This window comes from Zonotrichia leucophrys, chromosome 5 (assembly GCF_028769735.1).
Source record: "Zonotrichia leucophrys gambelii isolate GWCS_2022_RI chromosome 5, RI_Zleu_2.0, whole genome shotgun sequence".
NCBI classification, from domain to species: domain Eukaryota; kingdom Metazoa; phylum Chordata; class Aves; order Passeriformes; family Passerellidae; genus Zonotrichia; species Zonotrichia leucophrys.
In genome coordinates this window covers 55,821,127-55,965,305 of record NC_088175.1, presented here as the reverse complement: position 1 = coordinate 55,965,305, position 144,179 = coordinate 55,821,127, and the positions used below count along the sequence as shown (strand labels likewise).

Sequence of the window (144,179 nt, the reverse complement as noted above, 5' to 3'; positions counted from 1 at the left end):
GAGAATGTAACATTTAAAAATGTAACATTTATTTGCAGGAATAGTCAGTAGGGTTTTTTTTTAGTTTTTTAGTAGAATCAGTGTTTAATTAGGATTTGGTTTTTTAGTAGGTTTTTTGGGGGGGGTTTTAGTAGGATTTGAGAATGTAACATTTAAAAAATGTAACATTTCTTTGCAGAATAGTCAGTAGATTTTTTTTGTGGTTGTTTTTTTAGTAGGATTAGCTTTTTAATTAGGATTTAGGTTTTTTTTTTGAACCTGCTCTGGACCGAAAACCCAGAATAACACCTGGAGCTCATGGCTGTGGCCCACTGGGGCTGGGATGCAGCATCTCCAGCACAGGAGGGACTGGGCAGAGACAGAGAGAGCTGAGCCACAGCCCCGGCCAAGGACTGGCTGAATTTGCCACCCTTCACAACAATGACAGCTTCCATTGTTTAATATCCTTCATTTTTCCATGTTTTTGAACACTTTGCTTGTTAAATAAATGGGTTTTTCTACTTTTCTTGAAGGAAATTTATGTCTCCCAAACTGGTGCGGGGAGAGGTTACTTGAATTTACTTTCTAGACTGACCCCTTTGGATGTTTCATCCCAAGTTTACCCTAAGCCAGGACACCAGGCATGAGAGAAGAGGCAGTGGAAAGAATTAAAACCACAGGAAACAAAATTAACAATGAAGTAAAAACCTGATTACGGTAAGAGCGGACAAACAGTGTAAGAGGTTTCTCTAGAAGATTGTGGAGCTTTCAATGCTGGAGATATTAAAATCCAACTGAACAATTTTCTGCTGTAGAACGAGCTGAGGATTTACAACATTTTCCAAAACAACATTCTGTGGTTTTGTAGGCTGAGTTTGCAACCACCTCTATGTAGAATTGCTCTTACAGCGAGGAGGTCCAGGCTTCCTAATGCCACACACCACACTGTGCTCACACCATCTCCTGCTTTTAGGTGACCTCAGGTCCAGAATCTATCATCACACGGAAAAAGGTGTCTGCTCTTTAGCTAGATGGAGAGGATATTAAAAAAGCACTAAAGAAAGCTGGATTCAGTAAAATGGCCAGGAGTTATTTGCAGAGGAACATTACTGACACGTTTCCCAAAGTTAGCATCTCTCTGGAAGACCTAGGAGGCACATGAACAAATTTCATTTCGTTTAATACAGAAAAGATTTGCCACTGATTTTCACTTACAATATATTAGATTATAATTTTTAAATTATTTGTTTCATATATCTTTCTAAAGGCTGGCTTCCCTCTTGTGTATTTCATCTCAAAATAAGGTCATAAACATCACATCTGTTTAGTGCAGAGAGCACAGGTGTGTATTGGTTTCAGCAGTCATGCAGGACAATTTTTTGGACCATAATATGTGAATTCACTGAATTCTGGCAGCAGATTGGAGTGATGGCTGCACATATGTACAAGAGGGCACTCAGAGCAGACATCTGCCATCCTTCCACAGAGGTACAGCATCAGAGCCAAACAATGAAATGCATCTCAGCACATCCATGCTTCAGAGAAGGAGCTCTTAAGAACCCCATCTAGAGCTCTGGATGTAAAGAGTTTTCTGTGAAAAAAAAAGCCTCTTTTTGTCTTCCCTAACATCACAACTTACCCCTAGGAGAGATGAAAAACAAGGGCTGTATCCAAGCAACAATATATAATCTTTAAGACTCCTTCTCTCTTCAAAGCAAAGCAGCCTCATCCCACCCTGCCATCCTTCCTTCATCAGTGTAGGCAACACCGAGCACAGCTAGGGCACAAACAAACAAAACCAAAACCCCTTCTGCTTTATTGCTCCTCCAAAATAAATGAGATTTATGAATAGGTTAAGCTCTTTAAATATATTTGTAAATCCTCCTTTCATCTGAATATGATGCAATGCTGACAGGCAAACTGCTGGAAAACACAGATTGCTCAGGCTGAAAGCACATTAGTCATAGACAAAACTTCTATTGCAGAATCATGTATCATTCCCCTGTACAGTAAACCTAGATCTGTACAATTAATTGAGTTTCTGGTTTAGAAAGAAATAAGTCTTAAAAATAAAAATAGTAATAAAATAAAAAATAGAAATAGAAATAATAGAAATAGAAATAGAAAAAGAAAATAAAAATAGTAATAAAATAAAAATAAAAATAAAATAAGATAAAATAAAAATAAACTACAAATACAATAATAAAATAAAAATAAAAAATAAACAAAAATAAAAATAAAAAAATTAAAATTAAAATTAAAATTAAAATTAAAATTAAAATTAAAATTAAAACTAAAACTGAAAATAAAATATGAGATTCTCAAATGATAAAGAAGTCCTCACACACCTAAAAATTGAGTCACACATTAAAAATAATTAATTATTTGAAATTAGGAGACATAATAGTAAGTCTTTGGAAAAGTCAGGTAAAACATTCAAATAGTTGGGGATGTTATATTTATTTTCCTATATTTAAGAAGTTTTTATCACTTTGCAAATGATTTTTATTTTCAGCGGAAGAAGAGAAGGGAGGAAAACATCACTTATTATAACTTTCCTAATAATCAGCTTTATTAATAATATGCTGACTGCCAAATGGATGCACTACAGCCACACCTTCCAAAGAAGGACATTCCTACAACTAAGTAAATTCATATAAAAAAATAAGTAAAAAAATTAAGTAAATTAAGTAAAAAAAGGTGCATCCATTAGGTAGCTCACATCTTTTCCCCTTCAGTCACTGAAACACATAATTTACTCTGACATTCATGCTGTCTAATGAAGTGAGAATGGCTGTAATTTCCCACTGATGATCAATGCAGCCTGCTCTGTACTTGACTCAACAGTTTGCCATAATGACATTATCAGTTACAGAGTGGCATTTTCCTTCCCCCACAATTTACTTTGAAGTGCATCACAAGATATTCAGTGGGCATTTATAACTGAAACACAAAAAACCACCTCAAATGCATGTGTTAATCTCAGGGTTTCAGTACAGCCAAATGAATGTTGTTAGGAGAAACCTTAGCGTGAACGGCGTTTCTTTCTTAAATTCTCTCCCAAAGGACTGGCACAACTTTTAGCTGAAAGAGCAGAATCAATGTGATGAATGACAGGCCAACAACTTAATTTAAAGATGTACATTTGTTACTGTCAGATATGCAGCTTTGCCCAAGTCACATCCAACCCACGCGTTATCTCGGGGAATCACTTGCAAGCTGTCCCAGGTGAAATGTGTCATAACCATCAGAGAGAAGATAAAATTACAGCTAACCTGTCCTGCTCTGAGGTTTTGCAGTGCACATTCCATGGGACATAACCTGCTTGTGTTGTGTTGCAATCAAATTAAATGTAATGAAAACTGTGTGGCAAGCAGTTGGGATGTGGCAGGTCTCCGGGATGAGATGATTCTACCCTGGTATAGCCTTTTCTTCTTCTGTAACATTTTGCAGTCAGGATATGATTCATGGTGAGTAACTCGACAGATTTAGGCAATGGATACAGAACCTACACAAGGGCACAAGGATGTGTCTTTCAGGAGCACATAGGAGAACTGGTGCATAAATTTACCTTTTTGCAGCAAATTTGTTTACAGACATGTAGGTGTGCTCATCCTTTGAAGGTACACACTGTTTGGAGCACTTTTGCTATGATGATCTAAAAGTACATTGAAAAATAAACAATTTCTGAGACTATTAGGGGTAACTACATCTATTCATCAAAAGAAACCATTCCTATTCCTCAGGTAGATGTGCATAACTTGAGAATTCAGACAAGAATGCAACAGCCTGTGCAGCTTTACCTGGATATATGCTGATGTCCAATGGGTGGTCAAGGACTTTGCAGATAGATTTATTCTACCTTTGACCTGTTCTAAGCACACATTGAAATGTGGTAGGGGAAGTGCTGAACACAAAATTCCTCCCAGCTCTGTGTAAAGAGGTGATCAGCCCAAGTTTGGCTGTGTGCATGGTACCCAGCCATCTAAAATTGTTGATTGTCATGGAAGCATGCTCTCAGAATTAGTCAGAGGAACACAAGTGCTTTGTGAGACTAAAGAGGGTAGAGAGTGTGAGTAACTTTCCACACTTCCTTATGAGCTTGATTTTGGATGGTAAAATAAAAACTTAAATAGAAGGCAAATTTTCTGTGGTTCCCCCTGCCTTTCCTGCCTCAGACAGTCTGTGGGAGCTGGCATTGACTCATTCTCTAGGAATTTATAGTTCTTTTGCATGACTAGTGTAGCTGAAAAGGTCACTAGTGCAATTAATATCATTATTCTTACAAAGGGCTCCACAAAATAATTGGAAAACACTATAATAAAGAGATCTTTGGTCCAAAACATTACTTTTAGCTGTGTATGTGCATAAACTCTCAATCTCTATCTGATAGGGACAGCAGAAGCTTATAAAAAAGATTTCAGATTCTGAAGGTATTACCTGTTTGAATTCAATCATCAGTGGATGTGTAAGCTTTGCATTTTGGTTTGCAGGTTTACCAACCAGAACCACGCTATCTTTTCTATGAGCAGGAATGGCAGACAGTGAGTGCAGTGTAAATTAGCTCATGGGCTGTTAAAGATTGGCCTTGTGGTGTTGTTGCTGTTCATCAGGAAAGGGCAGATCAGCTTGGCAAGCACTCATGTCAGCTCTCATGCATCAGGAAAGAAATAAATATCCTGAAGATAGGGACAGGAGAGCCTTAGCACTACTTATGGGCCCAAGCCTGGGGGGAAAGGTCCTGTGGAGAGGGACTGGTGGGGAGAGGACTGGAAGAAGGGAATGGCTCTTGGAATAAAACAGAAAATCATCCTCAGCATGTTAATATTCTATACCATCTTTTTATCTTTGCTTACAAACATGTATCTGTTGGAGCAAGTGCAGAGGGATGGATCCCCTCTCCCATGAAAACAATGAGAGAGTTGGGGTTGCTCAGCCTTCAGAGCGCTCTGGGGAGACACTGGAAGCCTCTCAGTCCCTAAAAGGGTACAAGAGAGCTGGAGAGGGACAGGGGGGACCAGGGGGAATGGCTTCAAACTGAGCAAAAGGAGGTTTAGGTGAGAAGTAAGAAATCCTCCCTGTAAGGTCACACTTTGCCCATAGAAATTGTGGATGCCCCATCCCTGGAAGTGCTCAAGACCAGGTTGGACCAGAGCAACCTGGGACAGTGAACAGTGTCCTTGTCCATGGCAGGAGGGGTTGGAACTAGGTAATCTCTAAGATCTCTTCCTCCCCAAACTATTCTATAATTCTGTGATTCATTTTTAAAATACAGAGATAACTGATACGTATAATTTGAAAGTGTAAAATATGGTACAGATTTTCTCTAAGGTGCCTCAAAAAGATGTAACAGTGACATGAAAGTAAAATGACTAAATGTTTTGGGACTCAAATCACCAGATGCTGCCCGCAGAAAATTCACATTTCTTGAATTTTCACATTCAAGAAATGTGAAAATTCAGAAGCAATACATGCATTTTGTCACTCTAACACAAGATCTTATGTCACAGACATCTTTTATGAAAAATCCTTTCCTTGGGATTTTTCCTCCTGAGAAGCTGGGAGGCCTCAGGAACACAATGTAAACATTGATTATCTGCTGCTGTGGAATGCAACAGGTGCATCTGGGATTGGCTCATGTGGTTGTTTCTAATTAATGGCCAATCACAGTCAGCTGGCTCAGACTCTCTGTCTGAGACACAAACCTTTGTTATCATTCTTTCTTTTTCTATTCTTATCCAGCCTTCTGATGAAATCCTTTCTTCTGTTCTTTAGTATAATTTTAATATAATAATATAATAAATCAGCCTTCTGAAACATGGAGTCAGATCCTCATCTCTTCCCTCATCCTCAGACCCCTGTGAACACTGTCACAATCTTATGCTTTTATTGGACACTATATGAAAAATTGTGGTGGTGTTCACAGGGGTCCTTGCTCGTGTTTCTCTCCCAAATTTCATCAAGTTCTCTCATTTCAGTAACAAACAAACAAACAAAAAAACCCCAAAAAAACCCAACAAAACAAAATGTCTGTCTTTTGCTGAAGTACAAAGAAATAATAGAGTTTTGAAAGTTCTTGCAGTTCTTTGATAAAGAACGGAAAACACGCTTTTCCTTCTCCTGTTAGACGTTCCAGCAGAGAGGCTGCTCACTCAAAATGCCACGTGTAAGGTGCCCTCAGGTGCTTTGTGAGGAACAACTGGGGGAGCTGGGGGTGCTCAGCCTGGAGAAAAGGAGACTCAGGGGTGACTTTATCACTCTCTACAACTCCCTGAAACGTGCCTGTGCTCAGCTGGGGCTGGGCTCTGTGACAGTGTTCAGTGTTCCCTTGGATGAGGGAAGAGATGAGGATCTGACTCCATGTTTCAGAAGGCTGATTTATTATTTTATGATATATATTACATGAAAACTGTACTAAAAGAATAGAAGAAAGGATTTCATCAGAAGGCTAGCTAAGGATAGAGTAGCAAAGAATGATAACAAAAGCAGCTGTCTCGGACTCTCTGTCCGAGCTAGGTGGGCTGTGATTGGCCATTAATTACAAACATCCAACATAGGCTAATCAAAGATCTACTTATTGCCTTCCACAGCAGCAGATAACCATTGTTTACATTTTGTTCCTGAGGCCTCTCAGCTTCTCAGGAGGAAAAAATCCTAAAGAAAAGATTTTTCATAAAAGATGTCTGTGACAGGGCTCTTTCTCCAGCAGCACTGACAGGATGAGAGGACACAGTCTCAAGCTGCACCAAGGGAAATACAGGTTGGATATCAGGAAAAAGGGTTTTTACAGAAGGGTGATAAAGCTCTGGCATGGCTGCCCAGGGAGGTGGTGCAGTCCCCATCCCTGGGGTGTTTAACAAAGCCTGGATGTGGCACTGGGTGCCAGGGTTGAGTTGAGGGGTTGGGGCTGGGTTGGACTCGATGATCTTGAAGGTCCCTTCCAACCCAGTCATTCTGTGACTGTGTGTGAACTTTAAAACAATGAGAAGGAATGCACATTTTTTTCCTTCTTGCATCCACATTCACAGCTTTGAATTGTGGAGAACACAAGCACAGTACACACCAACATGTCCTGGAAAACACAGATCTGTGGGGAAGGGTGGTACAGGCAGTGCCCAGAGCAGTCACACGTGGCAGGAGGAGATGCTGTGCTGGCAGAGGCACCTCAGAAAGCAGAGCCTTGATTTCCTCACAAGCAGAGACCTGGTGTGCTCATGGCACTCTGTTATTTGGGCCACCTGCCAAAAGCATGAATAACCTCTAAGGCCAGCACCATTGAAACGTTTCTTGGAAAGGGTTACTGTGGTTTGCTGCAGCAAGCCAAGTTTAGGCTGTGCTGCATTTGTGAGCACATGTGTTGTAGTAATCTTTCAGGGTAATGCATTGGCAGCAGTGGGAGACATTTTATTTTTACAATTGCTTGTGCAGTAGAAGCATACTCGTCTGCACTTAAATACACTTTATGGTTATTCACATTAGAGGCAAATTTTCAAAGAGCTGCTAAGGCTTTTGGCCAGGTGCACCACTGCTTTTATTGAGAACTGCATGTGTTAAACTGAGCAATGTGCTTTGAGAAACAAATATATGCTTTTTTCCTCTGAACACTCAGGAATGTATGATTTTTATTTTTTTTTTCCCCTAGATTGTTAAGGCAGTTTGAAAGCTGTTCTGGGAGAACTTGGATTCTCTGGTACTGAGGATTGTCTCCAGCCAGGGAAAGGCTCCTGTGATGGGGGGCAGAGGCCTTTGGCATCACTGAAGCACTGCAAAAGCAGAAGGGTCCAGTTGTAATGGTCAAATGTATATTTTAGACTAACATGATATCCTTTTCCCTTTTCTGTGTTCAAGTATGCTCTCTCCCTTAAAAAAAAAAAGGTCAGATTTTTGTTTCAGGGTATTTTCATCACAGTTTGTAAGCCTGAGAAGAGGTCTAAGCTCATATTAAAATGTCCTTTTCCAAGCGGGACGGCCCACCACCACCAAACCAGGAGTATAAATTTCATGTGTGCTCTTTGGGGCTCCCATTGACAGAATCCCTGTCAGCTCCAATATCCCTCATCCCACAAAGGCAGAGCCAGCCCGGGAAGCAGAGGGACCCGGGCAGGGACCACGAGCTCTGCAAAGCACATATGGCAAACCAGCAGACACCACGAGCTCAGAGTCACCCCTGTGCCTGCCCAACATCCACAGACTTCCCTGATTATGAGCATGTTTCGTGCAAAAGGAATGTCAAACCTGTTCCTATAAAAGGGATTAGAAAATATTCTTTATTTATGACAATTATAAAAGCAATATGAATGGTATTCATTCAGTCTATAATTAAACGCACACTCTGCAGTTTGGAATTATAATTTGCCTTCTTAAGATGTAGAAATCCACTTTAGATATCAAATAGAAGGTGTTTGAAATATACCTTTATACTTTTTTGAAAACAAAAGTGTTTATTATGTAAAACATTCAGACAACAGTTGTGTTTGCAGAAAAAGGGAGGTGCTCACTCTGCATTCTCCAAGGTGCTAATTCAATGTGTTAATTACTGTTAACATGCATAATGATGCTGCTCTAGGCAATTTTCACCCAGCATTTGGAGAAAAAATTCTGTTTTAATCATAATCAACCAAAGAATTATGTAAAACTGCTCTACAGCAACTGCATATTCACTCAGTACACATGATGGTGTTGGTTTTATAAATAGATTAGGATATGTGTAAGAGTCTACTAGGCTTAGGAAATTGTTTTTATTACCAAAACCTAATGGAGCAGCAGATGGTGAGCTGGTTCTAAAGAAGCTGCAGAATATTCAGTACCTTTTTTTCCAGCTTTGCCTTCTGAAATGAATCAAGACTTTATCCTGGAAGAAGAGGGTGGAACAAAATCTATTTTCTCAACTAGTCTTTGGATTAATGGAAGGATGGAATAAATAAATGACATTATCTTTCATCTCAGAAAATATGCCAACCTGAGGAGATTCTGAACACTCTCTAAAGGCAGAATAATTATCTTTCTTCTCCCAAAAGGAAGGGAAAAACAAATGCTACTGGGGCAGTCATCTGCAAGGGCCACAGGTTTGATATCGAAAGAAAAAAGTAGTTGAATTTAGCAATCTATCCACCATTCCAAAGACTTTTTTTTTGTCTGTGGTGATTCCTGGATTAAATCCATATAACTTATCCCAAAGCAAGGCAGACAGATGAGGCAGTTCAACATTTTTGAAGTCTGCATTTGTAATACAATCACAGAGTGCTAACATTTGCCTATTTTCACTCATCCATCATCAATATAACTGTTGATGTAATATGTTATATTTTATATATATATAATATGTTTTATATATATATAAATATACACAATATATAAAATTCTTATATATGAAAATATATATTTATATAGTTATATATATTTATCTATTATATATTTTTAATATATTTATATAGTTATATATTTTTTATATAACTGTTGATACAGTATGTATTATATATAGTATATATATATAATACTTTATAAGATATGGTATAACATATGATATATGCAAAGGAATTATATGTATTGCTCTGAAAGATGAGGCAATTTGTTTCTATGCTCTTGGCAGGTTTTAAATTAACAATGATTAAGAACTAAAAGTAAGGTAAAAGGACATTGCAAGCTCATCATGAAGATGAGGTAATGGATCTTGACAAACCTTCTGCTATTATCTATTTAAGACTCTAAAACAAGAGGTATTGCCTTCCTATAGCTTCCTATAGAACACAAATTCTCTAATGTTGTAAAGCAGTTTTGCAGCTGGAAATCTAGATGATAGGGCTGGACATAGCAATGGCTGGCAATTCCATACAGCTGCACTACTGGGAAAAATTGGTTGATATAATCATATTAAAAACAAAAATTGCTGCAAAGATATATTGCAGATTCCAAAAGGCCATAAATCTGTGCTTGAGGAAAAAAAGACACCACCTTTCTCAAGCAGCAGAAGTTGGCTGGTGCTAGATGCGATCTATGTAGTCTTGAGAAGGCAGCAGCAGTACAAAAATAACCACCACAATCTGGGAAAAATCACTCTTCCTCCTCTCAGAACAACATTTCTGGGTTCTTACAGCAGAAACCTGTCAGCTGCTGCAATCAGAACCCAGGCTTTGTACATCTCTCTCCTTTCAATCCATCCCACAAACTGAACAATATAGTTCATTATATAGAATAATTAAACTTTCACTATGTCATACATATTTCTGAGCAACATGAACTGCTACATTCTCATCAAACTCACTTCAGCAGGTCAAATTCCGTGAGGAACCTTTATGGTTTACAGTCTCTGGATGGAGAATGATGCTAAAACTCTTTCAGCTGAAATTTTGAAGAAGGCTAGAAAAGTGACTGATGGAGTCAGTGCCTTAAAGGAATATTGAAAGTATTTAAAGCATGACATTATTCTGAGATAAATGTCAGAATCTGGTACCATAAGAGACGCACAGACACAGTCTTCACTAGGTATTATTTCAAGGCAAACATTTTTGTGTGTCCCTGAAATGCTTTCTTATATTTTTATATTTACATTTTTGTACTTTTCATACATAACCCTTTTGGATTTAACTGGAATGCTGTCTCCATCATTTCTACATGGTATTTCATAATTTGTTAATTCTAAATCTGTTTCTGTGCTGTCTTCTCTCAGGTCCAATTGCTCATTCATACTGGCAGTGTCCCATCCCTTCCCTGGGACATTGCTCCCATGCCCCACTGTCATGGTTTGACATTGGTGCAATGCTGGTGCTTTCATGAAAATATATTTTCTTTAATGTTTGCTGCGAGATGTGACTAGAAATAGAGCAAAGCAGGCTTTAGTTTAGGAATGTCACCGTGGTTTTTTAAGATTTTCTAAGCCTTCTGATGCTGACATTCTTGTAGTGAACTTTCTCACACGCTTTCTGTAAATAACTCATTGTTCTGCATTCCTTTAGGGAGGAGGAAAAATTTGATGGACTGGTGGTCTGTCACCCTCCAATCCACTGGAACTCTTGGAAAACTATAGATGATATGGGATATGGGGATATGATGTGTAAAAAACCCATCTCTTTGTGTATTAGTGATATATTATATAAATATATATAATATATATATTATATATATAATATATTATATAATATATAATATATAATATGTAATATGTAATATGTAATATAATATATGTAATATAATATATGTAATATGTAATATAATATATGTTATATATTGTATATTGTATGTTATATATTGTATATTGTATATTGTATATTATATATTATATATTATATATTATATATTATATATTATATATTATATATTATATATTATATATTATATATTATATATCATATATCATATATCATATATCATATATATATTAAATACACTAATATCACTGTATACACTTTGTGTATATAGTGATATTAGATAGTGTATTTTTTTCTCATGCTTTTTCACAATAGCTAGAGTGGTTTGATTTAAACTTCTAAATACAGTCTGCACCCAAACAGTAACTCAAACAGCCCGTAGTTATGACATACCTGCAATAACAAAGGAATTGGATGTAAATAAAGAATATGGAGACTGTAAACACAGCTTCACTCTGAATGGTCTTGTCATATTTCATACCCTCATTTCAATGCAATGCTAAGCAAAGCATGGAAATGTTTACCTTTGCCTGATCCTTAATTCCCTAAATTTATGTGGAATCATGCACAGATGCTCTGGAAAGCGGCGTGGAAAAGCCTGGCATGTTAATCGATCCCAGAGCCCCTTTCCTCAGAGCCCCTGCTGCTCCAAGGGCTGCTCCTCACGGCAAGCAGCCAGGCAAGGTGCAGGCACCCAGGCAAGGAAGTCACCAATCAATTCTTCCATTTCCCTGTGCAAACAGCAGCAAATCAGGACGGGCTCTGAAATCTCATTAGTGCAAAGTGCGACTCGCCGTGCACGTTTTAACATATGTATTAGCTGCATGCAGTGGCTTGCAGACAGAAATGAGAAGCCATTGTGTTTGCTTCACAAAGATTTTGACAAAAGACAACCTGAGTATGTCATTTAATACTCTGAATGCTTTTTGGGTGGTGGGGGTGAAAATTTTACTCCTTTGTCACTACTATCCTATTAATTTTAATGCTTTCTTACAGCTAATTAATTATGTTGTAAGTAATACACTTTTTTATGCTTGAAAGGCCAAATATTGGCAGTTAGTAGGATGATATGCAGAACAAGGCCCTGATTTTAGGATGATTTATTACAAAAGGAAGATTTTTATGTTTGTCCTTAAAGATTTTCAATTAGTGTTGTCATGGCACATGAGTAAAAGTGAGTGCCAATTTAGCACTGTCATATTTGCAAGTCAGGGAGTTGTATGATCCCTCCTGCACCTAGAACAGGTTGGTTTGTGACTGTTTCTAGGTTTTTAACAGGTTGTTTTGCAGGCTTGCCCTTCTGTGACAATTATCAACAAGTGATTTTTCAGGATATTCCATGCTCCCTGCTGTGTCACCTTAGTAACTGGCATGGACATGAGTGGATCAATGGTCATTTGAAAACACTAAGTCATTGTTAATTTCAATAAAAACATACATTCTGTGTGCCACTAACAAATGCCACTTCTGCCCCTGAGGTCCCTGCTGCCTTAATGGAGCTCAAAGCTGGATCCAGGTAATGAAGATCCTTACATATGCTGCATGAAAGCTCTGAATTTATCATAAGATAATGCAAGGATTTGTTTCAGTTATATATATGGAATTTGAAAACTGATGCATGCCTCAAACTATTTATTCCATTAAAAAAAAATAAATACTATATATATATATAGTGTATATATATATATATAGTGTATATATATAGTGTATATATATATACACTATATATACTATATATATTATGTATATTTAGTATATATATTTATTTTTATTTAGTATTTATTTTAGTATATATATTTATATTTATTTTATATAGTATATATATAGTATATATATACTTATATATATACTTATATATACTTATATACTAAATATATATATATATATATATATATATATATATATATATACACACATACTATATATATGTAGTAACTTTGCAGGGAAAAGGCTTTTAAACTTTTAATTGCAAAATATATATTTGCTTCACTGGCTCCTAAAACACTGTTTTGGCACAGTGAAAGGATTAAACATGGATATTAAAGATTTCAAAGATCAATTAAATTTTTTTTCAATAGTCTTGAAAACAGAGAGAGAAATCCTGGACATACTCAGGCCCACACAAGCTTTGCCACTGAGTTAAAGTCAATACTTTCAGTAAACTTCAGTGGTAGGAAAAAGAAATAACATCATTAAGCATTACCTATAGGCAGGAAAATGCTTTTGTTTACATTATTTAGCTCGGATTCACCCTACAAAGACACTGATGTGATGATGAGGGTCAATGAATCTTTATTTATCAGGCATAATATAAAAACAGTTCTATTTTCCTGTCCTGCTGCCTCAGCCATTGCTGGCACAGAACTGGGGACGTGCAGGAAGGGCCCTGAAAGGATCCTTCACTCTCAACAGGCCCTGCTGTCCTTGACTTCTTTGTCCCAGGCTCCATTCAAAACGACAACCCAGAGATAAAATGTAGTAATTCTTGCTTGTAGATGAAAATCCAACAGGGAAAAATAGACTTCCTTCTCTATTGTTTAGGAGACCTATGACTTCTGGAGTCTTCAATCACTATCAGCTCCAACTAATTTTCAATTCATGTCTGATGAGAACAGTGTCTCAAGGACATTAGAAAAATTATTTGTTCTTTTTCAAATGGATTTGCAGAACAATAGAGACTTTTTTAAAAAATAAAATATAAACTTTTGAGTTAAAAATTCTTTTGAATAAAAGAAGCTTCCACACTAGCATTTTTTTGCTTGAAAGTACTTCTTTAAAATGAAAGAAAGAGGAGATAAAAATATCTTTTACTCAGAGATCATACAGATGTCACAGTTCAAGCATTTATTTTATTATCTGTCAAATAGCACAAGAAACTCTGATATCTTTCATCAGTTCTAAAACTTGCAGTCCAAAAACTGTTAAGGATCTTAAGACAAACATTTAACTTTAAAAGATTGGGGTTTTTTGCAAATTCATTGCATTAGTCTGGGGTGTTGTAACGAGGGGCAAAACCAAAAATAATTTCCTTAAAAATTAAAACTTCTGCAGCAGTTTGAGGACCTGCATTTTAGAGCTGTTCTCTTTCCTATTACAAGTCCAGCCATTAAATATTTCTTCTCTCTCACAACTTTTCACACCAGTTTCCCAAAATGGATTTTCCACCTGTCTGCCTTTCTGTCCCTACTCAAACATCAATTTTCCTCCCATTTCATTGTGTGCAGCTAGAGAAGTGAAATAATTGCAGATGTTCCCCTTTTTTTTCATTGTGGCAAAGAGGAGGGCTCTTTTCATGCTGACAACATACTCACAAAAAGCTGGACTTTACTTGTTTTAGCAGACATTTGCTTTTTAAAACTCTCAGAGGGCCCGACCATATGTTCAGCTCACATTTATACAGCCTGATTAATTTAACCCATTACTGTCTCATAACTGGCTTGAGATTGTACAATTCATAAGTGTACCAGGCCTGTAAATGTAATTCTATAAAACACAAGTAAATTTGCAGTGTTAGAAAACTTATATTGTAGGAATCACAGAAACAAAGAAGAAATCCATTTAAATAACCTTGCAAGCACTGGAGGTCCTTGTAGCTTGGATATGGTGATTGTGGAATATGGACTCTCACAGTATTTTTATTGGTCATTTGGTAAATTATGCTTTTCTTACAAAGATACATTTGATGAAGGCAGACTAGATACTATGTGGGACCACTTCTGTCATGCCAAGGCTGAGATTTCCCAAAATATATAGTCCTGGCCTTTGTTTCTTCCTATATCCTAAGTGGAAGGAGAATAAGCTGACACCAAACACTTTAAAAATCCTGTCTTTCTGTTCGTTTACTTATTCATGAGAATATGACTTTGTCATGTGAAACTGAAAATAGTGATTACTTTTTGCTAGTTGAAGTAAGACCTGCAAACAGTGCAGGCTTCACAAGGTGCAGGGAAAGAACCTGAAAGGATCACAGAGGAGAGGACAAGCAGGTGAAAGAGAGGAGGCAGCATCTCTGACAAGTTCCTCAGATGCTCTGAGACTTGGCTTGAACAATCCCAGCCCTGATAAAAAGCATACTGAAGCCAGTTAAAGACCTTGCTTTCAGGATTAAACTCACATGTAGAGGGATAGGATGAAATAATTTATTTTTACAAATCTTTTAAATTAAAATACACTTCTAATTACTGTCCTCAGCTGAAAAGGACATTTGGAATATGCTGGTGTACCTCATTTTGGACAATGGCTTTGCAGGCTGTTTTGTTAAATATTTCTTCTATAAGCAAATAAGACAATATTAACTGAACCATATTTTTAATCTCCCCAATATCTCTCATAAGTGAAAAGCAGCAAATCTATTTCATAGGAACGCCTTCTTGCAGAACTTCATCTAAAACTCTCATTTTCAGGGCTAAGGTTTTGCTTTCTCACTTTATGCCAGCAACTGGGTAACAAATCTTAGGTACATGCTCAGGTTACATTTCTCTGTTTCTCACACATTTTTTATTCACTGACTCAATCCTCAGAGCAGTTATGCCAGCAGCAAAGCATGCTATCTTTCCAACTTATTTTCTCAGTGACTGTAGATAGGCATGACAGGGATCTGGTCCCAGCCACTCACACATTGAAGTCAAAATGGTTTAATTTACAAGAATCTTTAGGGTTTTTTTTTTTTTTCCTAGCCACAGGAGAAATTAGATGAGACATGTCATTTAAATAGCATTCACACCACCTAGTTTTGGAGAATCGATTCATTCTACTCCTATATCAGAGTACATACACTGAATTTGGAAATGAATCAACTCAGAAATTCTCATTTCCTCACTGGTAGGATACAGGGTGATGCAAGATGTGCTTCCAACCTATGACAGCTGCATGAAACTTCCAAAAATTTGGTAGCCAGAGTATTATTAATTACCCCAGATTTTTCCTGGGGCCAGCACCTTGCTCTCAGCCACAGACTGGAATCATCACACATTGGGTGTCCAGCAGGAGGCAAAGCATGGGGGGACACAGTGAAAGAAAATTATTCCCACCACACAACATTTATGTAAGAATCCCTTGATATGTGAAAATTATGGAATATAGACACTGCCTCTTATTTGGTCAAGTGATTTTTTTCAGAATTTCTTCAGAATCCAAAAGTATTTCAACTGTTTTCATTATCACTTGTATTCTAAAGGAAAAACTTCTCCCCTTGCTGATCATTCAGGTCACTGGGATTATTCTGAAATCCCATAACAGGAAGCAGCATGGCACTTCACAGTAAGAGCTACAACCTTCTTTTACTGAGTTGTGTACCACAGTATCCCACAATACTTAAACCAAGTACTACTATCCAGTAGTACTTGGGCTACTGGGTAGCCCAAATGCAATACAAGTGATTCAATTCTGCTCCACATCTCGCAGATCTTGGTTGAAATTCAGCTCTGCAAGTGCATGCATAAAAAATTGCATGCAAATCTTGCTAGCTGCAGCGTCAAATATTGCTCAGAAAATGGAAATTTTAAGCCCTGATCCTATCTCCTCCCACTGACTTCAGCAAAGCAGCATCAGGGAAAAGATTACAAATTATATTTGATTAGTCAATCTCAATCTGAATTCCTACTCTTATTACTACTAATCTCTAGTTTACTTTGTGGCTTTTAAAACAGATTATTTTTCCAAGCCTGTCAGAAAATGCTTTTGGAATCACAAAAGGGTGGAGGTGACTCTTCTGCCTGGAGCAAAACCCTGATAAGTAAATTTGCTGATAAAACATTTCCATGAGATTAGACTGCAAATGAATCTATGGCTTCGAGTAAAAAAAATAGGTTAAAGCTTCTACAAAAAGTCACTAATTTGGAAAACAAAAATACAGGAATGTTTCATGCCACAGTACCAGGAAAACTTTGTATACTTTACAGGTGAATTTTGCCCACTGATAAAACAATGAAATAGGTACAAGTGATAGGATATTATTTTTAGAGTCAGTATTTTCTATAGGAATGAAGTTCAGGAAGTCTCTGTTGATTCATCAGAGTTTTTTTTCCCCAGATAACACCTTATAATATTTATAATCTACCTGCTGAGTATTTAAAATCATTGATGAAGAAGTGGGGACAGACATGAAGCAGTTCCACAAAGTTGCCTCTAATCTCATCAAGTCTTAAACAGAGGAGCCTCAAATACAATTGGAACATACAAAGGCTCCAAAGAGTTCATCACCACCACACCAGAATAATTTCCAACTCTTCTAAAGTAAAAGCAGAGCAACCATTAGCTTATAATAATTTAGAAAAAAGAACTATTAGAAGAATATGTGTCTTTAATCTGCCATGGTTTCGAGCCGAACATGCTTTATATTCTATTGTTATATAATTAATACATTAATTATTAAACTCTCATTGTTCTATTTTATACATTGATTTCATCCAAGCATGGATTTCTCGTGATCCCCCTCAAACCCCTGAACATAGTTTCTCATGATTCTTCTTACAATTAAACAATAATTGCATCTAATTATTAAGTGTTGGAACCCAGGAAATTCCTCTGGCTGCCCTGAGGGACTCGAGACCCTGCCCAGGAGTCACAGAGCCCAAGACCCCTGTGCCTTTGTTCTTGACCCATGGAGCAAATTGCCACCTTTATATGAAGAATTACAAGTCAAGAGAGTTTAAGAGGAATAATAGTTAGTTTGTCATGGGGTGAAAAATAGATTTTTGAGGTTTTAGAATGGGGGCTCGGGGTCCCAAGATGGAGGAATTTGGATGTGCCCTGTCCTTTTTCTTTCTTCTTCTTGGCCTCCATCTTCTGGGTGATGTTGGCACTTTTAGATGGGTTTAGAGTAGAAGCTCACTGTCTAACATAGGTGATTGGTATTGGGAAGTTATGGTAAATAATGTACAGACCTCGGCAGGACAGGAGAAAGAATTTTATAGATAAGAAACAATAAACAACCTTAAGAATGAGAACAGAAGAGTTCTGACTCCTTCTTTGACTCCTGGGCTGGGAAAAGAGACTTTCTAACCCATCTCGGTGTCACTGTGAGCAGCAGAGATTCTGAGAATTAGGTAATCATCACATCTAACAATCATATCATTTATCATATCCTGATTACACAGCTGCAGTTTCACATGATCTAGCAAACACAAGGCCTAACATTTCCCAGGGCCTACACTTAACATTTTCCCAGGGCCTACACTTAACATGTTCCCAGGGCCTACTAAGCCTAACTTTCTTTCTAACTACCGGAATTTTCGATGAGTTTAAAATCTTTTACTATCAATATGGCCTCCAGAGGTCCTTTACCAACTTAAATTTTCTGTGGTTCTGTGAGTCAAGTTGGTAGAAGGTGAGCAAATGCCAGCAGAATGCTTCCCCATCGTTGTGCTGTGGTACCATTGCAGCTGGACACTGGGGACAGCTACAGTGCTATTGCCTCCAAATAAGAATAATGTCATAAAATTAATTCCTTCTCAAGCAGCATCAATAATGCAATGTTCCCAGAACAGGGCATGTTTCGTTCTTCACATTAGAAAGGGATTGTGCTTCACCCTCACCATGAGCTCCTTTCCAGCTAGTGGCAGGACTTTGCTGGAAGCTCTGAACACTCAGCTGATTGGCTGCATTATGTATGAGCAGAGCTTGCAAACAAAAGACTGTTAAACAAGTTATGTTTTTTTAAATTAAGATGAAATTTGAATTTCTGGTGCTGTTACAAAATTTATGAAATCAAGACTCTTGGTATAGGCTTAGTATGTTTATATTTTAATCTTTTCTCTTTGCCATTTCTTCTGATAGTCAATGAGATATTGTGATTCTTGTTGAAGAAAAATTCATTCTTTTAGATTAGTAAAAATTGGATCTGAAATACAAGTGTGAAATAGAATGAAAATATTGTTGCTATTACAATATAATCACATTTCATAGTCATGGAGCCATGGTTGCAATCTCAACATTTCCCATTGCCTAGAAAAAACTTCAGATAATATTACAAGTAAAATTTAAATGTTCCATACTTCCATAATTGCATCATTTCTCTTTCTATGTCTCCCCCAACATCTCTTCATCTTCTGCAAGTGAGTCAACATATAAAGTTAAATTCTGATCATAAGGTAACATTCAAGTTTTATTCTGCAAAAAATAAACAACAACAGGCTCTGCTAACTCAGACTGATTTGGTGTCCATGTTAATGCAGACTTTTGGATGAATACAAATTGTCACAAAATGTCCTCGAAAGACCAGTGTTTCTGCATGTTCATGAGGTTGTCAAACCATGGCATCATTAACATTGTGTAGTGTCCAATAATTCTGTTCTCCCCATGGACAACAACTGTGCAGAAATAATTACTTGGCAATCACATGCACTTCATCACTTCCAAATTAGATTTTAGTGATCCACTGCTTTATTTCCAGAGTAATCTAATTACTACAATGGAGCTGCCTTCACCTTTTTTTTTCTTCTTTCATTTGATATTTATTGCCACAGATGCAGTGTGAGTTAAGCACAGCCAGGAAAAATGTGATTTGGGGAGAAGCAGTTGGATAATTTGCTTTAAAACATAAATGAAAATGATCCTTTAAATCTCTATTCCAATGTAAACACATGCAGTAAATCAGTGGTATAAAAAATAAAAGAACCAAAAAGTGCATCATTCTGATCACATAGAAATATTACTTTCATTTTTAACAGTGCTATTAAAATGCAATTCCGAAAAAAAAATTCATTTAGTCACCTTGGAAAACCATGAGTGTCTAGAGAAAGGGAATGAAACTGGTAACAGTTCTGAAGCACAAGTGTGATGAGGAGCAGCTAAGGGAGCTGGGGGGCTCTGCCTGGAGAAAAGGAGGCTTGGGGGGACCCACAAATCCTGAAAGGAGATTGCGGCAAGGTGGCCTCTTCTCCTGGGCAGAAATAACAGGACAAGAAGAAATGGCCTCAAGCTGCACCAGAGGAGGCTTAGATTGAATATTAGGAAGAAGTTTTTCACCCAAAGAGCTGTCAGACATTGAAACAGGCTGCCCCAGGGCAGGGGTGGGATCCCTGGAGAAAAGATTGGCCTTAAGGACATGGCTTAGCAGTGGGCTTGGCAGTTCTCAGGTAAATGTTGGACTTGATGATCTTTAAGTTCTTTTTCCACTTAAACAATTCTCTGATTTGCTTCCATGGTATCACCAGAAGAACAGTCAAAACTGGTTTTTCCTCCTAATAGATAATTGGCATGTGAGAATTTGAGCTTTTTCTGAGCCCTGGATGGTTCTGGATGAGGCATTGCCCACATTCACCAGGCTGTGACTGTTCACTGCAGTATTTCACCAACTGCTTAAATTTAAGAGCACAAGAAGACTCTGGCTATTGAATGAGACCTAAGGAGATACTTACACAAAAATTATAGTTCAGAGATTAGCTAAACCAGATGTATTTGACTATATTTTTTATGCTCAGATGTTTTGGCATATTTTGCTCTTTATTTTCTGGACTGATTCTTGGTTGAATCAAACCTATTGAAATTAATACCAAGCCTTGCAGATCCTCATGATTTGTACAAGCTGGTGATTATGATTGTAATTTTTATTCCTCTTTTTGTGGGTTTTAAGAAAGATATTTATTTTCTCAATAGCAAGGCTTGGTATTCTAATATCCAATAGGATCATCTATGGGATGTGTGTGCAACCACCACCTATTATTATATTGGACCTTTATGTATTTAGGTAACTTGATTTTAGTAAAGCCTCAGTAGGCCTTTCACAGATAAATTAGGTCCTGTAATGCTAAAATGAGCATTTTTAGCATGGGATAGATCAGCATTTACAGAGTTGGGATCTTTTTCAGGAAAAAGCATATCTTACTGATATATTTGCAATTAGAAAGTTGGCTTTATGTTTAAAACACATAATGATGTGTTGTCCAGAAGAAGAGCTCTCTATTTCTTGGACCTGTGATATTAATGCACTGAAATATTATCGCTTACTTATTTGTGGATGTACATTTAAAAGTATTAAATTAAATTCCAGAAATCATATTCTTGGCAGACTAATAAAGTCTTTATTTCCACAATAACCAAAGCCTAATGTTTTAAATTATACATACTGGTTATTGGCTATGACAGCAGAACCCATGCATCTCTTTTTTGCCATTCTAGTCCAGAATATTTAATATATATGTTTCTTCAGAGACTCAGTATCACTAAAGTTTCACAGTTCAGACTGGGACAACAACCACATTTCATATTATTATCACACTTTTTTTTTTTTGGATTCTCAATCTACTGTCTTGTGCATCTTCTACTAGACAAAGGCATTCTCTGAGATCCTTTCACTTAGGTTAGCTGCTCAAAAAGACACCCCCAGGGGCTGAGCTTACCCCAGTTCTTGTGTGTCAGAAGTGACAGAATGCAGATTGTAATGCTGTGCCCATCAAGGCAAACCTGGGCATGGAGCACGGATCCTCATGGGATGAGGGTCTGGAGAATCTTTCTGAACAGTACAGAAAAGCTACAACTCCTTTTGAATGGTAACTACACTCCCCACACCTAAAGATATTTCTTCCTCCGACACAGCGAATAAAATCCTGGCTTTATCATGTAAGCTTTTCTATTCCTAAAAGCAGAAACAAAATTTCATTTTCTTACATGTTCTCTTGTTTTTGAGCACAGCTGGATCAGCATTTGCATTCAAGTTTAGGTTGCAGTGATAGCACTGCAACACAGAGAAGCAAGCAAGGAAGTCTGAATCTGAAATCTGCCCACCCCAACCTTTGTGTCTTTTTCATGAGCACCTCCCATTTTTGGCAGCAAGTCAGGATCAGATTTTCATCTCTCAACTCAAGCGCTGATACAATCACATTAACTGCAATTCTAACTAGAAAAAACAGTCAGAATTCTGTCTCTAATCATAATTTGTGTTTTCCACTTTACACTTGCTCAATAAAATCGATTACCACAAAGTCAAGTGCCCAAAATGTCTGTTGGCAGAATTAGCAAATTCATTTGGCTTTTGTGGAAAGAACTGTGAAAGAAATGGGGTTTAACTATTGCAAGCCTAAAGTCTAAATTGTATTTTTGATATGATATACCTAGAAGCAGATATTTTCTCATTGGGCATGTATATTAAAAATGGGACAATGCAGACATTTTAGAAGAGAGTTGTACAACATAAAAGAACACTATCTTAAGGAGAGGGAAGTTAATGCAATCAGTCCATTACAACCAAACATTTTGGTGCTCTCTAGTGGCAGAACATTGAGATGTACAATAGCTTTGCTATTTATTTGTTATTTAAAGTCCTGCAAAAGACAGAATAATTTTATTTTTTCTGAGTGTACAGGTAAGTAAAGTGTCTTATACTGTATTTGCCTAGTGTTCTCATATGCAGGGGAAGTGAAGCATTCCTAAATGTCAATAAAAGACAAATAAGTCTTGACTAGTGATCTCCTGTAGTCAACAGACTTCAGATTTAAGGCTTGATCCCAACACAGGCAAGGAACCACTGACACCTAAATCACACTGATTTATACTCCAGAACTGCCTCCCCTTGGAGCTTGTGGGCTTTAATTCTCAAGGTTTTATGACTGATGGCTACCAGTGCATAGCTGATGTAACAGGCACATACAGATGTGCACAACTGGATGCACACTTGCATTCAACCATGCACACGTAAATGGATATAAAAATATTCATCCAGACAAAAGACTGTAAGATAGGAAGGGAAAAGAAAGTGTGAGTGCATGCTGACCAACAGTTGCCCAAACATTCATAAATCAAAGCACTGAAAATCTCATGAATGAAAAAGAGAAGGCAAAAACATAGTTATTCTATCTCTGCTCAAAACCATAAGCTGTTATGATATCCTGAAGCTTTAAAATTCAAAAGTAGGGACAAAATTGCACTAAAATACTGTTATGTGCAAGACAGCCATTGTTAACAGAATAAAACGCTTTTTACTAAAAAGTCACTCACTCATCTTTAATTGCTGAATGTGGAGCCATTAGGAAGGACTTTCAAATATTCTGAGAAGATGGGGAGGAGATGTTCTACCTCTACAAGGAAAAAGGAACAGAATTTCTTGGCTAACAGGGCCTCACGTGGATTGCACTAGACCCCTAGTTCATACACATAAAAACTGAGGTGCAGGAAGATGAAGTTACTTGACCAAATTAATTTCACTGCCTAATGGCAAAGTTGGATTAGATCTGAGTTTTCCTGAATTCCTCTCCAGTGCTTATCCAAGAATCCTTCTATTGAAAGCACACATCTTATCCTGAGAACATTTGGAAAGGTGCTTCTTTATGTGGAAAGTATATTTACAGTAATCACTCCAGCCCAGGGTATTTTGCTAAAAGGTTCTGAGATGAACTCATGTTTAGAAACTCCTGCATGGCACACGACAGTGTTTGAGAATATTAGATGAATGTGTATTAATATATTTCCTCAGGAGAGTGGTTGCACTAGGACAAAATAAGCTCTGTTGCCCAACCTGAGACATTACATGGCTTGTCTCTTTTTCTTGAGTACATAAACTTGATGTTCTTGTCACTTGCTAAGCTCAGAACCCTAGGTACTGTTCAGAGCATACTGGTTTCTCTCTGCTACTTATTTATCATAAGAAAAAATTTTGACCTTCCAGATCTCTTTAAATATCCCAGAACTAAGGCCATAAGCCAGGAAGACTAAACCTCATGAAGCCTGTGAAAATTCTGAGAACTCACAGAAACTTAAAAACCTAGAGCTTACAATAAAGCAGTCAGAATATAGGACAAGAATTAAACAAAAGTTCCCTGCTTGAAGGACAGAATAAACTTTAAGACTACTTGCATGCACAAAAGTCATAGCAATTGATTTTCCAGGAGTAAATATAAAGATTGGCTCTTGCAGATAATTGCTTTGAAAGATTATGCCTACTTTGTAGTATAAAACATGATCAGAACTTCTGCTGATGTATGTAGACCAGCTTTGAACCAGGTATTTATAAGAATAACATCATTTGCTCCTGCCTGGTTCCTGAGGTCTGTATCCTGTAATGAAAGCCATGGCACAGCATCTGCAGTGTTTTCAGTAGCCAGATCACACTGTGGAAATCTGTACAAGGTGCAGTCACAACTTTGGACTAAAACTTAGACAGAGTTTCAGATAGTTTCAGTTCTAAAATAACTTGCACCTCCCCAGCAAAGGTACTTGTTTGAGGAATCCTGAAAGTATCCTTTCAGGTACTCCAAAAGATCACAATTGCATCCACTGAAACCAAAGGAATTCTTCAAAAACAAGGCAGAGGAAAGAATAACTTGTTTAATTACAGCTCAACCAAAGGAATTCAACTTCTCTCCTCAGATAATTAAAGACACAAGTTTGCTATCATGGTGCTCCTTCACAGCATCATGGCCTGATACTTCCATCAAAATACAAGCTTGGAAAGGGAATAATCTTCATCAGTGAAGTTGGTTTTGCCAGTCAGATAAAAGTTGCACTCTTGGGTTATTTTTGAAAATGTTATGGAGTTGCAGTTGTTTGCAATTGTTTGCCTGCCCCAAGTTCTCAGAATGTCTGAAATGACAAAAAAGTTTCAAGACCATTTTGAGAGGACTCAAATATTTTTTAAAAATTTTATCAGTAACTTAAAACCTTCTAAATATAAGGTTCTTCTGCTACTCATGTAATTCCTGACCATGAAACCCATTGTGTCTTTTGCTGTGGAAAGACAGCAAAAAGAAGCAGTGGCCATTTAGGACTTTTTGTCCTACAGTACCCTGTTGTTCCCCATCTTCCATATGGTTTTTAGCTGGGGAGCAGAACAAGCTGTTTGTTGAACTTCCTTCACATACCAATTCCAAAAAAGCATTTCATGCCATCTGGACATTGCCTACAGGTTGGGAGCTATCCAGAGGTGTGGGAGGAAGTCAAGGGCTGGTGCTCTACCGGTGCTGGAATGACACAAACAAGTGCCTTATTCACAGAGAATGAATATATCAATTTTACCTAAAGTTTGCTGGTTTAGAACATGCATTTCACTGTGAGAACCTGCCAGCTACAAGGACACAGGAATATTTCCTGCTCAGAAGGAATGCATGGCTTCACCCCAGAGTATTGAAAAGCAATTCGTTCATAGAATGGATCAGGAAAGTTTAAAGAAGGAAGAGGCTTTGCATTTGTACATTGAAAAATGAGGAATGTTACTTTTCTTATTCAACAGAGTATTTGTGTTATGGTAGTAGCTGTTTCAAAACACATTTAAGTATATTTGACCCTCTTCTGAGATTCAAGAGAATGAAGTTAAGCAGTCAGCACAAGGTCTGTTACTTGGAGACATCTTTATTCTGGATGATTCCTTTACAGGCATTATGCCCAGGTCTGTGGAAGCCTCGTGTGCCCTGTGTGCCCTGACAGATTCAATTCTGCTCACAGCAGCTCCTGTGCCAAGGACTGCCATTGCAGGGAGCCCCAGATAATCCCTCACCTTGTATTTCACCTGATGCCTGTGCTCAGCAAGGCAGCAGCTCTGTCCCCACACCTGCTCTTTGACTTCCTCCACTCACCCCACACCACAGGCCAGGAATTTCTAAAGGCCTAAGGCAGATGAGGTCCCACATCATTATAAATATATACTGTGATAAAAGAAATGTGTCAATGTGTAAAACAACACCACCCAGAGCACCAGTGCAGAAGTCTGTGAGTACAGAAGAGCTGTGATTTCAAATCACCATCTCAAGAAATCACCGAGATTTAAAATCTTAACAAAACATAGTAACCAAAGTGCAATTAGTAGGCAGCAAGTTCGTTTCCTAATTTCTAACAACAAACTAGTGAGCCAGTTCAGGTAACAATGCAGAATCATTAGTGAGCTTAAACCAGATGGTATCTCATTTTTAGCTGTAGGCAAAATGCCAAATGACATGACTAAATAGAAAAAAAATCCCTATAGTATTGAATTTTTGTGCCTATTGAGCACGGAGACTGAAAGGCAGGAACATTTTTAATAACCTTTCTTTGACAAGCTTAAAGCCATTTACTGCTGAAGCCTGTCTTGGACATAAAGCCAAGAGAATAGGCCTCTAGAGAAAGCTCACTGCTGTACAGCTTCACCTTCCAGCAAAACACATTATGCAACAAAGACACATAATACTCACTTCCATTAATAAAACAGAGCCTGACTGCCTATCCCAGCAGTGACCTTTCAATCCAGGCTTCTATAGCATTTATTGGCTGAAAATTTGTTTCTATGAATAGCAATGGTCTGATTTTAAAACTGAAAAATCTTTTCTCTCTTTCAGGGATCAGCATTTGCAAAGGCAATGGCATTCATTGAATGACAAAGGAAAGGTAACCAAAGTAATGAAGTGGCACGTACCAAGTGGAATTTAAGAACAATATCTATACTGGTTCTGCTGATACAGCAACAAATCTGACTCCTAAAAATGTATGCAGTAAACCATAAAAGAGAATCAGCTGTATTTAGGGAGTAAAAAGCTAAGAATACCATGATAAAATGAGGTCATTTCGTAGACCAGAAGTCAGAATTACAAAGAAGATGCAGAAAGGCTGGAAAGGGTACAGAGGAGGAGCACAAAGCATCAAAGAACTGTGATTCTGCCATTTGAGAGGAGGCTCAGAGACCTGGATTTGTCCAGACTTTGGAAAGAAGGCTTAGAGATCCATCACCATATTCCAGTATTTCAAGAGAGGCTACAAAGGAGATGCAGCCTCCCTCTGTACCAGGGCAAGGGGCCCAAGTTTCTCCTGGGAGATTCTGATTACACACAAGGGTGCAATTTTCAAAATAAGAACAATCAGACATTGCAATAATTTCCTCAGGGAAGTGATGAGTTCCCCAACATCAGACACTGAAGATTCAGCTGGACAGGGTGATGTGCCATCTTGTCTGGACAGTGTTTTTGCCAAAAAGATTGGACCAGATGATCCTTGAGGTCCTCTTCCAACCTGGTTTTCCACGAATTAAATTTTGAACAGCGTATTAGGGTTTTTTTGTAATGTCATATAAAGAAGGATTAATTGAATGTCCATTGATTTAGCTGGAAATCAGTATTGTCAAGTCATGTGATTTTAACAGAAAAATCCTAAATTATTTCATGATTTATTACTCTTTTTTTTTTAAGAAACACCAATTCATATAGTTATATCAGATGAGGAAATTTGGTTTTTCAAAAGACCTCAGCCTCTCAGTGTAGGGAAATATATCTAAGAAGCAAAAGCCTTAAGGCTCTAGCACTGAAGAGGAAGTTGAAAAAAAAGAAAATGTATCAGTTTAAAATACCCAGGTGTTTTAGCCAAATTTATGACTAGGAGTTTGAATTATAACTGTAAATCCCAGAGCTGCAACTATTGAGCATTGTAACAAATATAACTGGAACATGACATTTTTAATGCTGGGCATTTTATGCAGTTTATGTACTATTCTACAATCATTCTACAAACATGGAAGAGGGAATCCTCAAAATGAATGTGTTAAAATTGGGTGTTTTTTCCAGCACAAGGTCTAGCATCACCCAAAACAAAATTAGTATGCTAGCAATACCTTTGCTCCTCTGAGCTTCAGTTATTGACAAAATATGCCAACAAATTGTGCTTGTGTTTTAAAGGTTTGAGTGAGGAAGAACACTTATAAAAACATCAGGCATTTCCCTCTTGCATTAAGGATTCCAGCAATCTCAGCTGTCATTTTCTTTCCATCAGCCCACAATGTCCCTGCTGTAATATCCACAACTCCATAGGTCTCATGTTCCTTTTCACAAGGACACAAGGGCACTGAGGCCACTTTCATTTACAGGGGGTGTTTCATTTAACCCTTTCTGTGTTAATGGGAAACCCAAACTCCCTGCACCCACCTTCAAAGGGAGCAAACACCTCTGTGAAATTTATCCATCATTTTTTTCCCCACAGGGTTGTTTGTTTCAGCTGTACACACTAAGCTTGCTTGATGCTGCCACCCCAGATTAGAAAGGGCAACACGTTTTGCTTTTCAATGTGAATGAAAGGGATTTAAAACTGTCAGACATTGAAGCAGTAGATCCTGATGTGGCCCCAGAAATGCAAGCCTGTGCACAAGAAGGATGGAATCAATTCAAGTTTTTCCACTCCATTGTGTTATTGATCACCTGCTGTAGTGGAAAGTGTAGCAGAACACTTTCAGATTCAAATAACTGCTTTATTTTATTACCACTAACTTGACTCATTAAATTACACACATACTCAATTTCATAGGATAGTTTTCAGAAAAGCTCTTTAAAGACACCACCTTCAGTATTTAAAAGTATCTTAATAATAAAAAACATTTAGTTTATCCAAAAATATGTATTATACCATGCAGGCTTATGATGAATTCAAATGTTCTCGTGCTCTTCCATGTGCTTGTGGGTTCCAAAGTGCCCAGTAGCTCTGAAAGCTCTGCTCCTCTCCATCCCTCCCTTTCAAGCACACTTCCCAGCCTCCATCAGCATTACAATGGACTTAAAAAACATATCACTGCCTGCTTTACAGTTCTGAATAGGTTATTGCTCTTCAGCACCATCAGCCTTTAAAATCCTCTACGATGCAGCTGCAGAATATTCCCCATCACATTAGGAAAATTTGAGAAAAATCATATAAATGGAAGCTTTAAATAAAATTCCCCAAAAACCCCACAACAACACAAGAACCCCTCCAACCAACCAGCTAAAAATTCTTGTATCTAGCAGAATTGGAAAGAACATAAAGGCAACGTGGCTGCTGCCTCCTGAACAGCAGCTTTAGAGAAAGAGGGGGATGAAATAGGATAAAGATGGGCCAGGCTTGCAGCCACCCCAAATCTGATCATATCACTTGGCAAGTAAGAGGAAGCATGACACAGAATTTACAAACAATTTAAGGCTTTCATGCAGGAACATAGAAGAATTTTGGCTCCCAGGGACTCCCATTTCCTTCCAATATAGGAGAACATAGTCCTGTTCTAATGATATTAAAATTACAGCAACAAAGATATTACCATAGTATTTTATCTAATTTTCTACATCTCAGGCACTCAGAGAAGACTTTCAATTATTAAAGGTATAGCAATTATCTATTTTTTCTTGGGTAATATTATAACAGGTTTCTTTTTCCTGTTATTTAAATACCTCCACTCTAATATACTGAACTCCTGAGCCTACAAACAGAGCTTTTGCAATAAATTTTGGTTTTCCTCTTTCTTCTTCAAAATGTAAAGGATTCTTGAATTCTATTACACCTTGTTGGGATTTTTTTTTTCCCAAATATAAAAACCTGTTGGTTCTGCATTTCATGGATAATGCTACCACAACGGGAAAGGCTGGAAAATAAAGATATCTAAGAATGTGCTTCACTACGCTACTATTGCAGAGGTTCCAAAAATTCACACTGAAGAATTAAACAATATTAGAGTGTCTCCCGGAATAGGAATTAAAGATAAATAACTTTGTATTGCTTAGGGAAAAGGAAGCTTTTCTGCTTCCTGGGTTTCTGCATTAGTTCTTTCCTTTCAAAAGCAGTTGCATGAGTGCATGCTGTCTAAGGCAGTTCTCAGGGGCAAAGACCTGAAATGCCATGAGTTCTGTTCTCTGCCTCCTGCAATAGAAACCTGCATGAAAGGATCATTTATTCTGTTCACTCCAAGCATAAGGTCTATGACAAAGGACTCAGCTTCTATCTGGTAACTGTATTGGATATCTCATATTCCCTCAAAATGGCCTATTTAGCACTGAAGCTTGTTATGAATGTTAGAGTGATAAAATACAGATTCAATCCAATTTTCAATACCATATTTATTTATCAATTCAATAATATATGGCACTGAAAACCTCAAGAATCTTGAACCAAAATTTTAATTTCATTTTTTCTTTAGTGAAAACGTGTGTGAACTACTTCATATATCCTCAATCTTTTCCCAGATCAAGCTGAAGCCATGATCTACAGTTCCATTCTTAATATAATTTTGCTTATTCTTTCCTCTGAAAAAGATATATTATTGAATTTTTAGTCACCTGTACATTTCACTATTGTGAAAGAATAAAGTACACCTTTAGTTTAACCAACACGCAAGACAAATCAGAATAGTAATAGTGAAAGTAAGAATTTTTTTATGCTTAACAGATCTTAATTAATAAATTCAAAAAACTACAAACGCAAACGCTAATAAATGGGTTTTTGTAGATTTCCATACATTACTATGAATGTATACTGAATCTGACCCAAGATACACCCAAGCTCACTATTTTCCCCAATATTTTAGCAAAAAGGATTGTTTCATTAGTCAGTAGTTTTGTAACATTTCAGGATTCCAAAGCATGTTGTAGTAAATTAATTTGGATTCGCAGCTCTCTAGGGAACACAGAACATACCACCAACTTTTTATAGGTTAAGACAATAACAAACCAACAGACATTAAATAGTGTGTTACTACACACAGCTAGTTCCTACAACAGCAGAAAATGCAAACTTCATCTGTATTTAAAATTGTTTTTCAGAGCATAATTCAGACACTTTCAGAGAAGGGTTGGTGGCACCACCCATGCTCGTGTAAGCCTTTGCTCCCCAAAAAGGCTGGCTTGCCACACAAAGCTGGTTTTTGCCATGTGTCCTCAGCTATGGAAGACCCAAGTCCCCCATCAAGAAAGAGCTGTCTGTATAAAATGCCTCTGAACAATCACAGTTAATAAATTGCCCCAAGCCAATAAGGGCACAGCATGAACCAAAAATGCACAGGTGTGGAACAGATCCTAGCACAGGAGGAGAATCAAACAAGTGGTGAGTGGAATTTTCTCTACATTTGGCAGAATGTTTATAGAGAAAACAGCATGGAAAGTGAGGGAAAAGTCAGAATACTGAATGTATTTTCCAAGTACCTGTGCCAAGAGTAGTAAAAATTTTGATTATTTACTTTATAATGCTTGTCATCTGTATAAGACCAATGGCAGGCCTAAGGCAATCATTATTATGCTGCAAGCATGAACCATTACTCTTTCCTGTTTGCTTCAGTCTAATAAAGTAATCTTATCAATATAATAAATGACACTATTTATCATTAAACTATTAATAAAAAATCATTATATCTATTAGTGGACCTACAAATGAATGAATGCATCAATAAATCCCTACATCTAATTATAAATTATGGATATGTATATTTGAAATATTTCTTTAATGAATAAAGATTTTTTTAACCTAAAAAATGAAAACGAAAGCCAAATGTGAATGAATATTTTTGGCTCTGCTCTTGATCTCGGTGCTAGCACAGTTTGTCTCACCTGTAAGAGGTTTTGGAAGGGAGGACAGGAGGTGGAGCAATGTCTACACGAGGTAAAACCTTGTGGCTGGGATATGTTTGAAAGTGTCCTGTAAAGATAAGATCTACCTCAGTCCTTTGACTAGCAATAAAGAAAAAAAAAAGTGGTGAAGGAAATGAAATAAAGAATGAAAATAAGCACAAATTATGGGTTCTGAGACCTGCCTATTTGCATTGTCTGCAGTCAATAGGTGCCATATAAATAAGAGAGACAGGGCTGGTGATAAAGCCTGAAGAGAAAAATGGCTATTTGCCAAAAGACTGGATGTCTATTAGCAAAAGCAATGCTATGTGTAAGTTTCTGCAGGAAAATGAGCCCAATACAGGAAAAACCTAAATGAAATTCTGCCTGTATCAGGTGACTGACTCTGGCTGGCTGACAGAAGATGGTTTTTCACATCTACACTGCCCACAATTCACTTCTGTAATTCTGCAGTGATATATTACCAATAGCAAGAGCCATGAAGTAGTGTTGAGGCCGGGGATGAACATTTGAGGGAGACAGGGAAGCACAGTTTGCTAGCAGATACCCTGGCTCTCCCAGATGCCTGAAAAGAAAGAATACATCATCAGTCAAAGCAAAAGCCAGTTCATGAACTGCTAAACCAGAAACGGGACGCTCTTGACTCCATGCCAGAGAGGATGCAGTTCATCACAGCTCCACATACTTAATCTCTATCACTGCACTCCGTACTGTGAAACCTTAGAACAGCCCCACTGCCCCAAGGACTTCATCGTTAAAATTAACAAAAAGCAAGGCAGGTAGACAATGAAGTTCAAAAATAACACACCATATTTTACGACATAGATGTATTTAAAAAGTTGTAATTTGATATTCAAGCCAAGCACTAAATTATCAGGGATCTTAAATCTGCAAAAAATGAAGAAATCTGCGAACTATTAGGTTTCTAAATATTCTGTGATGTAGAAACATGCCGGGAGGCAACTCCAAGGGAGTGATACATGCAATTGCTATTGATTTCAGCTATTTCAAGATACCCATCCTGTTTGGCTTTTCTAGCTGTGCAAGAAGCCATGATCTCAGTGTACACAGACCTTCTAGAAACAAGAGTCTGTACTCCCCATTTAGAGTCATTCCCCTGTAAACTTCACCAGGCCATCCAGTAAGGAGAGAAATGATTTATTATGGCATACTCCCTAAGAGGCAGCCATCCTAAAAATTCAAATGAACAAAAACTGGAAAGTACTCTGTGCTATAAATAAGCCCACAGCCATCATTTTCTCGTTCCTTCATCACCTCCTGCTCCAAAGCCACTGCAGATATATGCATTTTAGATGGCTGCTCTTTACAGCTCAGACTAGATGATGACACAAGATAGTTTCACAGATGTCAGACCACCAGCTATGAAAGGAAAAATACGGTGGGGAAAAAAAAAAAAATATCTGCAGGCCCTACTTTCCTGACACTAGGTTACTCCAACAAGTAAAGAATTCCAACGCTATTCAGAAATTTTCCTCGAGTATAAACCATTGGTAACTGCATTCACCCAGCTGCATGCCAGTAAGCCCATAATTTTTAAGATGTTTGTAAAAACACAGCGCAGCTGGGAACCTTAAAGTATTTATAATGCAGCTGAGAGATGAGAAGTTATGAACAGTTGTTTCTAAAGCTGCAGCCTAAGCAGAGAGATGCCAGGCAAATATCCCTCAGTGGCTGCATACTAGCCCAGTGGCAAAAGGAACAATTGTAATGCTCGACATCTGGAAGATAAAAGAGGTTATTCATCTCTTTTGGAAAGACTCATAACTAAAAATTGCTCTGCAGTGATGTCTAGAAGCTTAAAAGCATTTCAGGCAACTGTTTTTTAAATTAATTTTTGTTCATGATTTTATTCAAACCAACCTCAAAAAAAAAAAAATTATAAAATGTTGGGGTTTTTTTAAAACTTCATTGACTCATATTAGGCCTGAGTTTGGCCAGCAGACTTCAGCAGAGTAGTAAAACAAATGTTACAATAGTCTACACAAAGAACTTCCTGCCATGCACTGCCTTGCTGGTTTCTAATATAAAAGTATTGCTTGGAATTGAATTGTGAATGGGACACATTTATGCCTGACAGATACATACTGAATCTCTAGTAATTCAGCAAAGAGTTTCATTTCATTTAGAGAAGCTACTAAAAAGGGCACTGAATTCCATGGAATACTAAGCACAGTACATCTTAATACTTATTTCCAATAGACTACTTGTGTGATATGTAATTTCTGACATATATTACTACAAGTTTTTTTTTTTTCCAGTCTCTAAAAAATGGCCCAAAAGCCTGAGCTAGAAAGATAAACAATGATTTCCTGGAAATGGGGAAAGCCAGAGCAGGTAAAAATGCAAGATGGTTGGGTTGGACAGGGACTGCAGTTACAACATGCTCTGGTAATTCTCCTCCCACACATCTCCCAGGGATCCAGCTCAGCAAGTCCTTTCATTTTGCACTTCCAAGTGCCAAACTGCTACAGAATAAATACTACACAGATTTACAATTTGGCATTTTTTTGTGAAAGAGAGAGAGGTCTACTATGTAGCACATAAATGCCAGAACCTCAAAATAAACCCCTGAACATCGCTGACATAAAATCAGCTCCTTTCAAAACCTCAGGCACCCAAAATTCATCAAAAACTTTTCCCACAGGTGTCCATCAATTGTAAGACCTATCATAATTTATCAACAGAACTGATAAGTAAGAAACCACCAAAACACATATAGACAGTAACACATCACAGTGTTAAAAATGCATTTCTTGTTGTTGAAGAGCTTTGGACTGTGAATTTATCTGCAGGGTGGTAACCAAGATACAGAGACAAGTGTACCACATTTTCTTGTTTGTACCACATTTTCTTGTTATGGGTGCCTGCAATTAGCAGCTATCAATATATAAAATGACTTTCCAGATGGGCTAATAGTATCTGGCTGGTCTGGTAAATTGTCTGAGATAAATGCAGCTTATTTTGCTGATGAAAACTGCTGTGGACTTTCTATTGAGTAAAATCTCTGGTAGGATAAATATACAGATGCTTGTGGCCCACCTTTTTCTTTTTGTCTTCATTGATGGTATTATGGTAGAAGTAGCAGAGGTGGCTTGTCCAGCATTATTCCTCACTCAGAATATTTAGGGCTTATCTTTCAAATTTACTTTATTTTTAATAGATATTGAGCTCTCTTCCATTTACTAAAGTTGCTCTTCACAGGACAGAGTTGTCACTTTTCTGATATTCACTAAAAATCTCAATGCCTGTCGGCTGCAGGACTCCCATGTTGGCTCTACACCACACCTGACTGGCCCTAGCCCAGAGTTTCTCTCACCAAAAAGATCTTTAGGAAGGGATGAATGACAGGAGACAGACTTTGGGGCAATGTCCACATAAGGTCACTCCCAGTAGGCTGGGCTATATTTGAGAGTGTCCTATAAAGATGAGATGTACCTCTGCAAACTGGCATTAAACAAGAAGTATACTAAAGCATCTTCAGATATTAAATCACAGTAACCTATTAGTATGCCTTGATGTGTAAAAAATTATCTTTTATGATTGTGTTAGCTCTTTCAGGTTGCCATCACACAATTCAAATGTCCTATTATCAGACAGGTTACTCTATGTGGCAGTCGAACCACTTTTAAATTGCCAGTCTACATTCAACCACATATTTTGATGCTGTTAAATTTTATTAGAACAGAGCAACTGAAAGAGAAATATTACTTCCAGAAGTGATGGGTCTAAATATTGGATTTGTGGGATGCCCTATGGCAGGAAGGAATGGTGAATCTGACCCCATGTTATCAGAAGGCTAATTTATTAATTTATGATACTATATTAAAGACTACTAAACTAAACTGTACTAAAGAATACTGAAAGGATACTTACAGAAGGTTAAAAAGATAATAATGAAAACTTGTGACTCTTTCTAGAGTCCTGACACAGCTTGGCCCTGATTGGCCAAAGAGTGAAAACAACTCACAGCAGAATCAAATGAAACAATCTCCAAACACATTCCATATGAGCACAACACAGGAGAAGCAAATGAGATAAGAATTGTTTTATTTTATTATAAATTATTATTTATAATTTATAATAAAGAAATTATTACAATTTATTTATTTATTTATTTGTAACAAATAAATATGACTACTACCCACCAGTCCCAACCATGCCCAATGGGCAAAATCCACCTGAAGAGAATCCATAATGATCCAGCATTTAACAAACCTATGCTGAATTATAGGGGGGGAAAAGAAAACCCAACAAAATGTACATTTAGAGATCTCTTAGAACATGGAAAGCAAACACAGGTGGCATAAAAATGCATAGGATTCCTCTGGTGTGAGTAAGAGGAATTAACCACTCTGGTTCTCACTTTGCACAGGAGTTGGCTCAAAGAATACCATAAAATTATGAAAAAGTGCAGAGACCATTTCTGAAGCTCACCAACAGGCGGGCTGGCTTCATCACAAACTGAGCAAAGACTACAGCCCTGGGGGCACTGAATGCCTGCTCAGCACCCAAACTAAGTTTTGCTCTCCTCCCTTCCCATGCAGAGCAGCACAACCTTCCCAGCACCCAAACTGCTCAGCATTCCAGCCTGGATGTTACCTGGGACAGCACCTACAAAAAGCTGTTTGCTCCCGACTTTTTGTTAACTAGTTTTCAAAAATGCAGTCTCATTATCTTTGCACATCGAATAGTTAAATACTCTTCAGTTTTGGATTCGAAAAATATTTTTCCGGTATTTAATGCTTAATACAAATTTAATAATAAAATTGTATACACTTCACCATCTTAATAAGTGCAAAGATATTCTTTGAAATATTCTAGAATTAATAAGGAAAACGTTATGAGTTCCATAAAAAGAGCATTTAATTCTGCGTAGCTGTATCCCTGCAGGCAGGTAGGAATTGCAGCACTGGCTGCATGCTCCCTCCATTCTGCTTGAGGGATTCTCATGTTACAAACAGCATTCCAAAAGCCTTGGCCCTCCTGCCTCTTAACCACTGCTGAATACCTCTTTGTTTTTCATAGCCAGGGAAAGCAGCTTCTTTTTAAAGCAACCAAGCTCTCTGAATTAGGAGATGGGTCTTCATGAGCACAAAGAAGTGTAAAAATGTTTGCATTGCTGTTTTTAAAAGAAACATGCAAGTTTTTCAGATGTACATTTTTCAGGATAAATAACATTTTCACATTTCCACACGGGGAGAGATTTGTAAAGGGCTCCTGTATTCACATGGGCACTCCAGCAAAGCAGCAGGTTTTAAAGCAGTAACAGCGCTCCTCACTGCTACTACATCTCTTCTGCAAAGCACCTCACCATTATACAGCTTTTCCCCTCTTCATCTGCTACAGATTCTGTTTGGAAATCGAATTTTTTTGCTGCTTCACCTTCTATTTACATTACAAAGAGCAGCACCCAAGCACAAAGTCTTTGGTTTTAGATTCATTATTATGATTCAAGTAGTATGATATCTTAGGAGCAAGACTTTGTCACAGAAGTAATTTCAGGTAAGATCCTTATAAAAGCTAAACTTAGAAAAACTTAATCACCAATCTTCCAAAATATAATCAGGAAAAGTTAATCAACTCTCTGTGCCATGTTGAAACAAGCACAAAAGGAAACATTTTCATTAAAGAGCTTGAATATTCAAATTCATCATAGATCTTGCAGAAAAGTGGGGAAAAACCCAGCAAAATTACTGTTCTTAGTTAAGACCCCAAGGACATAAAATAAACAATATTTAACAGAGCTCAATTTTCATTTATCTTTGAATTAATGAATACTAGAATAATAATCAAATGTCATAAAGATTTCCATGGTAGCTGATAAAAGCAATATAATGAATTTCCTAGTAAATTTTGATTCCTTAACAGTAGGTATGTTGACTTGAAATAACTTTTGAATAAAAGTCTCATTTTCCTGCTTGTATATCCACCATCCTTGTGTGCCACGGGGTTCTGACTAATGGGTTCTGGCTCAAGGACCTGCTGCAGGTCTGCTACCCCAAAATCCCTAGACATTGCCTTAAACTGTGCAGTTTTGCTCCATTCTGCAGGTCAGGGCAGCCAATAGATAGATTACTGTGACTCAACAGTGTCAGGATTCCACTGCTTATTTAGGCCCACATATTATTGTTTCCTGGCACACAATAACAAAATGTAATGAAAGAAGTTGTTATGGGCAGAGACTTGGGAGGCAGACTCCAAACTATAAATTCCTTTCCATGCTGGTCTATACCACTAACAGCAGAAGAAACAGGGTTCATAATTAATATTTATTTTCTCTGAAGCATCAGTTATTTTACCAATGGCAATTTCAGAACAGATATTATTAGGTGTTCCCTATTAATAAAGATCTACAGCACAAGAGGAACTGACAAGCCTGCTTGCTGACTTACAAAGCACTCAGGGCAGCACACAAACAGGCAGCAGTCAAACAGAATGGAAGACCTGAGGCCATTTCCATGAAGGAACACTCGAGAAATCAGTGAAAAGACCACTAAGCTTCCATCAGGATTTTCAAGTACATCAGTGAAATGGCACTGTATTTCTATAGCTTTATTCTCCTTAGATCTCCATCACTAACAATTCTTTGTTCTAATAAAACCTACAATAGGTGTTATGGTTTAACCCAAACAAGCACCACACAGCCTCTTCCTCACTGCCCCACCAATGAATCAGGAGGGTAAAAACTAGAAAATACATGGGTTGAGATAAAGACAGCTTAATAGGGATCTGGGGATTTCTGCTGGTCACAGCGACCCTGAGATATGGACAAGTCTCTTTTCCTAGCCCTGCAATTGAAGAAGCAGTCAGGATTCCTTGGCTGTGGTTTTCAAGGTTTTTATTATTTCTAATCTATAACATTCTTTCTCTGACCTGCTGAGATCAGTCCAGCAGGTCGGACAGAGGCACACTGACCGCCCTTGGGGCAGTGTTACCTTTTTACACTAAGAACTACAAGTACACTATTTACAATAACTTCCCAATACCTATCACCTATGTTAGACACTGAGCTTCTACTCTAAACGAACCCAAAAGTGCCAGCATCACCCAGAAGATGGAGGCCAGGAAGAAGAAAGAAGGACACACCATGCCCAAATTCCTCCATCTTGGGACCCCAAGCCCTCATTCTAAAAACCCCAAAAATCTATTTTTCACCCTGTGACAAACTACTATTCTACTTAAACTCTCTTGTAATTCTTCATATAAAGGTGGTGATTTGCTCCAAGGGCTAAATCAAAGTCCCAGGGGTGTTGGGCTCTGTGCCGAGGTCTCTGAGCCCCCTGGCAGGGGCTGGAGCCATCCAGGACAGCCAGAGGAATTTCCTGGGTTCTGACATAGAGAGAGTAAAAGCCATGCACACAAACAAAGCAAAACAAGGAATTCATTCTCTACTTCCCATGGGCAGGCAGGTGTTTCATCAGCCATTTCACCCTCATTCCAGCCACTGTGAAGAAATGAACCCACCTAAGCCCAAAGCAGCACAATGGGGTGGCAAAACCTGTGTCTGTATGGCCACGCACCATGTGAGCCTTGTTCCCATTCTGTTTGTGTAGAATTTATGGTTGGTTTTCTTCCTCTAAACTGATAGTTATCACAGGAAAACACAAACAAAATGTGCTGTTCCTGACACTAACCACCTACTGATCTTACAGCAAGAAAATGTTTCAGATTCTTTTTATCTAAGAATTCTGTGTGGCGTGTGTTTGTTGAGGTGTGAGAGAAAGCTTAATTAATACAGTTTATCAGCAAATGCATCTAGTGGCATTAAATTCTGCTACAAGTTTTTTTATTTTCGTTTTCTTAAAAGACAGTTTTATTTCTATTTGGTTTAGTTGTCCTTGCTAAAAAATCTTTTCTCCATCATGTCTGGACTCCACTGTTGGATGCAAGCTGAAAAACCTTTGGGTGTGACTCCACAGAAAGGCTCTGTGCCAGTGTCCTCAAAGGGCTGCATTAATTTCTCTGTATTTATCAGTTTATCTGGGGCTGGACTGAAGGCACTTGAGACAGTAATTCATGTTCAGACTCAGGTATTTATTATTTCTGATCAGTGAAACAGCCTCACTGCTGTGAGTTCTGCAGCTTTTCATTAGAAGGCACAAAATGGCCAACAATCTCTTGGTACAAGGGCTTTTAAGACTGAACTATCCAATTAAGAACTGACACCTGGATTATTTCCCCTTTTAACCCAATAACTGATCCCAAAGAGCTGCAATGGGGACGTTTCTGCCCAATCACAAAATGCCACCCAAACCCATGGAGAAGAAGGAAGAAGCAGCATGAAGAAGAAACCCAGGATGACACCCTGTGCCCTCCATCTTGCTGCCATCCACAATGTACTAAAAACCCCAAAACCTCAATTTCTCACCCAGTGACACACCTACACTGCTCTCTATAATAATTTCACACTTTTGTGGGTTCCAGTCTATGTTGAAGTCTGGGAAACTTTCTCCATGGATGGGGGTCAGAGTCAGTGCTGCCCTGGGGGTCAGGGCACCCAGAGCAGACACAGAAATATTCCCTGTGTGCCCTGGGTTTGCACACTGATGTAACAGTAAAATGCCACCTCAGAAAGTGTATCTAAAATGATCGCATTTTTTATTTCAAGCAGCTCAATTCTAAGTGAGTGTAACCTATCATAGCTCCATGGGAATTCTATATTAGCTGAAAATTCAGTTATTGAACAATAGAAATTCATATTTGAGCAGAAGAGATAGACTCAAATTCTATATATGCCTGAGAACACCGGCATGTTGGGTAGTAACAGTGCTGGTTTTTAATGCTGCCTTTCATCAGAAAAGCTAAGGCAAAAAACCCCCAAAAAACAATGAATGCCCCATGAAAAATTAGGAGAGAAGTATTTTATAAACCTTTGTTAGTTTAGCTGTTATTAGGCTATTGCCTAACTGCCCCATACTAATTTTATTGGCTCATAGCAGATATAATTTGAAAGTATTATGTTACCCACATAAACCATGCACATGGCTCAGAATGTCAGCCTAATCTGTCTGTGGGAAGCATAATGCATGGTTCCAGAACAGAGAGGGTGGATATAAATTATGCAAGGTATTTTCTAATCCCCATAATATCTCAGTGAATGGGACAGTCATTATGTAACAAATGTCTCCTACACCTTCCTGACAGATGGGACACGAAAATTATTGCTTTTCCCTGTTCCTTCAGGGCAGGTCACTCTCTGAGTTCACTACAGTAGTGTTGCCACTAATTCTAAAGGCTTCATCATTCATTCAGATTTCAGCATTTCATTGTGGTGGATTTCAGCATTTCATTTTCCATTTTTTTTCATATCAAGTTCATTACCTTTTACCACAGGAGTGCCAAAAGAATAAGAAAGTCACCAAGATGAAGTCTACAACAGTGCATGTGATGAACAATTTTGTTGCTAATATAAAATGTCTACTTGCTTTTTCTTAGGAATTGCCTTTGAACCACAGTAAAACATTTCAAACATCTTAGTCTCCTATTTAAACAAGGGCAGATTTTCAATCAGAGCCAGAAGTATAAATACCTGCATCAAGAGCACAACTGCTACAAACTTCCTGTATCACTCTACACAATTTGATTCACTCAGCAGACTGACAACAACATTATCTACTTTCTTTAGAACTCAGTTAAAAGATACAATTTTTGGGCAATAACTCTTAATTGAGTGTGTGTTACATTTAAATCAAGAATTCCACAATCCAAAACCATGTTTTGGCAGTAAAAACACTGCTTAAAAAAATTGGTAGGTCCAGAAGTACAGGCAGGCCTATAGACTAAGATTTTGTAAAATGTACTAAAAATAATACAAATAGCATGGCAATTCGTGAAACACTAAATTCCTGGTTTTACCATTACATATCATAATCTCTCTTCTCTCAACCAGTTGCTTTAGTTGGACCAAACCATTCTGGTCCTGCTGCATGCATGTGACAGGCTCAGAAGGGAAGACTAAAAGAATCAACATTTCCAACCTTTGCACTGACAATTCCCACTACTAAATATGAAGCTAAATACAAAGAGAAATGAAAAACTAAGTTCTCTTCTAATATTTTTGGGAAAAAGTCCCTTCCAGACCTCGATCAGTAGCTGAACATTTTACCTCATGCACACATGCAATGTTCTCTAAGCACTGAAGTCACAAAACTCCAACATAAAGAGCAAAATGCCACTGTGTCTGAAGTTTTGCAGACACAAGGATGCATCAGGATGTTACCATTGCATGTCACAGCTGCCAAAATGATGAAAAGCCTTTGCATTTTAAGAAGCTCTGTATTTCAGGTTTATTTGGATATGCCTTTATGAAGGCTGAAGGAAAAAAAACTTCATCCCACACACGGGTTATTTTTCTGTAATTATAAGACAGGGGAAAAAATATTTTACCTTTCATGTTTCTTTTTATCTATTATTTTAAAATGCTGTTGGAAGGAAATTTAAAAATTAACAGAAGAGCAAATTAACATTCATGAGCACAGCAAGCCATTCTCCTTACCTTCTGAGAACCCAAATACTTATCAAGATGTCTCTTTTGCTAATACATACACAGTTTTAAAATATGATTTCTGATTCAGCTAATCCATTTCTTAGGCCAACTCCATGGGATGTAGTTTGGCATTTTTCCTCCCATACCTTCCAAAAGGAGTAAGAATTCATCAGCTGTGGTCATCACATACTCAGTGATGAAGAAATAATATGCTGTCTTTTCTTCCAATTTATACTGCAAAAGTCAAGCTATATTTCTATAAATCATTTTCTTGATTTGATATTGCTTATAATTTGTTGAGTCCTCCCAAATAGCAATAAGCATGATAATGCAATTATGGCATGTGATAGAGCTTTGCAAAGCAGATGTGAAAAGGACTGAACAAAGTTCATGGTAAAAGGCATTTGCAACCCATGAGTTCAAAGAATTGAGATCAGCATATCAGTTAAACTGCAGTGAAACAAAAACACATGCAAGTGTTTAGGGCTCGTGCTGTAGTACAGTGCACACATACCCAGAGAAGAGGGCCAGTTCACTGAAGCATTACAAATCAAAATGCAATCACCTTCTTGTGCTTAAAGTGCTCGACGAGGAACTGAAAGGTTAATGAGCAAAGTGGCTTTAATTGCTTTTTTCTAAATATCTGGCCCCTAAAATAAACATGCCTGCCCTTAAAAGCTCCATATTCCTAAATTTCTACAGTAAACATTCTCTGTTGGAATTTTCTATTCATGGAATTGGAGTATAAATAGGGATATAGTATCTTTAATACATTGCAGACACCATACTCTTTTCAGATATCCCGAGTTTGCTGGAGGCTGTAACGACAACAGTGAAATATTTTAGACACCACTGGGAGCAATCTGTCAGTGCCATGCACAGGGCCCAGTATTCTCCTCGAGGAATTAGTGGCAAGTGCATGCTCACCATTACCTGAGAGTTACTGCAGTAATTCCAGACTCAACCAGCTGCCCAGTGCAGTGTGCACGTACAGACTTTTGGATAATGCACCTTCTTCAATTGCTCCTCTTAGTCCTTTACCATTTATTTCATGTTTCCAAAAGCCTTGAACTGGCAGTGTCAGCAACACATTTTGACATCACTGAACACAGAAAAGAATTATTTAAGTAATTTTTCTCCTTCTCAATTGAAAAGGAATGAAAACTGTCATATGTAGAAAGCCAAAGGACAAAGATAAAATCTTAGAGGGCTTGACATAGATGCGAGGTGTGAAGATGAGAATTTTATGTTACTGGAATTAACACCATAGGAATCACTCCTCAGTCACTTAAACAATTTTTTTTTCACATAATAAATTTCTTTCATAGGAATGGATGGTCCTACACATTTTTATGGTCTTCAGAAAATAAGCCCAGTGTTTCTTCTCGGCAGGGATACTGTCTGCTACACCTCACACCAAAATTCATGCCCTACCCAGCTCAGCTACAGCCAGTGCCACAAATCCAATCACACTCAAAAGGAAATAGCATTAAGTGTGATCCAGATGAAACCTTTCATAGGTTTATTGAACAATGACCACACCAAAACATTACAACTGCAGTTTTGGCATTATGAGCCACGGGCTCCACGCTACACTCCTGTGTTCTACACATGCTCACTGCCCACAGAGCTGTGAAACAGCACCCAAATTTCTCTGTGGGGAAGTGCACCCCTGCCCTTTCCTTTTTCTTCCTTGTTTTTTCCTTCCCAGGCCATACGTTTGGTCCTACTAGTCAAAAAACTTTCGCATGAAATAAAAAAGCACATTTTAGGAACACACAAAGTCCCTGCAAAGGATTGCAAGTAAGCAATGAAAACCACAAAAGGTGCTGATAAATTATTCCATTAACTTGACAATCTTATTACAGAAAACAGAATCTTTCTTTTAATTGTTTCAAGTTTTCATTTCCTGCTACTGGATCTTATTTGTGCTTTTTGGGTTAAATCATAGTTTGAGGTACTGTTTGCAAGTGGAGGGGGTTGTCTCCTTACTGAATTTTGACTCATTTAAAAATAGGGGAAAGTTCTTGTCTACCTCAGCAGTACTAAGAAATTCCTTCCATTACATTCTAGAAATTATTTTCTGCATTATGGTCATCCTACTGCTCCCTTGATGCATATTATCTTTGAAGTTGAACAGGATTTTGTACACATTTATGAAGAATAAAAGGGAAATTGGTTTTGCTCCATTAGGGAGAAAGCAAACCTCTTCAAAAAAAGCAAAACACTGGCAAATTGGAGGTGAATTCAGTGCTCAAACTAATTTGAAGCAAATAAGTGATGGGTCAGATTATTTCACTGCTATAATAAAAAAATGCCATCGAACGTGTGTAGAAGATCTAGACATTAATTAAATTATGACATTTGCTTGCATATCACTTCCAATGCCTGAAGATCCCTGCATGGCTGAGAAGACCCTTAGTTTCCTATGTACACTTTATATTTTTGCCCTAAAGCCAAAGCTTGAACAATGCAAATTATAAAATACTTGAAGTCAGCGACTTTCACCTCCACAGTAAGAATGATGAGCCTGTGAGAAACAACAGAACACAATTTTTTGTCAATAGCACAATGATTTAAAAGCCTTTTCTCCAGGGCATGGCATCTTTTCCCAGCTGAAAGGGCAAGCTGAGGCTATTGCAATGTTAAGCAGCTGATGAATGACCTTGTTGTCACACGTGTTGTAGGGATTGATCATGCCCAATTAATTCCTAGAAGAAATCAATTGTTCTTACCTAGCTCATTTACATTAATAAGAAAACATTAATGACTCCACGGCCTATAAGTATTGGAAAGAGAGGCTGCATTCACATTTCAGCCTACTGCTCTTTAAAGAGGATTCATTATCTCCTCCTGTGAGAGCAAAGCAAATAGAATTTTTTTCCCCAGTCATTCAGCATTTAAACCAAGTATTTATCTAGGTATTTAACTAATTTAATCATACAGCAAATAGTCTTGCATTGTTGGCTTATTTGTATGGGTGTAATATTTATTATGCATGATAGAAAGCACATGATAATTTTCTTCCAATGCTAAGTTTATTTTGAGAGAAGAACTATGCACAGGAACTCAAGACCATAATTATGATTTCCTGTTCTGAGTCCAACATGCCATGAGAGGAACAACGATACAAATGTGCAGGTAAAAGCAGCACATATTTCATTACTGGAAATTATCCTTAGGAAAACATTCAGACAATCTTTGTGGTGGGATTTAAAACTCATGACAATTGCCAAAAATCTAAATAGAGCTTTATCAGATGCTGGGATTAGTGTGTTTGTGAGCTCCATGCTATGAATAGCCCATGTCTGAGCAATCATTCCCAAAGGAAGAAATATAATAGGAAGGTGCCGCTCAAGACAAGATTCAGAATTTGATTGCTGCATTTTCTGTTCAGTGCACACTGCTATGATTTCTGGTAAAATGTACTAGTTAAGTGTTACAGTAAATTGATCACATAATACTATGGAATTTATCATGTAATAGAAAAGGAATTTAAGAGCTGCATACCTAATATTATTAATAAAGTGGGCTTGTGGATAGAGACAGAGGATATGGTTTATATTATTACCTGCTCCTAGACTACATTAAAGAGCCAGTAAAATTAGAATTGCAAGGACAAAATGAACTTTCAATAGGACTTTTCAATTGGAAACTTCTGACTGGGTAACTTCTGACAACAGTGGGTGTTTACTCCCTGCATCTCTTCTGCTTCTAGCAATGACCCTTGAGCTTGGATTCTCTCCCTGGATCACAGCTCCAAGCATATCTGTGTAGAGAGGCTCTGCTGCCACCCTCTGTGGTATCTGAGATGAATCAAAATACTTACTATAAATAAAATGCCAACCACTCAAAAGATCTAGGGACACCGATATCCAGTTGTGAAAGAACTGACACAATGGGAAATTATTGGTATATAATAAAATATTTATAATAAATCAGTAACTCTAAGGTACTGGCACACAAGGAATTAAAGGATAAATTAAATTATCTTTGTAGGCTACCTCTGAGAAATTATCAAAGAGAATGCACCTTAACTGTGTGTTTATCTCTGATCTAGCTCATTGATACAAACATCTTTTTATCCTGGAACTTTTTAAAAAGAAATACATAGGGGAGAACAAACATGCAATTTTTTCCAGGTTGTCCAGCACCTCTTAACCTGGAATCCATCACTAAGGGGCATAAATTAATAAAGAAGGATGTGTTTGATTAATTCCTCATGAGACAGATATAACACTGAGAGCAAACTGGCTGTGAGAAGGATTTCTAGTAATTATTACCTGATAAAGGCTAGTTTTCCAGACCATACTTGTGATTATCCAAATTTATTTTATAGCAGGGCAGGTATAATGCTGTTCCTTTGGTCTCACCCCTGAGACCAGCCCCTATTTAAATAAACATTTGCCTACCCTGCACAACATTTCTCATTCAGTACCTTGATATTATTCCAGTTACACCACTGATCAATGTGGTCATTTGGGCACACAGAGGATGAGTGCTTTGGAACAACAGCCAACATCAAATCAAAGCCCTTCTGATTTTTTATCACAAAATTACCAAACTAATTCTGTTTCCAGCAGTAGCAAGGCCATTCAGTTCTGGTGAAATGCAAATCTACCCTTTCTCAATGGGTCCTCAAAAGTCAGCAGCCTTCCACCTTTTCTCCTCACCCTTTCCACTTGCATTTTATTTACTTTTCTGCAATTCTGCCCAACAAATAAATAAGCTCCTCAAGTACAGGGTGCCTCTGCTACTGCTGTTTGTTGTATTCTGAATGGCAATGATGTGCCTTTGCTGGCACTCTGCAATGGGTCACTCATCCAAACTCTTCACCAGGGATAGAATTCAGCTTTAAACCTTCTGTTTTTCAGAAACAGCAGAACTAAAATTAGCCACACAACTTCAACTTTCTAGTTAAACAGTATCTGACAATGTTACTTCCATGTGATTAAATTATTAGTCTGCCTTCATGACCTGATAAATATTTTCTTACACATGAAAAGAAAAAAACCCAACATCCTTCATGCTCACTGAAAAGAATATTAGAACCTTATTTACCTATATGGAAAAGGGCTGAGGGAAAAGAAACCTTGTGTGCAAAAAAAATTCATGCTAATGCATTGTGACCATCAGGCTTGCATATTCACCTGAATAATACCAATTTGCTAACATTGTTTTCAGAAATGAACAATTTATTCTACATTATTTGTCTTTATTCTAGTATCTGCATACATACTGCAGAATACTAGAATACATAATTAGTTTTCTTTTAGATTTTGCTTAGTACAAGGGAACTGACACTTCACAAGAAAAATAAGAAAAAGGCAACTTTGTATCCAGACATCTCATAGTATGTCACTTGTGCAGTTGCAATTCTGTTTGTCAAGGGGTAAATTGTTTTTTCTTTCTTGGGGGAAGGAAAATCAAATATCAATAGCAGGAAAATGTCTTAGCTGTTAATTGGGCAAGCAAGATCCTCTTGATTCATTCCACAATCCTTACCAATCTTCTAAAACACAAACACAGCAGTTTCTTCAATCATCATTTAATAAAGAGCAGAGATCTGCTTCTCCTTATTAAGGGAAAAAAAAAGAAAAATTAGGAAGGTAATTGTGGAAGAGGCCTTAGCCTGTTATTTACAGTATCTTGCTGCTCATGATAGTTGAGATTGTCAAGAGTTTGCACACATCAGCTGCAAATATATAAAAGGAGGAGGTTCCTTTCCTGTTTATACTTTTATTAAAAATGGAGTTCCAGAAAAAATTCATCATTCCCACAGCTACCTGGAGAACTCCACAAGCACGCAGAAATAACAGGGAATGCGCACCAGTGTGTTTGTGCAATGAATACCATATGGATTTTGGAATTTGGTAATCAGAGATCTGGCCTCTCTTTATAATGTATTTGGGACAGACTGGAACATTTCTGTGTAATTGCTATAACCAGGTGCTTTTGTCTCACTGAGGTTAAAGTACCTTTTACTATCCCTGTTTCTTAAGGAAGACAGAATTGGAAATCAGTGTATAAGGTTTATACCGGCCTGGCTCTTGCCTGTCCATGCCCATGATTATTTATTTACTTTCTAAATAAAGTCACTGATGGGCCTATTACTTCCTAGCTATGCCAGTAAAAGATTCTGTAGTTGCACTTAGTTAGGTGTAATAAACATTACTTGAAAGAAAGACATATGCCTTCATGAACTGAATTTTATAACACAAAGCTTATCAAAAGGAAGACTTGAAATACTGCAAGAAGAAACTCCCTACAAGGATCTGATTTATTCTAGAAATAGTTAAAATTTATAGTGAACATTCTTAGAATAATTAGGAAACATATCTAACCTGACTTAACTTAGCAAAACTAAGACTTAACCCTCATTGAAATTTGTCCCAGAGATTCAGATACCTGGGAACAGTAGGTTTTAATAGCTGAAGTTTGGTTTGATGCTACAACATTTGCAAGGTTATTGCAGTATTTTTTAATCACCCTTAATGTATATCTGGGGAGAAGCAAATAACTTTGTCCAGCATCTTTGGGTATATTATTCATCAGGAGCCTCTGATAGCAGAAAGTATTCTAGCAGACAAAAATCGTATGCCTGTTAAAAGCGTTAAGAGCAAGCTCAAGTGCAGAGTTTCCACACCAAATGCCAAAACTACATAACACAGGGAACTGTGGCTAGACAACATAAATTCAAACTTCATGCTTTACACTTCTAAGCAGTTTTAAGCACTGACAGATTTCAGACCGATTTTTAGACAGATTTCTCATTTTTTTGATACCACAGGAATACTGACTCAGTCAGCAGGCCCACTGACATTGGTGCCTTTTAAGACTGACCACAAGTTCCAGAAGGGGCAACAACTCCATGTAAGACAGAGCCAGACAAGTGCCACAGTTGTAGTTTTAGAGTATGTTCATCCACACATCTCCATAACTTGTTTCACTGATGTCACACAGCAAGGAATGCAAAGAAAAGTTGTATTTTGGATAGATTAGTAGGATGTCCTAACTATATATAAAGGCTGCTACCCCTAAGTATCTCTCCTGTTTTAGAATAGGTGAAGAATAAGAACTTATTTATGTCTGTAATTACTTCCATACAAGTTCAAATAAGCATCACTTCTTTCCTCAGATAAACAATATTCAATCCTTGCACTAACTGCTTCCATTTCAAAAACCAGTTTATTCTTTCCACTTCAGTTCTGCCATTCAGAAATATCTGCCATAGTTATATACACTATTTCCTGTCATAAGACAGGCTACTACTCTAATTCACTTCAATGCAGTTTATACATTTAATAGCCTGTTTGCTTTCTTTAAGCTGATAAGCGTAAGTGAAGAATCTTTTAGCCCCTCCTACAAAGCTTTTGCAACAAAAGAAAGATGTCTCAATTGATCCTGAAACTGTAGGAATATGGTCTACAGGAACTCTGACAGGTCCTCCACACAAAAGATTAATGAGAAACTCTTTTGGCAGTAGTTCCATACATTTGCCTGATCTTCCTTGACTATTCTCTTTTCACAGTGCTCATTTTTGGTAATACTTTACAGAGCTGAATACACACATTACTTCTGCATTACAGTACTCATTCCAATGAAAGTGGAAAGGTAGAAACTACCCTGTTCAAGTTTTCCTAACAGAAACAGATAAGACATTAAATAACACAGGGGGGAAATATTATATATACTGTATATATTACATATTTTACACATACAATTATTCAATATTTTGTAAAAATATATAGACATATTTTTATGTATATAATACATATTATATATACATGTAATAAAAAAGTTTGCTGTTCACTCACTTTTCTGCTTCACAAAGCAATGAACGGAAATGGGAAGAAAACCCCACAGAACATCCTACATTTAACCTCACTTTTCTTAGGAAATACCTGGATATTATCAAATAATATAGCAACTAATAAAGACCTTTATTTTAGAACTTTTCAAGAAGCTTTCCAGTTGGCCTCCTCTCACTTTCTTCACTGACCCTGGGTCTAAGTTATGTGCAAGAGCTGTGGAAGCATTGACATGGCGTGGCCACCAGAGCAGACAGCCCAATGAAGGCAATCACTACTAAAAGAACCCTGAATTTGTGTTTTTCACATTTGAACCTCCACCCTCCCTTTGAACTTTTGCTCAGCCTCCAACATTTAGAAAAATTAATACCGTAACCATATCAGAATTGTCGTAATATTTAAACACAAAACTACTCCATATTTGAAACAGAATGGATTTTCTTCATTTTATTAGGTAATTAATCAGCAAGTACAGAAAAGGAAGACATTTTCTGTGTTGACCAGAAATGACAGCACAACCACAAGAAAACACCAGGCCTCACTGAAAGATTTCAGAACCAGATGCAGTCAGAATCATTGTGATCAGCAGTCACAGTAACATTTGGTTTTCAACGAAGTGAGGAGTAGCTGCCTGGCCTTTCACACCAAATAAAGTTAACCAGATTTACTTGATTTTTTAAGTTTCTTTGTTGCTTTTGTGTCCATGCATGAGTAGCCTATTTCCATCAGTAAGTCAGTCCACACACTTAGGCCACGGACTCGGAAGTCTCCATCTTGTGTCCTCAGGAGTTCCAGGGCAGCTTGGGTCTGTTCTTTGAGCGGCGTGGATCCCTGACAGAGGCAGATGAAGCGCTCCCTCAATTCCTCCCAGGACAATTCAGCTTTCTCAAGGCAACTTTTGACCCACTGTCCCTGCAAGGGGTCATAGTGCAAGTGCCTTCCCCAGCCGGTTAAGAGGTCCAGATAAGCTCTGCATAACTGGGAGTAGTGACCAGCCAGGAAGGCGAGATGGGAACATGGGATGCAAAGGCAGAAGGCAGAAAATCGTTCCTGGTTGCCCAGCAGCCAGGAAAGCAGGAGCCCGGCGGTGCATTCCTCTCCTGCAGCACTCTCTTGGTACCCGCCTGGGCTGCTGCCCCCATCCCCATCCCCGGCCTGCTCAGCGCCATGGCCCTGCTTGAGCAGAGCCAGCGCCGCCGCCACCACCCCGAAGGCGCGGGGCTGGGGCAGCAGCTCCAGAGCCACGCACAACCAGCGCAGCTGCCCCTCCTGAGCCCCGCACAGCCGCCCCTCGGCCTCCCCAGCCTCCTGCCGCAGCCGGCTCAGCAGCAGCCGCGCCTCCGCCTGCAGCTGCGGCTCGGGCCCGGGGCCGCGGCGGGGCAAGGCCAGCAGGCGGGCAGCGGCCTTGCGGCGGGCCAGCAGCCCCAGCCCGCGGGGGTCGGAGGCAGGCCCCGCGGCGGGAGGAGGCAGCAAGCTGCGGAGCAGGCGGCTGCAGGCGGCGGGCGGCAGAGCGCGGTTCTCCAGCAGCGCCAGCCCCAGCAGCTGCGGGCAGCGGCCCAGCGCGGGGAAGCCGAGCAGAGGGCACGGCTGGGAGCGGCGCAGCCGCCGCCCGAGGGCCTCCCGGAGCTGGGGACGGGCACGGAACCGGTCATGGAGGTGCTGGAAATAGCGGGCCCACTCCAGAGCCCTGTCCAGCGTGAGGCAGTCCCAGTCCCGCACCAGCGCGGAGCGGGACACGGCCAGGAGCGCGGGCAGCTGCTCCACCTGCCCCAATACAGCCTCCATGGAGCAGGCTTGGCGCTGCCGGTTTGAGCGCGGGGCCGAGCCCGGCCCGAGGGCCGGCGTGTGCAGCTCGATTGGCCGGGCGGGGTGTCAGTCGGTGCGGATCGCTGCTGGCAGCGGAGCCGTCACTCGACTTCCGGCCGATTACCCAACCCGGAGCGGGAAATTGAATTAAAATGATAAAAACCGACCGCGACTTTTTTTTTCTTTCTTTCTTTCCTTTTTTTTTTTTTTAAAGCAGATCATTTTGCTCTATGCCCTTCGCCATCTTCGTTGCCCTCCTCCTAAAGCTACTCTGCAGTAGCTTTATTTCTTTCTTATATCGTGTCGCCCAAACCACACCCAGGATGCGAGGTGAGGGCACAGCAGAGCAGAGCAGGACAATCACTAACCCTAACCCTGTTTGTGCTGAGAGGCACAGAACGAGATGTGCCACGGTATTCCTGTATTCCTGACCATCCCCTGTGGGGTACCAGTTGTAGGTTTCTCTGGGTCTGCATTGAAGGCACTTGAGACAGCAATTCGTGTGAGGCAGAGAGTTAGTATTGGGGAAAGGGCTAGGAAAGGCAAAGTTCATGTTAAGAGATACAGTAAGAACACAGAGATGGGGCAGATAGAATGGTGAGTGGATTTTCAGGTAGCATTGTGTGCACTGTGCTTTCCTGCTTGATTACTTTTTTAAAAAGGACCCCAAAGTTTATTTTTAGGCTTCACACAGGTCTTTGATTGCTTGATATCAACCTGCTTCCTCTACTAATAATGCTTGTAGGAGTCTCTCATACCGTTTCATGGTGTGTTTGGATGTGTATTTCATGTTCTGTAAACTATAGAGTGTCTATTTTTACCTAACAAGAAGTGAAACTCACAATGAGTGAAACTCACAATGATACCTTAAAGAAAATCATACAGAAGAATGATCACTTCATTACACAGTCTGAAAAAAATAACCTTTGTTATGTCTTATTTAAACACAAAGAAGGAAATAGAAGAGAGAACAGCCTATCTTAAATGCTAGGCCAGAGCACAGATTTACAATCACACCATATTGGATTGCTCAGATGTCTGCTGTATTCTTCTGAGTAGATGTGATAGTATGAACAGGGGTGGCCAGTGTTTCTTGTGTTGTAGCTTTTGTTTCTGTTTTGTTGTTCTATTTGTTCTATTCCCCAATAGAGTCTATTGTGTAATTTTTTATTTAATCTCTAAAATGAGCATTAAAATAAGTGTTTTGAGGGTATTCATCTATGGTTGTGCTAAGCTATAGTAAATGTTCCTCCATTACAGCTTTTGATTGATAACATACATGGCAAAGAAGGTTGATGAGGAAGTAAGAGGATGTGTCTGCTAGATACAAAAATCTGGGAAGTCACTTTCCCAGCTCCCTGAAAACAAGCTCACTTTTCAGTGAAGCACTCCAAAGCAGTTTCACAAGCCTTGCATTTAACATGAATTACTGTGCTGTTTTATCTAAGCTGAGAAGTCAAGTAAAAGATTCTTAGGAAGTTTTATGGAACTAGTGAGTTTCTTCACTCTGCTTATGGAGCCAGTAAAATTCACCCTGGCAGGAAATATCAGTTTTGAAGCAAAATTGGTCAAGGTAGCCAGAAGTCTGGATTTCATTGCTATACTTTCCTTCCTCTCAGAAGTCACGCTGGCTATAAAATGGTTATACTATTTCTCCTGAACAGAAATGTAGGACATGGTTTACTCATTCCAACTGGCATTATAAAACTCCAAAATGATCTTTCCTTAGATAAGTGGGTCTTATTCTAAATTATAAAAATTAATACATTGAGAGAGGGATGTATAATCATCTTCTATATTTCTGCCACTAATATTCACTTTCTAACTGTAAGGAGATTTGTTTTGCTGCCTCACATTGTATGTCAGGCACAAGTTTGCCATACTTATTATCTCTCATGTAGTGAAGACTTTAAACTTGTGAACCATTCTTGTAGAATTTCTTTCTATTTCTGCAACAAACTCTGTGGAAAACTGAGGTTATTAGTTAAGCCACTACCTGGCAGACTGTATCACCCCTTCCATATCTTCTGTTGAGTACTTGGTACTTAGATTTATTTTTTTGTGTGTCAATGTAACCTCTCAGTATCTAAAAAAAAAAAAAATATATATATAATTATATATATATAATATATATTATAATATATATTATATCATATATATAAAATGTTTAAAATATATTAAATTTTTATATATAATTATGTATATATATATATTATTTTATGTATAATATACATAACATGTCACTGAGACAGCCTAAACCTCACTCTAATTTATCTATGTCTGCCTATACTAAAATTGATTTTTTTTGTATAAAAAGGCAGATTTTGCTGTCTAGTTCTATTTCTCATTTTGATACTATGAGCCAGAACCATACTAGCAAAACTACTAAATGAGGAGCATAGCTGTTCAGTATCATAAACATAAATGTAGTTGGGTGGCAAATGAAGTCACCTTTTTCTATGTGAATAATCAATTAGAAGTGAAGTTAGTACAGACATTCTAAGTTCCCTTGCACCACATGAGCCTTGTTAAATGATCATGTATGCACTCCAAAACCAATTGCAGTTGCTATGTGTGTATTAGCTGCTGTCACTGTCATATCTTCTGAAAAATCCTCTTGCCCAGGATTCTTCTCCTGAGAAGCCTCAGAGAAAAAGGAAAAACAATATTATCTCATTTTTCTGTCCTGTGTTTTGCTGCTTTGGAACGTGGTGGGTGATTGTTTATCCAAGATGTGACTTGTTTTAACTTAATGACCAATCACCATCCAGCTGTGTTGGGACTCAGACGAGTCAGTCACAAATTTTTAATTGGTATCTAGTTAAGCTTTCTGTCTGTATCCTTTCTGTATTCTTTAGTATAGTATTCTTTTATATAATATAATACCATAAAATAATAAATTAGCTTTCTGAGAACATGGAGTCAGAGTCTCAATTCCTCCTTCATCCTGGGGACCCAGCAAATGCCACCAGCTACAAGTGGTTTTGCCTGAGGTGGTTTGAGTTAATACATTTTTAACTTATATTTGCTGTGGGATAGGAGCATCAGTCTCGTTGCTCAGCTGATGAATGGTAAAGTTTTGAGCTGTGTGCTTTGGTCACTTGCCCTTGTGGTGCCATTTAGAGGGATTTAATTTGCTGCCTGTTGTGGTGGTGGGCTTGGTGGGTCAGAGCATGCCAAGAACACTCTTATCTACTTATCTCAAGGACTTTTCTAATAGGATCAGGTGCACAAATTCATCCATTCTTCCAGCTTGACCCCAAGCCTGCTTTTTGGGTACCTGTTAAGAATTGTCTTAAAGAGCTGTCTGTTTTAGAGATCATCTTATCAGAGTCTTCTGAAAATAATATTCCATAAAACTTGAGTCATAAAGGCTGGTTATGGCTAAAGGTTTGGAGTTTTCATATGTAATAATTTAATACTTGTATAAAGTGAAGCATACTCAGCCTAAGCTTAGTCTAGCATCACAGGTTCATTATTGAATGTCAAAGTCTCTGTAAGAGTACTGGAAGAAAAAAAAGGAATGTTTAAGAATAGCAACTGAAGATTATTTCCTACCTGTAGATTCTGCATATTTCCATGACACTGAAGTTGCTGTCATGCACAAGACTTCAGGGAGATCTCATAAACACACTTTCACGTCATATTTGGTTATTTCATTTGCATAAAAAGATATATAAAACTGTAATTTATATGTATGTCCAGGTTCTATTAACAGAAATCATTTGGATTATTCACTTTCATTGCCTTAATATCCTGAAAACATCTCAAAATTGTCATATACCACTCCTTTGCTGCTCTATACAATGTCCTTACAATTAATATGTCTGTGAGCTACACTAAAACACATGTATGCACATGCTGGGTAGACATTTATTTTTTTGAGTGTTAAGGCTTTTACGTATCTGTTGTTTCCATTTTCATGTCTCCAAAGCTTTTATGTGAATTTTTCCAGCACATTTCTCATTATTCTCTCAACTTTTGCTCTACTGAATGGCTGCAGCTTCCAGACATATAACCTGAAAAGTCCTGGGAGAATTTACATAAAGACAATAAAACCAAGGAAATGGAAACCACAGAATGTATACGTAATTTTTTTTCAGTCTTTGCTGAGAAACTCATTGGTTAATGTTTACAAACGAATCTGATTTTCCATTTTAACATCCTTTTCACAGTGAGGCAAATGTGGGAGAATGGGATGGTAAGAAACATTCTTGAAGCGAGGAGGAGCTTATATGTGAATCTCATTAAGCTTAAAAGATTTTACTTTTCTCCATCCTAGCATATCAAGAAGAATATCTCATTGAAAAAATCATATAAATGTGTGAATCATGCAAATGTTGATGCAAAGCTTTGAAGGGATTTTTCTCCCTCTTTAAGAAAATTGTAAGGGTTTTTTTATTTGTTGGTTTATTTATGTAAACACATACACAGGAATATTGGATTCTGTTATCCACACTCATATTGTCCTCTAAAAGCAGATCATTAAAACTCATACAGCCACTTCTAGGATCAATAGTTCAGTAAAACAATTTTGGTTTCTATTGAGAGCTGCTTGCTCATAGCAAGTTGTGTACCTGTCTCAAAAATGCCTCTAGCAGTTAAAGTTTTTTTCCCTAACTCCAGAGTTTTTAACATAATGGTGTTCTTTAAGAAGTTTTTTTCCCCCACTTTTTTACTGAAAACAAAGATAGTTAATTAGTAAAAAGGCCCAAAACCCAAATTGTTTGGTGTTGTGGTTTCTCTAGCAGATGGATTGCTGTATTTCATGTCAAATGCAGATTATTTTTGGCTTACTTGACCCCTGGTCCATTGCACTCAAGGGTATGTGTAATGGCAAAGATTGGAGCTTTTGTACATCCCAAAATCATGACAATATAGGTGACATGTGTAGCACAAAATGCTGGTTCATAACTGCTCTTGAAATGTTGCCATTGCCTTCCCCAATTACCAGAGTTCCCTTGTGCTTGCAGGAAAGAATAACCATGGGCTAAAAAAGGGCAGCAGAGATGAGATCTAGCACAAAGGATATGTGCATAAAACTGAGAGCCAGCAGAAGAGAATTCTTGTGCATTTGTACCTGTGGATGGGGTAATGGGTGAAGATGAACTGCTAGAACTAAAGGAAAAGTCTAAAAGAAAAGTCTGATTTAGTAAAGGGGGTTTTTTTCTGTTGTTTTGGGGAGTTTTGTGGTTTTTTTGATATAAAAAAGTAGCAGTATTAAACCTGGAAATAATGAAATGAATATTAATTCCATTTGTTATAACAAAAAGAGAAAAAACACTACTCTTAGTAGAAACTACTGTTGAAAGTATCATCATATCTCTTGGTATTTTTATTTTGAGAAAAATATATTGGTAACTTCATCAAGGAATAATTACTCTCTCAGAAATGTACTTGTATTCTGTGCAGAGAAATAATTACATGAAACAATGAAAAATTACTGTGTCTGATTTTCTCTCTGTGAAATGCTGATGCTCATCAGCATTTGAGAGAGTGTGAAGTTCTGTTAACTGACAACTCACAACCCTTGGGGGCTGGAATTGGTTCCCTCGCTCTTTGTAGAAAGAATTGGATCTAATAATTCTTAGAAAATGGACAATATGGATCAAATCTTCCAGACACAACTTGCTGATGATGAACTGCTCTAAACCACCTCGGGGATTTAGGCACCTTGCCACAAGAGCAAGTCAATGGGAACCAGATGCATGAGGGCCTTGAGAGCCCTTGAACATTTCTGCATTAAGAGAGATGATTGTGTCCGAGTTGGGGATCCTCATTCATGCAGGGAAGCATCCTGTGCATCTGGCAGCAGTCAGGATTTGTATGGGAAACCCAACAGTTTGTAACCTGGGTGTAGCTTGCCTAAATACTGCAGTGCATAGGTGCTATGAGCTATAGTACAGAAGTGATTTATCCAAGGAAATAGTCCAGAACATTTCCATAGCAGTAATCTGAGTGATTCTTTAATCTCAGAATGCAGGTTGGTTCTATTTGCCTTGGTCTTTGCTATCAAAACAGTGATTTCACTACAAATGAGAGGTTGGAATTTTCTACTAAATGAAATTATGAAATAAAATTACTCGGGCTAAGACCAAAATGTTCATTTACATAAAATCAGTATGGTTTATCTATTCTATTTAAAGGACTTGGGAAGGAAGAAAAGGTCATGTCAGTCCCTGTCCTGCTGATAAAATTGAGATCCATGTCCTGGTTCAAAACTACCATTTCTCTTGCTGGTGTGCAGAGAACCAGAGAAGCCATGGAACTGGAAATGTAGAGACTGCCTGCTAGGATGCAGTGGTTCCTCAGGGAATAGGCTGATATTCACAACAGAAAATGTTTATTTCTCCTTTTGCTTACCATATATTCGGGGTGTTTTGTTTATTTTTCTGGATTTCTAATAGCATTTTGTTCTTCCCAGTTTCCAAATCTTTGCTTTTACAGTTTTTGAAATCACTCCCCTGGGAAAACTTTACAACGTGGGTATTTAGGCTTCATAGCAAGCATGTAAAGTTCAAATTTTATATAAAAATTATTGTTTCTAGGTAATTTGTGCTGTGAGTAGATGCCTTTTGCCTGACTTGCTGCTGTAGCCAATGCATCAGTGTCTCAGGTAACTTGAATTAACCAATACTTGGGAAGTACTGACAAAGATATTGATGCAAAATAACAAGATGGGTCTTACTTCATTTTTAATATTTTATTTTACATGTGGTTTGCATTACTAAATTGCAAATGGTAACTTCAGTCCTGTTCCAAGCATGTCTCAGTTATTATATTAATGGACATAAACACACATTTAATCCACAAGGTTTGGTCATGGATTTCCCACTAAATTTGTCTCCAAAGTCATTCAGCAGCCCAGTTATTAAAAGCTCACTGAAAATCCCCAGTGAGTTGTGACTGGTCTGCCACATTCAGCAAAATTAGTGGCATTGTACCATATCCCAGGGGAGGATAACTGGGAGACTCTTTCGCCTTTTATTGAATTTTTAAAAATATCTTTTCTTTGAAACCGATTCCAGACTCTCTTTCTCAAAAATTTACGTGTTGTGGGTCTGGCATTCTTTGTACCTGCTAAGGAGTGCAATTCTTTGTACTTTCACAGAAGTCCAACCTCTTGGTTTCATTCACTTTTGAATTCATTCACATTTGAATTTAATTCATTTTTTAATTTGTTATGACCTGCCCTAGAAGACAAGGGCAGCCCAGGTTTGTGTTAATAAATCCCTTGGGGTGGATTAGAGTGAAACCACCCTGAATGGTCAGGTTTATATATATATATATATTTGTGTGTGTGTGTAGGGTTTATTTTAGAACAATTTGAAAGGAGGTATGTAGCTGTATTGGCTATTATTGTCTATTGTAATATAGCAATATAAAGATAACACTTCAAAACCTATACAGGAAAAAAAGGAAAGTGTAAGATAAGAAAGATACATAGTCACTACCCATGGATCAAGGAAGAAGGCAACCTATTTATTATTAGGTTAACAATCTAGTTTTTATTATTGGAGTAATAAGAATTAAATTAAGCCTAAGAACATTATAATTTTTATCTCTGTAGCAGATTCATATTACCAGTTATGCCATGGTAGAACACTGCATCATTTTGTTTACCATACATTTCTTCTACAGATGAATATTTCACATCCATAGCTGTGAAGGAGGAACTAGAGGTCCTGATGATGGATTTAGACCCTAGCAAGTGTGTTTATCAAGATTGCAGTATTTCAGATTCCTGTTTTTCCTGTTGTTGTTGCTGTATGAAGCCTGAGGGCCACAAATGCACAGTACCATATTTGGTAGCCAATTCCATATGGAATTACTAGTCTGAAATCTCAGACTGTCATATCATTCAGATAACCATTCTAAATATTTAGTCTCAGTTGTTTGGTCTATTTGGTTCCTATTTCTTTTCACTTGTCAAACCTACAATTTTTTGTGCAAGTACTTTTTTTTTACTAATAATTTGTTGAATTATTTATTTAATTAATTTGTGGGCTCTTTGCATGGAATTGTGGCCGATGAAGAAATAGAAATGTCCTAAATTTAAAGATCACACAGAATAAGTTTTAATACTGGAATTATGACTCTGATCTTATTTTTAAGCATGGCTATAATGTTCACAAAGTTAGAAAAAATAGCTTTCTGTCTCTTTCTCTCCTCATTGTTGTTTTGGGCCATTTGATTTTGAAGTTCTTCTGCAATTTGATCTTACTAAATGTTTCTCAATGCATTTCAGCAACATATGTCATTAATGTGGGGAGCTGGGTAACCAGTCCCATCATTGTTTGTAATTCAGCCTATCACAGGCAGCAGGAAAGCAGAAAAGTTTCAGCCAGCCTCAATTAGAAAAACATGCCCAAGGCATTTGGCTATAGCATAAAAAGCAACGCATCAGGCTGTCCCAAGAGGAAAACTAAATGTGTACACTGTTGAACAAAACCAACTCCTCATTTTGATATTGATATGGTTAAAAGAATAAAGAATCATTCCCAGTGAAGGAAAGGATAAACTGGCAAAGGATGATCTGTGGATTGCAGGTGCTGAAGTTACACCCTAAAAATAGAAACATTAGTCTTTTGTCAGCAATTAGCTATTCCCTTATCACCTTTCAGATTGTAACACTGTGAACTGGGAATTCTGTCCTGAAGGAAAAGTGTCCTTACATGAAGTACAAAGTCATAGAGATGATTCTGCTATTGATCAACCTCTTCACAACATGAATGCTTCTAAAAGAGGTAATACACTAAAAAGTAATATTTTTAATTTGTTGATTCTTCAGTCTGTGACATCAAAATGTTTAATATTGCCTCAAAACCCTCATGGGATACACTTGATAATCATGTTATAGATTATAACTCTGAAGCATCTGGAAGATTAAATAACTTTCCCTTAATAACTGAAATACTTTGAGATCACACACAGATTTCTTGTTTTGGTATGACAGCAAGTGATAACCAGAGCCAGGATTATTCCCAAACCCCCTTATTTCCCTTATCTATTAGCATTTTACCAGATTTGTGGCTTGCAGGATAAGGAAGAAGGAAAGACAGAGAAGAGAAATAAGTGCAGGGTGTTTCTATAAATCAACTCAATAAATCCAGGCTATCTCTATACAATTTTTGGTGTTCACTGGCATCAGACTACTTTATGAGATTATGTATTATGAATGTCTATTTTAAAATAATATATAGATAATAATAAATGTCTTTTTAAAAATTAAATAAAATGTGGTTTAGCAAAACTGATAGAACAGATATATTTGCAGAGGTGGGAAAAGAAACTGAATCTCCCAACCCCACAAGACAGGAATAACTTATGAAATGAGCTGGCATTCACCCTGTTTCACTTGGCAGCACAGTATGGTGCAGAGGGAATGGTGTTCTTTCCATTAGGAATGCCTTGATGATGACACTGGAACAGAAGAATGAAAAGGAATGCTGGACCTGAAGCATTCCTTAAGGTATAGGACTGGCTGCTGGAACTGTGAGTTGGAAAAAAGGTCCTGGAAAAAAATAGCAGTAGAGGTGGTATTATCTCAACAATAGCTTCTGAGGAAACTTCATTTGGAATGTTGATGGGCAAAGTGTAGGGTTAAGGGATAAATGCTGAACAGCAGTGTCAGAAGCACCAGGAAAAAGATTGGGAGAGCTGTGGAGGCAGCGTGGGAAGGAACTCAGACTTGCAAAAACCTAAATACGTACCTGACCTTCACCTGTAAGGACCATCCTGCCTCTCTTCCTTCACATTGCTAGCCAGACAATGTATTTTTAATTTCCTTGTTACAAAGGAACAAGGAAACAATTTGTTCATTACAAATTACACGTTTTGTGACTGTGCTTTATCACTTTGAATAGGGGAGAATTTTTTGCTTCACAGACGAAGCAAATGTGGGAATGTGGGAAAAATAGAACTGAACTTGTGATATAGCCAAAGTATCTTCTGATTTAAGGGGCTTTGATATGGAAACAGGATCCTAAAATGGACTGCAGAAGTTGTTCCAGTGACTAGGATAGTGGAGTTTGATGAAATTGTTCTCATTAGGTAATCAATAGGGAAGAAAGACATGTTTGTCTCACATAAAATACCGGTGTGCCACCTATTTTCTTTGGGATTGACCTTAGCATTTTCATTAAGAGGTATCAGATCAGTACCTCTCCTACTGAAATACATTTTTCCCCATTCAGTAAAATATTACTATTATGTCTCTGACAAGTATAGACTGAAGTGGTCTGGGAAAATACCAGTGTGGTTATGACGAAGCTAGGAAGACTTTGGGTTCAGTCCATATACTTCTCTGTAAGAAGAGATTTAAAACTATGTCTATAGTTATCTGCAGTTCTTTCAGATTTGCAATAACTGCTGATAATTTTGTTCTTAGGAACTAGGCTCAAAAAAAAAAAAAAGCCTCATCTGATTTTATTAATGGGAGTTTCACTGTAAGGGATAGAACTGTGACCTGTTTAACTATAAACTCAACAAGCTATTTTCCTACAAAGCCCAATAACAAAGGGAATAAGTTAAAGGGAAGCAAAATTGAAACAATGAATCTTGATGATTAAAGGGAAACATAGATCTGTGTCAAGAGAAGGAAGACATCCAAAATGAAAAGAAAAGGAAGGAAGGCAGGAATCTGACCAGCCATGGGGGAAGTGGGTGGGCAAGCATTATTACTCTGTTAGAACATTTTCTGTTTAAAATAATTGTTGAGTTCTTAAAAAACTGATTGGTCTTCTGCTATTCTTGGTCTGGAAACTTTGCAAGTTTCAAGAAACTGCAATATGTGTATCAGAATTCTTTGTAAATTGCCTCTCAAGCACAGCATTCATCTGTTACTTCCTATGAAAATTAGTTTATGTATTTTGATTCAGCTGCTATAAAAGAAGAAGGTGATAAAACTATTCCAGAACACTTACAAGAAGACAATGTGGCAGTGATATCTGTTTAGATGCTCTTTTTCTCACTGCTCCTCTTGTGCTGTTAGCAGTTAAATCCCAGTGTTTCTATGTGACCTCAGCTAGCACCCTATTGGAATGATTTGTCCATTCCAAGTAGAGACCAGCCACAAAATCTAGATCTCTTGTAAAATATAAGGAACAGCAAGAGAGCTCATCACTTCATTTACATTTGGGCTAGATCTGACAGATATCTCAGATTAAGTTGCTGTATGTCTTAATCACTTTCAATTGCTACACTGTCTTGTGAGGAACACAGTGTAGTATCAGCTGTAGTTAGAAAAGTTTAGAGTTCTGTACGTGAGGGTATCATTGATTTCACTCTTAGAAGGAAGGAGTGATGAGTTATGAGCCTATCCAATGTATGTGGGGATTTAAATCACCTTTACCAATGTAGTAACTGAGGGTGTAAGAAAAAATTATAATAACTGTCTGCTTTATTTATGTTTAAGGCACTGTTTGTTTAGGGACAGATGGTTGTGCTTTGTCAGACAGAACATTTTTGGCCTGGTAATTATTGTGTAGTTGTGCATATCAACTGCATGCTCTGTGCCCATGGATAAATGACACTCAGCTAAATAATACCATTCTATATAAATCAGAATTGTGAGCACTTATTCTATAACATTTTTCCCAGTGATGCACATACCTGGATCTTCTGAGCAGTCTGTGTATGCTGGTGCATAGTACATCAATCCAAGCATCACAGAAATCTTATTTATTGCACCAAATTTCATCCAGGTGTTTTCTGTGACACTTATGAAGATTACTCCAAAAGATTAGAAGTAGGTATGTTTCAGTAAATATGATGCAGAGGAAACAGCTCACTTGTATTTGGACTTGCAATGATGCAAACTGGATTCTCTTAGATTACAGCACTCAGTGTCACATTTAAGATTAAAACCAAAGTTTCATTAAAATGGTAATTATTTTTTGTTATATATAATTATATAGATAGACAGTACAATTCTTGCATAGTAAGTTTACAAGATGGAAGGACAAAACATACTACTTTTATGGTAAAGTAATTTGAAGTTTGTTCATAGAGTTTTAACATGAGTGTTTCACTGCAGGTTGGATAAAAGTTCAGCTGACTGTGAAGTCACTGTGTGTGTTGAACAGAATTATAAGAGGATGGAATTAACTTACAGCTTATTTTCATGGTAATGAAAACAGTAAATGATGCATAACTGAAACAATTTTAAATTCTACCCATTTCATTTTTTCCACTAGTCTTAAAGTTGCCATACAAAGGACACATTTTAACTGAGATTTTTACTTTATATTCCAACTGTTTTAGAAAAAAAATTAAAATAAGATGTATCTGACACCAGTTAGTGCAATATATTTCAGTGAGTTCCATAAGGTTGTATTTACTGATCTCAAGCCTGCAAAGCTATTGACAACTCTCCCTTTATTAAAAGTCAAGGAAGACATGGAAATTTGTGGCAAAGTAAGTACTAAAATATTGCAGCAACACTGGATGATTTATGAAACACGTTCTGCACTCATTGTGGCTGCTCATATTCTAACAAACTGACTCAAGTACCAGGAATTTTTAGTCACCTCTGAACTCTATTTTTTGGATTTTAACTTCTGTGGCACTTACTGAAAGAAAGAACAAAGCAAATCTATTTCTGCATTCCAAACTTATTTAATTTTCATTTAATATGGTCCCTTTAATGGCAAAAAAGCAAGAAAATGAACAGGTGTGATATTCTCACCTCAATATACACTTTATGCAGCATTTCTGCTACACAACTCAGTTGTTCTCTCCCATCTCTTTTCTCTTAGTTGACCAAGGTATGTCCTGTTTAATGCATGTGCTTTAGGAGCTGATACAGAACTGGGCTTCCAGTGATCAATTTCAATGTATCATTTTTTAGGAAAGGATTGCGGAATTACACAGATAAAATGGGCCATTGTGGTCATCCTTGCTGACTTCTGTGCTCTGGAATTTACTCTCCAAATATCTATGCATCAAGGTTTAGACATGCAACAAAGTAAATCTTTCAGAATCTTTAATCCTGAATTTTTGTCCTAAATCATAGGAAGCATATGACATCTTTAGATAGAATTTGTTGCATCTCAGCCACGTACACACATTTATTATGAGAATTAATTTTAACAGTAGGAAAGGAATTTTATCTAGGTGATAAGATATAGAACCATTCTGTTGATTCTGTTGCGGTGTTAATATTGTTCAGCTTTCCTACATGCACATATGACTTCCAAATATGCTTTATCTTTCTCCCTCTTCTTTCCTATGTCTGTCTTCAAATCATTGTTTATTCACATACCCATTCATCCTCTTATTTGTTTGGAAGTAGACTGTCAAAAGTATTATCAGAACATGTGGACACAGGAGGTTGAAAGTGTGAGGACCTAAGATTAATTGTGTGGAGAAATAAAGAAAATGCTAGCATTTGACTAGGGAAGTTTTGTATACTTCCTCTGCAAAGGTAAGCAATGCTGTTATTGAAATAACCTTATGCAGAAAATGTGTTTCTGTTGGGATTCCAGAGTTACTGTGTCAAATTGGAAAGCCAAATTCTAATGTTCAGGGGTGGAAGAAGGGTGAATCTCAGCTCATTCCTAATTGTGATGGTGCTACTGAAGCTTCCACAGCATTCTCATAATGGACATTTCACATGCATGCTTGGCACTGTGTTTCTGTCCATTTTGCCTGAGTAAGATTTGATCTAACCCTCAGCTTTTTGCTTTTCTTAACTCTTGTACTGGATGTTACATACTGCTTGTCTACTATCAATCCTCAGTACAAAGAGATACAGGAAGTATCTATGAATATTCTCATGCTATTGGAATATCCTTTGGTACAAACTGACCATGTAAAGGAGCACAAAACCACCCTCACCTTCAAAATCTTACAGCTGCCTTTCCAGTCCTTCCTACTGGTACCTGTGCAAATGCTCACACAAGATTTACTGGAATCATGAAAAGAATTTTTTCAGATCCCCAGATCTGGAAAAGCCTCAGCTCAACTCCCTGTGCAGAACTGCTCCTAAACTTAGTAGGAATCTTGGAACTTCAAGAGAACATGAACCATGAAAAGCTTCTGGTCAAGACGTAACTGTTGCTTAGGAGAATGTTTTTCAACTTCTCTAGAAATTGGCAGGATTTTAAGTACAAGGGACGTTTTAACAAAATTTTTCGTCTCAAGGTGGTTTTTATATTGAGTTGACATAAATTGGATTTGAATTGCTGCTCCTTATTCAGCAACAAATAAAATCTTTCTCAAGGTCAGGTAAAAAACTGTAAGATATCAAGTGGATGCAGGAATCTGCTCATCAGCTCACCATCAGTTCCAACCTTTCCAACCCAGTGCATTCTTAGGATATATTTTTAGGACTTTTTTTCTTTATTTTTTTCTGAGAAAAAAAAAAAATTGGATGAGCCAATGAAAACAGTCATGCCCAGTGGCATTAAAATTTTGCTAACTGGATCGAAACGAGGAGGTAATTTAATTCTGTGCTGTTACTCACATGGTAGATGGCTAGAGCTCCCCATAGTTAACTATATCAGCATGCTGATGAATGGCTCTCATTTAAGCAGCACTCATCACAGCAGTTAATGGTGCACCAGAAAAGCATAATAATAGTATAGGAATACAAGAAATAACAAGAGTGAATTTGATTGGCCAGGAATGAATATCTGCTATTCAGAGAATAGGAATTTGCTTATAGTGCAATTGTTGAGAAAAAGCCCAGCATTAATTACACAAATCCAGTTTTCCCAGCAGATCAGTGTACAAAGAAATGAATGTAAATAAAAAATAAGGGTCAGTTTGATGAGTGTTTCAGCAATCAAGTTAAAATAATTCTTTCAGTATAATTATACATGTGTTTTGGCTAGAACAATTGAATTAAGTGATTCTACACTGAAAAATAAGTGCAGTGTTCATCTGGAGCACTCTTATTGAAAGTGATAGCATGATGCCATTAGGAAACTCAACAAGACACTCTACATTCATGCATTAAGAGAAAAAGAAGTCTGAACATCTGTTTCCCGCTATTGAATTCACAAAAGGAGCTTCATGGGCAGGGTAGAAGTGAACAAACAATAGTTGGAGAAGGTTATCTCTGACATTTAACGAAATGTTGAAGTATCACAAAAATGACGTAACGTGAGAATGAAATGTCTGAAATAATGGTGTGCTAAAAGTTAGCTTGGGAAATGAAGCACAGATAACAAGAACAAGCCAAACCTCTGCCCATCACTCTCTAAAATGTGTACAATGAATGATCAGTTTATGAACAGCACACTTTTTTATTCAAGATGTACAAGGTGGCATGAAATGGTTTTAGAGAAATATGCAATAAAGTTTCACCAAATATTTCTCTAGCCATTAAAAAAAAAGGTGACAATTAAAAGATGTGTCTGTAAGTGTTCAAAAGTTCCAGACTTAACAGTCAAACTAAAGAAAAAACAGAGTTTCATCTTGGATGTGACATTTTCTTTTCTTCTTTTCTTTCCATTTCCACAACCACGAGTCTTGGAAAGGGAGCAATAATAAAAGATAAATGGAAGCAAGAATCAACTCGCTGCCAAGGGCTGTAATACAATACCTCAGCATTTCAAGGGTAAATCAGTGTGAACTGCGTTTGCCGTCCCTCTGAAAAAACGAAGTATTAAACTTCCGTTCAGTCAATGCGGGCTGCTCAAGGGTAGGAAATCGGTGTCAGACAGGGGGACAAAAAAAAAAAAAGAAAAGAAAAAGGGGGATAAATGAGGGGGGAAGGGGAGGTGTAAAACGAAAAAAAAAAAGAAAAAAACAACAAAAAAAAGGAAAACAACTAAAATAGCAACAACAAAACAGACAAAACCCCAACCCAAACAAACAAACCCAAAGCCGGGTTTCCCGAAGTGAGCACCGAGCTGAGCGGATGGGGAGAGGCAGCGCGGCTGCTCCCAGCGCGCTCCGCTGCGCTCGGGCCGCGGGGGCGAGCGGGGCAGCGAGTGCGGCCCCGGAGCCCTGCCCGGGCCGGGGGGAGCCCTGGCTGCCCACCCGAGCTAAGGGGGAGCCCTGCTTGTTCCCCCGGGCCAAGGGGGAGCCCTGCCTGCTTCCCTTCAGCCGAGGGGGGAGCCCTGCCTGTCCCCCGGGCCGAGGGGGGAGCCCTGCCCGCCTGCCCAGGCCAGGGGAGGGAGCCCGGCCTGCTTCCCCTTAGCCGAGGGGGGAGCCCTGCCTGCCTGCGCCAAGGTGGGAGCCCTGCCTCCAGCCGAGGTAGGAGCCCTGCCTGTTCCTCCCCTGTCAAGGTGGGAGCCCTGTCTGCCTGCCGGGCCAAGGGGGAAACCCTGCCTGCTTCCTCCCAGCCGCGGTGGGAGCCCTGCCTTCCTGCCCGCCCCAGCCCAAGCGGGAGCCCTGCCTGCCGGCTCTCCCCTCCCTCCCTGCCAAGGTGGGATCTCTGCCTGCCCTCCCTCCCTGCCAAGGTGGGATCTCTGCCTGTCTCCCTGCCCGCCCCGGCCGCGGTGGGAGCCCTGCCTGTCTGCCCTGTCTGCCCTGCCCTGCGGCGGGCTCGCTGTCAGCCTTGCGGCGGGGCTCTCCGCGCGGGCTCCTTTAAATTGAGGGCGTTTCGTGTGTCTCGCCGGCTGCTCTCGGGTTTAAAGAGAAAGGGGCCAGAGCGAAGCGGGAAGGTGATCTTTGCCCGGCGGTTCTGCGGTGGGGAGTAGGTGCTTTTGTTTCCTTGTTCCCCGTCCCGGGGAGGCCGCGGGGGTACGTGGGGGAGCTGCCGGGCTGGGCTGGGCTCGGTGGGCACCGCTGGCTGCTGGTGGGGGTCGCGGGTCTTTGGTGAGGGTTTTTCCCTCCCGCTCCCTGCCGTGGGAGTTTGGAAGCATGGCGGAGGCGGAATGAGAGCGTGCGTGGGTGTGTGGCGGAGATCCACGCGGGGCTCTCCCGGGGCTCCGTGCCGTGAGGATGCGGGCTGCTGGCCGGCTGCCCCGGGCATCCCGCGGGGGGCCGGGCTGCGGCGGGTTTGCTTGGTCCTGCCCCCGAGGGGCAGACCTGGGAGCAGCGCTTCCAGCGCTCATGGCAAAGCCATTAGCTCAGCCCGGCTGCGGAGGGGCCCCGAGCAGGACAAACGCATCGGACTCCGCGGCGGGTGAGAGCGGGGCGGGCAGGGAGGGACGGGGGGTGGCTCTTACTCGCTGTGCGCTCACCCCTGGCCCCAACCTCTGCTTTATCTTCATGGCTTCTCGAGGCAGCCCTGGGGTGCTGCTGGTGCGAGAGGAGGAGGGCGGGTTTGGCGGGGCTGCGGCAGCGGCGGCCGGAGGCGGCCGAGCTGCCCGAGCGCTCCCGGCCCCTCCGCCGCCCCCCGAGAGCGAGAACCGGACCCTTGTGGTGCCAAAAGCCGCTCTTAGCTAGCCCAGGGCTCTGCGTGTCCTCTGCAGGCTCTAGATCCAAATCTCCGGGGACAGAGTTTCGCTTTTGAGAAAGCTCTGTTTCTTTGCTGGCGTTCTAGGTGTAGGGAATGAAGGTTGCTGTTATCTAGGATTGCTGTGTGCATCCCGGTGCAATGGTGACATCTGAGCCTGCTGGCTCTGCACGCTCTGTTTCTTCATTAAGGTTCTAGGTGTGAGCAATGAAGGTTACTGTTATCCGGGATTGCTGTGTGCATCCATCCCAGTGCGGTGGTGACATCTGAGCCTGCTGGCTCTGCACGCTGTGTTTCTTCATTAAGGTTCTGGGTGTAGGGAATGAAGGTTGCTGTTATCCGGGATTGCTGTGTGCATCCTGGTGCAGTGGTGTTATCTGCACGCTCTGTTTCTTCAGTAATGTTCTAGGTGTAGGGAATGAAGGTTGCTGTTATCCGGGATTGCTGTGTGCATCCCGGTGCAATGGTGACATCTGCACGCTCTGCTTCTTCGTTAAGGTTCTGGGTGTAGGGAATGAAGGCTGCTGTTATCCGGGATTGCTGTGTGCATCCTGGTGCAGTGGTGTTATCTGCACACTCTGTTTCTTCAGTAATGTTCTAGGTGTAAGGAATGAAGGTTGCTGTTATCCGGGATTGCCGTGAGCATCCTGGCTCAGTGTCATCTGAGCCTGCTGGCTCTGCACACTCCTGGAGGACTGCAGCTCTTGGGACAGCTGGATGGATGCATTGCAGGCTCCCCAGTGCACTTTCAACATACTCCTGACATTACTCTGCAGTGAAAAATGAACGAATTATTATTGGTTTTCCACGTGCGTGATGTATTTTTTGTTTCGTTGCAAAGTGGATGCTGTGCCAAGTGGAACAGTTTGATGAGGGTTTCGTGACGTGGATTGTGATTTAATAGGAAGTTTCTAAATAGGACATTCCTGAATTCATTCTGTATGGTGCCATGAGCCATCTCTCAGGATTATACTGCCCTTGTTGGAACCATGGTCAAACTTATATGAAGGTGGTGAAGTGCTGAAGAGTCAGTACTATCCTCAAGTTCTTGCTGCCACTTACTTTATCCTGCTAACTTATTTGGTCACTTTATTTATTTTACCTACAGTCTTATTTAAATTGGCACACTTACTATGCACAGTACCTCTTCAACTCCACTTTACACCTCTCAGCTAAACTTAACACTAATTTCAGGACAGGATTTAGAAATGGAACATCATAATTAAAAGCAAAGCTGATGATTGGAAGTCAGCTTGTAGTACTGCATAGTGTCCTTACCACAAGAGACACTTCTGCTCCATGAGAGATGTGATATGTCAGTTTAAATATGTATTTTGTTTTCTAACTGGTGGAGGTTGAAACTTTTGTACTAATTTTTAATGGCTATTTTGCTTAGACAATCAGGAAAACATATAGTGAGAGCCGTGCAAAGAGGAATCAACTTCAGAGGTTTTGGACAGTGTTAGGAATCAGGCTCAGTTTCCAGAAGTTATAATTTTATGAGCAAGTAGATATTGAATGTTCCTAAAGTTTTGCTTCAGGAGCATTCAGTTTGTCTGTGTGAGAAAGACTTTCTGCTTTCCTTTTGGTAAGGGAGACATTGTCAAGGCAATGAAATTGTTTCTAGTAGGCATAGTCCTGAGAATGTCTCGGCTTCAATGATTAGAGCAGATTTTACAGTGCAGTTAACTTTGTTTTTCCCTGGCCTCAGACCAAGGGCCTTACAGGTATAAAGTATTGGTAAGCTCTTGTGCCAGGCTCTCCATCCTCCCCCCAAAGTGCTGCACACACTTGTAGTGGGCATTCATAATGTAAAGGACAAAGACTTCTTGTGATTAAAACTTACTCTATCAGTGTAGATCACATTTTGATGCAAGCCATGAAAAATTCTAATTGATTAATGAGTTTCAGATGGTGGTTCCCCTTCAGTGCCCCTCCCCCTGCTCCTAATGTACAGTGTGTTCCAAGTTAATCTGGGAAAACTCGGAAACCTTGGGCTAAATTGGTTGTGGTATCTTTTATAAGGATAATAAAATATCTAGAAAAATTATATTTCCTCATAAAGATATGCTGCTGCATTTGTCAGCTTGTGTTTTATCTGCTTGTTTATAGAAGCGGGCAAAGTAAAGATTACATGTAAGATACCTGTGTGATAATGCAGATAAGAATGTTGTTTCTTATAGAAGGGAAAGCTCTGCAAATAGCTCTTGAGGAGGAAATATGCAAGGTAGTAGCAGAATGACTTTAAAAATGATTGTGTTTGTGTTTATGTATGTAAAAGGGCAGAAGGGGAGTGATTCCTCTTCTGTAGCAAACTGGAAATTGAAGGTGGTAAAAACTGACTAGGTAACATCGAACAGTGAGTGGCAAGTCTTGGGTTTTTTCTTACTGTTTCTTTTAGTCCATTTTTAGCATTTCAAGAAAAGGAGCTTTCACAGTTTCATTTGGGAAAGTCATTCCACTGTGTAGCAGATCTCACCATGGGGAACAGTTTCCTGACATTAAAGAATGAAAAGTTTTTAGTTATTTTTGTGGCTCTCAAAGGAAGGCATTCATATATCTTTTTTTTCCCCCCTCTTTCTGCATGTATGTGTGTATATACACATATGTGTATATATGTGGAAAAACAAGAGCAACCTTTAGTCTGTGAACTGATATTATACTCTCCAAATCTGAAAAATGTCAACTCTGAGACAGGAAAAGTAAAGTAAGTTTTAAAATGTGAATGTATTTATCCTTGTTTCTGCCATGTCTATAAAACTGGCACTTGATGATGTGAAGGTGGTGATTGCAATAGGGGTCCCAAATTGTGAGCAGCTTCATTTCTGCTTGCACAATCATGCATTTTGTTCTGCAGCTCACTCTGTTTATGAACACTGAATCTCAGCCCTTTTTTGCACTCAGCTTGCTGTTGCAGTTAGGGAATGATGCATGCAGTCCATTTAAACTGCAGTAAAAATTCAAAAGTTCTGTTCTTTTCCATCTGCTTGAGGTGATTAGAGCTAGCAGGGAGATCCAGCAGAGACCCTTGCCAGGTACACTCGTGAGCTCTGTTCTGGCGTTTGATCCTGTGTCTCCTCTCCTTCCAGGCTGGCTGCTTTCCAGTAGCATTCCCTTCTCCCTGGGACAGCAGGAGATTGTCTGTGTTTGTGGCTGATACCCCTCTGTCAGAGCCAGTGTACAGGCCAGTGCTCAGGTTCCAGCTCCTTCAGAGAAAGCCTTGCTGACCTTGTCTGAGTTGTGTCTGTTTCCCCTGTCACTCACAGTGAAGCAGCTGCACAGTTGTGTGTGTGATGTTTAGTTCCTAAACTAAAAGGCTAATATGCTTCTTCACTCATGTTATAACAGATTTCCTTGCACGAGCTCCAATCCTGATCAGATTTATGGAGAAGAGTCTTTGGACCCAACATCTATGACACCTTCTGTTGCAGCAGTTCAGCTTTGCAGAGCCCTGAGCTGGCATCTGTGCAGGTGTGCTGGGTGGCTCTGGTTTGGCTGCCAGGGCAGGGTCAGTGGCTGCACAGAGCCAGTCCCTGACCCTGCCTGCTGGGCAGCAGTGCCCAGTTTGGGGCCAACCTGATGTCTGTCACAGTGTCCCTTCAGCTGCTAAGGGCACGTCATGTGGCGCCTTTGCACCAGAGGTGATTTGATTGGTCACTGCTGCAAGTGCAGACATTTGCATTGTGACAGATTTTCCCCCTCCACAGACACTTTTAACTTGTTTTTATTGTTTTCTAAGTGAATGCAAAGAAAAATGCTTGTTTCACTGGATACTTCACTTCTATGCTAATTCTGAAGTCATGAAGATCAAGTGACTCAGCAAGACTTCTTCATTCCTGACCTGGAAGGATTGTATGTGGGAGCAAGCTGCAGGAAATGGTTCAGGCCCCTTTTTGTTTGAGAATTAATGCACATTTAATTGGGAACCAGGTTGAAGTGACAGTGAAACTCATGTGGTGCAGAGAGCCCTGCATGGCAGCAGCTACTCAGTGTAAGCTGTTATGCATATATGCTGGGACTGGATGGGTAAATTGGAGTAAAAACTTATTAGTTCACATGATTAGCGGTCTGCAGCACATGTATTTTCTCTGTATGTATATCTATGCATACATGCAAGCTTTTATATGTATACATTTTTTCCTCCCTTTTTATACTTGGTTCAAGAGAGCAATCACAATTTTACAGGTGAGGAGGGTGATTGGAATAGGAAAGGGAATTGAATCTGGGGGTCTGCTGCTGAGTGCTTCATTGTGCATCCAGTTTTACTTTCTGGATTAAACAGTCTTTGCCTCCTGTGTGTTTTGAGTACAGTGTATCATTCTTGATCCCTTTTTTCCTACCTGCTAACCCCAACAAAAGCCAGTGGAAGCACAGAAGATCATTTGTTTGATTCTCATTGCTTTCACCTGATGATCACTGATAACAATCATCAGATAGTGTAAAGTTACTCTGCTGGCAAAATACAAGCAATGAACTGCAATAAACAGATAACTAAATGCACTACTGTAGAACAAAATAAAAACTTCACTGTTCAGTAGGAGCAAGCAGAGAGAAACAGGACCTTTTAGTGTGTTGAATCTGATACACATTTCTGGGTGTACTGTAAACCATCCCACACTGAATTCTTCATTAGACAATGAGGCTAAGAATTTGAGACATCATCCTCTCACTGAGAGAGGCTGAAAAAAGGCTTGTGCTACATAAATATGAACTGTAACAAAACAGGATGAAAAGTAGTCAAAGACTGTTCCTCATCTACATTCTGAATAGTAGGGGAAGCAGTTGCTTTAAAGCATTTAGAGGTAAGTTTTGAAATGCTTCTGCATATCACGTCAGCCTCAGCAGTTTACAGAGACGTGTAACATTCTATAAAATATTTGTCATGTTTGTGTTGGCTGGTTTTAAACAGCTGTATATATGGTGACTTGATGTTGCTGTTAGAAAATAGTGAGATTAGGAAACCCAATATTTTTTGGCTCCTCGGTTCATACTTTGTCTGCCAAAAGGAAAAGGATGAAATATTTGTTTGGGCCAGAGACTTGCCTCAGCTGTGGTGATGTATCTTTAAAAGCTGCTGTCCACCTCTGATGCGAGTTGGTCCATCCCTCTGACCTCACTGAGAAATTGTCATCAAACTTTTCTTCAGTTCACTAAAAATGAAATATATGAAGAGATTTGAAGGCATCTGAGTGATGAAACAAGGGCCTGGCCTTCACCACAGGGAGAATCTTCATACAGGTCTTGAAGGAGCTCAGTGTCCATTGCTGTCACCTTCACAGAACTCTCACATTTTGGCTTCTTCGTGGATCCCAGCTACTGTCTGATGAAGTTCTAATAAGTATCTAATAAATACAATTGATGAAGTAGCTGGACCATTTATTGAAATTTAGATACTTCAGTACTGAAGTATTGTGAAGGTTTAAGTTGAATTTAGCAGGTTCAGTAGCAATCAGTGTTTGCATGAAGGATAATTCAGAGCTGGAAAGTTTTTGGTGCTTGCAGTTTGATAACTGATCTCCAGTATAACTTGTAGAGTTTGTGACAGGAGATACTCTGCTCCTTGGAAGCCGAGTTGTAATTTTTTAATAATTAATTTTAAAAGTCCAAGCTAGGAATTTTGTGGATTTTACTGAAGTGTAGGGCAGTTTTTCAGAAAAATAATGGAGAAGTGAAAAATTTTGGGTTTGTTTTGGAAATGAAATCAAAGAAAATTTACACAGAGGTAAGGTTGGCTTGTATGTGATTTATCTGTGATTTTTCAGGCTCTTCATCAGTATTAACTTTCTCATTCCTCAGTCCTCACCTTGCATGCCTACTTCACAAATTAGTGCGTACATTGTTTTCATTCAGGGCTTTATTTCAAGCAGACCTAGTCCCAGTATAGAGATGCATTAATCAATTTCACCTTCTAGAGTGAAAATGATCAATGCATCTCTATTTCTCTATTTCTCTCTCATTTTCACCTTCATTTTGTCACCTGTCTGTCTGGCTTTTGTTATCTTTCCAGTTTCTCATTCTGAGGATGGGTCTGATGAAAACGACCTCAGAACACCCTTCCTGTCTCTCTTTTTGCTTCTTACTTACCAGAGTTACTATGAGACTGAAGCACCCTTGCATCCTCCAACATCTTGAGAAACAAATTGCAGGATTTTCCCAAATATTTAGATACATACACTCAGGAATAAGAATTCTCTCTCTTTTCTTTTTTTTTTTTTTTTTATTTTTTTGCTTTTTTTTTTTTGCATTTTACCACTGTCGTTGCAATGGTAATTCAAGAGAAAAAACTTACTTCACTTCTGGCTCTCACTGTATCATTGGAGGTTATAGACCCCAGAAAATGGTCAAAATTATTTCGAGGTTCTTTCTGGAAAGAAAGTATGGGATGGATTCTTGATCTTTCCCCTATAATCTTTGATGGCAGCTGGTGTCAGTTATCTGTCTTGCCTCTGTTTCTATCCAAAATGATTTGAAAGAGTAATTTATGTGGTTCTGGCTAACATAGAGAAACTTTAAATATGCTGTCATTGAAATTCCTTAGCTGTTGGTAGCTTCTAGTCTGAATCAATCCATTTTGAGAGTGACAGTCCAGATGGATTTTTGCAGAGCTAACAGTCCAAGTCTTTTCCCTCCCCTCCCTTGCAGCCTGCCCTAAATGAACAGGTATGATTTGAATTTAATTAACCAGGAAGCCATAAATCCAAGCTGACATTTTTACAAAGTCAGTTTCACAACAGAGCTGTGCATGAGTTAAGTACTTTAGTCTGCTTTAAAATGCTCTGCCTTCAAACAAACTTTGATACATAAGAAATTTTTTTTGTTAGAAAAATGTAAAATGTACTCATAATTAAGAAATATGTGTTTATAGAAGAGAATAAATCTTTTTTATGTATGTTTTTGCTTCTCCCCCAGTGAAAAAAAGTTGTCTAATTTCAATAAGAAGTATATTTGTAGTGAAAGCTGTGCCTGTCTCAAGGACAAGCTAAACTTCAGGACTTGGGGTGAGGTACTGTCAAAAAGAGCTTATGCAGACCTGTTTGCCAGCATGGAGTTTAGTTACACAGAGTAGGTTAAAAATGCTGAAGTATTTTAATACAAGTATTAAGATACCCCAAATACCATTACATACATTAGGAAAACTCAGTTACGGCACAATTTTATGGAAAGGCAATTTTTATTTTTTTTTTTTTTACATTTAGTAAATATTGTCTTTTTGACATAGAAATTGGTTTCAGTGTTTTTGTTATTCAGGCCACAACGGATAGTATAATAAATTGTTCTTTTTTTCTGCTGTTGTTTTAAGGTCACAAATATCTGTTACCTGGTATGAAAGGTGTGGAAAGGACAGAGAGAAAGGGTTTGCAGGTTCATAAATGGAAGGCAGTTGACATGTCTTGCTACAATTGGTGTGGAGAACAGGCAAAGGACTCTTCCTTGTGGGTCTCACAGTCACTTGAGGTCTGTCTGGTGCCACCTGTACAAGACCTGGTGTGGGGGTGTTTGAGGGTCCCCAGGACGAGGGAAGAGATGGGAATCTTAACTCCATGTTTCAGAAGGCTGATTTATTATTTTGTGATATATATTATATTAAAAGAAAATGATATATTAAACTATATTAAAGAAAGAGAAAGGAGACATCAGAAGGCTAGAAAGGAATCAGTAATAAAATCTTGTTACAGATTCAGAGTCCAACACAGCTGGCTCATTGGCCATTAATTAAAAACAATTCACATGCACCTGTTTGGTAAACCATATCCAGACCACATTCCACGGCCATCAGATAATCAAGGTTTACATTTTATTTCTGAGGCTTCTCAGCTTCTCAGGAGAAAAATCCTAGCAAAAGGATTTTCATAAAACATGTCAGTGACACCCTTGTGTCTGCTGGTTGGTGTAGGCTGCAGCCTACCTGGCAAGGAAGTATTTCAGCTCACTGCTACAAGATTCTTTCAGAGAGGGAAAAATAACCTTGCACACTTCTGGCACAGGTGGAGGCACAGAGATAGGTGCAGTGGTTCTAACAGCAGTGGCTCTTGTGACTGACAATGCTTAATACATCATGTGTTAGAGATTAGTTGTCTTACCTGGAAAGTTTCAGTGAGTCATCACTGAAGCAGAGGAGAATTTGGCAAGTGGCAAGTGTGAGTGACCAACACTGGCTGTTCTGCTGCTTTCTGAAGAGATAATGCTTTTGAGTCAATATATTCGGTGTAGTTTTTCCTTGAATAATTATGAAGCTGTAGGATAGGCTGTTTCCATTTGGTTATAGCATTTAGTACTTGTTAATAAGTTTGCTGTAGGAGTGCAATTTGGTTGTTGCCATGTTTTTTCTGGGCATGGTCCAAAAATCTCTGAAGCTCTCCAGTTAATCTGAATTGGTATTGGGTGTTGGGCTAGGCACTGTAGTGAGTTGTTAGCTTTGTGCAAAATGTTTATTTTCATTTGATCTTAATAATTCCTTGCAGATCATTTTGTTGTGTTTGCAATATGTAGCTTGGCGAGTACAAATGAGGTTAACATTTATCTATATGATTTATTCACTTACAAAAAAAGATCCATTAACAAAACAAAGTTTTGGTCACTGGTGTGTATTAGACCCACCTCTGTTTGTCTGATATCTGATTTCTTAGGCACATGATTGCTGTTGACATGATTGAATTTCAGAATAGTTCAGGTTGGAAGGGACCTTAAAGACTTCTCATTGCAGCCCCTTCCCTTCCCTGCCATGGCAGGGACACCTTCCACTGGCCCAGGGTGCTCAAGGACCTGTCCAGCCTGGCCTTGATCCCCATTCCAGAGATGGGCATTATATTCTGGTTGGGATTATCGTCTACAATTCTAAAAATGGCGCACGTGAGACTTTGATTGGTGTAATGAAGAACTTTTTTTCCTGTTTTCTTTCCCTTTTCCACAATTTTGTGAGCAGGGACGAGCGGATAAGCCATGTGCACTGCCCTGAGCCCGAAGGCGCGAGGGCCTGGCCTCTCCGACATGCACCAGTACAGCCAGTGGCTCGCCAGCAGACACGAGGCCAACCTGCTGCCCATGAAGGAGGATTTGGCCCTCTGGCTCACTAACCTGCTGGGTAAGGCACAGCAAGATGGAATAATGCACATGCTGTGAGAGCTCCTCGCACTGTTAGCTGGGGATTCTGATTTCCTTGTGTATCAAAAATAAAGTTGTTAGCAAGGTCGGAAAAGCTGATGAGTCATTTGCTTCCACTGTGTTTCTGTGAGTAGCATAACTGAATATTATACATTCTGTGTTTAATTTTCTTTCAAATTTCTTTGTAATTCTTCTTTTTTTTTTTTTTGGCATGTATTTTCTGTACCTATACCACTAAGATGAATTATACTAATTGCTGCTTTCACCTATGTCTTCCATTTTTACTGATAGGCCTCCTGAAGAGTGTGGTGTAGTGATTGTCTTGAGCAGGAGGAACCATTTAATAGCTCTTCTCTGACCAAGTGGTCAAATAATTATAATTTCTGCCCAAAGCAAGGCATGCTGAGACTTGTGGTAGCCTGTGCATAGAGGGGTTTGACCTAGCATAGCTGGGACCTGGAGATTTACTGGTGTGCAGACAAAGCTTGCTGTTGCCAGAAGAGGATGCAAACCAAAATTGAGGGAAAAAAATCAGGTACATATAAAAAAGAGCAAATGAGATTGTCCCTGGCAGGAAGGAAAGAGATGTGCAAATTATTCAAGAAGGTGGAATTTAGAAATTTACTTTGAGATGTGCAAATTATTCACAAAGGTGGGATATAGAAATTCTGAGCTAGGAAATAATATGTTGTTTGCTGAGAACACTCAGGGAAAAATATCTTTTATGTGGTCTCTGTAAATACAGAGGATACTACCAAAGAAATACATGACTTAGAGAATACCTCATCCTATGGGAGATATGCCAGTAATTCCTCTCATTAAATAAAGAAAAGAAAAATATTTCAGAAGCTGTGTTTACATGAAACTTTAGTTGATGGGATTTTGGAAGGAAATTTGGTGTGCATGGTTTTGGAGGATTTATTTAATTTAAAAAAAATTCTGAAAATCTGTTCTGGTGAGACATGGGCAGTGTCTTGTCATGGCAAATGCTGTAGTTAAACCATCTCAGTGATATCATACTGTAACAGAGTATATCCAGTGTCTTTCATCAGCTCATTCTATATTGCTGCATTTCCTCTTTTTTAAGAGAAAGAAAAGGAAATATTGCTTATGTTATGACAGATGTGATCAATAAGCACAATGTCAATAGAACACAATATTTTGCAGGTAGACAATACTTATTTTTGAATTGAGTTATGAATCTACAACTGCAAAAGTGGCAGGTGTTTTTATTTATTTGCATGGTACTTCCATTTAAATTAATGTGTTTTGAATATAAAATTGTCTGTGCAAAACCAGAACAAAATTCAGAACTTTTAATTCCAATTATCACAAGACAGTAATCCAAGTGACTGTTTTTGAATTGGAAGCAGCACATTCCATTGAGGATTCAAGATATTGTTTAAATGTTTTGAACAATGAAGTTTTAGTGATCCACTCAAAAACAAACAGAAGATTGCTTGCAGTTTGTAACAGAGTTCTCCCAGTGATAAATTTAGGAATGAGGTCACTCTTTGAGCAAGAAAGTAGCAACCAGCAGGAGGTTCCGAAATGCCAACTGTAATTAAATATCTGATTTTTCATATGGACACCAAGTTCTGCACTGCAGGACTAAATGGGCACAACCTTCTTTTAATTAAGCAGTGTATACAGTTCATTTGCTTAATGCATCCCCCACACCTTCTTGCCCCAAGCTCTCCTTTTCTCAGAGTTTGTGCTGATGAATTGAAATTATAGTGTTTTGTTAGAGTGCTTTGAATTCCTGTGTAGACATTGTTATTCAAATTAATAATTCAATCAAATTAAAATTCACATTCAAAATAAATGAGGTGTGAATTAAAATAATTATTATTCATAAGAGTATATTAACTCAGAATTCAAATTTTGTTTAATTACTGCATAATTTGGATAAACTTTAAATAGAGAAGGTATGTGTGAGGATGCTGCTGTACAGTAAAATAGGAATGAATATACAGCATGCATTGTTCAGCATCCAAAAGGATAGAAGAATATGGAAGGCTTTTTTTGTTTTGGGATTTTTCCTGTCTATGTGAAAGAAATAATGTATTTTGAATTAATGGTCAGTAGACTTTTACATGCATGGATGTGCAAGTAACATGGAGTAGATAATCCTGTGTGTGACCACATCCTGGCTTGCTCTGTCTGTATCTTCTGGGGCTTCATTGTAAGTGGCCTTATTGCAGTTTTCATGCAATAAGATTTCTCAATTCATAAAGGAAATTAATATGCATTTCATTTAATTTTTGCTGTTTTGTTTCATTTATATTTTGTCATTCATCTGTGCTAGGACTCAACAAGGGCACATAATTTTTTCAAATAAATATAGATTAAAAAATAGTATTTTAGGCAAATACAGGGCTCAAACTCTTTGAGGTAGTTTGATCAAGGGGTGGTTTTTTAGGAGATTTTTATGGAGAGACAGTTATGTTCTATGCAGTGTTACTGGAAGTTGGCATGGTGTTGGTTTTGCAGCAGTATAGCCTGATGTGGTTCAAAGTCAAGCTGGAAAACATGATTGGGATATTGCACTTTATAATATGAATGAAGAGTTTTGATATCAGACAGAAAGCAGGAATAGTTAGAATTTGACCTTACCCAACTGATAAATTAGAAAAGTGAGAAACATGGTGCAGCTGGAAAATAACATGGGAAGAACTTTTAATCCTGAGATATTTTTGCATATTTAATTTAGCATGGACGTTGTTGTGGGGGTTTTTGTTTAGCAATCAGCAGTACTTTTGTGTGCACTTTGCTAATTATTTTTTGGAACCATGTCAGAGAAACTCAGAGCTTCTGAGAGGACAGTTCATCTTTACAGCTCCATTGCTGAATAGATTTTAGCTGTCTGTACTCTGGGGGATGGAAAAAGGACATTGCAGATGAAATCCATGTGTCAGATGGGATTAACTCATATGATCTTGTACCTCAGAGCATTTTCAAAGTGGGACATGTCAGTGTTGTGGTTTGTCTGCTGGAAAGGAAGATTGCAGCCATGGATGTTGTGCCTCCTGTCCTTGCTTCTCTCTGTTGAGCTTTGGAGTCTCAGTCAAGAGTGGCAGTGACAAAGCTAACAAGATGTGTTAATCTAGCTGATTTACGAGTCATAATGATCTCTGAGCCTTGTTTCTGTTAGGTGTAGAGCTGATGAAGCATTTGGGAATGCTTTCACTTCTGGCAAACTCCAAATTTGGTAGATTGTACTTACAGTTATTACTTTAGTAGAATGTTCTTGTGGACACTGAGAAGTTCTATTCCACCCTGAGCAAGCTGCATATGGGAATTAGCACACTTGGGCCACAGAACTCTTCTAGTAGAGGCAAAATGGCAATTTGAAAGATTTGCTTGTCTGTTTTACTCTCTAGTATTGTCTTGTTTTCTTCTGTGTGTCTGCAGAAGCAGAATGGCTGACAAGAGGAGGAGTGGGGCTCCTCACCACCCTGTAGCTTAGGACAGGTACAGAGAGATGGTTTCTCTGTTTCCTCTTGGGCAGTTTTGTGGACCTCTAATCTTTTTCCCCATTCCCAGAGTTTATTTACAGGTTGCAGAGGGTTATAATGTCTTTTTGTTCCATCCAGCTTCATTTAGCACGTGAGACTGACTGCACCTCAGGCATATGTTGGGTTCCAAGATTTCAGTCCTGAGCCCTCTTAGCAGAAGAGGGCTTCAGAAGCTCATGGCTGAGGGGCCAGGGAACGCCAGATGCTGAGAAACTGGACATGTAAACATTGAACGTTGTTTGATGCATGTAAAAGTTGCTTGGATGCAAAAGAAGGAGGCTTGAAGGAGAGGAACAGAGGTGAGGGTGTTAGGAGAGGCGTCAAGTTGAAGACAAGGTTAAGTATTTATAAGGCTGAAGGAGGTGTACAGTTTGAAGCTGGAGAATGGTGTCTTCTGCAAAAAAACTGTCTTTCTTTGATTCTGAATTAAATCTGTGTCAGCTTAGTGTTCTTGCTCACCTTGTTGCCTAAGAGCATTCTGTGACAGAACGTGTATGTTCAACATGAGTTTGTTCAGATCCATCCAGTGGGACATACAAGTTTTAATTGTCTGAGTATCAAGACATTCACAGTACTGATACCTCCAGTGATTCTACTGGCACTGATGTATTTTCTTACTTAGTTGAGTTGCTTTATAATTTTCTTTATTATCACCATGCCTTTGGAATTTTTTGTATGTCCTGTTTAAGGTAAGTAATAATGTCTCAATGCTTTCAAAATTATTTCTCCTACTGTCAACTATTGTAGGGAGCAGAGCAGTCCTGTCAGAAAAGAACCAGTTTTGTATCTGCATAGTCACTGGCCTTGGTTTTCTTTATTTTTATTACATTTTGTGTTCCTGAATTTATATGCCATTTGAATTGAGAGGGTCGGAAGCAATTGTTTCAGTGGGGCCTCAGTATTGTAGATGTTTCAGAGATTCCCTTGAGTGAAATATTTATATTTGTAAACTACTTTTTTTGTGTTACTACACAAAATATACAATTAAAATAGCCCATCAGCAAGTTGTGAGGCTGGAGTCAGTCCTGCCCTGTAGTTATTACCCCAAGTGTGAGAGGAATTAGCTAGATTTGGGTACCTGGATCTTTAGGTCCATCTCTTCTTCTGAAGACTCTGCATGTCTGAGACTTGTAAGGAAAACTTTATCTTCAACCTCTTGGGCACACACCCAAGGCATGAACTCTCCCATTATTTTTTCATGGACCTCCAGTCTGGTTTTATGAGGTTCCCCCAGCACTGGGTGACCTTACAGACAGTTGCTCACAGTTTGCAAGCGGTGGGTGTTCAGGTGCAGCTGTTTGACTTTTGAGGGGACTTTTTCTGGTGTTTGTGGTAAAAAAGAAGGTAGGCAGCCCTCGAGACGTTTCTGAAAGCCTTCATATTCCTGGATTTTCTTCTCGTACTTGCAGTGTTGTTTTTTTTATTATATTTAATGTTATTACCATTCTATAAAAACATTGCAACTGCTTTCTGGTAATTATAGGGGGAGTTGTACATTTTTAATGGAGTTTGATGTTTTTTCCATACAAATACATGGAGGAGTTTTTTTCCTCAGGTTATGAACATTACTCTTACTTGAATCAATACATTTCTACTGTTAAATATGTCAGCGTGTCTGTTTCAGCAAAGAAATGCCACCTTATGAAGCCATAAAATACAGGGAACTGAAAGCTGACACCTAATATACTTTTCATTGGAGACAGATGTTCAATGCAAAACTCATTCTTTCAGATTTCATAAAGGCAAATAGAACTCAAATAATCCAGTTTAGCGTACAATATGCAGTGACCAAACTGCTAATGCAATTCAGCACTTAAAATAATATAAATATATTGTTCAATAGCAGAAGAAGATAAGCAAAATTTTTTATATCTCTGTAAAAAGAAAATATCGTTAAATAAGTTTTAAGGGTTTTATAACATTCTATTATTATGAAATGATGCATCTATATATCATAGGACAGAAAAGATTATAGAATGTGGGAGGGTTTTTTTTGTGTTTGTGAGAAAATTGTGTTGCAAAACAAAATAAAAATTCTTAGTCTGTTAAAGATACTTCAAATAAATTTTTTAGAAGAGGAATGTATTATAAAAAGTAATACTCAAGCAGTTCCTGAAGCATAGTTATTTTTAAAATTTAGCTTTCTAGTGGCTTTAGACCATTTTGTAAAAATGCTGATGGGGGAAATGGGAAAATATGTAGGCTAGAATGGTGGCAAAGTCTTTTGAGATGCTGAGCTGTTGAGGTTTTTTTATGTCTGGGCTATTATAGTTTCATTCCTGGCTTCATTTAATCTGGAGATATGGCAAAAATATTATCAGTTAGGCATAAGCTAACTCTGCCTGTCTGCAGTGCTGCTGCTGCTCCTTTGCCTGGAGAAGTCATTTATGCATACAGGAGCTATAAAGTGGGCGACATGGCAAACAGAATCAAGTGGGAATAAAAAAGGGAAAATCTTCATGTTAAAAAGGTATTTCTGAAGTAAAATGTGATAGAAAAAAACAAGTTTAGCTTCAATGAATAACAGAAGTGTGCTCTATCTGAAGATGGTTTGCTGCAACAATCTTCATTGTTTTTATCTTAACCTACCAAACTGAAAGGACTCACATTTTGGGTTTTGCCCAAAAGATGCTAAAGTATCTCTAAGTTTTCAGACAAAGGCCCAGAGAAGTCAGCTTTCCTATAGCATTTTAAAAATCTTACTGCTTTATAATGCTGCTCTCTTCAGTATTGTGACATGGAGTATCAGGTTACAATGTATAAGCAAGAAGTTCAGTACTAATGCGTGTACTTCATTTTTGTTACTTTTGAATGTTATTTTTTCCCCTCTCTTCTTAGCAAAAAAGATATGGGAAAGATTCACTTTTCCTATTTTGCTTGACAAGAAATTGCAGTGAACATGTTCTAAACAGATTAATATTTTCACTTTCCAGACATCTCATGGAAGCAGGAGTGGGTGTGGATGGGATGAGAAACCAGTCTCACTTCAGTTTTTAAATATTCTTCCTTTTTCTTTTTTGGCACATTAGACTGTTGTTGCTAATGCATGCTGTGTAACAGACTATGAGAAGTGAGTTAGTAGTGTTATTTCCTAAATGGCATATTTAAATCCTGGAGGGAAAAAATGCTGTCATAATTGGAAGAACAAGAATTATTCCTTGATATTCTCTTGATAAGACTGGAAGTTAAAAGGGCTGAAAAATACAGCAGCTCACCAACATAGTGTCCAAAGTAAAGGGAACTATTTTGGTAGAAATGTGAAAATGAAAAACCTTCAATAGGAAATAGGAATATTTTTAGTGAAGATTACGTTGAGATCCTGGAAGTTGAGTCTGGGATGGTAAATAATTCCCTTCCTATCTGGGGTCAGCATGCAATTCCCTCATGGCACATGTGATCCCCTCTTCCAGGGGGATGTGATTTCATTTTTATTTAAGCTGTAGAAGAGGGGACAGTTCCTGGCAGCTGAAGTAATGCCATATAGTCTGATCTGAGAATTGATATAGTTTAAAAGCAGGGTATTTGAGGTTTGTTCTTTTAGTGAAAATTTTGATCTGTGTGGCAAGTAGATGTATAATATGAAGTTTTACTCTCCGTTATTTTGTTATGTACCTAACTTCACTTCTGGAAAAGAGCATTCATAGGAGCCTTGCAGTCACAGTCTTCTCTACTTCTTGAAGGATTAAGATTTAAGAATCTACTAAAAATATGCCACCCTTTCCTTTCTGACATGATTTTCTACTTCTATTACAAATCAATTCTTAGCAATTCATGCTATAACTGCCCACGCACACTGGTGTAAATAATTTTCCTGCTGTACTCTTTTAAAACATCCTGTTCAAAGCACTGGATCTTCATAAGTAAAGTGAAATACACAGGGTTGGATATGCTAGAACTATTTTTCAAATATCACATGCCTTCCCAAAGAAATCATGGGGTTTTTTTAATAATTTGTGTATATCTACCAGTAAAGTAGTATTGAGGTTATTCATACAATATTCAAAGTAATGCAAGTTTTTTTGTTAAAGCTTTTTTCAGGTTTTTTTTTTTTTTAATTTATCTTTTTACACAAATGCAGTCTATACCATTGCCTGCTCTCTGCCATGTTAACTTTCTGTTTGATGTGCAGGTAGAGAAATAACAGCAGAAACCTTTATGGAGAAATTGGATAATGGTGCCTTGCTTTGCCGGCTAGCTGAGACCCTGCAGGAGAAATTTAAAGAAAACAGCTTTGATGCAAACAAGCCTGCCAAAGTAAGTGTTGGTCTGCACTCTAGCATGTAATACCATGTAGTATCTGATGGATTCCAACCTTTTGGTCCTGAGGGTTTTTTTGAACAGTTAAGAGGTTTTATATGTGGAGATTCTCCAAATGGGTGGGGAGGAAATTGCTCTGTGTAGAAAAATTGCAATATGAAATTGATGGAAATAATGTTTATTTGGTATTTAAGTATCTATGCAAAGCAGTTACTCAAAAATATTTGTAATATGTGGAGAATAAGAGTAAAACAGATCTGGCAGTGGGATGTGGTAGGCAACAGTGAAAATATGATCCTTGTATTTATTTTCAGGAGGAGTATTAAGTAGCTGTGGGAGGTGTCTTCTCCTCTAAGAACAGCTCTAGGGAGACCAAAAATAAAACTCTATAGTTAGTTTTGGTGCCTTGAGTTTGGTGCCCCTTGGTGTACCAGGAAGGGTTTCAGTAAAGAGTTGAAGGAATTATATGGAAAATGTGAAACTTAGAAGATACTTTGGAGTTTTGGAAGGATCTGTTTAAGGACTTGTTTGAACACAACCTTGCTTTAATTTAAACTATTCTGAAGGGACAGTCTTACTGGGAAACATTCAAGAGTGCAGCAAGTTCATTTCTTGGAGAAGTAGAATTAAACGGTTGACACATTAACACATTCAGTATGAAACTGTTCTTATATTTTTGGTTGCATTCAGGTACATCTTCCTTGAAAGCTAAAACAGGCAAATAAAGAACAGGTAGAAAAGAGGCCAAGAACAGAAATCACATAATGCATTTTCTGCTCTTGATGTTTCATAACTTGTCTATAGCAGAAAATAGGACATGGCATAAATTTTAGCAGCTGGTCTGAGAAATGACAGTCTTGTGTCAGTTGCACCTGTGTAAGTTGTTTTTCTTGGTTCCAAGTTCATAATTGTTGATGTAGAAGAAATTGTCTGTCATATTTCCTAGTCTAAATTATAATCAGGTCTTCTTTAGTAGAAGTATTGGGTGGCTTTGGAGTTCCTCCTCATAATATGGTCTGGCATGCCTTCACCTAAGTGTCATGGTAGTTTTCAAGTGAGAAACACATAGGGCAGTCTTTTTGATTGAGCCTAGGGACTAGCTAGGCAGAAGGAAGAGTTACTTGTACTGGTTTTTGTGTTCTAAGTTACATTAGAAAGCAATTAGACATTTGCAGTCCCATATGTGGTCATTATTTAGATTTGTTGGTGTTTATTTATCAGGCTGGTACAACTGACAATGCATTTAAAAGGAAAAAATCCACCTCGCTGCTGTTTTCTCAATGTATGTTATCTCATACTTAGTAACAATTCAAAGAAATGGCAGAATAATAGATTTGTATCATTGTGTACTATTAGGGAGCTATTCATCCTTTCAGATTTTAATTCCCTGTATAGCACTCTTGGGCAATAGGATGAGTATTCACAGTGAGAAATCTGACTTTGTCTTAAAGGAAGATGATCTATCTTGCTCTGATTGATACGTACTGCTGATCATGAATTCATTGTGAAGCTCTTTGGGGCTGTCTGGCCAGTTTAGCAACAATAGCAACAGATTTAAGAAGGCATTAAAAGCTAATATTACATGCACTGATTCATCAGCTTTTTGCCATAATTCCCTAAATTCATATTGCAGTACTCTACAAAATAGCAGAGGTTAAATCCTATTGCTTCTGGTTTAATAGCTTGTGCAATAAGTTTCAAGTCCATGTCAGTTTTGCAGTTGGTTTGTTAACTGAACTGTATCATTCCCTTTCTTATTAGTGAGCATTGACCTTCCTTCAGGTTTCAGGAATCCCCTAGGCCAGCATCAGCTATTTTGAGTGTGGAGTAAATTGGGAAAACAGACGTCAAAAAAGTTCCCAAAATATTGTGTTTTCCAGATCTGGAAGGAAGATTGTCATGTTGACATCAACAGTTCCTTTTTTTGTCATGTGGAAACACTTGTGGATACTGGGGACAGTTTCAAAATACATAGGAAATTAGTGGTAATGTGACTTTGGGGATAGAGCTTTAAGAGACTGAAAAGGAGATTAAATGGATTGTGATGAAGAAGTAGTCTTCTTTCCTTAAGAGTCAGAGACAGGCAAAAAAGGCATAACTTTTTATGCATGAAGGAAATTATGGAGTTGCTTTTTATGAGTGATTGGATAGGTTAGGATGTTTATGTGGAAAAAGGGGCATGTGATGGAGCTGGCAAAATCAGGAATGGTGTGGTAAATGGGCAGTTTCTATACAAAAACTATGGGACATGAATGAAGCTGGTGGAAGCCAAACAGAAAAAAGGGAGACCTTGTTTGCATACAAATTGGAAAATGCTGTCAAATGTCACCATGATATTTTCTGAAAAATCCCTTTGCCAGGATTTTTTCTCCTGGGAAGCTGAGAAGCCTCAGAGAGGAATGAAAACAATAATTATCTGATTGCTGCTCCTGTGTTTGCTGCTTTGGAATGTGGCTGGACATTGTTTACCAACAGGTGAATGTTTGATTGGTTCCATGTGAATTGTTTTTAATTAATGACCAATCATGGTCCAGCTGTGTCAGACTCTGAGTCTGTCATGAGTTTTTATTATTCTTTTCTGGACTTCTGATGTATCCTTTCTTTAGTATAGTTTTAGTGTAGCATTCATTAATATAATATCATAAAATAATAAATCAGCCTTCTGAGAACACGGAGTCAAAATTCTCATCTCTCACCTCGTCCTGGGGACCCTCACAAACACCACATCAAGGAGTGTTTAAATTGAATAACTTGAAAAGTGTTTCTTGCAGATATTGTAGGATTTCTCTGCAGTAGGTCCCATGCACAAACCTTCTGTGCCTCAGCAAATACTCCCACAACTAAAGTTTATGCTTGCAGGAGGATTGCATGGCACAAGAGAGTGGTGTTGCCCATCAGACTGTGAAAGCAGATTTCTGAGCAATTCCAGGATATTATGTGTTTGCTTGGCATGTTCCAGGTGAATACATTTACATTAGAAGGTTTTAAATGCACTTCAGGCCATGCACTGTGTGGGAGGCAGAGCTGCACAATCCTGAGGCAGCACCAAGACTTTGTGTGTCTGGATTGCTCCTCTCATTGATATTTGTCCTTGGGAAGGAAAGGTTTGCTCCCTGGTTTGAAGGGAACAAACTGGTTTGTTCCCTGGTTTGCTCTTTTCAGTGGTTCTCCTGCACACCTCTCTCTCTGCTCCTGTTGAACATTGCAGAAATAACAAGAATTTGCATCACAAGCTAATTGTCAGGGAAAAAGCAGGGCAGATTTAAGTATTTAACTACTTGGTAGTCCAACTTTGGAAAACATAATGATTCAGAATGCAAATCAGGTCATGAGGAACAAATTTTGATTTCTAATAATATAATTTAACAAGGGAACATCAAGTCTTTTTCCAGAGATTTTTAATTAACATTGACTTTGTATGGAATGCTAATACTTAAACACTTCATAAATTTTATGTTAAACCTGGATGTTTTTGTAACATTTTTGCTATTACTTCAATACATGTATCAAAGATAGGGATGGCATATTTTCTGAGAAATTTATAAAAATCCATTTTTAGATTTGCTGGATTTTGCCTCTAATATGAAATGTTATGTTCCTATTACTTGTTTTGTAAAGTATTTAAAGCAAACTATAGACATCATTGTAGCAGAAAGATTCGGATTTTTATTTAGACTACTAGGAATAGTCTGGAACAGAAATGTAACAGAGACTTGCATGGAAATTACCTTATAACTTGAGAAAACAACATAATTTAGACCAACTGTCTTCAATTTATGGTGCAGTTCTTAGGTCTAAGTTAGTGGTAGCAGTTCTCTGGGAATAATGAATAAGGAAGAACTACAGAATTTGATGCAATTACCAGTAGTGACTCCTGAACCAAGATAAGCCGAAATTCCTGAAGCAATACAAATAGTGAACATAAGTAATGACTGCAATGCAGAAGAAGAAAACAAATTCCTTTTGAGGCATAGACATAATTTATAGCTGCCAAAATTATGTTTAATTTGTTTATTTGAATAAATATTCAAATTTGTGTTTGTTTATGTAAATCAGCCCCAAAGGCTTCAAGTACGCAGTAAAGCTTTGCTCATAACTTGAGGCTGATTTAGAAATTTTGTTGTATAGATAAACACCCCACCATGTTTTTCAAATCATGGAAGTTTTTAAGTTCCACACCTGTTTAGAATTCCCTGGGCTATGGTAGTTTCCTTGTGGTTTTTAATTGGAAAACTTACAGAAATTCAGATTCTTTATTGTAAAGACACAGATGCATTTTTTTCTCAAAAATTACCATCAAGGCTTTGGAGCATCAGATTTACCGGCAGTGAGGTTCATGCTAAATTCTTCCTGAATGTTTTCAGCATCTGCATCAAAATTTCATCTTTGTTAAACGTCTGAAAATTCAGAAAGCGAACAGATAAAGCATCTCAAAAAATTCTGTGTTTCTTTGGACTCTCTAGAAATTTCAGTCTTCCTTGACACTTGTCTCATGGGAGGTAATGCACTATTTGGAGCTAATCTTAGAGAAAAGGGCTGGAAAACCCTCACCTTGGTTGCACTTCAGAATGTCACAAAATGTGAGATTGCTCATTGGGAGAACACCAGGTGGAAGAGGAAGAGGAGGCATAATGATAATACAGCTGTATATCCACCATTATCAAGGAATTTGAATAGCTTCTTACATTTGTTATTTAGACTGACAGTGAAAGGCTGTTCTCTATAATTCCATGGATCAGAGTACGATGTTATTCGACCACGCTGTCAGTGAAATTATGCAAACCTTTTTCAGTAAGAAATTTTAGAACCTGTAATGTGTTTTGATGAACTTCAAGCATTTAGTAAGAATTTTTTTAAGCATTTTTCTTAGCTTGGGTTCTTTTGGAATAATTAAGGGGTAAAGTGATTTTGAAATTGCTCTTACTAAAATGAGTTGCTTCTGCCAAAATTTAGTGGTTTTTATGCTTTATTTTGAGAGAATCATGTCCCCTTTAGGAATGTGGTATTTGATAAAACATAATTTGGTAATACATAAGATGCTTTAAAAAATATGTCCCATGAAAATCCATATGATTTACAGATTTCACCATTTGTATATCATGGAAATACTTTCACATCTCATGGAATAATTGGTGCTTATTGGCATGTTCCTTCACAAGTCATGTTGTGTGACAATGCCACAAAGAAATGCAATTCTTCTGTTAATTGCAATCCTCGAAATTTTTTTTCATTTAATTCTAATAAAAATGAGGGAAATTCAGAAACTAGGATTCTTTTTGTCTTCTTCAACTAACTCTTTGCTAATTCAGCTCTGAGGTTGTGATGGGAAAAGCTCAGGATCATCTGCCAAGGGTAGGGTGTAATTGCCCTCTGAAGGAGCAGCTGTGAGAATTGCCACATTGTGTTCTAATCAAATGTTATTGAAGAAGCCCATTATGAAATGCCAATTTGAAAAATCCCCAGCTAAATGTTAATTCTGAAACCCAGAGATCTGAGGAAAAACCACAGACCACTTAATGAATGTGAATGAACTACTGAACCCCTGTTTGCATGGATACTGTGGGAAGGTCTTTGCCATGGCTTACCCTAGTGTCTCTCTCTTATTGTCTCTGTTCATAAAATCATAATACACTTAAAAATAATTAATTCAAGTCTCTTCAATGCTATCTAATTTTAGTCATTCTATTTAATGCTACTATAGCATTAGAAAAAAACAAACCACTATTGATTTTTGCATTTGGCCCTCTAGCATTTTCAGAGAGTAGCAATAATGGCTTTTAATTTTTGGTTCATACATGCCTGGAGTTTTTGCAAATTACTTCTTCAAGCTTTTGGAAGAGTGTTGATAAAAGAGAACTTGTCAGTAGGCATGGATGTGTTCCAGATGTAGATGTCTAGAAGTTTTAAAAGACAATTTATTGACCCCCCCTATTGTATTTGTGGGTTGCCCCATGGCAGGGAGGAATGATGGGTCTGACTCTGTGTCTTCAGAAGGCTAATTTATTATTTTATATTATGTTATATTAAAGAATACTATACTATACTAAAGAAAACAGAAGGGATACAGACAGAACGTTAAAAAGATAACAATAAAAACTCATGACTCTCTCTCCAGAGTCCCAACACAGCTTGGCCCGAGTTGGCCGACAACTGAACACAGCTCACAGCAGAATCCAAAGAAAAAATCTCCAAACACAGTCTGCATGAGCAAGACACAGGAGAAGCAAATGAGATAGGAATTGTTTTCCTTTTCTCTGAGGCCTCTCAGCTTCCCAGGAGAAACTCCTGGGCGAAGGGATTTTTTCAGAGAACGTGGATGCTGCACTCCCCAAGTCTTTGGACCATAGTGACCCAATCCCGCCCTGAGATGGAGTGGGAAGGAGCAGCATCTGACACCTGTTGAGGTGAGCTCTGTGCTGTGATGCTCCATGAGCTGTGCAGTGCAGACTCCTGGCTGTGATCTCTGTGCTGTGATGCTCCATGAGCTGTGCTCTGCAGGCTCCTGGGCTCTGTGCTGTGATGCTCCATGAGCTGTGCTCTGCAGGCTCCTGGGCTCTGTGCTGTGATGCCCCATGAGCTGTGCTCTGCAGTCCAGACTCCTGGGCTCTCTTGTGATGCTCCATGAGCTGTGCTGTGCAGACTCCTGGCTGTGATGCTCCATGAGCTGAGCTCTGCAGTGCAGACTCCTGGGCTCTGTGTTGTGATGCTCCATGAGCTCTGCAGTGCAGACTCCTGGTTTCTCTGTTGTGATGCTCCATGAGTTGTGCTCTGCAGTGCAGACTCCTGGCTGTGATCTCTGTGCTGTGATGCTCCATGAGCTCTGCAGTGCAGACTCCTGGCTGTGCTGTGATGCTCCATGAGCTGTGCTCTGCAGTGCAGGCTCCTGGGCTCTGTGCTGTGATGCTCCATGAGTTGTGCTCTGCAGTGCAGACTCCTGGCTGTGATCTCTGTGCTGTGATGCTCCATGAGCTGTGCTCTGCAGAGTCCTGGGCTCTGTGTTGTGATGCTCCCTGAGCTGTGCTCTGCAGACTCCTGGGCTCTGTGCTGTGATGCTCCCTGAGCTGTGCTCTGCAGTGCAGACTCCTGGGCTCTCTTGTGATGCTCCATGAGCTCTGCAGTGCAGACTCCTGGGCTCTGTGCTGTGATGCTCCATGAGCTGTGCTCTGCAGACTCCTGCGCTCTGTGCTGTGAAGCTCCATGAGCTATGCAGGACTCCTGGGCTCTGTGCTGTGATGCTCCATGAGCTGAGCTGTGCAGTGCAGACTCCTGGGCTCTGTGCTGTGATGCTCCATGAGCTGTGCAGTGCTGTGCAGACTCCTGGTTTCTCTGTTGTGATGCTCCATGAGCTGTGCTGTGCAGTGCAGGCTCCTGGGCTCTGTGCTGTGATGCTCCATGAGCTGTGCTCTGCAGTGCAGACTTCTGGGCTCTGGGCTGTGATGCTCCATGAGCTCTGCAGTGCAGACTCCTGGGCTCTGTGCTGTGATGCTCCATGAGCTGTGCTGGGCAGGACTCCTGGGCTCTGTGCTGTGATGCTCCATGAGCTGTGCTCTGCAGTGCAGACTCCTGGGCTCTGTGTTGTGATACTCCATGGGCTGTGCAGTGCAGTGCACACTCCTGGGCTCTGTGCTGTGATGCTCCATGAGCTGTGCTGGGCAGTGCAGACTCCTGGCTGTGATCTCTGTGCTGTGATGCTCCATGAGCTGTGCTGTGCCGACTCCTGGTCTCTCTTGTGATGCTCCATGAGCTCTGCAGTGCAGACTCCTGGGCTCTGTGCTGTGATGCTCCATGAGCTGTGCAGTGCAGACTCCTGGCTGTGATCTCTGTGCTGTGATGCTCCATGAGCTCTGCAGTGCAGACTCCTGGCTGTGCTGTGATGCTCCATGAGCTGTGCTCTGCAGTGCAGACTCCTGGCTGTGATCTCTGTGTTGTGATGCTCCATGAGCTGTGCAGTGCAGACTCCTGGGCTCTGTGCTGTGATGCTCCATGAGCTGTGCTGGGCAGTGCAGACTCCTGGGCTCTGTGCTGTGATGCTCCATGAGCTGTGCAGTGCACACTCCTGGGCTCTGTTGTGATGCTCCATGAGCTGAGCTCTGCAGTGCAGACTCCTGGCTGTGATCTCTGTGCTGTGATGCTCCATGAGCTCTGCAGTGCAGACTCCTGGGCTCTGTGCTGTGATGCTCCATGAGCTGTGCTGGGCAGTGCAGACTCCTGGCTGTGATCTCTGTGCTGTGATGCTCCATGAGCTGTGCTGGGCAGTGCAGACTCCTGGCTGTGATCTCTGTGCTGTGATGCTCCATGAGCTGTGCTGTGCCGACTCCTGGTCTCTCTTGTGATGCTCCATGAGCTCTGCAGTGCAGACTCCTGGGCTCTGTGCTGTGATGCTCCATGAGCTGTGCAGTGCAGACTCCTGGCTGTGATCTCTGTGCTGTGATGCTCCATGAGCTGTGCTGTGCAGGACTCCTGGGCTCTCTTGTGATGCTCCATGAGCTGTGCTGGGCAGACTCCTGGCTGTGATCTCTGTGCTGTGATGCTCCATGAGCTGTGCTGGGCAGTGCAGACTCCTGGGCTCTGTGCTGTGATGCTCCATGAGCTGAGCTCTGCAGTGCAGACTCCTGGCTGTGCTGTGATGCTCCATGAGCTGAGCTGGGCAGTGCAGACTCCTGGCTGTGATCTCTGTGTTGTGATGCTCCATGAGCTGTGCAGTGCAGACTCCTGGGCTCTCTTGTGATGCTCCATGAGCTGTGCTCTGCAGTGCAGACTCCTGGCTGTGATCTCTGTGCTCTGATGCTCCATGAGCTCTGCAGTGCAGACTCCTGGGCTCTCTTGTGATGCTCCATGAGCTGTGCTGTGCAGGAATCCTGGCTTCTCTGTTGTGATGCTCCATGAGCTGTGCAGTGCAGACTCCTGGGCTCTGTGTTGTGATGCTCCATGAGCTGTGCTCTGCAGTGCAGACTCCTGGCTGTGATCTCTGTGTGTTCCCCTGGCTGAGCAGCCCCTGAGAACCTTCCAGCTCTGACAGACACTGGGATTTTGCCTCCATATCCTTAGGCTACATTTAAATTACTGAGTAGTCAAATAATGAAAAGTGCTGTGGCTGGTGAATGAAGCTTCTGCCTTGCTGCTTCCTGACGTGATTTACTTCTGGGTATCACACTGCATTGTCTGTGGATTGAATACTCCCTCGTATTCCTTGGATTTCTGGCACACTGCTAGTAGTAGAGGCTGCATTGTTTCTGTGAAACTAGTTTTTCATTACTATTAACACTACCTTTTTTGAATAACCAATCTTCTGCTGTGTGATGAATAAGCTATGTCTTGGACAGAGAGTTTAGAAGAAAAAGACATGAAAAAATGCTTAACTTTGAAAATTATATTGTTAAATTAAATTTATTTTCCATATATGCTCACTCTTAAGAAGCTAACGCCAATGCCACGTGACAGAATGTGTTCTACTTTGACACCTAAGAACGTGGTTAAAGCATTAATTTAGTCCTGCAGTTATTTGAATGTTGTAGTCTGTATATTTCTATAAAGCCTTGATGATGTTAATTACTTTTTATGACATATTGTAATTATGTTAGGGATTCCAAAGTGTTCACAAATGTTTTCTTAGACTCTAGAAAGTTGATCATGAGTGATTTTTGGCTTTTGATGATCTCTGTGGTTATTCTATAGGGTAATAATCAGCACATGATCTGTAAAGTTGAAATCCAATTTCCTATTCCATTAAAATGACGTGATATGACAATGTAAAGACTGTGTTTCACTGAAGGACAGTGTTTTGCTGCTTGTTAAGTGAATTGCTTAGGGGTGCTTGCTTTGTTGTATGTTCAGTGTTATTTTTCATCAGTCTAGGAGTTGTTCTTAGTTCTGTGTCTGTGGAAAAGTTTGGCTTTTTTTTTGTCTCCTAAGCCTTCAGAACTTCCTTGTTGAGTTTTCGTATTCTAAATTTGCCCTGGGGTGTAAAATCTCTTGCAGCTTTAGGAGGGCTGAGGGGGTTATATTTCTTTTCTTAGGTTTTTTTTTTTTTCCCCAGTGGGAAATGCTTAATTTTAAATTCTATGTATACATTTCCATATTGTGTTTTACATGTGCATTTAGCACATTCTTTTGACCATTGGTCCAGTTGTTTAAGAACACTTGAGCAAAATGAGGAAAGAATTGAAGGAGGAAAAGGATTGGCCACAGAGCTAAGTGAAAAGGCAAATGGTAGAAAGTTTTGAAATAGATGCATGTTCTACCTAGCTGATATAATCACAGTTCAGTAGGAATTTATGCTCACATAACACTAAATGGCCTAGCAAGACAGCACAGCAGTTAGGTGCTGCATAGCCTAATTTCCCCCCAAACCCCCATTTTGGTTAATGTAGGTCACCAGGAGATAAAAGCAAATTTTTCCTGTGAGTACTTAGTAACTGCAACCCTTTCATAGCAGACAAATGGCTCATCATTTTCTTTTTTTCAAGCGTAAGTGATAGTTCAAAATGTCCTGAAATCATCTTTTCAAAGAGGGAAATATTATGAACAATCTTCAAAATATGGGTCAAGTCTGTCAGCCATAAATAAATGGGGATTTTAGCAAGTGTTGGTGAACTCGTTTTGAGAAAGCAGTACAAAAAATCCATTTTTCCATGTGATTTCAGAGCATCCATGTAAGAGAGTCCCTGTTGGATTAGAAGTGAACCTGACAGCATTTTTCCAGGATTGCATCATCTGTTTCACTCGCACTTTCACATCCTGTATTAAACCACATGCGTGCACGTCAACAAGACAAGATTGTAAAAGGAGTGTGACTGGGGAATTGTTTTCCTGATACTTGATAGGAGTAATTGCAGCCACTGCTGCTTCAAAGCGACTGTGGTCATACTATACTATGTCAACAAAAGTCAGTTTTGCCATGTGGAAACCTAATTATTTCAGAATGATCTGTTAGAAAGCACTTTTGAAATAGTCAGGCCATTTATACAACTCAGTGAAAAATATTTGTGCACGAAACCTTTCTTGAATAAAAGCTTTCATGTGTTATAGTTTGAGCAGTGCAGTGACAGTTTTGGAAATATTAAAAAAGTAGACTTCTGTTTAAGAGGTGGTAGGAAAATTTAGTAGGTGATTAGAAAATATGAGTATTTCCCTTTAATTTGTGTGATAAACCTGGTAGGGCTATTACTGAGTAGAAAAGTGGGTGGGGTTTTTTGCTGTTCTCTTCAGCAAGACCCTAATACTCTGGGAAATGGGATGAAACTCTTATATATTTTAGTGAAATCATGCCATGCCAGGGATATTTGCTGTGTAGTGTTTGCTCCAGAAAATGACTCAAAGCTTTTGTGGGCTTTTATGTAGCTGTTGTTCATAACAATATCTTGTTTTTATATGTGGTTGGCTGTCACTCCTGAGCTGTTCAGGACATCTGTTAATCAAACATTTTTTCTGTCACTATGAAATTAAGAATATCTCAAATTTGCTCAGTTAAGTGTGATGTTCTGTACCTAGACTCCTACTATTTGCTGTAAGTAGCTCTTACTACCAGAAATGTGCTTTTGAAAGACACTGTGAAGGAATGCTGTGAGTTCCATGAATGTCTAAGCTTCATAGTGAAACTAGGTTAAATGATGTGTTTAAAAGTCTTAGTTGTCAAGGAATAGAATTGTAATTTACGTGTATGAAATTTCAGGTGATTACTGACACACAAACCATCTGTTCTGAATTGCTCTTCTTGAGAGAAATTCTGCGTTCAGCCACTGCTATATACATCAATCAAAAGATACAAAACATTTAGAACCAGATTATCAGTGTGTTGTGAGTACTGGGGAGCAGCAGTGACCCGAGGGTCTCTAGGGGGTTTCTGCATTCCTGCCAGGAATTTAATGCCTTCCCAATGGCTCTGGGGAGGGAGGCACTGCAGGCTCTCCTGGCTTTCTCCTCACTCCTTCTCCTGGCTTTCTCCTGGCTATCTCCTCACTCCTTCTCCTGGCTTTCTCCTCACTCCTGGCTTTCTCCTTGCTCCTTCTCCTGGTTGTTTCTCCCCTCTCCTTCTCCTGGCTTTCTCCTGGCTATCTCCTCTCTCCTGGTTGTCTCCCCTCTCCTTCTCCTGGCTTTCTCCTGGCTATCTCCTTACTCCTGGCTGTCTCCTCACTCCTTCTCCTGCCTTTCTCCTGCCTTTCTCCTGCCTTTCTCCTGCCTTTCTCCTGCCTTTCTCCTGGCTATCTCCTCACTCCTGGTTGTCTCCTCACTCCTTCTCCTGGCTTTCTCCTGGCTATCTCCTTACTCCTGGCTGTCTCCTCACTCCTTCTCGTGCCTTTCTCGTGCCTTTCTCGTGCCTTTCTCGTGCCTTTCTCGTGCCTTTCTCGTGCCTTTCTCCTGCCTTTCTCCTGCCTTTCTCCTGACTTTCTCCTGCCTTTCTCCTGCCTTTCTCCTCACTCCTGGCTATCTCCTCACTCCTGGCTGTCTCCCCTCTCCTGCGTGCTCTGCTCCTGCTGAGGGCTCTGTGCCACAGCAGCTCCTGCTCTCCAGGACCATGCTGCAGGCTCAGGGCCAAGGAGAGCAGATGGGCTGTGCCCACACTGAGCCCGAATCCCCACTGGATGCCAGATGGCAGCCACCAGTCACACACACACACACAAGAATTTCTTTGTTGTGTTGTTTAGTTTGGGGGTTTTTTTGTTGTTGTTTTGGTTTTTTTGTTGTTCAGTAGTTCTAAGGTAATTTAAGTGGTTTATTACAGACTTCCAGAGCAGTGTTCAGTATCTTTAGCAGGGTTTCAAAGAATATAGGCTGTTTATGATGGTTGTCTCAGCACAATGCAGATGAAGGTACAGAACTGTTTAGAGCTGTGTGGAAGCAAACAAACCCAGTATGTCACTAGCTCTTCTGAGCTGTTCCTGGCTTTAGAAACAGAAGTTTTTTTCTAGGTGAAGACTCACTAGTTTTCTTTAAAGGCAAGCCTGAGAACATGGGGCACTGTGGAAAAATCCAGAGATGAGAACTGAGGAGGGAGCTGAGAGGTGACATGATTTGACACTGCAGGTCTGCTCTTACAGATAAAGTAACTATCCTTATCTCCTTTCCATTCTCTCTGAAGCTCCCATGCACAGCTCTGCAAGTGCCAGGAATACTGGAGCTGGCTTCTTGGCATCTTGTACCTGTCACAGTGCTGATCCATAATAGATCATCCAGAATTTGTGCTTTTATTTTGATGTAAAAAATCAAAAATTACAAAGAGTAGTGTCAGATATCATTTATTTGGTCCCCTTATGTTGCCTGTTAACTCAGTTGATTCAATATCCATTTATCACTTCAGATAATCTGGTCCAAGCAGAGATTATATGGGAAAAGAATTTCATTCTGTTTGATTTTCTTGTTGTTAAACCAATTTAGAGCTGCTGATAATTTGATTCAGTGAGAATGTGATCAGGTATGATGTATGTGCAGTGGATGTTTTATGTAACTGGATTGATGGAGGGCTGTGAAATGTCACCTCTTTGCACCTACTGACAAGATGGAGTTAATTATGAAGTACTGAGTGTTTCTGATTCCACTGAAGCACTATAAACCAGACATTAATTGTCAAGACTTGAGGGAATCAAAATATCTTTATAACTGTGACCAGCCTCCCTGAGAACCTGACCTGCCCTCTGTGCCCATGGCCCAGAACCTCCCTTTTGGCTCAGCCCCTCTTCTTGCCAGAGCTGTGTTGTGAGCAGACCATGTCCAGCCTGCCTGCCTGCTGGCTTTCAGGGTGGGTTATCAGTGGAACCCAGCCTGGTTTCATGGCTGGGTCAGTAAAACCCAGCCTGGTTTCATGGCTGGATCATCAGTAAAACCCAGCCTGGTTTCAGGGCTGGGTCAATGGAACCCAGCCTGGTTTCAGGGCTGGGTCAATGGAACCCAGCCTGGTTTCAGGGCTGGGTCAGTGGATCCCAGCCTGGTTTAATGGCTGGGTCAGTAAAACCCAGCCTGGTTTCATGGCTGGGTCAGTGGAACCCAGCCTGGTTTCAGGGCTGGGTCAGTGGAACCCAGCCTGGTTTCATGGCTGGGTCAGTGGAACCCAGCCTGGTTTCATGGCTGGGTCAGTGGAACCCAGCCTGGTTTCATGGCTGGGTCAGTGGAACCCAGCCTGGTTTCAGGGCTGGGTCAGTAAAACCCAGCCTGGTTTCATGGCTGGGTCAGTAAATCTGTTTGGTGCAGATATTGATGCTGTATCAGCAGCATCCTTTCTGATACTGAAATCATGTGACTGGAACTGCTCTGGTGCAGTGAGGGCCTGTCTCTGCAGACCTTGACTTTGTACCTGCTGGATTTACAGCCCTGGGTTGTGCCCTGGGCACTGCTGGGTGATGTTAAACAGGAGACAGTGACCTTTCTGAAGTGTTTGTAGTCTTTGGGCCTCAAGACCCATTCCTTCACACTATGATTACCTCCTAACATAGAACTGAAAGTAATTCACCCTTAACTGTGAGAAAGTTCAGCTCCTAGTTTAAAATCTGTCTTTATAATATGTATATATATATATTTTTTTTTAATTCATTGAACTGGACCAGACACTAAATCCAAAGCCTATAGTTACTAATATTCCTAAGTAGCTAATGTTGGTTCAACTTCATTGTGTAGACTTTTGGAAAGACTTTTTGGTTGAGAACTTCATGCTGTTAAATTCACTTCTCATGCCTCTCTGCTTGGAATTCTTTAATGGCCAAGGAAATTAGTTGGTGGGAGTTACCCATCTATGTAAAATTTGCATAGTGATTCCATAATACTTAAATGTTATGATAGCATGTATCATTTAGCTAAATAAAGAATTCCTGTTTTTCAGACCTTACCAGTTCGGAAAATTCCATGCAAAGCCAATGCTCCTTCAGGGTCTTTCTTTGCACGGGACAACACAGCAAATTTCTTATCCTGGTGCAGAGATGTAGGCGTGGATGATACCTGCCTGTTTGAGTCAGAAGGTTTGGGTATGTATTTCTTTATTCTTTATGTAGTAGTTGGTAATGTAAAATAATTTTTCCTTTGTGTTTAGCCGTGAAAGACAGGAAGGCTTTTAATAGGTCCTGACTCTAAATCTGACCTTTGTTTGAATGTGTTAATTCTGCTGCGTGTCTGTAGAATGAACAAATGAAGTACACATCACATGCTACTCATTTAAGTCAATTTTAAGAGGAACTTAAATGAGAGGAAACTCTTGCTATGTTTTCGTGCACACAAATGATTTTTCACCCCACACATAGTTTTGTGAGCATGGAATGCTGTTCCTTAGTTCAGTGTATAAGATGGTGCTTTTCTGTTTTGGGAGAGCAGGATACAAGTGCATGCTCAGTTCTGTCTGCAGACCTTTGGCTGGTTGTGGAGATTTAATGAATTGCACAGGAGGTGAGAAGATACAAAACTTTTCTGTTTCCCATGCTGACCATTTTTCCCAGCGGGCTCCCTTCTGCAGTTCTGGACAAAAATTATCCAATACTGCTGCTTCATGAAAAGGATTGTACTGCTCAGGAAATCACTGCTCTAATACTACATAGTCTTCATTGGTTTAACTCTTCCTTCTTCAGAGGAAATCTTATGAATCTTGACTTTACAGTTTTTCAGCCAAATCTCATGAAATGAAGAGAGTCCAGTGTTTGTTATCTGAAATCAGATAAAAGTGTGAAACAGTCATGGTGACAGATCAATTTCTCTGGAAGACAAATGACCACACTGTGCTGAGGCTTCTTTGTTCTGTTGCTCAAAAAGCCTTTGCCTGTTGAAGCCCTCACATGTGTTGTGACTGATCTGATCCCATTCTTTCACAGCCTTGTTCCCTTTCTGTAGTCTAGCACAGATATTTCTGAGAGTTTTTCATTTCTCATTTCTTTTATCCTGGGAAGTTCTTTTAATTACATTATTTTATATGCCAAGAAAATGCTTGGCAGAGGACAGGTTAGTATCTCAAAGGTGACAAATAGTAAGTTGAATATATGTATTGACTCTGTTTTGTTAATTAAATCATTAAGATGAAATTCTTATTTGATATGGTAAATCTTGTGGGAGATGAGCAGTAACTGTAGTTTCAATGAATTGAAATGGTGAAGAAGTTGGACATTTACCTAGGACCAAGAAGCTTGTAAGCACCTCCAATGCCTGAGGCAGGCAGAGGAGCCTCTGGTTAATGAATACTTAAAGGTATTTGAAGTTTGTGTTGCTATGGCAAGCACAGCCATTTGCCATTGTTCCACAAATCTGTTGTGCGTTTTTAAGAAGCAAGATCTTGTTCAGAGATGTCATAGCTGGAATGCAAATATTTCCTGATAATTAATTTTTACACATACACAGTGTCTTGCCTGCCACAGTAAAACAGAGAGCCAATCCAGCTGCAAAGGTGTTTTCCAGGTGTGTTCCAGAGGATCCTCTCTCAGAAAACAGAAGTAAAATGCAAGTGAATGTACAAACCTGCTCTATTTTGCTTGATTATTGACTGATTTTCTTCACTGATTAAAAACTAGGTTCTGAGGTTTATTCCCTTATTGAATTATGTACTACTAGAAAAGATTTATGTTGCTTGAAATAGGATTAGGCCTTGATAACATTTTTGACCCATTTTTCTGAACTTGAGAAGGAGGTGGTAATCATGCCTTTAAAAAAAAAAAAAAAGATAAAACCAGTAGCTGTTATTCTCCTTCAGTTAATCCTTAACTCAAAGTTTTGCTTTTTTGAGATTTTCCTAATGCATTAGAAATAATGATAAATCTTAACAGTTGCCAATCTAAAGATTTTATGTTCCTCTCTCTCCCACAAATCACTTCACCAATGCATAGGAAGCAAAAATTCAGCAGAGGTAAGTAACATCAAAGGTTCTTTTCAAAGTAGTGAGAAATGTGAGTGAATGACATCTGTCTTTGCACTGCCTCATTGAATTCTGCATTATTTTACTATTAATTGTGGTGAAATTATGGTTACAGAGGTAACTGGTTTTCTATTTTTTTCTATTTCTCCCATACCTAATAAGCTCAGTAAACTGGTGTGTAAATTGATAGTGATAATCCAGCTTTTTTCTGTCTCTATTGGAGAACCTTATTGTATCAATGTTCTCAATTGAGTGGATTTTTATCCTCATTTTTTTACTCTTATTCTGTGTGCTTTATGGTATGCAAATACTGTGTTATTTAATTAAAGGCACATAGTAATATTTTCATCATGCTACTGTATCACGCAAAACATTCCTGAGGTTTTTTTTCTGGCAAATATGTATTCTAGAATTACAAGAGTGATTTTGAAGATCTAGTGCACTGAAATACTTGAATGATGGATTTATGGCACTGACTTAAAAAAAATAAAGTACCAAGTGTGTTAGAGATCAGCAAAACGAACTTACAAAGTGTTAATTGCTATTATTTCTCATTACTTAAAAATTCTGTATCTCACTGTTATAAATTCTGAAGAAGTCTCTGAACTAAACAAGGAAACAAGATTAAAGTCTTCAAAATAAATAGAAGGAAAAGTAAATGGAATGAAAAGCAGAGGTGCTTGATATGCTAGTGGATATGGTTATGCTGTCCAATCACTAGTTCCTTTAAATATCATTGTAGAGAACAGTAGACAGCTCAAAAGTTTGAAGACTTGTACTGCTAATTTGTTAGCAATCTATAATATGATGTAGTTTGTCTTGCTGGATGTTATCTTGCTTTAACACAGGTTAAAATGCAAACAAATTGGAAACAGTTTCCTGTTAAGATTTGTAACACAGCCAGAGCTGACTGGTAGCAATTTATCCCTAAGTGCAGAGACATGGCAGGAAAGTCTCCAAGTTAATGCCTTTGCAAAAAAAAAAGGCAGCTGGGGTAGCTGATGTATGAGCTGCAGCTCACACATGAGCATCTGTGAAAATTATAGCAACACAATACATAGGGATAATAAAAATAAATTTTAAAAAATGCTAAAAATAGTAACACGGTACGTAGGGATAATAAAAAAAAATAAATTTTAAAAAATGCTAAAAATAGTGACACTGTATGTAGGGATAATAAAAATAAATAAATTTTAAAAAATGCTAAAAATAGCGACACAGTAGGTAGGGATAATAAAAATAAATAAATTTTTAAAAATTGCTAAAAATAGCAACACTGTACATAGGGATAATCTGGAATGCTACAAAATAGAGGGACACCATGTGTGCTCCCTGCACTCATTGCCAAATTTAGCATGCTTGTCATATTTTTTACTTTTAAAGTTAGTGTATTTAAAGGAGAAGGAATTAGCTTTGTTGATACCAGAAATTATGGTCCAAAATCCAAATTTTGATCATCTGTGCAAATCTTGAGGTACAGTGTCATTGAATGGTCTTCTTAGATGTATCAGGCTATGTGGGACTCTGAACATGATGTGCTGACTCTCTCATGCAGTGTAAGGATATTAATACTGCCTTTAATTCCTCTAAATATACTTTAGTTCCCATAAATATACTTTGTAAATTCCCCTGTAGGACTTTAGGGCAGCAGATCCCCACAGCTCTGGTAATTTTTCTCTATGGAAGCATACTAGGTGGAGATATTTGTAATTTTGCTCATGCCTGAAGAGTATAATACTCAAAGAAAACTCCTCTTGGACAAATAAGAATGGTAAGGTTTTCTGTGATTGCTTTAAGTTCTGAACTCTTTGTGGTAATGGAGTGTTGTTGGATGATTGTAGGATTTGGAACCAGTGAATATTCTGCATCTCTTCCCTGATAAAGAATACCCAGCAAGAAAAGGGTTTGCCACTGCGTGTGCCAGCATGCTGATGTGTCATCTGTTTTGGGAGGTGGTGGATGCTGTTGATGTTAATGTTTTGTGCTTGTATATTCTATGCATAGGTACACACAGGGTGTGACATGGACTTCTTTTGATGCAACTGATTGGTTTGAGTTTCATGGACAGGTTTCCTTAATAAATGCATTTAGTATTTTAGTGGAAATAGTAAACTGAAGCACAAACGCCTCTGATCTCTCTTCTAACATTGATGCTTTAAAGATTATTTTTAAAAATACTCAAATATTGCTAGCTTAAAATTATTTTATACATGAGGAAGATTATTTTTTAAATTTTTAATGTAATTTATCTGATTTCAAGATGGAAGTTTTTTCTGTTCTTTTATACTGAAACATCTACATATTGTAACACTATGTTAAAATTTACTTGAAGTTGCATCAGAATAAGATTTTGTCCCATCTTTCACAACTCTTTACTAAACTACTCATAATATTACTGAATTTGTCTCATTTTGAGGACTATAGGAGCATCCTAGACTCTTTGTTGTTACCACTGGATTTGCATGTTAAACTAAGGAATTTCAGTAAATCATTAGTGTTCAGATGATCTGTATATCCCTTCTACATTAATTCTTTACTGTCCTTAGCTCTAGTGTGTTTGACACCTGAATTGTTTTGAGATTTCCATGAGTGATTGAGCTGGAAGGGGCAGGGAGTGCAGGGGAAGCACAAGTGTGGCAGAGCATAACTCTGATGCAGAAGCAAGGGTTAGTTTGTTATAATTTAGGAGTGTTGACAAAACAATATTGCAGGGTTTTTTAAGAACAAAAAGCCTTCTGTAGGATCAGAGTAAAAATTAAAGGAAAATGTGAGAGACAATAGGAAGAAGGACCACAGGACCATCCTTTTGGAAAACTTTAAAACTTTCCCTAAACTAGTGTGAGTTCTGATGGCAATTGGAAGCCTGTGATAATAAATACTAAGGCACTTGGTAAAACTCTTTGCTTCTAGTGGGATAAGGAATGCATTAGAAACAGAAATTGTAATTACTTTTTGTGATTCAGCTATGCCTGATATCTTAATCTCTAAAACAAAAGAAATTTTATGTTAGAAGAAAGACTGACTTCATTAAAAATGGTTTTTAAAAGTGTTAGGAGCCAAGATTTGAAACTTGGCAGGAAGCTGTGAGAAGTTTATTCCTGTATTGGATATTCCGTATTTATTTCTGTGATTGGATATTCTACTAATTTAAAACAAACACAAAACCACAAACAAAACAAAACCCCTGAATGTTATTGCAAACGTTGAATTTAAACCTGCTCAGTAAAGACATGGACTCCATGTGCTTTGTGTGTTCTGTCTCCTCACAGCCACAGGTTCTGATAATGCTGGAAGCAGAGGCTGCTCCTCCTCTGCCTCTCCTGGTGGCACCCAGGCTCTGTCAGAGCCCAGCACATTGCTCTGGGTGCCCTGGGTGATTCCAGACCCTGGCAGGGGCTCAGAGACCTTGGCACAGAGTCACAAACACCTGTGCCTTTGGTTTTAGCCCATGGAAACAATTCCCAACCTTGTGTGAGGAGTTACAGGCCACAAGGGTTTGAGCAGAATGACAGTGAATTTGTCACAGGGTGAAAAAGTAGAATTTTGGGGTTTTTAGAATGAGGCAAGATGGAGGAATCTGGGCATGTTCTGTCCTTCTTCTTGTCCTCCATCTTCTGCTGTGATGGTGACACTTCTGGGTTGGTTTAGAGTAAAGCAGACTGTCTAACATGGGTGATGGATATTGGAAGATTATTGTAAATAAATCACAGGTAGTTCTTAGTATAAAAAGCCAACACCACCCCAAGGGCAGGGACTGTGCCACAACCCAACCTGCTGGACAGACCTCAGCAGGTCAGAGAAGGAATGGAATGGATGAGAGAAAATAAACAGCCTTGAAAAGCAGAGCTGAGGAATCCTGACTTCTTTGGTCATGGGGCTGGGAAAAAAAAAGACTTTTTAATACCTTGGGAGCCATTTCAGCAACAGAAACCCAAGAAGGTAAGGACGTCTGGGGAAACACAAAGGTTGAGTGAACAAAAGGGGAATACCTGTAAAAGGAAAATGGGACAGCAACAGGATGGGAGCAGTGTGAAGAAGTGTTATTGCCAGGGAGAAGCAAGGATAAAAACTGAAAAGGAATTATTGTTAGCAAAGAGTGGCTGGAGGTAGCATGTAAAGATGCAGGCAATGAGGACAGCAAATAAGAAGCATTTAAAGAGATGAGATGAAAAGCAAAAAGGCAGGACACCTAAAATAAGCCAGATTGTTTGCACTATTTCTCGATCTTCCCATTGCATTCTTGTCAAGCAAATGCCATCAGTGAGATTCTCTAGAAAGATGAATATTTCCATTCATTTTATGCAGGGGATCTGCAAAAAATGACATTTATTGATCTCTGAAGTCCCCAAATACGTATGCTGTATAGTCCTCAGGAATGTGTTATTTTCTCCTTAGAAGCACTGTCTTATGAGATGCCCTGATGTTTGTTTTTGTGGTTGGTTATTGCCTGCACACGTCTTCATCCTCTAACAATGATGTCACTGTGCCACTTTGTTCAGTGTGAAATGCATGAAATGTGTCTAGATTATGTTGATTCAGACTTGCTAAAGGTCTGTGAATTTTGTTTGGGTCCATAATTTTTTAACTTTTTAAATCAAATTTTCTTCTAGCTATATTTATGGATCTTTTTGCAAATAGTGGTGGTTGAACCTCTCTTTTTCTTCCATTCCAAAGTCATTCAGATGTACATACATATTGCAATTTACTTGGTTTGACTATTCCAAACCCAGTTTATTCTATTTATATTTTGGGGTATGCCTTATTTTTTAAAATCAAGCTTTATTTTGGGGCTGTCACAACCAGTTTAAAACCAAAATAGCAGAAGATACTTCCAAGGGTCATGAATGTATCACTTTAAAAATACTGATTCTAGTAAATATTTAATGTAATTACTATGCTGTGGGAAGGAAGAATAAAAAAAAATTGAAAAAAAAAATCTTTTTCAGGTATGATAGTTAGGTGAGTCTGTAGATTACCAAAAGTTTATATAGCTGTTGTCTTGACCTTAACTCATTAAAAACAAATTTATTTTGATGCTGTTCAGGTTTTTTCTGATTTATACAAAGAGTCACACAATTACTTTTTGGTCTCAATTCAATCTGAAATTGTACAGTTTTTTTTTAATATTGTGGAAATTTTTGAAACCTGATTTTTTACTCACAACAACATAAGTGCTTTACTCTAGTAGGTATTTCTGAAGAGTAGATTACAATGTACTCATAATTACTGTTTTATCTTCTGTTTTTCCTTTCTTCTTGAAGTTTTGGGATGTTGATCATACAAGCAGCCACAGACCTTTCTTGGTTTATTGATTTTGGATTTTGCTTAAATGCTTTGCAAAATGCTTTACAGAGCATTATCTATTCTGAATCGTGGAGGGAGAAGAAATGTATTGGTTTATGGTGGTATTTCATAATTTATGTAGTAAGTTATATATGCAAGTTATAACTTGCCCCTGAAGGCAAGGGTGACTGAGGTTCTTGCTAAGAGATTCCTTTGGGCAGGTGAAACCACACCGAGTGACTAGTGTTTATATATATATATATATGTGTGTGTATGTATGTATGTATACGGCAGGTTTATTTTAGATCAATTTGGTTGCAATGGAAAGGAGGCCTGAAGCCATTTTGGCTGTTATCATCTATAGAAATGCAGCAAAGTATGAAGATACCACTTAAGAAAGTGTAGAGAGAAAAAGAAAGGATAAGAGCAGAGAGTGAAGTGAGACTTAATTGTTGCAATTTCAGTGTCTGTTGTTTGAAGATCATGCTGTGTCATAGCTACTTCTGAGTCATAAAAAACTATTCTGTGTGGAATCCAGCATGCAGAGTTACATGATATGTATGTATGCATAAAGAAGAAACTTTTTTTTGTCTGTTTGGGATTTTTATACTGTGAAGAACTGATTCCTAAAGCATTCTAGTTTCATATTTACTCTAAGAGTAGATGTGAAAAAAAATTCAGGACCAAATTTATAGTGAGGTATGTCTTTGTTAATGCAACTTTGTTATTTTTTAAAATTAAATTGGCTAAGAAAAATAGTGAACTAAAGGATATGAATTCTCTTCGTTTGTCAAAAGAAAAGTATCTAATTTTATTATTTTTGACTTTCTACTAAATAAAGTGTTTTCAATATGCCAGATGTCTTGATTATTTTTAAATAGTAATGAACTGCTTGCAGATTACCATTTACCCCAAATAATTATTCAGTGATTTAGATAATGAAATGGAGCTTCTGAACTCTGAGAGCCACTCATGAATCCCATCCTTTTTATTCCAATAAAACTCTACTGCAAGCCAAAGAAAACAAACATTTATCAGAGTCAAGAGTAACAGATGTTGATGATTAGGTTCCATTCCATCACTAAGATCTTTAAAATAGCTTTTATTTATCAATGTCTTCCATGTTCATTTTGCTTTTCTAGTTCTCCACAAGCAGCCAAGAGAAGTGTGCCTTTGTTTGCTGGAACTTGGAAGAATTGCAGCAAGGTAGGTGAAAATATTCAGAGACTGTTGAAATATTTGCATTCTTGGCAGCAGGGGCTATTGACAGACATATTAAATCAGCACATCTCAAGATGACTTTTGTGCTCATTAGGTTCAAACAGAATGTTTGTCTTGATGTCACTCTTGAGGGCAGTTGTTAGCAAATATTTCAAAATGTCTGTACCTCAATTAAGATATTTGTAGGCTATGCTTCTATTAGGAGAGGAAGGGATTTTTTTCTATAAAGCTTTGAGCCATTTCTCCTTCTGAAGTCAGATCTCTCTATAAACAACTGCAATTTAATGAGGTTTACTGGTAATAAGGTGATCTTTACTAGATCTAAGTCTGACCAAGATGATTTTAGCTGTGCTGGACCTTCAGTACATTGTAATGTTATCTTTGACATCAAGACAAAGACTTTTGCTAAGCAATCAAAATTACAGTAAGTAGAATGTGATTTTTCCCCCTTTTTGCAGATGTAGATTTAACCAGCATAGTGCATAAGATTTACTGAAAAATCCATGAGCAGCAGCACTGCTGCCCAGTCTTGCATGTAAATTGCAGTTGCATTCACTGGTGTGTGTGAAGTTGCAGTACCTTGCTATTCAGATAGTTTCATAAATTTCAAAAGAATTCGTGTGGTAACACTCAAGGTGAGGGAGACACCTGTTTATTCCTAGTTTAAGGAATAAATTAAGAACAGTATTGGCTGTGTTAAAATTGCATCATGTGTTTTCATATTTTGTGAAGGAACTCACATGGAAAACTAGAAATTTGTCTCATGGTCAAGTTTCAGAAAAACCTTTGCTGTCAGCGGAAGCTTGCATAGGAACAGCAATGATCAAAAAAATAGTGATTTCAGGTTTTCACTTATTTTGTTATATCCAGAACTTGTGTTCAAATGGCACATTTTTTTAACTACCCAAAAAGAAGAAAGTATGCAGGTGCATAATCAAATGAAAATTAATGAATCTTAATTTACCTGAGCAAACAAACTGTGCTTTCAAGACCAGCTTGGAGATGGACCTGGCAGCACCCAAAGCCCCTGTGCCTGGGGCAAGGCTGTCAGGGCTCTCTGCCCCAGTGGTTACTTTATGTTACCCTAATTCCTCAGGTGGGCAGTGCTGGATTCTGCTAAACTTGCTGGAGTTAATCTCGTTTTGCAGTGAGATTTGATGTCTCAATAGATCTACAAGGGAAAGAAAATAGAGTCTTCTCCTTTATATTTGTCTTAAGCTTCCATGTCTTGGGTGCTTTCTGTTCCAGACATGGAAAGAAGTACTGAACAAATAAATAAGCCATGCTTTCATTTATTATGCATATCTGTCCCTTTACCTTTAAAATATTTGTATTGTATTTTTTATTTATAATGTGTGAATATTACCATATATCATTAATTATTATTTTATATATTGTGTTTCCGTTTCTGTATTTATGTTTCTTTATTTCAATTTTATTCATAGCTTAGGGGTCAAATAACATCTGTCTACTTTTCCCTGCTCTACTATCTCTTCAAAACCAAACTAATCCCCATTTATAATCTTGTACACTTCCAAGGTACACAGAAACTGAACTGGAATGTCAGATTAGTACAATTTAAAACCAAATATATGAGGCCTGTTTTGCCTGAGCTGTGGTAAACTAGAACTATATGGGAAAGAAGAATTGATAATTGCCTTCTTAAAGTGTAGGAAAGAGCACATTAAAGGGAGGTTGCTGTGCTGCTTTAAACAAGACAGAAGTCAGATGGATGCTTTGTAGAGCAAGCTGGGTCTGTTGGCTGTGCCCGTGTTCACAGGGGTCCCAGGACAAGGGAGGAGATGAGAACCTTCACTCCATGTTTCAGAAGGCTGATTTATTATTTTATAATACGTATTATATTAAAAGAAAATGATATATTAGAACTATACTAAAGAACAGAAGAAAAGATTTCATCAGAAGGCTTGAAAAGAATAGAAAAGAATGGCATGATAAAATCTTGTGACTGCTCAGAAAGTCTGAGGTGGCTGGACTGTGATTGGCCATTAATTAGAAACAACCACATGAAGCTAATCAAAGATGCACCTGTTGCATTCCACAGCAACAGATAATTATTGTTTACATTTCTTTTCTGAGGCCTCTCAGCCTCTCAGGAGAAAAATCCTAGCAAAAGATTTTTCATAAAATATGTCCGTGACAGTTGGCAGTCTTAGGGATCTGCTTTCCAGAACAGGAGCTCTGGAGATCTTTGAAAATGTGCCTCAGTCTGTTTTTAAAGAGCAAAAACTGTCAGAGACACTGAGTAATTTTAGAAGTAGAGAGATATGTTCAAAGTGCCTTACTCATCACGAAGACTCAGCTTTTTTGGCATGCTTTTCCCAGCTAGATCGCTGTTAGTCCTCAGGTGTGTCACTCCCAAAAGTCAACCTGAGCTTTTTTATTTAATGCAAAAGGACTTGTGATTGAGGCACAAGTGAGGAAGAATGAGGATTGCGTGAGGAGGAGTTCCATTGAGCTGTGTTCTGCTCCACTTGAACTTGTATTCCAAAGATAGTCTCTGGAGGAGGGGAGCCAGGTGATAATTTACCTTTTGCTTTAGCAATGCCTTTAGCACGTTATCTCATAGTGTCCCCTTGGACAAATCAGAGACAGATGGTCTTGATGGATGGACTGCACAGTGATGGGAAACTGGCGTGACCACTTGGCTCAAAGAGTGGCAGTTCAAAGATATTAATAAAGATACAGCTGCCTGATAAATTATCCTGAATTTCAGCTTGTTATGAAAACAAAGTTCTGAGATCGTCTGCAAAGCTTCAGTAGTTAAAATGAGGTCTTGTGTCACTGGCAGGTGTTGTGGATACAGTTATAAATACATAAATACAGATTTATGAGGGAGGGAAGTGTCCTACAGGGTGGATTTGACCTCTGAAAATGCACAGACTATTGCAGTGGGTTGCACAGGTCCAACATTCTCCTAAGTATTTGAAAGGCAGAGATCATACAATGGAAAACAGCTAAATTATTTTTCTGCACAAAGGATAAAGTTCTTGGGTTACTGTTAAACCCTGCAGGGTTAAACAACCCTCGCAGGTCTTTTGGAATTACTGTTGAGCAATTTCAAGGTCTTTCTGCTATTGTATTCACTTTTTCCTTGATAAAAATGGAAAGTGGTGCTCTAAGAAGCCTAACAGAGATCATGTTACAGTGCACTGCTGCTTCACATGGAGTTGTGAGAGGCCAGGCTAGAAAGGAGCAGAAAAGGAAATGCTCAGCATACCTTCCTGGCATTTGCACCTCTACCTCTCTCAGAAAAGATGTGGCTTTTTACAATTTCAGCTTTCCAGCAACTTTGCTTCAGGTTCATACAGCATGTGGGGGGAAAAAAGTGTGTGTGTTTGTTTGATCATTGATTTTATTTTTCAACTGTTCATCAGAGGAATTCAGAATACTGGAAGCACAGGAAACTTTAAAAATCTGTCACAAAGACAAAATCTAGAAACTATGAAAAGCAGTAGAAGCAAAGAGGGAACATTTCTTACAGTGGAAGAGTTTTATTTGATGAGTAAGGCTGTGTGCTGAAGCAGGCTTAGAGCCCAGTGGGAATTCCATGATTTACAGCCTGTCAGCATCTGCAGACAGACAGGAAGTAAATAGATTGTATATAAGTGCTTGCCTCAATGTTGGCTGACTTTTCATTACACACACTGCACCAGTCAGAAGCCAATACAAGCACAGATTTGGTTCTTGCTTTGCTTTCTATTAATTTACTAGGCAGTAGTATGACTAAATTAAACTATCAGAAAAATGCAAAAGCTAGTATGTGTGCTTATATCTTTTCTCTGTACACTTCTAAGATCATTATGGCATTTAGCTTTAATTTTCATGGTATGTATTTGTTAATGCTCAATATTTTAAGTGTCCAGCTCTTTATCTAGATTAGTCAGTATAGTTCTGCATTTGGACTGTGGACTTTTCTGCTGCAGATAAAAATAGAATTTCATTTGTACAAGTAGTTTGCTATGAGAAGTCCACCTGGTGTGATAACTTTTCCAAGCTGAAGTCATTCTCTGAAAAAGGAGCTCTGGTGTGGTATTTGCTGGGTCTCCAGGATGAAGGAGGAATTGAGAATTTGACTCTATGTTTTTAGAAGGTTAATTTATTATTTTATGTACTTATATTAAAGAATGCTGTACTAAAACTATACCAAAGAATAGAGAAAGGATACAGAAAGCTTAATGAGATACTAATTAAAACTCATGACTGACTCATCAGAGTCTCAACACACCTGGACTGTGGTTGGCCATTTAGTAAAAGCAATTCACATGAAACCAATCAAACACCCACCTGTTGGATAAACAATCTCCAGCCACCTTCCAAAGCAGCAAAACAGGGAGAAGCAAATCACATAATTATGGTTTTCATTTTTCTCTGAGGCTTCTCAACTTCCCAGGAGAAGAAATCCTGGCAAAGGGATTTTCCAGAAAATATGACAGTGACACTCTGGGTGTTTTTCTGGGTTTGTTCAGTGTTGGCAGATTAAAAAACCCCAAAAACCAGAAGGGGATTATTGGTTTTTAGAAAAATGGGATGCACTTTTAGACTTTTGACTTCTGTCCAAGCTCTGCTGCGTGCTGTGAGATACTGACTCAGTCACTTGCCATGAAGCTTTCAGAAGATCTTTCAAAAGGAACCTTTGCTCTTCAAGGGCTCTGGTTTGAGTTTATCCATGAGGAATTGCATGTATTTTGTTCTAGCTGGAGCTACACGTGTGTTGCCACTGCAAGCAGAGATCTGGAGGCTGTCTGTCAAAAATCAATTAGTAGAAACACTCACCACTTCTGAAGAGTAGTGGCCATGTCTCAGTTTACTTATCTGTAAATTCAGTGCAATAGCTGAAACCACGAAAGCCCTTAATCCCTTTGCATTTGTATTTCTTCAGAAAATACTAACACAAAATAGATGTTGTTAAGTTATTTGAAAAGATGCTGTTTGGAAAGAAAAAAATGAGAAAAAAGGTGCAAATGTACTGAACTTGACCATACATTGCATGGTATTGCAATTTTTGAGGTCTTGTTTTGTTCATAAATTATTCACCAACATATATTATATCAGACAGAGAAGCTGAAAAAGTACCTTTATTTCCTGTAAATTTGATTAACTGAGAGACTGCATCTAAATTTTTTTTTCTGTTAATTTGAAATTATGGCAGTATGGGTTGGTGTATTTCAAACATGTCTATTAGTGTGTGTGTCATTCTGTTATTGTACACAAAGTAGAAATTCTTTCCACTGTTTTGTTTTAAAATATGTAATACTTTATATGGACTGGTAATTTATTATTTGCATGTTTCCAAAAGGTGTGGGGTGGAACCTCCTGGATTAATAAAATTGGAAAAAGAGATTGAACAAGAGGAAACACTTTCAGCTCCCCTTCCATCTCCTTCACCATCACCCACAAAGTCTCCTGGGAAAAAGAGCACAGGGAAACTGTTGGATGATGCTGTAAGTTGTGGGGGGAATCTTCTTCCTGCCTTATTGGTTCTGACGTGCACTCACTTGCAAAACACACCCAAGCCTGAGCTTATCTCACTCTATTTTAAACATTTGTAGACTTATAGAGTTATTTGCTTTTTGACCACAGTTATTTATGTCTGAAGCTTAGAAAAAAGAAGAAAAAGTCACACTGTGTAGGAGCCCTGCAGCTTCGCTTAGCTTTGTGCTTAGGGCCACATTCCCTTCTTACTACTGCTTTACTCCTTATTCACCAACTCCCCCTTGGTGCTTTGTCTGAGCAAGGACTGAGTCAGGACAAGATTTGGCTCATACTGACTTGTACTGAATGTTAACAAACACTTCTGAGATATTTCAGCCTAATTTTTATGCTGTTCTGCATGATTCTCACATAGTAAAAAACAAGCATTGTTTTCCTGATTGTTAGAATCTTGCTTTGGATTTCATTAAATTGTTGCAGCATGTTGTGTGTTCATGTTTCTGGTGCAAACCCAAGGGGTTCATTTGAAATAGCTGGAATCAGATGAAAAGGACACATTTTGAGCCCATGAAGAGGTTAAACTGGAAAAGTACAAACCTAGCCTGTAAAAAGAAGCAGTTACCATAGTAACTACTACATTGCAAGGTAGATGTGCCACCTGGGAGTTACAAAGCACTTCTTGAAAAATCCATGTGCCACTTTCCTGTTACAAAGAGCAGATGGAATATAATGTTCCTTCATTTTATTGAAACACTTTTTTAAAAAATTTGATGACTATAATTACATTTAAAATTCTCTGGTTTGTATTTCTTCCTTAACTTTGCAAAAGCACTTGTGTTTCAGCAGAACTGAGAAAAAACAGTTATGTGTAGAAGGAGGCTGGTGACTGCGTATCATGTAGAAATTGAACAGAGAGAATGTAGGTTTTCTCTAACCACCTCCTTTAATTTAGAAAGCAGTATGGATAGAAACAGAATGGAATTCATCCAGCTAGAGTCCTGACCTGCACTGCCCCAGACACTCACACCATAAAATAGCAGCAGTTTCTCATATAGTCCAGACTTAAAATAAAATAGAATATAATTCCTCCCTCTGCTTCCTTATTTGATTTCCAAATTCCACTCAATACTTCTGTGTCCTTTGGGACAGCAAGGCAATGGAACCTGCAACAGCAGGATCAGCAGTGAAGATCTTATTATCCTCTGTTTTACACCAGAGTAGGTTTGTGGCTTTCTCTCTCCACAGGCAGAAGATGGGTCTGTTTTGGTCTTATATTGTTCAAAACAACCTTGATCTTGTTTGGGCCCAGTAACTCTGGGTTTTTGATTCCTTATATGAGCTCTGGTGGATGAAGCATTAAGTTCCTGCTGCCATTTTCAGGTGTTAGGGTGGTAATGCCAAAGGATATTTATTGTGTCAGGAATCCCTCGTTATTGAACAGCATTCAGAGGGCCATGGCCAAAAAGCTCCCTAAGCACAATTCCAGGCTTGGTTCCACCTTCCTAGAAATACAGGAATACACCTTTTTCATCCCCAGCAAGCTGCACTTGGATTTAAGTCATCAGCCACTGATTTCATGTAAATTATTCCTATTGTACATTAACTATCTAAATAATTTCTAATAGTTTCTAATTCTCCAGAAATGGAGGCTATGTCTCATCCATGTTGATAAAAATAATTTGAGTAACTGATCTCAAAATTCAAAACTTGATTCATTCAAACTGAGGACAACTAATCTAATACTTGAGAAATAATTTTTGTGTGTAAAATACATGTAGAATTCCTCTGTTAATTTTAGTTATTTTTCTTCATAAAAATATTATGCCCTGATTAAAAATAAATAAGTCTTAAGAATACTTATAAAAAGTACTTACACTTAGCCTCCACAGGGTAATGAAGTTATTCAGATTAAGGCATTGGACAATTTCAGAAATAATTGGAAAGTCTTTAAATCACTCAACAGGGTTAGTTTCAAAAGTATAGAAACAATGGTTGCCTTTTAAGTTCTTTTTGGCTTATTTAACATACCATAATTTAATTCTTAAAGCAAATCTGAAAAACATTTGTACTTCAGAAGCCTTATCTATTCATGATAAGCAAAACACTCATTGGAGTGCTGCAGCTTTGGCCAAGCATTTTTTCTTTTTATGAAACAATTTAAGCCTTTAATTTCTTAGCTATTCTGAAAATATCCTTTCCTGAGCCTCAGACCATTTTTCAGGCCTTGGTTTGCAAACTGGATATGAAAATGTCTTTGGAGTATTGTTTGAAATGGACAGACATCTACAAGTTCCTCTGGCATTTTGCATTGTTTCATGCTGACGTTCTAGGTGTGTATTTTGTCCAAGAAAACCACAGAGTATGGAAATGCAGCACTAATTCCTGCTGTTCCTCTGCAGAAGTGCAATTTGAATGTCAAGGAAGAGTTGCACAGCCAGACCTGCTCTTTTGGTATTGATGCCTTTGCTGCTTTGCCATCATTGAAGAGTACAAAATGTGCTTTTGCTGAATGTCACTGTCTTTGGTAGCACATGCCAGAGCAAGGAAGCCAAAGTCAAGCTGATGCAGCTAATAACATGCAGGGAGGAGATTTTAATCTGTTTTTCTCAGCCCTTATTTTTTGGGGTTATGTAGTTAGGTTTGGCAATGATAGTGTTCTTGAGGGCCCTTTAAATTAACTTTGATTGAACCAGCCCTAACAAGGAGATCATCTAGTGGCACTTGGAACTACTGGGGAGTGTCTTGGCATTAATTTTTAATCATGTCACAGTATTTTCTGTATGCTTTTTCCCTAAGGTGTTTGAGCACAATTTTAAAGAGGCAGAGCCTCTTAATGGAAAGGAAGATTCCTCAGTTTTTTGTATATTTAGAAGGCAGGATGCATCTTATGACATCTTCATTTTGCCTGTTAGCTGTATTAGCACTTTGAGCTGACTCATCATAAAATGCTGAGAATACACTCACAAAAGTTTGTCTAAACTCCATGTAACAAACTGCTTGACTCCAGATAAAGAGTGCAGATTTGATGCTGGCCTGTGTAACATTTTTAACTCAGCTACTAAATCATTGCTATTGGAAGCACCACAGGGTTACAGAAGCATCTGGGGTTACAGAAATGTTAAGCAAAACCAAGAAAAATACCATCAATTAAGACTTACATTAAATGATACATTATGACAAGTGTCTTATTGAATGTTTTGCTATCCATGCTACTTTAAGCAGTTCCTTTTAATAGCTTCTTGTTTTATAGGTGAAACACATTTCTGAAGATCCACCTTGTAAATGCCCTACTAAGTTCTGTGTGGAGCGTCTTTCACAGGGAAGATACAGAGTTGGAGAGAAGATCCTTTTTATTAGGGTAAAGATTTTATTTTCACTTCTTTATTTTTAATTTGCTTTGACTTTACTGCTACCTTCCACTTTGAGAATTACATCACTGATTAACAGGAAAAAATATTTTCTGGTTAACCAGCACTGGCTCATTTTTATGACAGAGTTGGAGAATAAATAACCTACAGTGTGTTAACTGGCCCAAGGGATTATTAATGTGATAAATATCCTTCTGACTTTAGGTCATTGAATTTGCTCTCTCTTTAATCAATTGCAGCCAAAAGAAAAGTCTTCAGAAATAGACTGGTGACTTCTCAGTTTGGCTTGAAAGAATATCCACTGCCTTAAAACAGCCTTTCTCCCAGTCTGTTTGGACTGATACTATTTAACAGGTCAGGAAACAGATCAAAGGCTTCATGATCATTGAATTGCCAGGTCATGGCTAAGATATATTGCTGAAGCAGCACGAGAAAACCATTAAAATCCTTAGTATGTCATTTGATTAACGGGTATTTCCAAACCCAGAGCTGTATTTCAGACTTTGTATGCAGATTATGAACTCTCACAGCACAAAGTTAATCAGCATCAATATTTGCCAGCATTATTATATGGCTGAATTTAGCACATCTATACTTTCAAAGATTAATTCTTCTGATCCACCTAATCTTCTCTATATATGGCTATGGTAATAATAATTGAAAATATGCTAATCTTGTTATTCTGTAGTTGTGTGTTAATCTGATTCCTACTGCACTTCTTCCCCTCTTCCTCTCCACATGCACTATTCTCGAGTCAGGACAAAATGATAGGTCTTGCTCTCCAATAACTGTTATCCCTGTTGTGCTAAAGGCACATAACTGTGACCTGATAAAACTGAGCACTTGTAAACAGGAGAAGTCAGAGGGATCCCTTCTTATCTGCAGAAGTCAAGTTCCTGGTTCAACAAAATACCAGAGCTATTATTCAGGCAGAAACTTCTGCTTAACATAGCTTGCAGTGAAGTCAGTGAAGCCAGATAAGGGTTTGGGTTTCCTCAGGAGTGTGAAGTTGGGAACATGTAAAGTGTTGTGCTGAATAAGTACTGAGAACGCCTGATTAATTCAGGAATAGGTCATAAAGAAGAAGAAATAATGGATTTATTAAATCTCAGATAGTTTGAAATTCAACATGCTAGTATAAAGGATTAATAGCTTTTCTGGTTTATAGCCAGTAAGAGACTTTTTTTAATTCTGCAGTATATTTAGGTAATAGCTTTATTACTATTTTCATACCACATTGAAGAAGGTAATGATTGTTAACCAAAGACCTCAGTATCTGGCATAGTTTAACATTTACATTTTCTTCCTTTTGGTTTCCATTTTAAAAACATTATCAAAGTATTTTTAATATTTTTGTTTTGAGAAACTTGAGTTCTGCCAGAATGGTGAGTGTCAAATTCCCTTTTGCTGGCTTCTTTATTATGCAATCTAGTCCAAGCCAGATTTCATTCCAAGTTTGCAAACAAAAATCCCTTTTCATATCACACTGCTGCATTCCAAGTTGAATTGTGCAAAAAAATAACAGTAATATAGATTATGTATTAAACAGCAGTGTTAAAGATCATTCCTACAAAACTTATATCAATGGAAACCTGCCATGCATTTCAGTGGGAACAAGTTCATTTCCCTAGGTTTTAAAAGGCAGTTGTCTTTTGGTTCTGGTTGGTTTGAACTTCATTTGGAACACTTCACTGGATCACAGTAAGTTTTTACTCTTCACTCTACATGTTCTTGAGCACATAACTAGATATATTAGCCTTTCTTTGGAATCCTTTGGGCAGTTGTGAAAAAGCACATTCAGGGTGTGAAAATCATCAAGATTTTTAATTTTGATGGTATTTGGCATCCTCCCTATTTGATGCCATGAGGTAGCTCCTGGGCTTTATGTTCTTTACACAGCATAACACAAATAAATAAACCAAATAAATGCCATTTGTTTCCAGCCCAATGGGCTCTAGTTGGATTGAGATCAACACTTTCATTGTTTTAAGATGGCTTAGTACATCCACTGCTGCATTAGCCTATTAGCTTTATCCAGTAACCTCTGTGGAATTTAAAACCTCTATCATTTCAGTAATGCCATGTGATAGGAGTTAACTGGTATTAATTGATGGCCAAGATTAATTTTTCAGAAATTATTTAATAACATCTGTAATTTTTTTTTCTAATTCTGCAAGTTCTGTTAGGAAAAAACAAAACCAGCATTCAAACCAGAAGAGAAAGTATCCCAAGTTCTTCTTTTTATTAATTCATATCTATATATCACATAAGTGAACAAGGAATAGCAAAGCAAAGTAAACATGGCAGAGCATAGATTTCATGCAAAAAAATCACAGAAACAATGTACATGTGTCAATTTAAAGTTATTCTGAGGAAAGGAAATCCTTTGGAATATGTAGCAAAAAATGGTCCCATTAAAATTAGAGTATTTTTTTTCTTTTAACATGGGAAAATATTTAAATTCCTAATAGAAGTTTTAAATACATTAATTAAGGGAAATTACAAAACTTCATAAAAACATGAAGATACTTAAATCTCCTGATAAAATTGCAGTTTTTTATGCATGAAGTATTTCCATAATGCATAAACTGAATGTGATTAAAATAATGCTGTGATGGCTTAGATGTTAAAAATTTATTTTCAATAAAAATTTACCTGCTTGTAGATTCTTTTTCCTTCCTTCCAAGTAGGAACAATTCTAAGTTCCACTTCCACACAAAGTATGAAATACATGTTTTACATTAATGGATTATATTTAATAAATTGAAATAAATTACCAGCTTAAAATGCAACCAGTTTCAATTTTAAATTGAAAAATTTTAATTTTCAGTTTAAAATTGAACCATTGGTTTAGAGTTAGCAGGATTCTGTATGTGTGCAAAATACAATTAATCATTTGCTTTTCCACTATCCTACCATTCTGCCTTAATCTTTCAGAATGGAACTGAATGAATAAACCTGTTTTTAACAATAAGGAATAACAAGTCATGAAAACTTGTACAAAGTTTATAAATTGGGAAAGAGAGTCACAGAGTTTTAAGTGCTTGCTTCTTGCAGAAGGCAGCAAAGTAGAGATTTTTGTAGTCAGAAATGTCAGTCACACCTTTACAAAAAGGATTCTTAAGCAGGTTCAGTGACAAGAATTCTGTTTTCAATGCTCTCACGTTGCATTGGATATGCATTAGTGTGAAAATTCCCACAAGCTGACCAGCTCCTCTCAGAAATATCTGTATTTTGGTCCATACCTCTGTGACATTCAGATTGTTGGGAAATTGTCTCTAGTGCAGCAGGAGTCCCACTGGATGATGTAATGGCTCCTGGTTTTAAAGCTTCTGATTTTTCCTGTGACATTTAGATGTTCTCTCTCTTGCAGCCCAGTTGATAAACATGTGATTGCTCTTAAATATTTGACCTTGTATCCTTAATAATTAATATTATGTAACATTGTTTTGCTGTAGTAATAATAAAATGTTTATTTAATACTTTCTTCTTCTAAATCCCAGGAAAGGGGAGGTGTTATTTACCTGCTACAGCACCTGTGTAGAAACTTTATTTTCAGATTCATTAATTTAATATATGTGTAATATATATGTTTATATATATAAACATATGTAAATCACTCTGCAGTCAGTCTAGTGTGCACTATTGCCTCTTCCTGGTGAGAAAAATGTATTTTTGTATAAATATAGAAGTGCATTTTACTCAAAACCATCCAGGTAGGGATGATGTATCATATACCATAGAGGAACTGGAAAGAAGGAGAAATAGAAAGTGGATTGATTATACAGATCTCAAGACTCAAATAAATGCTTTGCTCTGCCTTTCCAGTTCAAATGCATCAGTTGTACTCATTTTGTATGGTGTGTTTCTGTCTTTTGTTTTTCCTTCAGAATAATTTTCCTAGCTTTTTTGTCTTCCTTATTCCAAAGATTTTTGCCGTTGTTCTGCATTTCCCAGGCCTATTCACTTCCAATCTGTGAAAGAGTTTGTTTTCAGTAGTGAAAATGTTTTCCTGAGCTTTATCCAAAGAAATAACTTTCCAGGGTGTTTAAAATGTCACAATCATGGGCACATCAGGAGTTTTAATTAATCTGACTCCAAAGGAGATACAGTGGGATGCCTGGGGTCTTGTGAGTGAATTCTGGAAACACCTCTTGGGCCTCAGGACAGCAACAATCATTGGTCTTTGGGCTTCTCATCTCAGTCTTTGTGTTTGTAGCCAGCTGCAGTGATTCCCAGCTGGAGACTGCACGAGAGCTGGGGAAATGCATGTCTGAGGTGCAGCCCCAGTGCATGCCCAGATGCAAGGTGGTTTTGGGGGCCTTTCAGCTGGGCACTTCTTCACTCTGTGCCAATTCCTCTCCTGCAGCTTTACAGTCACAGAAAAGATGGCATTTCAGTCTCACTTGTGCTACTGAAGGTGGAATTCTTCTCAGCCTTCTCAGGTTTCATTTATTGTTAAAAGAAGAAGTCCTTAAAGGGCCAGTAAAATTCACTCCACAAGACTCAGAAGCTCTTGGACAAACAGTGATCCTGGAGTGTCAGTGGGGTGGCTGCCATTGAGTGCTGCCTGTCAGGAAATCCATTTTGTTCTGTAGTCTGTCATTAATCCATTGAGATTAGGCAGAACTCTGCCCTGCCCCAGTTTAAGTTGCTTGTTCTTTTAGTTACCCTTTCGCTCCTGCCTCTCCCTTTATTCTTTATTTTTTCCCCTTCCTGCCTGCAGCTTTTCTGATGTAGGCCTGGATGTCTCCATGGAGCCAGAAGCCCATGGACTTTTCACTTTGTACCTGATGGTGCTGGTTTTGCACTCAGTAAAAAGCAGCTACAGCTCCACTATCTGGTCCTTTGGAGAACTGACATCTTTAGTTAAATAGTTGACTGATTCTCACTGAGAGTTATCCAGAGTATGAGAAATTAAATGCTTCTCTTTTTTTTGCTCCTCTTGATTTAATTTTCTACCTTTTTCCACTGACATGGTGCATTTTTGCAGCCATTCGTGTTAATTTAGTGTCTAGAACTTTGAAAGGGTTCATCAGAAACTTCTTAACAAAAAACTCTTTGTAAATCAAATTATTAGCTCCTAATTTAATGGTAGACTGTTGAAATTCTTCCTTTTTACTTTCCCCCAATGAAGTTCTTGTTAGACTTGGTGGAATTTTTTTATAGAATATATCTTTGATGCAATATTCAGATTCAGTGGAGCTGACAGGCTGTGCAATAGCTCTGCAGTTTTTCTCACCAGCTTAGACTGGCTTGCCTCAGTGACCTCCTTCTGTGGGCAATCAAATACTGTGTCTTCTTTAATTCCATGTGTCTCCCTCCATGCGTTATTGCACAGTGAGAACTCCATTTGGGGATAAGAAACATTTTCAGCAAATCATATTGTGCTTTTTTAGGGTGTGATACATCTTCAAGAAGAGTAACATTCTAGTTCTTGAAATTACTCATACACCTGTGGTCGTTTTCTGCCATAGTATTTATAATTTAGGCTTTTAGAACTGAAGTTATAACAATATTACATTACCTAAAATTAGTAGAAAGAGAATTCTTCTCAGGAGGAGGCTAGGACAGAGTATTCTGAAGCTTTGTGTCTAGAAGTATCACCCTAAAATTCATCTGATTTCCTTTGCTTTTGTAAATAATACTGAAATGAAGTTATGTAATTTTTTATGATTAAATGATAAAACATTAATGTTTTATCATCCATGGAATCATAGAATGGTTTGGTTTGGAAGGGACCCTTAGAGGTCATCCAGTCCAACAGGGTTATCTTCAACTAGACCAGGTTGCTCACCCATCCTGCCTGGCCTTGGATGTTTCCAGGGATGGGACATTATTGTATTTGTGTTGCCCTCAGATCAAGGCAGGAGTGATGAATCTGACTCCATGTCCTCAGAAGGCTAATTTATTATTTTATAACAAATATAATAATAATATACTATATTGTATTAAAGAATACTGTACTAAACTATACTAAAGAGTACAGAAAGGATACTTACAGAAGGCTAAAAAGATAATAATGAAAGCTTGTGACTCTTTCCAGAGCCTGACACAGCTTGGCCTCGATTGGCCAAAGAGCCAAAACAACTCACAGGAAACCAATGAAACAATCTCCAAACGCATTCCAAGGCAGCACAACACAGGAGAAGCAAATGAGATAATTATTGTTTTCCTTTTTCTCTGAGGCTTCTCAGCTTCCCAGGAGAAAAATTTTCAGAAAATATGAATGTGACAGTACATCCACAATCTCTCTGGGAAACCTGTGCCATGACCTCACCACCCTTGTTGTGTAACACTTCTTCCTTATATCTAATCTAAATCAACTCTCCCATCAGTTTAGAACCATTACCCTGTCTTGTCACATAAGGAGGTTTTATGTCACAGCAGAAGGGAAATTGCTGCTTCCTCTGCTGTGGTTACTGCCTTTGACAGTCTTGATTTTCTCAACCTTTAACATAATACCAAGTTAGCTTAACATGAATTTAAATGTATTTAAGAGTAATTATTTATTCATATGGAGATATGCTTATAACAGTCTGGCAAATGCATAATCAAGATAACCTTCTGTCTCATTTTAAGTAAGTTTTAATAATCTCAAAGATTTTTTAAATATGAGGGAAATGGGTTCCTGCCTCTGTGTCAAAGTTTTTCATGTGTTAGACTACCTGTAAAGGAACTGATTTCTACCTCATCTGTGTTCTGCCCCTGCAACCCCCCATCTTAAATCCTTCCTGTTCCTGAATTTTTAATTTTTATTTTTCCTTTTGAATGAAGCTTTCAAGGAATATTCGATCTCTCCACACTGAATTTCGATCTGGACACAATTTTGACTCTTTCCATGAGAATAACGCTGGGTGTGGGCTGTGCAGGAGGTTCTGGTGTGGCAGGGAGATCCACAGACAGGTGTAGCCAGGGCCTTTGGGCTTGGCAACCAACCAGCCTGTTCTGCTGCTGTGATTTTACATGGAGCATATCAACAGGCCCAGCTAAGTCACAAAATGAGTTTCTATTAGAATTTATTTCTTTTTAACTGACACAGATATTTAACCTTTTGATAACATTCAGCATGTTGCTTTCCCTAGAAGATATTTGAGCTCGACTAAACTGGTATTGCTTTAGGATCCAACAACTTTCCATCAAAGGAACACATAAAAAATTGTTGAAGCAGTTATTGGTATTATAGGTCAGGTTTTGCTTCCCATATCAGACCTGAGAAACCTGTTACCATTAGCTAGCCTATTATAAACTCAGTTAAACTAATATATTCACTTCTTTTCGGACACTGTACTTGAAGATAATACTTTATATGATAGGGTTTAAAAATTCCTAACCTAAAACATTTCCCAGTCCAAATATATGCATTTTAAATGTATTTTAGATATTTTTAACTTTTAATTTTTCTTTTTAAATGTATTTCTCCTGTGTCTAAGGTGTAGAACCACAGTAGTATTCAGAATTCAGTGTAGAACTTTCAAACCCAGCTCATGTAAATCAAGTAAAATGGTAGGCTGCAAAAAACTCAGATTTTCAGAAATTTCAGTGGTGCTCATGCAAATTTCTTTTGCTTAACAACTTCCTCATGATTTACTGACAGGCAAGAGGGAGAAGGAAAATTTAGCATTTCATAAGGGTACAAAGAACCTGTTTCTGTTTCATTCCCTCCTCTCCACCCCAGTTTCTCCAAGTATTGGCAAGCCCAAAGAATGATACCATGGCAATTTCATGCTGAAAGTGTACATTGGTCTCATCTCTCTCCTTCTCTTTAGTCTTTGCTAGAGTGGTGGGATTTTTTTTTTCTGTTTTGTTTTTAAATTTAATATAGTGTTTGCAAAAGACACTATAGTAAGTCCTACTTAACAATTCGTAGCAATTCTGGATGTAAATCAGATTTTGAAGGAGGCCATGAAAACCTGGTCTGCATGTATTGATAATTGTGTATAATTTTGTCACAGATTCAGCCATAATGTAGCTAATTTACTAAGGGTTACAGTAATTTTACACTAATTTTTAAAACACATTTCCAACTTAGGAAAAGTAATAGCAAATGAGATGGGGTTTTGTTCAGGTTTTTTTTATCAGCTATTATCATTTTAGTATTCAGTCCTGACCTAGCCCTGAGTCCCTTGCAAACAGCACCAAAAAAAATCAAATCTCTGAGAAGTAAAGCTGCTTCAGGAAATCCCATCAGTACAAAAAAGTGTTGAGGACAAGCAAACAGTGCTTTTGGAGTATGGCAGTGTATGTGGAATAGTGGGGCAGAGGCTTTTTGTTAAATGTGCAAGGCATCCCCATCCCTGGTTCCAGAGCAGCAATGTGTCTGTGCCACACTGAGCAGCTGCTGATGCTGCTCCTCTAACTCTGTCTGCTCTTTACTCTTCTTCCCATTTAGTCCCAAAACTGGCCTGAGGGTTGAGCCACAGGAGATGCCTCACAGCACAAATGATTTTATGATTTTTATGATTTTATACACTTGATGCTGTGTACCATGGTGTCTGTGGCATGAAATCTTTGCTGTAGGAAATGTGGAGATCAGGTGTGTGATTCAGGCCTGGCACTGTGTATAAATGTATATCTAAAAGGGTCAGCAGTGAGGAGTTCTTGAAGCCAAGACTCTGGCTGTATTTGACTTCAAGCCATCAAGTAATTTTTTGCAGATTCTAGTGAATATGAATGTATTGACATTTAATACTTCAGGAATTTTTATGTAATATTCCCTTTTTGTTAATACTGAAGTAAAGAGTTCAATCCAAAAACTAAGAGTATCTTGATGAAGAAAGGTTATATTGATGTGAAAATAGAGATAATTACATTTTACTCTATGATCTTCACATTCATGTTTCTTTTAACTGTTCAAAATTCATAATAACTGCTTAGGAGATACTTTGAGAGGAAAGTTACATGGAAAGAATTTCTCAGCACTGGTGCTTAGCATTAGCAAAGCTTGTCTAAGGGAAAGATCTCTGGGGTTTTTTCTCTGTTTAGAGCTACTGTGTGGGGCTATCCATGATTGAAATAGAACTAAAAGTTAACAATTAGTTAACAATTAGTTTTTACTTTCAAGATTAACATAATAACAAAAACTGTTTAAAAAGCAAAGTCATTTTAGAACAAAAGGTAATACTAAATAGATTCTCCAGTCTGAAGAAGCTTTGTTTTACAACACACATTCATTTTGCTTTATTAATATTATAAAAGTGGAAAAATGTTATGAAGATCTATTATGATCTACCAACTTAACACATATGTTTGCATTTAGGAGCTGTTGTGTGCTTTATACCCCATCTTACCTGTGCACAGGGTACTTCATGTATTTTATGTGAGTGTGTTTGTGTGAACACAGTTATTCATGGGTGCATACAAGTGCACATGTGCCACACTACTATCTGGGAAACCACAGTCCTTTAACTAAAAATTTAAAAATTTAGGTGATGTCAACTCAAAATACATCAAGGAGGATTAATATGTTAACTGGGTAATTTTTAGTCATCCAGGTGAATTAAAAGGGAGAACTGTACCCTTTAAGTATGGCAAATGCAAGAAGGAAATGTTGATTTAACCTTCTCTGGTTTCGCCCTGAGTTTGAAATATTCATGTCTGCTAATTTTGAATCTAGTCAAACTGTTTTGCAGAAGAAATGCACTATAATAAAAAGTATCTATTAAACTACATATAGGGAGAGACACTGTGAAGACATCAGTGCACAAAGATTCTGTAGAAATTACTTTTGCTCAGTGCCAGTTGGGAAACTGGTTCCTCAATAAAAATGGAATAAAGCTTTAAAGATTTAGCAGACCTGTAGACAGTCAACTGAAATTTTTAGAAACTGCAGCAGTGGTTCCTAGTCAGGTCTGTGTTTAGAAAATGAAGTAGATAAAATTTTGGACACACAGGGTTTCTTAAATGTTCAGATGGAGCATGGAGCCTCTTCTGTGATAACCTGAAAATAGGAGGAGAGGTAAGGTTAAAAAAGAATTTTCCTTCTCATGGATTAGGATGCGGCCAGGGCGCACCATCCAGGTGTGGAGCACAGGAAGCACTGTCTGCTGCACAGTGCAGATGCAGCAGCAATGAGCAACAGACAGTATTTGAGAATTTCACTCCAGAATGTTTCCATTGCTTTTCCAGGCTTTACCAAAGCATCACCTGACCACCTTATCAAAGGAAAATCTATTATTCTGGCAGTAATGAAAAAGTACATCTCTGAAAGAAGTTAAATCTAAGGATGAAGTATTGAAGGATGCAAGGATACTTGCATACTTCATGTGTACACACTGGATTTGTCTAAACACAGCTCTTCTTTTGGTTACATTTTTTAAAATGAGTTTTACATAATTCTTGCTATTGCAATCATGATTTAAAAGCATACATGCAATAGAAGCACTGCTTCTGTTCCTGTTATGTGTGCTCACTGCCTTCCTGCCCTGAAATGCAGGACTAAATGTTGTAAAATTTATTCATGCTTCTGAGTAAGTGAAAAGTGGTTTGTGTTCTCTGAGATGAGAGTCGACACAGAGCCCAGCTATCCACAAATGAGCTCTGAGGAAAACACCTTTGCCAGGAATCCGTTCTAAATCAGAAACAAGTTTGCATATTAAAAGGGAAAGGACAGACACTCTGGGCTACTCTGTTAGAGTAATCAGTGTCTTTTTGGCAACTAGCACCTTCTCCCTTTCCAAGATCTTTGCCAGAACCTAGAACGATGTTTCTTCTGGTATTTGCAGAAAGATATAAAACTGATGAGTGCAAAGAGATCCAGCATGCTAGAATATATACAACAGGGAATTTCCATGGGACTGAACTGAAGTGCTGTCAGGTTACAGCTAGCAGCTATCAAAACTAAACTGAATTACTAATACTAACTTTAAATAATTCATTCCTGTGTCAAGAGAGTTACCAGAGTCCTAAAATTATTAAATTGCCCACAGAAAAATAGCACAATGTGAAAAATCTGTGCATTTTTTAAGCCTGATTGCTTCTCCTTTTAACCCCATCAATTTTTTATCTTTAAAATTTCATGCCAAGGAAGTGTGGGTTTTTTGGTAACATTTACTGCACTTCAAATGGATTTCAGGGCTTGGCACCTGGTCAGCCACTCACAAGCGTCATGAAAGTACAGTAAACTCCTGGAAAGCATTCCAAAGATAAACTTGGAATTCCACAGAACAAAAGTGATAGTATTACCATGCTTTTTCCTGGATCTGTCTCATGGAAAAGTGAGGATTATGAACAAAGTTAGTATCAGATGTGCTGTCAAAGTAGGGCTGTGGAGAACAAGAAAATCAGTATTTTGTCTTTTATTGCCCAAATTTACCAAACTGGTGAATTCTGGCAGTTTCATGTCCATGTAAAATATCTTGTCTTGGGTCAAAGCACTTAAAAATTCAGCATTAACACACCAAACTAGATGAGACTAATTTCAGCTGAAATTTATTTTGTGCTAAACTGTTTAGAATAAAAGCCTGAATAAAAAAAAAGCCTGAATCACTTCACCATCTGAAGTGATTTATATGTGCACAGTTTAGGACAATAGGAAGATTAATGTGGCTGAGAAATAAAATACTTCTAATTTGTATGTTTAGTTATGTTCAGTATTAATGGAGTAATAGTGTAAGGATATACATGCAGATGTGGCAAGGAGATTCAGAAAATGGGTGTAATGACTGTGGGGAAGCAGTGATGTGTGTGAACTGAAATAGTTAACTTCCATAGTTAACTGTTTTTAGAAGCTGGGGGAGTGACAGTTGTGGATTTGCTGCTTTCACACTGCAGCAAGAGTAAATTTTGTCCACTTGGTATGCTAGTTTAAACTTTCCAGCCATTTTCACTCTTCTCCTGTTGATGAACTTGGTATTAATTCCCAGTATTAATTATACTCTGGCCAAATGTAGCCCAAAGACTTCCATGCTAGTGAAGTCACTTGAGATCTGGTAGAGTTGAAATATGTAAAATACTACAGATGGCATTGGACTAGATGTGACTCTCTAGCCAAATATTTATGTGTATTTGGACCCATAGTCAAAACCAATGACTGCACTCTTGGATAAATAGTTTGCAATCTGCAAAATCTTAATTTTATTTAAAGTTTTTCATTCCATTCAGATGATTTTCACTTTTTTTAAACACATTAGTGTAGCTTTGGTTCATTTCTGACAATGCTGGTTTCATGGATTTGCAGTGACATAATTTCATTCCAACTTTGTAACATCATGCCCCACAGACTCACACTGACATCATTTTGAAAACTTTGAGAGAATGCTTTGTACTATTTAAAGAAAATTAAGCCTAAGGATAAACATTATTGAAATTATGCCACCCCTGTTCTCCCCTCATAACCCAGTGTAAATTAGAAGGCGTTTTAATGAAACTCATGGAGTTAAATAAATTTATTACAGGTCTGTTCATTTAAAAGAATAACCTCTAGTCTAAATTCAAGCAAGATCTAATAAAACAATCTGCCTCTAGATACTTTCCAAATGTAATTTTCTTGCTTTTGCATGTAGCTCTGTTGATTTAAAAACCAGGGCATGGAGGTAGGAGACAGTTTCCAGATTTCTGTGTAACTGTTTTCATCATTTTGGTGTTGCCTTTAACTGTTCATATATAAGACTGGAAAACATACCTTGAGACTTTTCTGTTCTTTGCCTATTATATTTTATCTAAAAGCACATGGACTAGAGTTTCCAGCATAACTAGGAATCATAAACCAGAAGGAATCTGAGGCACTCTGTAGGCAGCCAACCAGAATCATGGGTTATCTGGGCTTTGCATGAGTTTTCTGAAGTATTTTACAGAGTCCTGACACTTCTTATAAATGTAATTGGTATTGGTTGAAGGAACGTTATCTGAATATTGCCACCTCACTGATATTTTTCTCTGAAAAATTTTCCCATTTTTCTGAAATAATTTTCCCATGAAAGCTGCTCCTCTCCCAGTAATGGGTCAAAGGAAGCAAGGTCCTGGGACCTTGGGTTTCTCAGATATTTCCTTCAATTTACATGAAACTATAAAGATTGCTCCTGTTTATAATGTGTTCTCTATGTAAAGGCAAATTGAGCTAGAAATTTGCCATAATGAGAACATAGTGTTGTTAAAAGATGTAAGGGGGGTTTTTTTGTTGTTTTTTTGTTTGGTTGATTGATTTGGGTTTTTGGGGGTTTTTTTTGTGAATTGACATTGGAGTGAGGCCAAAGGACAATGTTAGCAGAGACTTGCTGGTGCTCAGGACTATGATGAGGATATAATGGGAAAAAAAGTGAAATATAATATACCAGTGATGCATTTTTCAAATATAACTGCTCTACAAGCAAAAAAAATTGTTAATTACTGTCTGTTCACAAGACATACAACAAATAATGGAGCAAATACAGACTTACACACATTATTACCTTTAATCTTAAATGTTGGTCAGCTCATGTTTTTAACCTTACCATGGTCCACTTACAGGCTTATGAAAGTACAGGGTTACAAATCTGTAACCCTGTACAGATTTGTAATATTAGGTTACAGATTTGTACAGGGTAACAAATCTGTAACCTAATCTTTCAAAAGAAGAAAAGGACATCAAGTTGAATGAAACTGTAGAAGTGGAATTGTATAAATATGAGGCAGGGGGGAAGTATTTTTTCTTTTCTGAAGTCTTCTGCCCATTTTTTGTTCTTCCATCCATGTACTCGTCCTTCTTTAAAAGTATACATGACACAATCCAGGATAAGGAAAGAGTGGCATTGGTCCAGCATCCAGAGTTCCTCACTGCTTGGTACAAATGGAAGGGTGGTGGGTGCAGCTCATCGAGGGCAGGAGGTGGAGAAGCAACAGGAGGCCAAGCCTCCACACCATGCTCCAGAACTTTCTGGAAGAGAGTCAGGCTAGAAAATCTCTTTCAGTATATTGGGAATTAATTTACATTTCTTTAGGACTAGATGCCCAAAAACTTAGGTTTTTGGGCAAATTAACCAAATTGATTTTAGGAATGTGAGTTAGCAGCTACTACTGCTCCACAACAAATGTCCATATGCAGTGTTTCACCTTAATGTAAATGTTCAGCAATTCCTACTGGGCTGCCACTAAAATTGTACTGCAGCTCTTTGAGGAATACTCTGGCTCAGAATGCAGGACAGCTGGGAGATTGGAAGAACAGCAGCTCCCTGGTTTCTCCTTGCCATTTTGGGGTGCTGGATTGCTGTGGGGCACCTGTAAACGTAAGGTTTGCACTCCTCTCTGTTCCAATGCTCATTCCTTTGTGCTTCCATTCCCTAGGAGGTTTTCATTTGCTCTCACCTGTAATCCAGACTTCAGTGGAGCTTGTGGGTTAGGTTATGGAAAGTACAGGAAATAAAGATCCTGTAGAGGAAAGATGGAGGAAAAGTAGGTGGCTTAAATGACTGAAGTATAACCCATGCTTGAAAACAATAGATGGATCTCATTTTATTGGTGTTGGTGATACTATTAAAAAGGATTCTTGTAAGCAATATCCTCAATATAGCCACATTTTAATGAGTCTTTTTGTAGAGGATAGTATAAATAATAGTTTCCTTCTAAAGGACCATATTGTTAAATATATTTACAATGATTAGACAATAGAATGTAATTTTGAATTAGTCAGAAATAAAGGCTGGATGAATTTATTTGCATCTCTATTCTAGGATTGCTAAGCAACCAAGGACAAATGGCTTTATGTGTGGCTAGTATATTGTATTGCTTTAAAAAGCTTTTTTAAAGAACATTCATTCTTTGGCACAGGGATAAAGTGATTGTAAGCCTATTATAGCTTCTCTTGGATAACTTCTGGATTTTAGTACATGATCTCCTCAGGCCAGTGAAGTCATATGAATGAAACTTCCCCAGTTTTACATCTCACTTTAATTAAACTTCATAACTGCCGTCATTGCCATGCATCATGTTGGTAGTGTTCTTTCATGTTTGTTTCTTTATGTGTTTTTTATTTAATAAGTTGCAGTCACAATAAGGCAGGGGTTAGTGCATATTGAAGTTGTGCACTATAGGTTCTTCAGGAACATGCAGCTCAATAATTTTGACCACAGACCAATTTCATCTGCAAGCATTCAGTGAGGAGTTATGTTCTGCATATGTTAAATCTTAAAAACTCCTAGTTTCAACTATATCTACCCTCTGACTGATTTCATCTCAGTCATCAGAAACTCTGCTTTTTAATGCTGATATTTTATCCACACATATTCACAGTTCCTACCTTTGACTAGCCACAGATGCACTGGAACAAGTAAGTCTTGTTATGCCAAGCCTAGAGACTTGAAGTATAGAATTACAATATATTTACTTGCGGAAGGACATGTGAAAAATATGTCTTTAGAGCTTATAATTAAACCTACATCTCATAAATTTGAGGAAATGAAATAGTATTCTAGCTGTTACGTATTATTTTCTCTTATGGGTTGGATCAGACACCTCAGCACTTGACATTCCTGAAAGTGATACCATGAAGGAGTAAAAAGCCTGAGTAGCAAAGCCATTATTGAACTATTCATGGAAAAATATGCAGGTAGTTTCTGCATCTGAAAGTGTAAAAACAATTCTGAGAATGTCCAGAAAAATTCAAATCTTCCTGGTATTCTTTTGTTGGGACCCTCACTTTAAAACTGTTGAATTTCCTTTTGCTTACTTGATAGTGCCAAACCAAATGAGGCAGCTGCTAATCCTGAATAAATTCATAGAAGGCAGAAAACCATCTAAAATTCAAAGTATTTGTGACCCTGACTAGTAGTGCAGAAGACCTCTACAGTCTCATATATTTTTTAGTTCTTCCCAAAGATAAATCTGCAAGCATAAAATACATGGCATTCAGTTCCTTGTTAAGGTATCCAGAAATGTTTCAATTTTATTTGTTTTTATTGCATGAGGAAATGAAAAAGTGCTACCTATCCATTTTGAGATCTTAATTTCACTGGAGTACACTTTTTTATTCCTATTTCTCATGCTTTCAATTGACTGTGATGTTTGCCTGCCTCCTTGTGATTTTCCTTATTACTGCAGTCCTGACTTGACATCTTCAATGGTTTTGGCTTTGTGGGGGTTTTTTGATTTTTTTATTGGTTGGTTGGTTTAGTTAGGGGTTGGGTTTTTTGATAGGCTATACTCAGATACTGAATTGAATTGTGATGATTCTAGACATGCTATTTATTTGTTTGTTTGTGTGATTGATTGTTTGTTTGTTTTAGGCTTCACATGTTAAACTGAAACACTTTGGTCAATTTGAGGATGTATCTCAACTAAACTTAATTTTGAATATACCTTAAACATAATTATAAAGTTTATGGGTCATGATTTTAACCACTAAAGGACTGGCAGCATCTTTATTTCAACAGGGGGTAAAAGTCAGTGATCTGGGGGAAATGGCCAACAATCACTTTTGTGACAAATATTACAAATATCACAACTACAGGGAAGGAATTGTTGGGTTTGCTGTACTGCTATCCCAGAGGATGGGGATGCATAATAAAAGAAACAAGTAAGCATTTTAACTCCAGCTTCTGCATTAATCTTGCATACACTTGAAAGTAGCTGTTTGAAGCAATTTGGAAGATAAAAAAGAAAAAAATAAAAATATCCAGACAGGGAAACACACAGATTGCTGCAGTTGGATGTATGTGGTAACTGAAATCAGTCTGTGCTGGACCTAAAACATCTGTCACCACATTTACATTGCTTCCAGAGGCAGGCAGTGGGAATAATTCTGTAGAGGAAGATGTGCAGGTTTTTGTTTAGTTGCAGGATGTACTTTCTCTTATTTGGCTGTTTTGAGGCAGAAAATTAGAAGAGACAGAATGAGTCTTGATAAAATAGCTGGAGAACAGATGGCACTTCAGGATTCAGGAGAACATTTCCATGTATTCTGCAATCCTGTAACACGAGCATGTTCGCATGCAGCCCACGCACATTTGCAGGATGAAACCCTAGATCAGCTGAATTCAGTGGCAAAATCCGAACAGATGATCAGTCTGCATGAATACACTCTGTAAGTGACTCAACATCCTTAAAGGAGTGTAACTTAGGAGAATCTTGATAGTCTGGGTAAAATTAAATCTTTTTTGTATTCAGTGGAGTTTCTGCTTTACATTTGTGCACAATTTATAGATGGAACTCATGTTTTTACTTCTTGTTAAGTTCTGCCTCTAACTTATTCTGAATAGTACCTCACTGCTCTAATACATTAATTTAGAGGTATTTCTTGGGGGGTAAAAACTTAATTGACTTTAGAAAGTGAGAGAGAATTGCCTCTAGCTATTTGGGTTTCCTTAAGAGAAACTTTTCAGGGCCCCAAATGCTAATAGAAAGATTAATCATTGCAATTAAGAAAATTAGTTGTTTGTTTGGGTTTTTATTCAAAGGTAAGAGTAAGGTCTTTTTCTTCTTCTTAAGAAATCTCTCATAAATTTATTTTAGCAGCCTCATGCTAATGTTTTTAATTTTTTTTTCTTAAATACAGTCTTCCCCTCCCTCTATTATTTGATTTTACTACATCTGGTTTTCCATAACTCCATCCAGACATACCATTTGCAAGTTGACACTTTCACTTGCTCTCATAAACTCTGTCTGATTTCTTTTTTTTGTATTTCATCTGTTTGCCATATCATCTCTTCTGCTGAGTGTTGCATAAAATATTTCTTATGAGTCAGTGTTGCGGCTAAGAGCAACTAGATTTCTGCTCAATATCACACATTTCAGTTGGTAGGGACAGGGTCCTCCTTGTGGCTGGCCCAGACATTTGTGTCCTGAGAGTGAGAAACAAAAATGTGTCACCTAAATTGCCCTCAGAGCTCAATGCGCCAGATGTCACCCAAAGTGCTTGGAAATGCACAGTTCCTTTACTTGCAAATGCCATTCTGAGCATGAATCCCATAGAAATAATTCTCCTTGACATGATTAATCTCTGTCCAAGGCATAAATGCCTTCACTTGTCAGAAATGCACTTGTTCTTAATGAACAGGAATTGTGTTTATTTCTGCCTCTGTGTTATTTCTTGCACACAGTGCTCACCTATGCTGTTTTCAAACAGTAAAGCAAGATCCAGTGTTAGACATTAAACACATGCTATTTCCAAATTCTATAAAATAGTTTCAGACAGAAGCCAAATGTAAGGTTTGAGGGAAAACGAAATCAAGAATTAAGAATTTCAAATGTCCAAACTGTCATGTTATTTTTATCGGTACAAAAATGTATTTCAATTTCAGTTAGTTAGGCAGGAAGACTTGGAATAATTATTTCAATGAGCCTGCTATTGTCTGGAAGCAGAAATTAGCAGCTTCATTAAGTGCAATATCTTTTCTGCTTCCTTATTCTGTCACCACCCTGCTGCTGATGTACTTCTCACACCCCACAACTGGCTGATCTCCAGTGATACCCTGTTAGATTTATCAGAGTGCTGTTTTCAGCAATTGCTGTGGTGCTGTCCTAGAGTGATGTTCTGATACAACACATGGAAGATTTTTCTGGTGCATTGTTCCTGATACCCTGCAAACATGCCATTTACCTGCTCCCTGCTATAAATGGAGCCTTGTGAAACGACTTATTTCTCTTAGATCACATAGGGCTTTAATAATTTAGCATCCTAGTCAGTTTTAGACACGCTGTGTCTTCATGATCAAATATGTTTGCTTCTTTCAGACCTTCCTAAACCCAGATGGAAGTAAGCCATCACCTTTTCCACATCTGTACCTCTTCTAGGGCAACTCTCTAGGAACAATTTACAAACTTTTTCCCCGTGGTATTGGGTTTCTGACCTGATTACAGGCTAGTTTCCTGAGCTGTGACTAAATCTAAGTCCATTTTTGTTTTCATTTCATATTGCTGTGAGGCTTGGTGGAGATTTGCTTTCTGCACAAACCAAAAGAGTGGAGCAGGATTTAGCTCTGTGTAATGGTGAAAGGCACAGGGTTGAGATACTTGGGAGCCCTGTTCCCAGATTTTTAAACCATTTTACAGGTCCCACTTGCCTTCCTGCTAGGAGTAATTTGCAATCGTGTATGAATTATAAGTTGCTTAAGCAGTGTTTTAAAATAATATAGGTCATACCAGGAAGGTATAGTAATATATGAAGTGTTTGTTTTTGAGCTCCAGCAGTCTGATTTCACTGGAATCACTAGCCACTTACTTTTCTGCCTGTCTTCAGCACAGATGTTTTCTATTCCCAGTTGTGTTACCAGTGCTGCACTAAAAACGTGACATCTTATAGTAGCATTATATATATATATATATATGTGTGTGTGTATATATATATACACATATACATATATATATGTATGTATGTATTCCATAAACACTATAAAAAACAAGATTTTTGACTGATAAGGTAGTTTAACAACTTGGGAAATTACTGCAAAAATAAATTGGGAAGTCATGAGGTAGAAATCTTAAAGGAGGTCCTAATCTCTAAGGCACTAACAAATGGAATATAAAAGGCCTGAAAAGAAACTGAATCCCAAAAGACAAAGGCAGTCTCATTTTAACTCCACTTTGCTTACCTTTGTTTGCTTAAGTTTTTCACAGAAAGGAGTGGCTTTGAAAATGGAGGCCGTTGCCAAATGGACAGGAATACCAGTTTGGAAAAAGGAGAAATCCACACACAAGCAAAGTGGCCAATCAATTAAATAAAGATGAGTTGGGTGGAAGCAATTCACTTCCTGTTCTAAATGACAAGAGCTGTCTGCAGTGTGTTTGTGTAAACAAAGTCTGTTTGTCCTTTTGATCTGAAACAGGTTGTTTCAATGAATTAAGTGGGTACCTGTTGATGTGTTTGATGCAGGCCAAGATGTAACATTAAAATAAAATTCTTTATAATTCAGAAAGTATGTTAATTCTTAAACCAAACTGTAGCACAGCTAGAAACACTGTGACAAGCAATTAACATATGTTCTTGACGTATTTTTTTCAGTCTGAGCTTTTTTATAACGTTTTTTCCAACTAAGAGAGGTTTGTTTTGTGTGATTTACAACGTATAACTTCCCAAAAATGAGAGGGAGATGTTAATCCAGAGAGCCATCGATTTTCCGTGTCATTGCCATGGTGTCTGAAGGGAGAGGAAGTGCAGGCTGTTTTATTGGGGTTTTAGGATGACAACACAGAAAGTCAGAGCTGCTCCTCAAACAAATCCATGTGTGATGGCTGAGGTTGCATCATGTGGAACTTTTAAAACTAGAAGACATTTTTATCCAAAACATTTTTGTATAATCCTATATAAAGAGGGGAGCTGGGCAAAACGTGGCTTAATGAGGGATGACAAGGGAAAATGAGGAGTGCATATTTCCTGGTTTTCAGGTGGAGAAAGACTTAATTTTACTTATTTTTAGGGTAATTTAGGTTGGAAGGGACTAATAAATTATCATCTGCCAAAATATACATTAATAAACTGCAAATAGATTACTTCAGTATGGATGAATAATTAGTACCTGGAATTGGCTACATAATTTGCACTTTTTCAGGTTTGTAGAGGTGGGATTTAGTTTTAATCCCTTGGATGTGCATTCAGGCACATAAGTGACTCCTTAAAAGTCTAAAATAAGCTTTATTGTTTTATTAGACTAAAACATTTCTCTAAGAAGACACAAATTCCGTGACAAAAGGGGAATGAAAGCCAAGAGAGTGTAGTTGGAGGGAAGCTTTCCAGCTTTCCCACTGGAAGCTGATTTTCTTCCATATTCTGCTGGGAATTATTCCTTGTGTGTGAGGGAGTTCCCTGTGTGTAACAGCACTACTGCCTTTTAGAATATTTATGCTACAGTGTCTATAAACTTTTTAAAATAGGACTGTATCTAAATAGAACCTGGCTGATGATTAAATCAGGATTTTGCTATAAATTTTATGAGGAATTCTAGTGATGAAGTTGCGTAATCTTTGCTAATGAGATATTTTTAATGCCTACATTTGGCTTGCAAGCAAATAATCAGGAGCCTGTCACAGACTCGGGTGTTTTCAGGTCACTGAATTCTCAGAGAAGTAGAAAAACCTCATGTAGCAATAAACAGCTACCTATAAATTTCTGAAAATTTGCATCCCTGTTTGAATGAACTTAGAAAACTTCTAATTTTGGCATTCACATTGGTTATAAAATAAACCAATAAAATATAGAATGTGCTGCTTTATTATACCTCACTAGAATTTATTTTTCTGTTCTGCATGGAGAAACAACAGAGAGAAATTAGTAAAATCACCAACTGAATTCAAGGGTAGGCAAGGGAAAAGATGTACTGGCACTTGGAGAAAAATTTTATCTTAATTACATAATTTTTAATAAATTTATTATTATTATTTAGTATTATTAATTTTAATATTATTGTAAATGCATCATTATTATTATTATTATTATTATTATTATTATTTAATTTAAATAAATAAATTACCATTTTATTTTAATTAAATAAAATAGAAAATTCAGGTGTTTCGAAACCCAGATAAAATACTTCTGATGTACCTCATTGGATAATTTTAATTACGGTATTAAACTATTTTACTAGAATGTACTGTCAGCAAGACTTAATTGTTAAAATAAATGTAACTTCATTTTCTTAATTTTTTTCTTAAATTTTTCAGAGATAGAGGAAATTGTTTTGGTTGCTTGCCCTTCGCTACTCCTGTAAGGAAAAGCCAGTTTCAATTCAGTATAAAACAGTGTCTTTACTAATATATTTTAAAAAAATAATCTTTAAGTATTAATGTTCCTGACATATTTCTACTAAACCCATGAAGAACACAAAGACTCCATGCTATAGGACTAGAAGAACATGTGGCATTTATTTACATAAAATATGAAAATCTTTAGTTTAAAATAACATCTCATTTTCTAATTTTTTTTTAATTTACTTTTAAAATGTGTAAGAGCCTGAATGAGAGATGTGGGACTCCAGCTGCTCTCCAAAATGCAGTTTATTGTATCTCCAAAATGTAATTTATTATATACAGCAATCCAGGGTGGTGGGTGGCAGAGCTGTGCCCACAGCTGTCAGCTCCAGCTGCACCCTTAGTTTAGGTTACAGATGCATTCTATACTTTTCTTTTGGTTACATTGCATTCTGTACTTTCCTTTTGGTTACAATGCATCTTTAGGTTACAATGCATTATATACTTTTCTTTGCTGAGCATCTTAACACAGTAGAACCAATCTATACCTTAACTTTATCTATAGCCCATCATAACTGCTGTAATTACCATATTCATGTTACTGTTCTGCATTCACTAAAAGTCAGTACATTACAGTTTGAGCTGGAAGTTGTTTTTCAGTTTTCTTGCAGTGGAAAATTCTGAGACCTTTTTTCTATTTGCAACATTGGCAGGCTTGTTTGCCTGTGCTATTTTTCTGCTTGGTAAAAACATTTTCTTGTTTGGGGTGGGTTTATCCTTTGCTCTAAGCCATAAAACCCCTTCTAACTCACACACCCTTTGCCTCCTTGGTTATCCAGTGAGACTGGCTCAGCAATTCTTTTCTTCCATATCAAAACTTGCTTCCATCTCTGTTCCTTCATCAGACTCCACATTTAAAAGTCTCTCTGCCAAGCATCTCTGAGACTTCCTTGTCAAACTTTCATCCTTCCCAACAAAAATGCAAATAAAACCCACTCTACTATTTCTTTTCCTTTTATTGTACAATATTTCCTTTCCTTTTGTGTACTACCGTCATATGTTTTTGGCTTTCAATGAAAGCAAGCAGGTTTTTACAGCAACAAAGTGTGATTTCTTTGTGAGTGGTTGCCTCAGGAGCGTTTGTGCTTTCCCTGGTGTGTGATTGCAGATGCTGCACAACAAACACGTGATGGTTCGCGTGGGAGGCGGCTGGGAGACGTTCGCGGGTTACCTGCTGAAGCACGACCCGTGCAGAATGCTCCAGATCTCCAGGGTGGACGGGAAAACATCTCCGGTCCAGAGCAAGTCTCCAAACATCAGGGACATGAATCCAGACAATTATCTGGTTGTTTCTGCCCATTACAAAACCAAGAAGGAAATTAAGTGAAATAAGCTTCTCATGTGAGCGGGACTTCATGTATGTAAGTCCAAATTATTCTCCTAAGTGTAGTGAATTTAGTTAATGCTTTAAAAGGACTTTGGAAAATTTAACACAGACTGGAAATGACACCCCATTTTGAAGATCTTTGAATTTAGAACTATTTATTTCTAGTACTGTATCTTTTATAGCAAATTACCCTTGATAGGCAAATTACTACAATCGGATAATAAATAGACATATCTTTTTAGCCAAATTATTACTCTTTATTATGTGAATGTATACTTAGAGCTACATAAAGGAGTGGATCCTGTTAATAGAAGAAAATACACAATAAACTATATTTGTACCAAATCTTATTACTTTGAATCCCTGACTGTTAGTCTAGTTGAAATATATATATGCAGGTGGAAATTGGGTACTCGGAGAAATTATTTGGTAATGTCTCTTGAAATGAAATAAAAATTGACTATTTGTATGTTTTGCAATCTTTTCTTAATTAGCAGAATATAATGGCTTATTGCATGCCAAACAACTTCTCGAAGCCATTACTTTAAAGAAAAAGCCCAAGAAACCATTTCACACCATTTAAAGCTGGAGACAGTGCTGAGTGTTTGATCTGTGTGTGGATCCTGTCTGGTTTTGACACAGCTGCCCAATGTGGAAGCTCTGTCATTGTTGGGTCATGGCAGGGATGTTCTGCAGCCCACGAGGGGAGCAGTGACAGCCTCAGACCAAGGAGTCCCTCTGGAGTCACAAAACATGGCTCTGTTCTTGGATATGAACTTTCCCCCCCTTCTTTTTAATGTTGTTGGTTATTGTTAAATGTGAAATATTCATTACCCTGTAAATAGAGCGATTCGCATCCTCAAAAATCATTCACACACCTCTAATAGAGCTAAAGGTGTATGTGGGCTTAGTTCATTATTTTGGCTACTTTTCTATGTTTATATTTGGTAATTTATGTGCCTTGTAACATCCTAGAAAAATCATTTTATAGGATTGTTTCACTGACTGTATAAATTTAAAAATGAAATAAAATTTTTAAAATACTCCTACATTTTGAATCTCTTATTATTTGTGATCACTCATCTCTGCTTTGCTATTGTAAATCAAAGGCGACTCCGACGAGGGGGAGAGAATGATGAGGAGGAGTCTATGGATATCAAAAGGCTGATTAATTACTTTATTATATTATACTTAATATATATTTTTATATTAAATCTATATATTTAATATATTTAATATATATTATATTAATATATACATTAATATATTATTTAATATATATTATATATTTAATTATATATTATTATATAATGTATAATTATAATATATATTATATGTAATATATATATTATGTAATTATATATATTATGTAATATATATTATATATTTAATCTAAACTGAATCTGTGCCTTGCTTTTCTCTGTGAGGAGAAATGTGGCAGCACTTTGCTGCTACTGACTGGATGCCTCCAATGCACAGCATTATTAGCATTATTAGCACAGCTCGCTGCCCTAATAATGAGCTGCACAAAGGAACAAACAGATAACACAGAAATACCCTTTTTTTTTTTAAACTGATTTTTATTCACAGGGAAAAAAATTCAAAAGCATCCTGTAAATATATATTTTTTTAGTCCTGACTGGTATTTTTCTCTATTTTCTGATGTTAATTTTTTTTTAATGGTCTTATGATCTGTTCCTGTGGTCTTTAACAGAAAAATGTCTGTGGGCTAGGAAGGATCAAGCCCATCTTTCATGTTGCATGCCTTATTAAGATCAGCACATTGTGTCTCACTTCTGTGGAAAAGCTACCTGACCATCCAAAAATACCTGCTGAATACAAACAGCTCACAATTGCTTGGTGCAGCAGACAAAGCAGCAGGACATCATTCCAAAGTTACAGCCTTTTATTCTTATTTTTAAACACTTTCTAGGGAGATTAAATGCATATGGAGCAATAGATCTTTTGAAAAGCCATAGGAAGTCATAGCAGTTGTCATTTGTCCTCCTTAAGGGGGCAAAAAGCAGAACACAAGCAACATAATTTTATAAAAAATGTAGTATAGCTGAAAAAAAATCATGATCTTAATATAAGCACTCAGAGATCTGTTTTCAAGTGGAAAGGGAAGGAAAAAGAAATCACTCGTGAAAATGTGAGATGTTTGTTTAGAAATAATGGCTAGGTTGTTAAACATAATTAGTTGGATTTCACAGAATCATTGAGGTTGAAAAGAGTTCCAAGATCTTCAAGTTCAATCTTTATTTCCATCATCCAAGACTTAAGTTTGTGTTGTTATTATGATGTTGGTTTTTTAAATATTTGTGGTTGTTTACATATTAATAAATCAGAGCAGATAATTGGAAAAAAAGGTATTCATAAGTTTATTTTAATAGTAAACTCCAACAGTCCCAGTAAATCCAAACAGGGATTTTTAACTAAACATGAATCCCTTTATGTGCTTGGACTGTACGTGTCAAAATAGTCTCTTTTTTTTGTTTTGAGGTACTCAAATGTCTTTAAAAAATCACATTAAAACACTTCCTGACTGAAAACTTCAGCTTTGCCAGTTCTAGAATGGGAGACTATAGGATTTTATTTTAAAGTATTTCCAGTACCACCTGATGTAAAACCATGCAGGTGGGACTTGCTGCTTTTGACTGCATTGATGTGGGTGTGAATAACAGAGGAGGAAATGAAAGCATCAATAAAATAAACAACCAAAGAAATGCTGTAAGCTGGTTAGTCTGGAAGAGGGGGTTGGAGGTAAGTGTTACTAATCTGGTAATTATATTTTCAGCGTGAATTAGGTCCTGTAGCAATGTAGGAATTGGAAAATTTGTTGGGAATCTGTGGCTCAATTTATAAAGCTGAAGCTGAGCAGCAGAATCTTGCTCAAAGGCACACAGCCCTTGTTGCAGTGACAGGGGCAGGACAAACTGAGGGCATTTTCCATGATGCAGTGATTTTAACTGTCTTGCTGAGTAAATTGGCTGAATGTGAATATTGGGGAGGCTGAAGTCCTAAAAACTTCCAGTGATAGCAGCTACAACAAAGCCTTTTCTCAAAGTCCTTGCAGACCAAACCCCATGGGAGACGTCTGTGAATAAACTGTGCCTAATCTTAAAATGGATAAATAATGTAAAACTATTTACAAAAAATCATTATTATTGTATAATGTCAAATATGACTCATCATGCTGGAAGCCATTCAAAACTAGTTTGGAAATGTAATTGTGTTATCTCTTATTGCTCTTTATAGGAAGTCCATTCTGTCCTCCTGCTGTTTCCTGGAGATTTTTGTCTAAGCAGGATTATTTACATCACTGATTGAGGATAGGGGTTT

At 38.2% G+C, this 144,179-nt stretch overlaps 2 protein-coding genes across 6 annotated transcripts; one reads left to right on the top strand and one right to left on the bottom strand.

The window, feature by feature from the left end:
- Nucleotides 1-49,845: 49,845 nt before the first annotated feature.
- Nucleotides 49,846-51,540, bottom strand: FANCF (FA complementation group F). The gene has a single exon (XM_064714484.1). It carries the CDS (start codon nt 51,467-51,469, stop codon nt 50,339-50,341), a length of 1,131 nt encoding a protein of 376 aa, XP_064570554.1. The 5' UTR covers nt 51,470-51,540; the 3' UTR covers nt 49,846-50,338.
- Nucleotides 51,541-67,564: 16,024 nt separating this feature from the next.
- Nucleotides 67,565-141,886, top strand: GAS2 (growth arrest specific 2). Of its 5 annotated transcripts, none has more exons than XM_064714221.1 (8): nt 67,565-67,696; nt 77,767-77,925; nt 85,593-85,717; nt 100,530-100,671; nt 108,962-109,025; nt 114,358-114,502; nt 117,742-117,849; nt 140,619-141,886. In XM_064714221.1, the coding sequence occupies exons 2-8, from the start codon at nt 77,784-77,786 to the stop codon at nt 140,835-140,837; spliced, it is 945 nt and encodes a 314-aa protein (XP_064570291.1). In that variant the 5' UTR covers nt 67,565-67,696; nt 77,767-77,783; the 3' UTR covers nt 140,838-141,886. The 5 variants fall into 5 exon arrangements, with proteins under 5 accessions (XP_064570291.1, XP_064570293.1, XP_064570289.1 ...); XM_064714223.1 differs by lacking the exon at nt 67,565-67,696 and adding an exon at nt 67,878-67,902; XM_064714219.1 differs by lacking the exon at nt 67,565-67,696 and adding an exon at nt 67,969-68,138.
- Nucleotides 141,887-144,179: the final 2,293 nt, after the last annotated feature.

Bases quoted from the DNA above. Each gene is read 5' to 3' on its own strand.
- FANCF (XM_064714484.1), bottom strand. From the start codon at position 51,469: ATGGAGGCTGTATTGGGGCAGGTGGAGCAGCTGCCCGCGCTCCTGGCC.
- GAS2 (XM_064714221.1), top strand. From the start codon at position 77,784: ATGTGCACTGCCCTGAGCCCGAAGGCGCGAGGGCCTGGCCTCTCCGAC. The intron at 100,672-108,961 runs GTATGTATTTCT...TTGCTTTTCTAG, and splicing joins GTTTGAGTCAGAAGGTTTGG to TTCTCCACAAGCAGCCAAGA. The intron at 114,503-117,741 runs GTAAGTTGTGGG...CTTGTTTTATAG, and splicing joins GGAAACTGTTGGATGATGCT to GTGAAACACATTTCTGAAGA.